General features: G+C 45.8%; 1 protein-coding gene across 3 annotated transcripts; it reads right to left on the bottom strand.

The window, feature by feature from the left end:
• Positions 1 to 47,233: 47,233 nt before the first annotated feature.
• LOC144728654 (brother of CDO-like) lies at positions 47,234 to 132,009 on the bottom strand. 3 transcript variants are annotated; one of them, XM_078608230.1, is made up of 17 exons: positions 131,832 to 132,009; positions 72,434 to 72,556; positions 67,976 to 68,266; positions 67,084 to 67,230; positions 66,615 to 66,758; positions 65,128 to 65,480; positions 64,333 to 64,501; positions 63,991 to 64,125; positions 61,493 to 61,702; positions 60,392 to 60,579; positions 59,501 to 59,606; positions 57,789 to 57,911; positions 57,323 to 57,556; positions 56,077 to 56,474; positions 55,093 to 55,172; positions 53,306 to 53,670; positions 47,234 to 52,346 (listed from the first exon to the last, which is right to left on the bottom strand). In XM_078608230.1, exons 2-17 carry the CDS (start codon positions 72,498 to 72,500, stop codon positions 52,171 to 52,173), a joined length of 3,186 nt encoding a protein of 1,061 aa, XP_078464356.1. In that variant the 5' UTR covers positions 72,501 to 72,556; positions 131,832 to 132,009; the 3' UTR covers positions 47,234 to 52,170. The 3 variants fall into 3 exon arrangements, with proteins under 3 accessions (XP_078464356.1, XP_078464354.1, XP_078464357.1); XM_078608228.1 differs by lacking the exon at positions 131,832 to 132,009 and adding an exon at positions 117,432 to 117,514; XM_078608231.1 differs by lacking the exon at positions 131,832 to 132,009 and adding an exon at positions 117,432 to 117,514 and having other exon boundaries at positions 52,211 to 52,341.
• Between the last annotated feature and the right edge of the window lie 12,170 nt (positions 132,010 to 144,179).

Below are 144,179 nucleotides of genomic sequence, written 5' to 3'. Positions count from 1 at the left end.
ATCATTTGTGGCCAAGTCGCTTCTGAAAAATAAGTTAATACCTCAGTGGCTTTTGCCTGGTAGGCTGGGGATGGTTTCGTGTGGTATTTGTTTGTGTTTGGGTGATTTGATTACCTTTCCTGTACTTTGCACTACTATCATGCTATTGTACTGTTTGTTGTTGTAACTTTCTTACCTGCCCCTACTGGACATCTGTGAAAACGAGCTTCATAGCTCATCGGATTCCTCCAGTATAAATAAACATTCTGATTCAGATTAATAAAATAAGTACTACTTTGTAATAAGTCGAAAGTTGAAGTGCTTAAGGCCAGAATGGCTGCTGTCATAGGAATATGGAATTTCCAGTACTGGCTCAAGGCGGCCAATGGAAATGAGCACTGCTCAATATTTGTGTGAATAATACGACATTTTATATTTAAAAAAACATATTATACTTTTGAGAAATATAACTTGTTAGGGTCTCATCATAAGATGAGTCCTCACTTGAGAGAGTGAGATACACTGAATTTATATAATTCAGATTTATTGAACCCTCTATATATTTCAATATTGAAATAAGTTGTTCTCCATAGTAGTGCTCCATTCAGTAATGGTCAAAGTATATTATTTATATGTATGTATGTATACATTGTGGTTACTTTATTATGATTAAACCGTACTAATATAAATTTACATTGCAGGCCACATTAAACTAGTCAGAATGCTGTTTGTGTCTCAAACAACTTCAAAAATAAGTACGGCTGACATTTAACTGTTACGAAAACATGGTCACGTGCCGAGATGCAACTTTCCACTGACAATGTTCAGCGGGTGACATACATCAGAGCGGCTATTATGCACATTCCGATATATATTTTTTTGCTTTAAAGGACAAATGTTGCAGTCAAGAAAAAAAAACACGTAGAATTACCCTCCCGGATAAGGTTTGCTTTTGCTTTGACATTGAATCTATCCCTGTTTCAGGAACTAACGGGCCATAGCTCATAGCCCCAAAAAAGGCAGCACACACACCCATCTGTAACGACAACAACAAAAAAAAGCTGCAAAGGGGCTGCCTTGCAATTGCTTGTTCACGTCACTACTGCTGGAAGGGCCTCCCTCCACGAGGGGAGTTGAAGAGAGCTCCTCTACAGGGCCTACTCTTCCATGCTGACCAGACGAGTTTGGAAGACGCGGGCGTGCCCACACTTTTCCCCACCACACACGCGAAACTGTCAACGGATAAACCGCCGTGCACCCATTTACACTGCTGAGTGAGACAGAGGTGAGGGGACTGAATAAACTTGCTACCGTTGCTTCAACTGTCGCCGCCGATAGATGGAATCTAATCGGTGATCTCTGGATTGCAAGCCCAGTGTGCAAATCATTGCACCGCTGCGTGGTAGCTTCTACAGCCTTGGGACAGAGTTTTGTGTGTGGTGATTGCGAATGAGCATGCAGATTGTTTGCTTTCAAACTAATTTGAGTGCATGACTATTATAACCAGATGAGCCCATTGAGACTTCACGTCTCTTTTTTAAAAGCAGACTTCAGTTGTAGAGTTACATTTTCCCCCAATATTGTTTGTTCATGGCTGACAGGGTATAAACACACGCTTAGGAGTATTTGGCTGCTATAAATGTCCACTTCATTAGCCACTTCGTTGAGCCATCATTTGTGGCCAGGTCGCTTCTTAAAAAAGCTGAGTGGACATTAGCTGGTCAAATAAAGAATATCTTCTTGGTTCTTTCGGTAAAGTCACGTAGAAGGGAAATAATAAAATAATAAAAATAGAACATAATAAAATACAATTCTCACGCCGTTTTGGCCACAATGTAAGCAGCCGTCATCAGGTGAAGAACAGGTCTGGCGGAAAGACAGTGTCCGAAACGTTGCGAGAATTGTATTTTATTATGTTTTATTTTTATTATTTTATTATTTCCCTTCTACGTGACTTTACCCAAAGAACCAGGAAGATGAATCCCTGCAGTCACGAAAGCTTTAAATCGAAAAATAAAGAATAGTTTAGTTTAGGGGTGATCGCAATTGGAATGTTTGGAGACACATGCCCTCATCATACTATTGTGGAATTTCCACAACTGTCTAAGCATGGCTAAGAGAGATTAGGACCACACGTAGACAAACACAGATTGAAGACGTACGCAGACACGGACAGACAAACTGAATTAACAAACACAAAAACACGCGACAAATTATGAACGTTAATCATTGACTTTACAATTTTAATGCAAAGTTCCACAAGTAAAAATAATAATTGTAACGTAGCATTATAAAGTGATATTAGGAAGTGATGTTACGAAGTGATGCCACTTTCCATTGAAGCGATGTCACTTCCCATGATGTAACATTTTTGAATTAATCCAAAATAAAAAAAATTGGATGATGCAAAAATGTTGTTAGGGCCTGATTATTTTTGGGGGAGGGGGGGGGGATGAATTCGTATATAGCTAAAACACATTCCTAATATGTACACAAAAATATGCACGTGTGCATCCACACGTGTACACGTGTGCATTCAAACTCACTCAGACGTTATTCAACTGGCAAAGGCCATTTAGCTTAGCAGCCCTTTTGAAGGACAACCGCAGCCCGAGACTGTCGGCAGTGGTGTCAGTTACACTACATCGCAGGGTGGAGGGAAGTGCATACTACGAGTGCAAAAAACAACTAATTATTCACTTGCCCCATCCATGTATATACACAAACACATGTGTACCACTGTACACACGATAACGTATATATTATCTAGCTGCTGCGTCAGTGAACTTGTACATGAAATAAATGGGTTTATACCAAAAAATAGATAGTTTTTAATTTATATTATATACTGTCACAGTAATAGATATATCCCTCATTATTTATGTTAATATAAGCAACCTTTCTGTGTTATGCATAATTTCCACAACTGGCTAAGCATAACTCACGGAGATTAGCACCACACGTATTATGCTTAGCATCATTAAAAAAGTACGTATAAATATTGTCACAATTATTAATAATATGGTCAAGCATATACGTCCCGATGCAGAGGTTTACCTTTAACAGATGTAACATTTTTAGCTCGTGCGCGGTATCTTGTGCAGTACGTGAAACCAGTTTTAAAATATTGCCCGGTGGAGTAATACGTTAAAACACTGTCATTTACAAGCATTCTTGAACGGTGATTTACATCGTGGCATAGGATAGCCAACCCTGGGCCAGTAAAACAAGGCTTCTGCCACAATCTTAGCCAAGCAGCACCGCATCCAATGGCTGGGTGGGCTCGCACAAGATAATTCTCACACTTTAAGGTTCAAGGTTCACAATTGTAAGCCCAAATCTCAGCCCCATGCTGTGTACTGTAATAGCCTCCGTGGCATTGAGTCCCGCCACCCCGAGCACAGAGCTTTAAGCTGATTGCGCCATTCACTTTTGTGAATGTTGAGAGAAAATGCCCTACGGTTGGGCCACTGTGTGGTCTGTGTCTTGTCATGCTCAGATTATGTGTCCTATATCAATATCACCAGTCGCATTCCCAAGCAGAGACCCTCTTAGAGTGCAAGCTGAGAGATGCTGCACGATGTCGACTAGATTCCTTCTACTTTACACAGATTTTTCTTGAGCAGAAAATGCAGTCGGTAATTTATTCAGAAAAGCCTAATTTTCTTTTCAGTCGAATCCTCCAATTTAAATTTAGGGAAAGACAGAGTACTTGGAGAAAACCAATGCAAACGTGGGGATAACACTCAAACGTCTGCGCAGAAGGACCACAACAAATGCATTTGCCGCACTGCCTATCTTTTGGCTACCTCCAAAAAACCTGCGTGGATCCACCAACTCTTGTATGCAAATTTATGGATTAACTAAACTTTTTATTTCACCAGGTAAGACCCACTGAGCTATATAGCACTTTTTCAGAAGCGATTTGGACTCAAATGATAGCGCAACGAAGTGGTTTATCAAGTGGAAATTTATCGCAACCAAATACTCTAAATCCTTGTTTCTATTTGCAGAGGGAAAAACCAGAGGACCCGGAGAAAAATCCGCGTGACCACGGGGATAACATGCTAACTACAAATATACTGTACAGGCGTCGGGGTTGGGATCGAACCCACGACCTCCTACATACCAGGCGAGGGAGTTAGCATCTCTCCACCGTGTGTATCACGAGGAAATCGTGCCATTATTAGTAAGCTGTATGGAGCTAATTACAATTAGATGACGTGCAGATACGGGGACGCTGCGGTGGTGTAAAGCGTCGCACAGTGAACGTTCAATCCAGAGGTCGCCGGTTCAATTTGATCTCCCGGGGGTGGTGGTTGACGCCCGCTGCCTCTGTCCACCCAGCAGTATGAATGGGAGGGCACGTGTGGTAGGGTAACGCATGGGTACTCCCACCTCTGCCGAGACACCGGACCAGGGTGGAAAAGTAAGACGAAGACTTCTCTAGAGGGGCTCTCGAGGACTCACCTGAGTGGAGGCCCTTCCACCAGCATCGGCGCGAGGGAGTAATTGCAGAGCTTAACTGTTAGCGTCATCTAAATCATAGACATTCAACACTGCAGTCCCTGGCTTCAAATGGCACGGTAATAATACGAATACATGTCCTGTAAAGCAAACTACTGTACTCAGGTTGACTCATGGCTAGAGCTTGCAATTTTGAATGGACGGCGATGAAATTCTGGTTGGTCGGTTGACTCTAAACTAAACTATAAATTAAACTGATTATTATTTTACTAGGTATGGCCCCCTGAGCTATATAGCTTTTTTTCCGAAGTGACCTGGCCACAAATGATTGCTCAAGGAAGTGACTTATCACGTGGAAATTTATAGCAGCCAAAATACTAAAAAACTATTTTTTTTAAATGCAGAGAGAAAAACAGGAGGACCCGAACCACGCGACCATGGGGAGAAAAACGCAAACTCCAATATACAGGCGTCAGAGTCAGGATCGAGCCCACGACCTCCTGTATACCAGGCGAGGTAGTCAACCGGACCATCACTCTGTGATGACCATGACAAGTGACGACAACAAGGGCTATGCCACTTTGTGAGGGCGTCACCAGTCGCTCTTCTATGGAGAGACCGGCCCTTACCGTAAGAATGTAGAAAATGGAGATAAGCTTCATCACACGCTTCGGTCGGGTGGTAGAACCAATTTATATTTGTCCAGGAAAAGTCTGGCTGGGTCCCAAGCTAAACTGGATGCGACAAAGCCCGAGTGACGACGATGCACATTCGCGAACAACGAAACCTCCCATTAGCCCAATTGGCTTCGCGCGGTGCGAAAGAAGTTCAACGCACGTACACACATACAACCAACGAAACTCACATTTCCGGCGACGAAGCGAGTCACCGGAAGCTAAACGACTCGTGCTGCGCAGTGGAACACCGACCCACCTGCCCAAGCCCTCCCATCTGCTGCCTGCGTTCACAACGCAGGACAAGCCTCGCGTTCCTCGACGGCGGTGGCCCTACATGTCAGCAAAAAAACCTGCGAACACAGGGAGCCCATCAGAGATGCCCGATGCTCCTTGAATGCCGTCTGGACATGGCCAGAGGGTTCATCGGTGATCCCCACTGGGAGCGCACAAACCCCTCAAGCAGAAGCAGCTCCTGGTTGTTTACTGACGGCAATATGCGGATTGTATAACAGCCACCGGCGGAGGGCAGCGCCGCCTTGCTCCGCCGCTGCTGGTGCGAGCGCTGCAAGCTCTGCGACAGCTTAACTCTTCAAGTGTCAATTTACTGAGCGGCAAAAAAAAAACATCGCGATCACGTCGAGTGCGCGGTGACAGACGCAAAAGCATCTGCTGCTGGGGGAATTAAGTCCCTCGCACAACCAAGGCTGAAACCTGCCCTCTGAATTGCCTCATTATTAGGCGACCTTTTCACGCAGCTTCAGTCATCGTGTACAAATGATGTCTATTTTATGAATCGGCATGAGTCCGTGAGTTTCAGGACTGCTCAAGCCCTCTTGAGTTTAGGTTTGCATGGATACATAGCAGCGGGGCAGAGGTGAGGCATCAGATCTTGCATTGCGCGATAGATTGGTGACCTAAGTTCGATTTGGTGACCTAAGTTCGAGCGCTGCGGTGACAATTTGTCAACTACCTCAAATGGCATACAGGAGTTTGTGGGTTCTATTCCGACCCTGACGCTTGTATATTTGGAGTTTGCATGTGTCTCTACCCAGGGTCGCGTGGCTTTTTCTGCGGGTCCTCCCGTTTTTTCCTCCACATTTGGACACATGTGTTTAGAGTATTTGGCTGCTGTACATTTCCACACGATAAGCCACTTCGTCGAGCTATCCTATGTGGCCAGGTCGCTTCTGAAAAAGTCTGAAAATATTTTAGGATAGTTTGGATTCCCATCCTGGGGTAACTAGATTGATACCTAAACCGGTCCTGGCTCTCCCATACCACTCCCCATCCTTTACCAACTTACATTGACTGGTGTGGTGAAGTATGGTCAAATAACCCCATGACTCACATTGTGGTGGGGAAACCTTCATCCACTAGTCAATGGTGGAGTACAACTGAATTGGACCAGTTCTTTTCTGTATTCAAGTTCTATACATACAAACCTTACGTTTGCTGCTACTATATGTTCATCCTATCTGTTTCTAAAGTTAAAGCAACCGTTGTAAATACCGTAGGTACATAACTCAGAAGTAAGCTGTTGATAAATGGGTCTCATTTAAAAATTTTTTTTTTTTAAGTCAAACATTAAATGAAATTGCCTTTAATTTATTATTTTAATCATATCGGGACCCCCCACGGATGTATTGTTTGTAAAGCACCGGGTACAGAATGACGACGACGACGACGATGATGATTCCACAGAGTGAACAAAAAAATGCCCCAGCCAGAAAAGTTCTCGTTTTTTTTGTTGCACAGCCATGCACGAGTACTAATTAGTGGAGTAATAGGCTTGTAACCCGAGCCTCCGGTAATGCTTTGCTCCAGGGCTCGCTGATAGATGACCACGGTCTCCACATTTCTTTTCTTTGCCGCGCTAACATGCAACAGACTCCCTCTGAACTCCGCACACAATAACGAGGTGAAGTTTTTTTCTTTTGCGGGGGGGGGGGGGTAAAAAAATGTCCGTGAAGAAATTCCAAATTCCTCCTTTCTTTTGGGAATAACAAAATACGATCGGCGCTATATATAGATGGATATTGCAGCACAGGGGAGGATGCTGCCACTGTGTTGTGTAATGGGTAGCAGCGCATCGATTCAATCTCCTGGCGTGGCAGTTGAAACGATGGGCACATTTGAAATAGGAAAATCGAAATCCCACCCTGGCACCCATGTATACTTCTCGACGTCTAGAAGTATCAATGGGTGCGGCACAGTTAGCGAATGAGGAATGCGAGTGTGGTGGGGCAAAGCGTGGCTACCCCCACCTCTTTCAATACGTACGGCCAACATGGAAGAGTAGGCCAACAAATATCCTTGCTAGGGGCTTCCTTTAGGGATGGCCCATCTGGTAGCAGGAGCTTGAGCAAGCGATTGCGAGGGATGCACCTTCACCTAATGTACACGACACAGCCGAGTGCTGCTCTGGCAAAGTTCATGGGCTCACAGCCGGGAAGGTTCTAAGTAAAAATCGCAGTCGACGGGTAGATTTGGCACCGTTATCGCTCAACGGTGGATATCAAACAAAACAAAAAACTGCTTTGTGGAACGACAACAGCGGATTAATTGCTTGGTTTTTTTGGTGTCAAGTTTAAGACGACTTTTTAGTGAGGAGTATAACCTTAGGATTGCACAGTTGTACATAATCCATGCACTCTCCCGTTAATGTGTGTTGAATAAAGAGACATTGTAAAGGCTCGAGCATGCTGTAATGCACAAATACTATAATCATCACCAAAATATATCGCATGGAATAATTTGTTGATACGTATACTGCATATTGAAGATGAATATCTACATGTATGTTGAACTTCTTTTGCACCGTACGTAGATGGAGGTGCGGGGGAAGGAGCGCGTGTTCTAACAGGTGAGCCACTCGCTCGGTGCGTCAACGCGAGTGTGTGAGAGTGCGTGTTCTAACAGGTGAGCCACTCACTTGGTGCGTCATCGCGAGTGTGTGAGAGTGCGTGTTCTAACAGGTGAGCCACTGGCTTGGTTCGTCATCGCGAGTGTGTGAGAGTGCGTGTTCTAACAGGTGAGCCACTCACTTGGTGCGTCATCGCGAGTGTGTGAGAGTGCGTGTTCTAACAGGTGAGCCACTCACTTGGTGCGTCATCGCGAGTGTGTGAGAGTGCGTGTTCTAACAGGTGAGCCACTGGCTTGGTGCGTCATCGCGAGTGTGTGAGAGTGCGTGTTCTAACAGGTAAGCCACTGGCTCGGTGCGTCATCGCGAGTGTGTGAGAGTGCGTGTTCTAACAGGTGAGCCAATCACTTGGTGCGTCATCGCGAGTGTGTGAGAGTGCGTGTTCTAACAGGTGAGCCACTCACTTGGTGCGTCATCGCGAGTGTGTGAGAGTGCGTGTTATAACAGGTAAGCCACTCGCTTGGTGCGTCATCGCGAGTGTGTGAGAGTGCGTGTTCTAACAGGTGAGCCAATCACTTGGTGCGTCATCGCGAGTGTGTGAGAGTGCGTGTTCTAACAGGTGAGCCACTCACTTGGTGCGTCATCGCGAGTGTGTGAGAGTGCGTGTTATAACAGGTAAGCCACTCGCTTGGTGCGTCATCGCGAGTGTGTGAGAGTGCGTGTTCTAACAGGTGAGCCACTCACTTGGTGCGTCATCGCGAGTGTGTGAGAGTGCGTGTTATAACAGGTAAGCCACTGGCTTGGTGCGTCATCGCGAGTGTGTGAGAGCGAGTGTTCTAACAGGTGAGTCACTCGCTTGGTGCGTCGTCGCGAGTGTGTGAGAGCGCGTGTTCTAACAGGTGAGTCACTCGCTTGGTGCGTCGTCGCGAGTGTGTGAGAGCGCGTGTTCTAACAGGTGAGCCACTCGCTTGGTGCGTCATCGCGAGTGTGTGAGAGTGCGTGTTCTAACAGGTGAGTCACTCGCTTGGTGCGTCGTCGCGAGTGTGTGAGAGCGCGTGTTCTAACAGGTGAGTCACTCGCTTGGTGCGTCGTCGCGAGTGTGTGAGAGCGCGTGTTCTAACAGGTGAGCCACTCGCTTGGTGCGTCATCGCGAGTGTGTGAGAGTGCGTGTTCTAACAGGCAAGCCACTCGCTTGGTGCGTCATCGCAAGTGTGTGAGAGTGCGTGTTCTAACAGGTAAGCCACTCGCTTGGTGCGTCATCGCGAGTGTGTGAGAGTGCGTGTTCTAACAGGTAAGCCACTCGCTTGGTGCGTCATCGCGAGTGTGTGAGAGTGCGTGTTCTAACAGGTGAGCCACTCGCTTGGTGCGTCATCGCGAGTGTGTGAGAGCGCGTGTTCTAACAGGCAAGCCACAAGCTTTGCCCCCAGGGGTCTGAACAAAATCCACTGCTGGACGAGGGCTTCCTCCCCTCCCCAACGTCACGTCCAGTCGTGGGGGTTGTTTGACCATACTGCACAGCGCTGGGTCACTGCAGGAATGGTGAAAGTGGGGAGAGGGAGAGGCCAGCCCCGTCAAGGACCATTTCGGATGCCACTTGTCGCCAATGTCACCCGCGGCTGGGAATCCAACTCAGGTTGCTGGGATCGTGAAGCAGTGCGCGGATCGCCGCTCTGCCGCTGATCGCCCCCCCCCCCCCCCCGTGTAATTTGTGTTCACACGCACTCAACGTCAACACAGACAGCGCTTCGCTTGCTTCATTCCGGACCACATAAATTGGTGGACCACCTCTAGATTGGCTCAGCCTAAACGAGTAGATGATCTGCTGTATCAACACTTGCGCCTGCACCACAATTAAATTGAATCGGTGCTTGCTAACAGCGCTGGGACCCAACAGTCTGTTCAGGGTCATCGGGGAACTTTAGTCATTCCACATAAGAGTCACCATCAATTGATGACTTTATTTAAGTTTTACAACATCAGTTTAGATTTGCACTAACGTTTAATTGTTGTATTAAAATTGCCAGAATAGTAGACTTTGAACATATCATTGTGGTGATAAGTGTATTACAGTACTCTATAGGCACTGACAGTTCATCAGTCTGCCATGAAGTGATACATTGGATTAATTTTCCTGTAATTTATTTCTGCGCCTAAACACTTCTGAATGGGGCAGAGGAAAGGTAACATTGGCTGGCACAATGCCAACACTAATACCCTGCTAGTATTACTGTGTGGGCCATATGCTTACATCCTTATTTGCTTAATTTCTTAAATTCCAGGAGGAAATCAACCCACCTTTAACAGGTACTGCATAACAGGACTACAATCACATCTTATATATTAGTTTTTTTTGCAATTTAGGATGCACAATAAAAAAAAGTAGACGTTTAAATATTATTTTTCTTGGGTCAAGAATTGCATTCCGGCATTGGCAATATAAATTATTTGTTTAATATCTCAAACATTTAATCGTGAACTCTTTTGATTTAGTTGTAGCAGAAAAACGCTTGACATCTTTACACATAATGAGCAGCTGAAGCAACATTACTTTGACCGCTGCAATGTAGGAGAGGACCCATTTAACATGTTCACACTTGCAAGTTGTAAATCTTTGGAAGTGAAAATGCCACTTTCCATTATTCGGTGGAGCTAAGAGCAATAACGGTCCGTGGTTAAAGTCAAGAAGTCATCAATGCCTTTGACACCGTCAACAGCTCTGCCATCTCTCCCTTCTGTTTGATATCTCAGCTGCCGCACAATCGCCAACCAAGGCCTCCAAGGTTTGCTCGTGCAGTCAGAGTGTCCTACCACCTGGCGGCCTTGGTCACCAGCCTCTGGAGCTGAATGGAGTTGAAAATAACTCGCAAAGACAACACCATGTGAAAGACCCAACGCATAAGATACCTGGGTTTGATTTTTCACGAAGCTCACGGTCCACCCTAAATCGCATCCGCACAAACCATGGCAGATGCGCATACCTGATGCACAAATGGAAAATAAAAAGAAACTCTCCAGTGTGCGACTGTGGTCATCCCGAACAGACCAGACAACGTTTCACGTCGCAGTGCCAAATCCACAAACACGGAGGAGACATCACAGCGACGATGCACTCCGCTGATCCTGACGCGGTTATCCGGCTTGACCACCTGAGTGTGCAATTGTAGTCGTTCTTCTGCGTCTACATCAGCAGCCGTACGAAAGAAGAAGACTGACCTCTGGGTGCCACTCCAATGCCTCTCAGCCTGGCCTCCTCTACCATCCTGCACTCATGCTCCACACTTCCCGTTAACGTCTCTAGCCTTTTCCCGATATCTTATATCACAAACATACATGTTGCTTCTCCTATTCCGTCAAAATTGGAGCTGGGCACACTATTGTTTATGATTATTATTAATGGAAATATTTAACCTGGATAATCCCTTCAGATGGCACATCTCAAATGCAATGGATGTCCAGGATGTCAACTGGCACATACATAGCCACCATGAACGGGCAGCAGAGAGAGTGGGGGTATAACGATCCGTTCACATATCATTCAGCACTTGTGTTAGTCGAGGCCAGGAATCAAACTAAGCAGAATTACTCACACGCGAGTGCTTAACTCTTTTGTTCGCTAAGATTTGCATCCGTATTTCCCTCTAGGTAATACGCATTGTACACATTCATCCGGTGTCTTTTGATGAACTTTTGGAAATTTGGGTAAGGGTGAGGTCTCGAGGCGTGAGTTTTAAGATGCTTTTGTAGAGTGGTTTCTTGGCTGTTGTGGGAATGCAGTCCTGTTATGATCAGCATGTCGAGGCCGTTCAAATTTCCCCCGCACAACTTTGAAAGAGGGCATGTGAGTGAAAGAACTCGCGAGACAGAGAGGGGGCGGGACATTTCAGTGGGACATATTTGTCGTTTTCACACCATTCATTCCTCAATCCCTCGCCACCCATGACATTTCCAAAGAGGATTTAATTCCCTGCTTTTTGCCATTCAATTAAAAAGCGATTTCAGCTTTCAAAACATTGGCATTTCCTACCCACAGCTAATCTGGCCGCTTTGTTTGTTATTAACTTATTGTGACCCGCACGGAGCGCATGCATACCTGTAGATTCCCCTGGTGTTAAACCCAGCAGTGTAATGGGAAACTGTGAAATGCGATGTGCACTACGCACGCAAGTACGGGGAGGCAGTGCAGTGGTAAGTGCATTGCAATATGATCCCTGGCAAGGTTCACTTACAGGCCATACACAACAATGGCAAATGCTTTTTGAACTTGGCCCGGGCATCTTCTCGGCCAACTCGGGCTAAAATTAGCACCGCCTGTGGCTGTGGTCCTGTGCATAAAGTAGTGTGAGGGAGGCAACACGCACAGTCATCATGCTGGCTGGAATGTCAGCTTGCTTGTGTGTCATGCTGAGAACTCGTAGATGCATGCGGATGACATTATTAACAACAGCCGCCATCTCATGAAAATACTGTCTCATGCTTTGTGGCATTCTTATCAATGTTGTTGACCATAAGTTGATTGTGGAAATTCCACGTGCCTGCGGCATGAGCCATTGTGGCCATATAATAGGGTAGCCATAGGTTGACTTTGCACAAATGTGGTACTGATTTTCTTAACCATGGAGGAGTGAGAGGCTGAGTTGACCCTCTAAAGTGAGTTGAACCAGCAATCTTCCAACATGCTACATCACCACCAGGCCAGAAAATATATCGAGCACCTATAGCTTTCGTAAATAATTGTGGCCTTAAAAAAAAACTCACGTATGCATGTTGAACTTTTTTCGCACCGTACGTAGCCAACCATGCTAATCGGAGGTGCGGGGGAAGGACAAACTCAACACGAAAAGCAGTTTGAAAGAATTAAATTTTCAATTTAGACTTAAAAATGCATAGCTGCAGTGGCTTTCTAATATCGGAAGGAAGAGCATTCCAGACAGCCACAGAAGTGCATCTGAAAGTGGGCGATGCAACGACCATCTTTGTTTGATGGTTAACCAAAAGCTGCTGTGAGGATGAACGAAATTTGCGTGATGGTTTGTGCTCCTTCACATTTAAAAAACAGCTATCGTCAGGCTTTTAGATGTTATGTGCTGTTTGAGTAAATATTCAAATTAATAAATAAAAACATTCCATATACAGTAGTCCCTGGGTTAACAGTGACATCAGTTAACGGTTTTTCGGTTAACGTTTCGCCTCCCATAGGACCCATTGGTTTCGACGAACGTAAATTTTTTTGTTAATTAATTGTATATTTAGTTTTGCACGCCGGCGCCAATTTCGGCCAATCCAAGTGCTCGTAAGTGGGAGCTGAGCCATGCCTCAGCCAATCAGCGACGCCCATTTAAGAGCGACTAGGTCTCGTCGGGTTTCGTTTCCATGATGCTTTCTGTTTTGGCAGTGGCAACAACCCCTTTGCAGACTCACGCAATTTCTATATTCGATTAACAGTTATTTCGGTTAACTGCGTGGTCCAGTTGTTAGAGTACAGAGGTTGTGATGGAACGGTTGTGACTTAAAATTCCAATCGGGGTCTCCTCAACCGTCCATCCCTCCAGCAACGATTAAAAGATTAACACCGTGTGGTATTCTAATGGATGGATTTAACAAACCCTCCATAGGAATGTGGAACTTTCTCTACTTGCTCAGGGCTATTCAGAGAAAAGCAACAACAGCTCGTGCTGTTTGGCTGAGAAACTACTGAGTTTTTCTTTTATACTTGCCAAGGGCATACAACAAAAATACAATGCATTTAATCATAAAGTCATTATATCACACACAGCTAGCATCGACTGAAGGAAAAGTGCGTCTCCATTATTGAATGAATTCACGAACAAGAAAATACAATTTGGCCCAGACGAAAAGGGGGAAAGATGCACTCGATTTTTTTTTGTGTGGAAGTGATAAAAGTTGAAAGGGCTGGCCTCATCTCCTTGTCTAAGGGGAATCAGATGGGGGGGGGGGGCAAGCGGGGAAAACTCTGGACCTCCAAACAAAGGGAGTGGTGAAGCATCATCGCCACACGCCCCTCGCATTCCCACGGCGGTGGCTTCAAACGTGCACGACATTCGGGCACTGCTGGGTCTCGATATTTGTAATGCCATGTTTTTTTCAAACCCTTTAGACTTCGTCACGTATTTAAATGGAACGGAAGCGCATTCGCTGCTCAGCACCTGTGGTTTTTGCAGTCAAACCACGAGCAATGGCATTAGTGGCCTTTTATTATGATCTCGAAAATTATTGGTGGTGCAGGGGTTAATATCAACCTAGCGCACTGGGTTTGATTCCTGGCCACGACTAATATCAATGGTAAGTGATATCTGAACTGGTCCTGGGCACCCACCCTCCTGCCCCACTTTCACTAACCCGCACTTGACCAGCATGGTGAAGTATGGTCAAACAGATCCCATGACGGACACCGTGTGAGGAAGTCGTTATATCCACCAGTGGCTTGACAGGAGGCTGTGAATCATAAATAACGACATCTTAATTCGGCACAGGCCCTGAGTAGGGGTGTGTTCCCAATTTTCAGATTTATGTTTTTTTGTATCGGATTGATCTGAAAACAAAATATTGAACCTCCGTCCTTTCCAGCTAAAAGTCGTATCAAGTCCCATGGGGTGATCTTACGATTGTTAGCACGTAAGAAAAGTTTAAATTGAGTACTAAGTGAAACATATGTTAAAATCACAAACATATCCGCGATTGTCCTAAAAAAAATTGGAAATACGGATATTCGGAATGTTTAAATAAAAAACTATCCCTGGTACAAAATCTAAGCCAGTTGAACGCTGCTATCTCTTTCTTAAGTAAACATTTTAAGTCAAAATGTATCTCTTTCTTATTATTTGTTGCTATGTAGGAATTATAACAAGATTTTTCAATGGTAAACTAATAAAATCCGTTCTCTTTGCCATAGATGGCTTTTAAAATTTATGCGACACAGTGTGCAAGAGTACAGCTTTGTGTGCGCATATAATTATCAAAATCCTAGATTTCACAATTGCATACAACTAAAGAAAAATTACACTATTGATATAAACAATCAAATCTAAATAATCTGAGTCTAAATAAACGTAGTTATCCATACATGATTAATTTCACTCAAACTTATGAAGCTTTACAGTATTGTGATGGATTAATCAAATATATATATTTTTAAAATTTGATTCAACAACCTACAGGACTTCTGGAAACTTGTTTTTTGGTAGCAATTCATTTAAACAGGCAACTCTGGGCCATCATAAGATGATTATGACCGTGATTATCATAATCCAGATGATCGCGATTATCACGAAAACATTCTACAATTGAACTCAATATAATTTCATCCATTCACTCAATTGTAATACACAATTTGCATATCAAGCAACGTTCTTCTTCAATCTCGATCTGCCACCTCTAAACAATCAGTCGGGACACCACCAGGATCTTCACACCCATTCACACTTTTATTGAGCAACTATCGGGAGCGGAAATCTTAAAAGTCAGCGTGCAATAAATTAACAGACAAGCTGGCGTAGAATCCAAATCATGTAGTTTGTTTTTTTCTGCCTTTTATGAGCAATTGCGGTTGCCTGTTAACAACAGTGGAGTCGTTTAATGGGGTGCGCCTCTTTATTCAGTTATATAATTATTTCTTTATGGAGCCTCCTGCAGGCCTGCAGGAAATTCACCAGCCCCAAGGGGGTTTGGGAGGTTCGTCAACAGCGTCACTCTAAATTCACCCCTGCTGCTGATATACGTTGTTGTCTCTGTGCCTGTCTGTTTACCTTGTCAGTTTAACACGTAGGCTTTCGCGACCAATATTATCGATAATACAGGTGATTTGGGGTTAGATCGCGTAAATATAAATGTGTCGTTAAACCCGCCACCGCCCGACTCAACCGCCAGGTTTGCCTGTCGCCTGATGATGATAATTATAATTACTGGCAAAACGTTGCCCTCGAATTGGAAATGTTGTGGGTTTACTCTCCAACACACCGGTGTGCTGAACTAGTCACGAATTGCCACGTTTTGTTTACGTGACAAACCTTACTAATTGGCTGTGGCGGGTTTAACGACACATTTATGTTTACGCGATTTAACCCAAATAAAGTCCCTCTATTAGGTTTACTTTGTGTTTTCATGCCTTCTCCTTGGTGTGCACGTGTGTGGAGGCACACGTAATGTCCTGGTCTGTGAACCCATAACACCTGGGCCTCTCCCGTGAACTTCTGCAGGCAAGTTTGGACGACTCCATGTGGCCTCAAAGTGCACCTCACCTGGCACAAGTGTCCCAGTGATGTCAGGCCTACTTAGTGGTGAATGAATGGTGGCATTTGTGGTTTTAACACAGCATCAATTTCCATTTAATCAACCAGGTATAAAGCTCATAAACCTGAGTTGATTCCTTAGCATGTGCAATATCAGTATCTAAAATCACCATGAGTCCTCCACTAAATCAACTCGGCATGAGATGAGTATTCAATGTTGTATCAACATCATCAGTGGGGAGATTAAGGTGTGTTGCTTGGCTGCCCCTTTGTGTGCCATATTAACCTCAATAAGTGCTGCCAAAAGTTAACACCATTTGTCAAACAGTCTAAAACGGGGAATGTGATTATTCTTTGCCTTGTGTGTGTGTGTGCAGGTGTGTGTGGGGAGCGGTAGTGTAGCGGATCACACGCTGCCCTACAGTCTGCTAAGGCTATATGGGGGATCTTTATCTTTGTCTATGTGGTTAGCCCGCTGCGTTACGAAACTGGCGACCCGGGTTCGATTTCCGCTCACAGCCAACATCAGTAACGGGTACCTGATGAAGTGTGTAAACATCACCATAGGGGAGACAAAGGTGGACAGATGTGGTGGTGGCCACTAACCTATGCAAGTGCCCTGCCAGAATTAATATGCGCTTACTAACAGCACTTGTGCCAACATTAATTTGAAGAATATATTGGGGATATTTGTTTTATAGGCAGTGGTGACACAACGAATACAGCGACCTGACTGGTTAACATTAAAAGCCATGGCTAACATGAGTGGCAAGTGCCATCTGAACTGACCCTGGGCCTCCCCTAGGTTGACTCAGCCTGTAAAGGGTACCAGACGTGGTGTGTAAACATGAGCAGGGCGGACAGGCGTGGTGCCATCCACACCAACCCCCTCTAGTGTCGTGCCAGCCTTAATAGTACGTGCTAACAGCACTTGTCCGGAACAATTTGGTTGTCTATATGAGAATATATGTTTGTGTGTCTGCGCGTTTGTGTTTTTTCAAAGGAACAGGGTATAATAACACTGAGTGTTGTTATTGAGGGTCTGTTTTTCTCACTGCCGCTTTATTGTTTGTTTGGGAAGTTACTGAACTCCCTGATGTGAGCCCCCCCTTTCCAACATCCCCAATTCCTCCTCTCACAAGTGCCCTCTTCCTCTGCGCAGAAGCTTCATCTTTGCGCCTTCCACTCTGACTTTTATGGTCCTGCAGGGAATGTTACACGCAGTAAACAAATAGATATTTGAAAAAATAAAAGGGACCGTGCATTGCACAGCATGAGCTCACGAAATGTATAATGTAAGCATTTACTACACTCACCACATCATGGCACGTCTCTCTTTTTTTTTGTTCGGGAACACTTTTTTAGTTGCCGGGTTCTCATGAAGCTGATTGGCGAATATCACCGGCGAGCGTTTGGCTTCATGCGGGAGGAAGACCGGAGTGCGCGGGCAGAGTTAGTTCGCCTTCTTGGAAAACAAGTTAATCTGAGATGTTTCTAAAGGTCTGTGGATCCATCCGCCGCGTGATCCACGTCGATATTTTCATAACCAACGGCGGCTGTCCATAAAAGGACCGCCGATCTCCAATTTCAGATTTGAGATGCACCAAAGTAATATATCAGACTACCGCATTCAGTGGCTGCTGCATATGTACTGAATTACTGTGCAATATTGGAATATTAAGCACAATGTTATTATTCCTGGAACCCTTTACCGACTGCGGAGACATACGTTTCCAAGACACATCACAGCAATCAGACACAACATGACTTCGTCCCTCAGTGTTCCATCAAAGCACCGCAGATTTTGAAATCTCTATATGCAGGGTGGTGTCTGAGAAATCTCAAGGCTGTCTCTGTGTGTGGATGGAAACTGAGCACATTAGAGGTTCCCTTAACTGCTCTCCTCTCACCCGCTCTCACTAAATTCCACACCCATGCATGTACGTTGAACTTCTTTCGCACCATACGTAGTCAACCGTGCTAATCGGAGGTGCGGGGGAAGGACAATAAACTGAACACAAAAAGCAGTTCTAAAGAAATTAGTTCGTCAATCTAGATGATGTAAAAGTGCATAGCTCCAGTGGCTTCCTAATATCGGAAGGAAGAGCGTTCGTGGTGGCCACAGACGCGCATCTGAAAGCGCGCGATGCAGCGACCGTCTTTGTTCTCCATGTTTATTTGTTTCCTTTGTTAATGTCGATTATTCAAATCCATCAGGCATAGCAGGAAGAATACAATGAGTCATAACGTTATTGTTCAGGACCATTGGAATGTTGCTATGAACGATTGCGTTTATATTTCCCAAAACATTTCAACCTGACCTCATCTTGCCTCGTTATTTCATCTTTTTTTTTTATCACAGCCTGCCTTCAATAACTGCTCTAAATATAAGTATTTTTTTACAGTTTTGTCTGTCTAACATATATCTTCAATTGTTTAGTAAACGTATTATACGTACATGGCCTATGGTTTCATCATATATATCTTGAGCCCCACTTTTCAGCTTTCCTTATTTATTAAGTCATCAATCATAGCCTGCACTTGATTTCCATTGGTTATTATAAAGACCACGTCCTCAGCAAATCGAGGACGGATAGTATTATGTTCATGAATACACGTATGCATTAATTTCTCCAATCTTATGTTTCCAAAAACATCTCCCAATGTCAAATCGAAGACTTATGAAAGGACATTTAATCAATGCCCAGCATAAGTTGCACACAATCATCTTTCTTTTTCATCTTACTCAAAGAAACATATCGGAGCTTGAACCCAAAATCTTAGAGAAACTGACCTGCAGCTGTACATTGGTAAGATTCTTCATTCACCCAAGCAAGTACTAACAATTTCCATGTTGATGACTTTTATATATTACGCAAAATCTTCCACTTAAGGCACGACAATACGAACTCCCAATTTTAATGCTGAAAAAAATGACCTATAAAACAATTTGAGAGATTTTTACTGACTCGCTTTAAAGTTGAAGCCATCATTAATCACAAAAATAAATAAAAATAACAATTTCGCCAACTCTTTACCAGGTTACATTAATATGCATTGAAGGTATAGAGCCATTACTAAGGTATTTTAAAATTGAGCAGTAACTTAATATGCTTGCAATTTCCTAGTTACTCCATGTCTTGCCAGCACCTTGCTCCAGACTTTGAAAATATAGTTTCCCTTGTGGTCAAGTCCTTGAACAAATAATGTTCTGGGATTTTGATTCATTTGTGTCTATGGGTTTGCCGTCAAGCATTTCAAAAGCCCTTGTAAAGAAATTACATAAAACATGATACTATTGTGGGAATTTGTAGTAATTGTCTTGTTTTATATTGTTTTCTATCTGCTGTTACCTTAACCCATCACCAAAGAGCAAATGTTGTCCGTAAACTATGTGTCTGGCCAGGTAGGGCTCTAACAGAGGACTCAACTCACCATCAGAAGGTTGCAAGTTCAGATCCTGGTGTGGGAATAAATTAAACAAATTAAACCACCAGGGAAATATGTAATTAGTACCACTTTGTGGAAAGTCAACATTAGCTCCACGAAGAGACTGACCCTTACTATAAGAAGGGGGAATTTACACCACTGGCTCAAGATTGTCATCAGAGATGAGCACCACTAAATGATATTGGAGAATAAACTGACTTGCTTATGTCAAACCTTTCTGTTATGATTAGGGAGTAATTCGTTTCGCCCTATCGAATTATCGCTAATTTATTTACTAATCTAGTTTTTATAGGCTTAACTGCATGTCTCCAACCACTGTTGATTGTGCATCAGCATATGTGCTATCTATGATACATTACATTTCAATTAACCTCACAGTCCTATTTACCTAGCATTGTAAATAGCCCTGATTCATATGGAGGGAACAAGTGCAGTTTTAGAGATATGGTTCCAGTAAACGTGGAACGTTGGACCAACGCTGGGCAAACGTTGGTCCGAGGGTTCCGACGACATTGAATCGAAATGTCTTTGACTGAAAAGCTTAGGAAGCCAGATATAATGCGCCAAACATCGCGACTCTCTCATGCGAACGTATAAAAAAAAAACTTGAATCCCCTTAATAATTATTCACGTGTGAACATCAGAAAGGCACAATTTCAAAGTAGGCTTGATAATTTTTCTACACGCAGGACCTAATTTAAACCTTTTACTTCTAACATTAGAATTACCACATGAATGGCAGCAACTGAAAGACCTGAAGTCGCTGCCGTTAAATGTGGCATAACTTTGTTAGTGCGCTCGGCAGATATTAAAATAAAAAATAACACAAACTACTGGGAATTTTTTTCTTCTTCTCGTGATTGAACATGTGGTCCTTTGCGTGAGTCTGCAAATAATCATGTAATCAAGCGGTAAGTAATGATACACCACGCTGCCCTTTATGAGTGATGGAGGTGCAGGTGTGGTTGAGGCAGCGGTAACGCGTATGACCCAGTTCGCTATTTTCCCCGACTCTCTTTCCCACAAGCCGTGTTTCAAGCCCGTGGAACATCTGAGTGGTTCCTCATTTTACAATTTTAACTCTAATGGCCTCGTGCTCAAATGTATATGATTTGATTCACCGTCGGTAGGTCACGGCTATTGGTATGCGCAACAAGTTTGATTCCATGTTCTTAATTTCACCATATGAAAGCTATTTGGGAAAATAAATTTGTTACGTGATTATAATTATAACTAATATACTGCAGGGGACTGTACGGTAAATGCACTGCACTTAAATGGTCTCATGTCCGTGCTCCCACATTCACCATCCCCTACTGACCTGCGTGGTGAAGTATGGTCATTTAAAGCCCCAAGACTCGCACGACGTGGGGAGGCCCTCACCCAGCAAAAGGGTCGCACATGGACATATCACAATAGCCTTATTTGCTTAGGAAAGCTTCTATCTGTCTCAGTATGGTTGATCAGAATCATCCTGCTTTGAGATGTTTAGTCAATGGGTGTTTTTGCATATGGGAGGAAATCATAATGTCAAGAACAAGTCCATGAAAAACTAAGATAAGACTGAAACATGCAGATACAGCTCAGAAGAAGCCGGCTTGTTGTACTGCCTTTTACAGACGCATCATGGCACCGTGAGTGGATGTCATCCACAGACTGGCTCCACCTGGTCATGATCCACTTCACTTTCAAATGGCATTTTGAAAAAATTCAATCTGAATTCTGAGACAAGGAGAACACTGTATTTGTGCTGCAAATTCTCAAATAGATATGGTGAGAATTCACAACACACGATAGATGTGAATTGGAAATGTTTTACCATATTTTCTGGAAAATCAGACACTCTGGGAAATAAGACGAAACCTGAACCGGTGACTGGTGCCAATTAAGTTATACAAATCTGGTCACACACACACAACCAACGTTGGTTTGAAAATACAGGGTAAAAAGTGACCTATATTCTAGACGATTCAGAAACAGAGGGCCTTACTTTCATAAACAAAATATATTGAACTGAAATGACAGTCCACTTTTACAAAATACACAAAGCTTTGCTGGGTAAGTGATGTGTCTCCTGAAGACCAATATCATCTGAATGCGCTATTGTTTAAAATGCTGGAATAATAATGTACAGAGAGGTAGAAAATGTATCATCCTGCAAAGACAAGTCACGTTTGGCGAGGCGGTTGCGTACTTAGAATGAAGAGGAACAGCATTTTGATAGCATCTCGACAAACCAGGTGTTCCAAAATTATTTTACGCACTTGTGTATCCTACAGCCGTTGTCAAACCAACAGCTGTTGCCCATTAGCATCTGTGCCCCTTCATCCTTGAGAAAATGCTCACGCCATACTGCGCATGAAGACATATTGCTACGTCTGCCTGCATTTAATATGTTCCTTCACAATCCATAACACAAAGGAAGCCCACGTCATTTGAAAGCATTGCAACCGAGACGTTCACAAATTTCACACGACCTAAAATGTTTAGTGTTTTTTTTTGTTTCTTTTTTTTATTGTGCTTATATTGCCCGTTTATGTTTTATTCCCAGCAAGACGCGATCGCCTTAAGGGGCCCAGGAAGAGAGAAAAACACACTGGTCATTTTCTCACTCGGGAGCAGAGCACAGGAAATTGCCTCGAAAATGTTTTCAGAGGAGAAGGGTCTGGGGATGGGATGGGTGTGGGGGAGGTGTGGGGGATGTGGCGGAGGCGAGGGGAGGGTGAGCTCTGCCCTTTAGTAAAATGAAAACCATGCGATTTCGGATAGATGTAATATTTGGGAGGCAGCTGGCTGTTGCTACGTCTATGTGTGTCGATACATGGGGAGCGGTAGCTTCGCGCGGTTTGTGCCCCGCGCTGCAAACCCGGCGACCCGAGTTCGATTCCCGTTCACGGCCAACACCTAGTGGCTATTATCTGAACCGGTCCTGAGCCTCCCGTAGGTCGACCCAGCCTCAAATGAGTACCTGGTGCAGTGTGTAAACGTCACCACTGGGGAGACAAAGGCGGCCGGGCGTGGTGTTGGCCACCCACCTCCGCGTGTGCAGTTCCGGCCTTCATAGGTGCTCACTAACAGCACCTGCCCCAACAGTCTGTGAAGGCTACACGGGGGATCATTGTCTTATATTGTGGGAATAGTAACCACCCATGTTAGATTCCTGGCCATGCACAACAACAGAGGCAAATGATGTCTGAACTTGGCTGAATCTCCCCAAGGTTGACTCAACCTAAAATAAAAAAAAATCTATCTGCGATGTTGCACTTTATACTATCAGCACACAGGAGAGATAACGGACACAAACGCGGTCAGACATGATCCTGGCCACCCCATCCCATGATCTTAAAGAGCCGCGGCAGCTCTAATAAACACTCACGAACGACACTGGCACAAATGGTTTACGCTGGGAAGAATGATAATAGATGTTGTACTTTTGTGTTTGTGTGTTTTTTTAAAATTTCTGTGCTGCTGTCTGGGCTACTCTGCTCCTTAAGAACACTGGGGGCGAGATGGGTGGAGGGGAAGGGAGGGCGGCAGCGCACATGGGGTAAGAAAATCGACAACACGTGTGCGCGCGCCGCGTTCCACGTTTACTGGAACCCGTAGAGAAATGACACGGGGGGGGGGGGTTAATGCCGGGGCTTGGCTGTTTCCACGACGACCCGGAGGGGAGATGGAGCCAGGCTAAAGGGGGTGGCAGAACGACGGATCGTGGAATGCCACGTGCAAGGAAAGGAGTTCGTAAAGGATGGGCCACAGAGGAGATGGGAGTGCATCGGCGAAGACGTTTTTGGTTTGTTCTGTTGGGAAGCTCGGTTGTTGTTGTTGTTGTTTAAATCTATCAGAGATTTACGGAAAACTGTGCCGATGGTTATTTTGTTGTGGAACTAGCACCCGTGTCTAGCAGAGAAGGTCACCGCCCTTAAAAACATCCGGGTGTTCACCAGCATTGGTTCAAGCAGAGCCTGACTGCTGATGAGGAAACTGTTTGTTGGGAGCCGCACCAAGAGTTTGTGCTTTTGTTGATGCAACGCAGTTGAAGATTTGCACTCCGAGAAGGTCATGTGCGGCCGATTCAACTTGTAACAAAAAAAAACTTTTATTTATTTTTTACGTTGAGGGATATTTGTAAGAGGCGTGTTGTCTTGCTTATGTTCTGCACAACGACACTCATTGACGGTCATTGTCACGTCGTGTATTCATTTAGTGCAGTTCGTTGGGTTGTTTTTGCTACTGACGCACTGTAGCAAAAAATGTCAAAACAAGGGGTGGGTCGAAGCGATCGTGGCTTATGAATCTTGCAGGCACGGAGTGTCTTTCTAACGGGGATCAGGGGTGAGTAAGGTTAACCGTGAGCATCGTGCGGAGAAACGTTGAGCAGACGGCGTGGCAAATCTGAACGCTGTCTGTTCAGTGTCAATGCCCTCGCATGATATCCATTATGAAGAGAAAATGTAGAATCATGCATGCGGCTTTGAACAAATATGTCAGGGAGCTTCAAAATATTTGGGGTAAAATGCTAAAATAATGAAATTAGGTCCACAAGCGACAGAAATGTTCAACAAATGCATCGCAAACTATGTTAAAGAGTTCATTCTCTCAGAAGAGTTTCATTTACTGAGTTTATTGAAATAAAAGTTGGTTTGAAAATACTGGTGAATGGACCGATGCCATTGCATACAATCCTCTTTAAAAAAAATCCCAATTCTGAACAATTTAGCACTTTATGCGGCCTTAATATTTCGTCAAATTAATGCTTTTATTCAATCTAGTTTAAGTTGAGGTACGATACATTTGATAGATGCCATCCAGTTAATTGTCATCAGGACGCTACAGCACAGCACCGTAAACAAAACCAAAACATTAATCACGGCTCCAGTTGTGGCTGCTGAATCAGAACTTCTCTGTTTTGGAAACTGGTACGTCACGCAACTTACGCGTTTTGCGCGAGTTATTTCTCGTGCTTTTTCATGGAACCCCCCCAAAAAAATCGCTTCGTCTCCAGAACACTTTCTCGGGGAGGGCTACGTTTCCAGACGTTTGGCCAATTTTTCTTTGAGCATTCTCTTCACGTGGGAGGAAATCAAGAGTTGTGTTGAGAAAAACACGTGCGTGGAATAAGCGTTCGCCTCATCACGCCGTGCACAGAACAGGCCTGGAAACGACTTGCTGTACTGCCGGGCAGGTGTTTCACACGGACTTCATCCCTGCGCCATCCGCCAACCCAGCCTCAACGTGACTGCGTTACGGGAGTGTACCATCACGTCCGGCATTAAACAGACCAGCAGGTTTCATTCAGGTGAATTCCCCAACTACCTCCACAGTATGGGAACCTCATTTGCCAGTAAAAATATGATAATTGGTTTTTTAACCCTTCTATCTGGCAACAAAACTGACACCTTTTTACAAGGAGTCATGTTTGCATAGACCGCAATACCTGCAGTCATAATACAAACAAAAGACATAACTCTGATAATGTGCACTGTCCTTGACGTTGATTGGTCCACACCCGAGACAGCTTTCCTTAGAGCCTAGTCTCACATAGCGTCATCTGGTCCAACCCATGTGAGACTAGGCTCTAAGGAAAGCTGTCTCGGGTGTGGACCAATCAACTTCAAGGACAGTGCACATTATCAGCGTTATGTCTTTTGTTTGTATTATGACTGCAGGTATTGCGGTCTATGCAAACATGACTCCTTGTAAAAAGGTGTCAGTTTTGTTGCCAGATAGAAGGGTAAAAAAACATCATACCTCCACAGTATTCTTGTTTCTTTCGGTAAAGTCACGTAGAAGGGAAATAATAAAATAAACGCAATTTTATATATGTCTATTATTTTATTATTTCCCTTCTACGAAATCTCGTAGAGGGGAATTTATTTATTATTTCTCTTCTACGTGACTTTACCGAAAGAACCAAGAATACTAAAAATATAATATATATTTATTATTTTATTATTTCCCTTCTACGTGACTTTACCGAAAGAACCAAGAATACTACAAATATAATATATTTTATTATTCTATTATTTCCCTTCTACGTGACTTTACCGAAAGAACCAAAAATATTAATCTCTGCAGTCACGAAAGCTTTAAATCAAAATTTACCTCCACAGTCTTCATTTCATCACCAGACCTCCAATTTACTCAACCCCTCGATTTATTTGGTGTTGATGTACAAATGAGACGTTGCACTCCCCTTCGTGTTCAACACTTCTCCAAAAGTATGGTTCGTGGAGAGCGGTGGTGCAGTGGTTAGTGCCCCGTGCTAATCATTTCCAATCCAGTGATAATACAAATAAAGTTTAATTCCCGGTCACACTTGACGCCAGTGGCAAGTGATATCTGAACTGAACCTGGGCCGCCCACCTTCTCCGAACCATACTGGCCAATATGGTGAAATATGGCCAAACAAATTCCCATGACCAAAACAGGATGGGTGGTTTGGGGAAGGGCGGGGCTTCATCCAGCAGTGGATTGACAAAGGCCTGAAAATTACCAATGTAAAATAAAATTGGAAAGACCTGGAATTGCATGGGTAGGATGCCCATGAGGAAAAATTATGTTACATGGAACATCTACTGAGGTATTAGAAATCACGACACGTTTCCTTTCCAAAAAGCACTCTCTCCCACGGCGGTGGCATTTTCGCGACACATTAAGCAGTTAACGTTACAGCGTTTAAAAGATGTATAATTTTAACAGTTGACTTAGTGAAACCCTACGCCACTAAGTATATCTGTCTGTTATTGTAGAGAAGCTAATGCTTGAATGAATAAATGTTTACACATGTGCATATACATTACATTCAGAGAGGCTGGGCTGCTCAGTGCATATTAATGACTTTGGCTGTGTGCCTCAAGCTTGGCACTATGACTGTGGGTAGATATATAACAGGTTGACCACCCACTTAGCTAAGTAACAGTTTATTTGTTTTAAAGGATTTCTCACTCAATTGGCAACATAATATGTTGTTCGATGAAAAAGCAATAATTCAGGTTAACATTTATTGGGTTATTAATTTAGCCAAACGGATACAATTGGCTATTGGGTGGCTTAGACAATTGAAATGATCCTCCAAGCGATCGTATGAGCACAAACGGATGGTACTTGGTGTGCTGGATACTGAGCTAGTTTCTACACGTTCGTCAGTATCATTCATTAGGCAGGCCATTAAATAAACCCATTGAGATGTATGAAACGTTGCCTCTTTGGCAAGAGCGACCAGGACTTTTATTTCGTTATGTGTACTTGTATTCTTCACAACGCGACATTTTTTGCATTGTGCATAATGCAGCTTTACATAAAAACACATTCCTGTGGAGGGAGCTGGTAGGAACGTTGGGTTGCTCGGTCAATGGCCAGGGTCAACGGCGGCGTGGTGTATTCCGCAAATATGCCCGACCGTGAGGGCGGGCACAAGCCGGCGTGAGTAGGTTAAACGTTGAGTTTTATAAGGGCATCACGGGGTGACCAGCCCCTCCCCACCCGCCCCACCCAGCCCCACCCTCCCCACCCAGCCCCACCCTCCCCACCCAGCCCCACCCTCCCCACTCAGTCCCTCCCCATCTTCCCCTCCCCACCCAGCCCCTCCCTGCACGACGGACGGACGGACACAATAATCCCCTGTGGGCTGGTGTAACCAGGAGGTTGCTACCAGTACTAGGACCCATTTCGGCCTGAGAGGGTCCTTGCCTATAAACATGTGGCAGCTCACAAGCATGGGATGAAGGCAGCCTGACTCTACTGATGAGACGCGACATTTTGAAACCTGTCCAGGTTGCTTGTGTTGAACAAATGCTGTTGAAATTATGCGAGATGTGGCAAGGAGGCATATTGTCTGCTCATTTTTTGGGTTCAATGGCTCACTTCGCAAAAGGGTTGGTCAGAATTTTGCTGATGTCACTGCACTGAGCCTTGTGATCTGAGTTTGAGTCCCGGTCACGGTGAACACAACCCAACTTTACTGAGCAATATATCACAACAAACTAAACAATAAAACTATATTTTTGTATTTTAGTCGGGTAAGGCTCACTGAGCTCTCTGCCTCTTTTTTCAGAAGCGAACTGAAAGCTCAACGAAGTGGCTCATCGTGTGGAAATGTGGAGCAGCCAATATTCTAAACGGTTGTTTTTAAATGTGGGGGACAACACCTAAAGATCCGGAAAAAAATCTTACGCGACCACGGGGAGAATACGCAAACTCCAAATATGCAGGCTTCAGGCTCGGGATCGAACACACGACCTCGTGCATACCAGGCGAGGGAGTTAACATCTCACCACCGCAGTAACTCTGTGGTGCAACAGGCCCTGCATCACTGCCATCACACAGGTCTCTCTCTTTAAAAGTAAATGGAAAAATCCAATAGGCGCTCAGCTGATATAAATGTAGCTGCTGCAACCCGGTTCAATTTTTTAAACAAGATAATTCCCGGCTCAACAGCTCAGAACCTGTGGTGTGAAATCGACATTCCTACGTCATGAGGCAGCTTCTCTTAAAGAAACCACTACACGCCTCCCACTGTTTAATAACACTTCAAATATTACTACATGTTCTGCACAGTTGAATCCGAGTCACATACCATCTCCATGAAGCAGAGGAGGAAGGCTAGCCTCAAGAAACATACCTTGATTTTCATGAGTGTGAAGAGTGTGTTTTTTTTTAAAGAACATTCATCTAAAAAGAGAACGAGAAAGCGAGAGACGCCTGAGCACAGCACAGATGAGCCACAGACGTTGAAGAGCACTGGTGTGTACTGAATTCCATACAACAGATGAGTATGTACATACATCGCTTTAGATTTACTAATGCGCATATGCGTGTCAAACATTCTTCATTTTAGAACTTTCGTGACTGCAGGAATTATTATTTGGTTCTTAACCGAGAGAACTAAATAATAACGTGTCAAACATATTTACAATGTAGTATTCCAGGACCGGACCATGATCAGAAATAGAACGCACACTTCCCAGTCTACACAAGATTAGCCTAGGCCAGAATAATTAGTGGACAAACAATGTTACATTCATTTCGGTGGCCTTTCTGGCTTACCCCAAATTACAGCTCACTCGAGTCTGGCTTCGTGAAGTTACTGTGATTACTTTATGAGTTCCAGAGGATATATTGGCTGAGTCGAGCCCTGCCTGGGATATGAACCCTAGCAGAGCATTCTCTGCAGAGCCACTTGCTAGAATACTACAAAACAGTAGTTCTTGATGCGGGCAGTGCTTAATATATTATACATTATTTTGGCACGCCACGTTCTTATCGACTTATATTGTCCTCACGATACTTATTTAGTCTGATGTGATTATGGGAATTATGGGTCAGATATCATTGGATAATTATGGAAAGGCAAACGATGTACTCAAGTTGCAGTGCCTTACACCAATAATCCTTACTCCAAGCCAACTTTGTAGCGTTCTGGAAAATATTGAACGAGATAAATGTATCCCTAGATACATGATCTACACATTGGCACGCATCGATGGATTTGCCCTTGTGACTGAGGCTTTGTATTCTGTGCGTGCATGGCTTGGCAGGTCATCAGGGTCACTGTCACACACTGTGGTACAAAACTGATAAACGCCTCTCCATAGCGGCATGTGTGACTGCATTATAAAGTTCACATACGCATGTTCAAGAGCAATTGGCCAAGTGCCAATCCTTCAAAATGTTCCATAGTTTATTTCTTCGAGACGTAGTCTGTGATGTACCTAATCTGGACTCAAAGAATAGTGGGTTATGATAATGGGCCCCGATGTGAACTCTGACCTGATTATCTTGACTGTGACCCAAAGCCCATTTTAATTCGTGCTATCATCGCGGAACTTTAATCACCAGACCGGCAGTGTGGGGATAATGACAATATCTGCATAAATCCAGGACATTCTTTTTTTTAAGTGAGGTATTTCAACATCAATTTCGGCAGCAGGGCTCAGCGAGCAGTGAGCGAAGCAGGCCATGCCGATTTGGCTATATGGGAGACCCCCTGCTCTCAGCCTTATAAGAGGAGCATTTCAGAGGAGCTGTGAACTCCACATGGATTCACACGGCTGCCACTGAAGGGAAGAAAACGGGGGTGGGTGGTGGGGGGGAAGTTGGATATTGTTTTTTGGAGAGAACTCGCACTGAGGAGCTTATTTGATTAATTGTCGGGGGCTAAGCAGCTTATGGGCACGGCTCTTTTGCTCAGAAATAATCCACTCCCTTCCTGCTTTGTGCGCCCGTTTGTATGACAAGACCCTCTCTGATCCAGAACGAGCACTCCTCATTGTCCCCGTGTGCCTTGCTGGAGGTAGAGGGACGGGAGGCAGTTCCATTGGGTGAGAGGAGGGCAATTTAAAGGGCTTTATTATCCCTGCTAATCAAACATGCCTGTGTCCCAACCTCTATAACCCCCATGGCCGTGCCCTCCAAAGTACTTGGTAAATAAACTGAGGCACAAAAGCAATTGCGTTTTCAAATACTGGCTCGCGAAAAAAGTCACGTGCGGGAGGGCTGATTGTGTGATGGGAAGGCGACCTGCAAGAAGGAGTTTTAGCCATCACAAGGGAAGTGTTCAGATGCAGGGAGGAGCCAATCCGTATTGATTGCATGTGTATATTTACAATAATGCGCAACCATCTCATCCCGATTACACTGTGTCTTCCGTTATATTGCATGCATCTCTCTGTTCTTTTAGTAGAGCAACTTACATATGAATCAAACGTGCTGTTGATATAGAGGTAAATAGTCACAAAACCATATCACTGTGCCATTCATTTTACAAAACAAGCTGGAATTCTAAACTACGTTCTTTTTATATTTTACCATGTAAGGTTCACTGAAATGGACAATACTGCATGAACATAAATCACGACAAAAGAAAACAAGTCCCCTGTAACTTTCAATACATGGTACTAAACTAAAACTAAAATTAATTTTTACCAGGTGATAGCTCAACGAAGTGGCTTATCACATGAAAATGTATCGCAGCCAAATATTCTGAACGCATGTTTTAAAATGTGAAGGGGAAAACCAGAGGACCTGGAGAAAAATCCACGCGACCACAGGAAGAACATGCAAACTCCAATTATACAGGCATCAGGTCGGGATTGAACCCACGACCTCCTGTATACTAGGCGAGGTAGTTAAGATCTCATCACTTCTCTCTTACTTTGGCTGAGTAAAATAAATGAAGGGTTCACTGTCAAAATAAATCATACATGCTCTGTTTGCCCCAAATAAATTCCAAAACCGAATTTCAACAGTACTTTAAAGAAAAAAATTATATTATCTTTTACAAAGAGGTTCTGCTAACTGCGTCTCATCGCTTCGGAATATTTTTAACTTTTGCACCAATTTGGCCATCCTGGCAAACCCGCACGAAGGCTCGGCTTGCGCTCCGAACGCGACAATCGGGCATCACTCCTGGAGGCCGCAAAGTCGCGCGGCAAGTCCAGAACGTCGCACGAGATCCCGTTCCAGCAGCGGCACGCCAACTCCACACATGCCTCTCCGCCTCAACAACCGCATCAAAGCCAGGTTCGGTTCTTTGGCGATATTGGGCCAAACGTAACGTGGCTTTGCCGTCTAAATCCCGTGATCAGGCCCCCTCGGTGAGAGCGGCGCGCATGCCAAGAAACGCGTTTTCTTTATTCCCTCCCCCCGCCCTCCCCCCGTCGACCATTCTCTGCCGCACAGCCGGTCCGAGACGCAATCCCATTTTGCGAATCTTTCCCGATCGCTGCACATTTTAATTGGGGAGATTTTTGCAGCCCAGCCGAGGCATCCAACCGGTCACATGCGGTTGCTAAGCCGAGCCTGTGGCAAAGGGCTTGAAGCCAAGTTTTTTACACACATAGAGAATCTTTTCTGCCCCCCCCTCCCTTGTTTTCATCCACGGCATTTGAGGGGGGCAGTGGAATTGGCAGGCAAAGTGTGTGTCGACTTGGAATGCAAGTTTACCCCAAGACAAAAAAAGTGAGGTGTCTCTAAAAGTATTAATGCTACTAGATGGGCACTGCTCAAAACAGCGCAGGTAGCTGTGTAGTGAAGTTATAAGCGTACTCACCATTGAGTTAGTCTGCATCGATATAAGTTAGATTTTTGTAACACCAAAATGTCGGGAAAATTAAATGCAAGGTTAAACGTGCAATTGGGGAGGTGGATTTAACCGGGTTCTCAGGAATTGACTTCGCCCATCATCTCTCTCGGGCGAATCACTCTTTGAGAAGTCAACAAAAGTTAAAAAACATTCTCAAAAGAGATCGCTGCTTGAATGAGCACAGAGCTGTGCTCACCCCCTGTATACAGATCTGTGAAAGGATGAACATGCCACATTGATATGACAGGGGCAGGTCTGGCCATAGGGCAGTCACTGTGATTTACCACAATGTGGTACGCATTTCATTATTCCATGATAAATAAGGGCTGTGCGAACCCTAAACAGCAATAAAAAAAAAATCAACAGCGGTCACATGTAGTGATAAACTGCCCCCTGTCATAGGAATGTGGAATTTCCATCATTGGCACAGGGCCACCGACACACTGTCACCCATTGCTCATTTGGGCATGAGGTGCAGATTATTATTTTTATTTTGTGACATTGGCGTGGCTGTGCGCGCTTGTTTGCATAGGGCGGTGGCGCAGTGGTTAGCGTGCTGCGCTACGAACCCGGTGACCCGAGTTTGATTCCTGTTCACGGCCTACATCGGTGAGGTATATCTGGACCGGTCCTGGGCCTCCCCTAGATCTACCCAGCCTCAAATTAGTGCCTGGTGCAATATGTACACATCGCCACTTGGGAGACAAAGGCGGCCGGGCGTAGTGTTGCCCACCCACCCCCTCGTGTGCCGTGGCAGCCTTCATAGGCGCTCACCAACAGCACTTGCCCCAAAAGCCTGTGAAGGCTATACTGGGGATATTTTTCTTTGTGCACGCAGGCAACCTAAGCGACATCTGATCCTCATGACGGTACCCCGGTGTTCCAAAGAAATCCAAAATAGCAGAGGTAATTAAATATGTTATTTCTGGGGCATTATTTTTTTCAGGGGTGTACTTAACTCCGCGACTGGGGTACCAATCAATCCGAAATCAGTGCCACTCCGCGATGTCGAAACGCCAAACATCAGCATAAAAACATCCGTTACCGAGAAATTCAACTTCGAATAGTCCATCGTGTACAGCTCGTCGAGATGAAGTCGATTGCCGCATCGCCGACCATCAAGAGACTCAAAATGACTGCATCACGGACATTATGCGAGAGCCGGGGTACTATGGTACTTACGGATACCCCGGGGTACCGCCATAAGGTTCATATCCACGCACTCACGTGTCTCGGGGCGGGTGGCGCGCACGTCTGCGTGCGTGCGTGCGACCTGGCTACGCACTATCAATCAGCACGCCGATGCTGCACGGGGATTGAATTCAGCAGAAGGGCTCTTCTTTTCCCATGACCGCTCGGCCCCCGTCGTGGGCCGCCTCTCGCAAGGCGGCCCAGGACTCGGCGCCGGTCACAAAGAGACACATTGTGCAGCTGGGCCTGCGCTGCACATCGAGCGTTGAAGGAACATCGGTGAAGAAATATCAACACTGTTGCCTGTAAATGTTGTAGTTTGGCTCTCCAACACGCCGGCGTGCTGTTCTAGTAACGAATTGGCACGTTCTGTTTACGTGACAAATCGTACTCATTGGCTGTGTCGGGTGGTGGCGGGTTTAACAGCACATTTATATATTTACGCGATCTAACCCAAGACGCCTATATTATGGATGATATTGATCGCGAAAGCCTACGTGTTAAACTGACTGTTGCCTGCTCTGAGAGGAACATTTACCTTTCGAACAATGAAAGGTAAAGGTGTGGCCCTGCAATTGCGTGCTCACGCCACTGCTGCTGGAAAGGCCTCCCACCAGAGCGACCCTCTAGATGGTATTTGGTCTACTCTTCCATGTTTACAAAGAGGTTGCTGTCGCCACACTTTACCCGACCTACAGGGGGACCTGTCAATCAACTAACTGCGGTGCACCCGTATGTAAGAGTCACGTGGGGACACCTTTGGTGAAATAAAAGACAGGCTGCTAACGGGTGAGCACGGGAAAGCATGGGATTGGCCGAGGACTTCGCCGAGGGAAACAGCCAGAAGGGAGAGGGGAGAGTTGGAGGCAGAAGAAGAGACCAAGGGACAGGATTGGTGGGCAGGAGGAGAGGGAGGAGATTCGAGGATCGTCCTGGAAGGTTTCCGAAGGAATGAGGAGGAGAGGGTTAGATAAAGGGGGTGTGATTCATGCTCGGGGATTTTTGGGGAGGGGCAACTGGAGAGTAAGCTTCCACGAGGGAGTTGGAACAACACATTTCCCTCACCAACGACGACTCCATTGGTAAGGGGACTGTGTGAAGTGTGGACTCCCTTTCACATTTACAACCGCTGGGTGAACAGAGGCAGAGAGATGGGGGATGGGGGATGGGTGATTTGAGAAACTTTCCCCATTGTTACAAATGCCACCACTGCATCGGAAGATGGATTCGAATCGGTGATTCTGGATTGCCCGGTGTGCTAACCATTCCACCACCGCGGCATCTCGGCAGCAATAACAGACGTGCCGAATACGACGAGGTGGGATTTGACCCTTGAACTCAGCGTCATTGCATCTGACCGTTTGTGAAGTGGTTAGAACAATCATTTCTAGAAATCACCATCAAGCCGGGTGGCGCTGTGGCATGCACCCTTGACTCGTGACTAAGAAGTCTGTGAGCTAAAAATCCCATTGTAACGCTAGTTGATTAAGACGGGAACCATTGTATTGGACGTCACAAAAGTGATCGACGCCGCAGAGAAACCGGTCTTTATACACCGCTGGCTCATGGCTATTAATGATGATGCGCAGCAATGAACACTGGGACTCACGGACACTTTGACGTTTTTTTTGTTATCTTGCCATAAATATATTTTTCTTGGTTCTTTCGGTAAAGTCACGTAGAATGTAAATAATAAAATAATTATTCCCATTCTACGTGATTTTACCGAAAGACATACATATATAACTCCATCAAATATATTTATTTTTCGATTTAAAGCTTTCGTGACTGCAGGGATTCATCTTCTTGGTTCTTTCGGTAAAGTCACGTAGAATGTAAATAATAAAATAATTATTCCCATTCTACGTGACTTTACCGAAAGAACCAAGAAGATGAATCCCTCCAGTCACGAAAGCTTTAAATCGAAAAATAAATATATTTGATGGAGTTATATATGTATGTCAGCACGTTCCTGCTTGTGATGTTTGAGCATGTGATAGGATACCAGAGTGCTCACGGATAACCCAGGAATACACTTATGTCTGCCACTCAAAATCCATGCACACTAACGTCCAACTTTCTGTACTGTCTTCTGCAGGCCACCTCACGGGCCTGCAGGTGGGTGTGAGACACGCGTAATGATCTCGTTGTGATCCACCAACCTCCTCCCACCGTGAATGGCTGCTGGAACAAAGCCATCTGCCACCACTTAATGGTTTCGCTCACAAATCTCCGCACTCCACAGCTGTCTAAGTCAGGCAGTAAGGGTGTGTGAAGACTGCGGACGCGAGCCATTTAATCTGGCAGATGCCGAGCAAAACACAATGGAGTGTGGAACGAAGAGAAAGGGGCGAATATGTTTCGTGAATTAGTGCACAGACTAACAACGCTCAAGTGCTTTAAGTTAAACCCGGCGGAGAGAGAGAGAACAAGCTGAGAGTTGTAAGTGCCTCTTGCTTAAGCAAATTAGGGTTACATTGTTGACTGCTGAAAGTGTAACTAACCACCCTCGTTCTCTGGAATTAGGAGTTTAAAAAAGGGGATAAGCGCACGGATTCGGCTGAAGATTGTGGCAGAAAAGGCAGTAAGGCGACTAGGATTATCTTGTAACCCTATCTGTAAACAGAGAGAGAGAGAGAGTCATGGGCTTCCTGAATTAAACGGCAGAGGGACTTGTTCCCTTGTGATGCTGAAGCTGCCTTTGCCGTGAAAATCTTCAATGGAACACGACTTAGTAGCTTGCGATACCTTCGGCTGTGGCGATATGTGGGCTCGACACACACACGTGCGTGCTCACTCACTGGAAATGTTTCAGAAATTGTGTCAAATAAGATTAGACAGAGACAGAAACGTGAGTGATGGTTGTTGTTGAGTGTACCCTAATCCATTATAGAATACGAACACGCAACTAAAATTATATTACTATGAGTAGACAGTTCAAAACACACACTTCTAAATCTTTATTTAAATCTTGATTTTAAGTTTCGAGTCTAATGTATGCAGGGCCAAATTTAGATTTTGTAGGCCCCTGGGCAACAGGTACTAATTTAGATTTTGTAGGCCCCTGGGCAACAGGTACTGTGAGAGGCCCCCCAGTAATATTGTCCAAAGGAAAACAAAGTGAAAGGAAAATAAAATGGTATTTTTACAAGGCGAACAACAAATAAAATTCAGCATTCACAAGTGAAATAACTTTTCACTTAATCTCTGGAGGCTCTGCAGCTGGTGGAGGCCCCTGGGCTGCAGCCCCTAAAGCCCCGTGCCTTAATCCGGCCCTGAGTGTATGGCAATATGTTCACGATCTAAATGCCAATGTCGAGGTATGCCAGCTACGAGAAGGCTTCAGGAGAGAGTTTGCGTAGTTTTGCTATTCCGTTGAAGGATCACAGAATAGTGGTTGATTTACTATGTGGCCAATAGTTTGGGTTACATGGTCACAGTCACCCGACTGTGGCTTGTCTTTCATTTTCCATTTGTGAAGGATATGTGCGCATTGGCCTGTTGATGCTCTGATGTGGTTGATGGTTCTTTTGTTTGTACATTTTGTTCAAATTATATTATGGGAATAATCAAACTAAATATGAAAAAAATGCTTCTAACATATAATATGTATGCAATGTGTAAACAGAGATGTTAACATGGTCGAATTTTTTGTGTGTAATTTTCTTAAATATTTAGGGAATTATATAATGTATATTACATGCGTTGCTAATACATGTTATTGTTTAATGTTCACATTTTGCACTTTTAAGACGTGTTAAACGGAAAGTTTATTACAATATTAATAGGTGATGTTTATCAAAGAGTGACTCATGTATTTTGTGTAAATATGCTTTCATTTAAAATGAACCAAAATATGTGATATTTTATTCCTAATATTTTTGCATTCACTTAGAATAGACTATGCTTAAATAAATATTAATTTCTTAAAATATGGAACATTTTCAATCATGTATTTTCACCAACAATAGCATGGACATCTGCCATTTTTGGCAAAGAAAATATCACATTGCTTAATCAAATATATATGAAAGAACCACCACAATATTAATCCATGTAATTTTTTTTATGTTTTAACATTTTTATGAGAAAAAATACAAACCCATGTGGTTTTGGGCCACAGACATTGCACTTAATTTAGATTAAAATTAAATATAATGAAGGTAACGGAGCCAAACGTCAAAAATATTAATGGACTTATATAATTGTCGCGGCCAATCTGTGGGGCAAAAATGAAAAATCACAACGCACAATATATTCGTCCAAATTTGGACCAAAATAAAAATGCAAAATAAATGTTCGCGTTTTTGTCCACTCATTCATGTTCAGGCGTTACATTTATTAAGATAAATAATGGACATTAACCATAATAATCTGCTGAATGCTGCAGAGTTCTTCCACATTCTACTAGATTCAGGAACATTCGTCTCCTTTACAAATGGAGAATGGGGTTGGTTTTTTTCTGTCTTTAAAGGAAGCCATTACAGCTGAACGTATCTCCTCTGGCTCTCATGGGCTGTATTAGCGAACCAGCTGTGTGCTCTCGTCAGTGCATCTCGCTCTCGGGAGCCGGCCGCAGAGCTGTGACTAATCCTGCACAAAGGGCCTTCGCCCTGCCAATGGCTTAGGAGCTCCAAATGGCTGAGAAATGAGTAAGTTAGAAAGGAAACAGACTGGGAGAGAGTGGCCCAAAAGGAGGTGCAGGGTGGGGTGCACCGGGACTAGCCTTTCACATCCTGCAGGCACTTGCACATTCATTAATTCTTTCAATAATTCATGAATATATCTGTACGTTCTTCCATCTCATCAATGCCAAACATCCGTCGAGGCACACATCCATCACACACGTGCACACCGGGGTGTAAGTCCATCCTGACCACGACCGCGGTCCACTTTGCCGTCGCGTTATTTTCCCACCGAGGCTGAAACGAAGATCGTCCCTTTATTACGCTGCGATTTCACCGTTCTGTCTCTGCTTTTTGTCATCTCCTCCACATTGTTCTCTCTCTCGTCTCTTGACTGCCAGTGAGCACAATAGAGGGCTCACACTTCAGAGGGACTGCAAGAATTTGAAATGACAGCAGCAAAATAAAAACACTTCAAGTATTATGAATATTTTCTTTAAAATCTGCGATGTGTAGGCTGGAGTACTACAATGGCCGTTGGAGCTTCACAAAATTATCCAAAACCATGATCAACTATTCATGTAAAAGAACAATCCATGTCATAGGAGAACTGTAGTAGGGGTTACTAACAAGGCTCGAGAAAATAACCAAGATGGTTGGGAGATTAGATACCCATATTCTTTGGTTCTTTCGGTAAAGTCACGTAGATAGAAATTAATTAAATAAATACAAATTTAATCAAAATTCTAAACTTTAATAAAAAACCCCAAAATGTTGATTTTTTTTACTTGTATTATTTTTATTTTATTATTTTTTATCTAAGTGACTTTACCTCATAGGCTCACACAGAGACCAATAGACTCACACAGAGACCAATGCACTCACACAGAGGCGCGTAGATTACAAGGGCCATGGAGATGCTACCGGTGCTGAGCGGTAGAAGGAGATTCGGAGGTGGATGTGAGTAGCGAAGAGGCACGGAATAGAAGCTCACGGAGAGAAAGAAAATCCAAAGATTCTAGATTTGAAGCTTTCGTGACTGCAAGGATTCATATTCTTAGGTTTTTTTTCGGTAAAGTCACGTAGGTGACCTACGTGACTTTACCGAAAAAACCTAAGCATATAAAAATCCAAAGAGCTCAACCCATGCACTAATGAAACATGATAGGACATAAATACAATATAATGTGTTCATCTGCAGTACTTCATAAACCTATAGAGTATAAGGATCGCAATTTTTGGGTGGATTATCACATTATTCAGAAACAATGATCAATGTACTGTACTTGTTCGACACTTTTAAGCAATGTATACATCTTTATGACCATTTGAGAGCACACTGAGAAGAAACGTCTCTACTATTCATTGTACACGAAGATATGGATCACGAGAGCAAAGAGTTAATTTTACTCATTTTAGCTGAACATTTGAACTGAGCGAGCAGCACACAAAGGCTTGTATTTGTAAATTATTAAAGCACCTTCGCTTGCAAGCAATAAGAGTTTGATTTGCACGTACATTGAGGTAACGTATCGGTATATCTATTTAATGTGGAAAATGCAGTTCTAAAAGCGTTAAGCAAGTGTGCTTTGTTGCTAATTTTGGTCGGTGTTCCAGAGCAAATTGTGGAAATTCCACATTATTATGGTGGAAGCCAGTCTCTCCAGATGAAAAATAAACTGTTGAATTTTACCAAAAGTAACACTCACAAATTGAAACAAACATATTTGATAAAAACACTTCCTACGCTTTGTTTCTCATGAATTTAATTATCATCACTATAAGCCACTGCTAGATGAAAACATTCCGTAATCCACATGCACTAGCTTAATCGCTCCATCTCCTCGGTGGACGCTCTCCCAGATGCATTCCATTCTTCGTTCAAACAGAAACGTCCATCAACACAAAATACAATTCATATATTTGCAAACGATTGCAACGTAGCAAATCTGCCTTCCATTCGCGATACAGAATAACAAACGTGTACCAGTACGCCAACACGATGATAGAAAAGCTACCAGACACCAGCACATTGGGTGAACGAGTGAATGAGTGAAGGGCGGTGAAATAATAATCAAGTCGGGGGGGGGGGGGGGGCGAGAAAAAAAAGACACGCCGATGGTTTTACCCAGACAGCAATGGGGAGAAGCTGGAGCCTCATTGTCTCCGGCTCCTGCCGTTTGCCACAAAGGCATGTGCCTGAGGCCGTCAGTAGCAGGGCCGCAGAGAGAGACTTAGAACTGACAGACAAACAAGCACGATCTGGGCAGCAGCCCTCTGGGGCAGCTTAGGTTTTGTTTAGGTTTTCATATCTTGCTTTGGGGGTACCCCCCCCCCTCCTTTTCCTCCGAGATGTAAACAAAGGAGCCACTGTTTTTTTGCGAGGGTGATGCCTCCGTCCATCGTTGCAGCAGACTCGTATTCGCTTTTGCAAGCGCAGCTGACCGAGCCAAGTGCAATGAGCGAGGTTTTCTGGGGCTGAAAATGGGATCGTGGGAATTCGATGGAATGTGGGAAGTGGGAATTGCTTGGTTGCCACGCTACCTGGTCCCTTCCCGACAAACGTTCTAAATGGAGCCCCTAGGCACCACTTCTCTGGAGCTGTTTGCCTCCCAGCGCCACGTTGCCACGTTCACAAAACGAAGTTGTCGAGACGCGTTCGCAGTTCTGTTTGCACAGCAGTGAGCAGCGCCACCATCGTCGAGGCACATCACCTGAAACGTCGCTCTAATTGTCGGTATGTCATTGGTACATCAGGGTCATCATAACTCTCATCGCCACGAGTGTTTATATTTCACCCGGAGGCACGATGGCTCGCATGCACAGCGCACACGCGAGATATTGCGAGGTTAAAACTCAGCCTGGCGGTCGCCTACGCAATATCCAACCCACGAGGTTTGATCAAACAAGCAACGCTTTTTACAGACATTAAACAATGGTTGTCTTATGAACTCACTCACTCCTGCCATAGGAATGTTGAAATGTCTCTACTGGCGCAGGGCTGTGAACAGGGAATGAGCTCCGCCCCCTGTCGTTTGAAGAGGGGGGGGGGGGCTATTATTTTAAAATGTATAAAAATATATCTACCTCTTTGGTTCTTTCGGTAAAGTCACGTAAACTGCTTTAGCAGTTTTTGCTTACTGTGGTTGTCCCACCTGATGACGATTGCTTGTGTTGCGATCGAAACGTCGTGATCTATTATTTTTCTACCTACGTGACTTTACCGAAAGAACCAAAGAGTATGGATCCCTGCAGTCAACGAAAGCTTCAAATCAAGACATATATATCTATTTGCATGTTTATTGCTTAGATTTTCATTACTTTTGCGACCGGTTGGATAAAACACATGTTAAAATCTGCTCATTTTTAAGAAACAATTTTGAAGCCATTGACAAAACTTTTGTTGTTTTATGCAGTTAACTAGTGACCTCATTTACATTCAAGGAACTTGCTTATGATTGTGTCCTCTTAATCACGTGACATTCACATTCCTTAGCAGACCACATTATTTGTTCTTACAGGAAACGAGTAGTGAGTGCATTCTCACCCTGAACGAGGGTGTTGGTGCTGGCTGTGTGGACTGCCGTCTGTTGCTTCTGTATACCGAACGTCCGATTAGCATGGTTGTCTACGTACGATGCGAAAGAAGTTCAACATACATCTCTGCATGTCATACATCTGGTTGCTTTTGCTGAAACAAGTAAACATGTTTCTGGCTGCAAAAATGAACCTTTCCTGATGTGCCCTTAGTCCATCACAAAATCCATCACAAACCTGCTGTGATCTTTAGTAGTTATTTTCGACTCTCTGGTGTTACATTAACAGGTTAAATGTCTCACTGACACAGCCACCGTTGCTCGTTTTCCTTGATGTGGCGGTGGCTCTACGATCTTACATTGACATGCTAATGTCTCACAATACAATGGCCACCTCCACAGCTTCGTCATCGTGGAGGTAGCTCAGCTCTCCGATCTTACATTGACATGCAAATTTCTTCACTAGCCCCGCCCACTTCGTTAATGACCCTCGGGCTACACCCATCTCAAACCTTTATAACATCCTGCCTCAGCAGCTCTCTCGCAATTTTTCACCTGATGACGATTGCTTGTGTTGCGATCGAAACGCTATCTTTGTGGCTTTACCGAAAGACCCAAAGAATATCCATCACAAAATCCCAATTTAACAACACACAAAAGTGTACTCACAAACAGCAGGAAGGCATGACTCCCATCATGCTTTTCATCAATGTTACGTGACCAACACATTGCACAGAGTCTTGTTTAAGCCACCAGCTCAGAACATGCAATGTGGTGGTGACATTACGTGCATGCAAGCCATGATGGGTGTCGTGCCTTTCTCTTGTTTGTGAGCAGCAGCAGCAGCAGCAGCACACCTTGGCAAGTTGTTGTTTGTATTTGTCTCCAGCCTGAGCACATGCTGCTGCTGTGATGGGGTTTCATCGTCATTTACAGAAATAAAGTTTGTTTTTAAGGACATTCACAGCCTCACACATAGCGCCGTCTGGCTGTTAACCTTTCTATTTAACCTTTGGCCAAGGAACGCACTGTTGCAGGTGTCCAGCAGCATCTTTTTACGGCATACCAAGCCACAGTTCTGAGCCTCTTTAAAATGCCAAGATTTCGCATGAGACGATCTCCATGTATTCTCTCCCACCCGCCACTTCATTCCTGGCCGAGGGCTTGCAATGAAATCAGCCGCCTGGTCTCAAAGTCTAAGCCGATGTCTAGCACATTCAAGTCTCAGTGTAAGAGCTCAAGGAGGTTTCATAATGGAAACTGGATTGTGTCTTACTGCTTGTTCCATCAAATGAGGCGGAGGTGGAGAAAAAAAGCTAATCCCAATGAACTCTATAGAAAATGAACCCATATTGTGTGATGGTGGATACGAATAAAAAATGTAAACCATTTTAAATTGGTATCCATGAGATATGCGTATTTTGTCATTTTCCACACGTACAATGTATGCATTTATTCAATAATCAACAGCCATGAACATTCCACTGCTGGATAAAAGCCCTCCCCATGTTGACATTATTCTTACCGGTCTTGCAATGTTGGCATGTATCAGAATCCTTTTTCTCCTTTTCCCGACTTCTGTGTTTTGAGCGAAATCCACTCGATTCCTGCCCCACAGGCCTGCAGTTCGCTAAATAGACAACGCGTACTTCCCACCCGTTATCTTTCTGGCTCTCTCTCGATTACCCTCTCGCCACGGTTGCGAGATGTTAACTACCTCGCCTGGTATACAGAAGGTCGTGGGTTCGATCCCGAAACCTGAGGCCGGTATATTTGGAGTTTGCGTGTTCTCCCCGTGGTCGTGTGGATTTTTCTTCAATTCCTCCAGTTTTTTCCCTCCACATTTAGAAGCTTGCGCTTATAGCAATTGGCTGATAAAAAAATTTGCACGTGAAAAGCCATTTCATTGGGCTATCATTTGTGAACAGGTCGCTTCTGAAAATGAGCTATACAGCTCAGTGAGTCTTACCTGGTAAATTAAATATTGGTTATAGTGAATAGTAGCATCATCTTGCTCGCATGCATGAGATTAACTGATCCATCCCTGCTCAGAGTGGATATGCTCTTGGGCACATTCCCTCTCTCGAGCTGGCATTCCATCACGAGCCACGACCATCGGCCACAATCCCTTCTAAGCGACGTGTCCTGCCGCCAAATCCCACTTTACATTTCCTTTACAGTCAACGTTATGCCTCTATTTAGGATATATATTGTTTCAATTGGACCACGTTTTCCTCTTTCTCTCTCTCAGTGTAATGCCAGGCATGCTTCTTTGTGTGCTTTTCCAATTTTTTTGTTGCATTTCCAGCGCGTTGCATTTATTTACCTATATTACAGCTGTGCATGACTATTCACACACGCACGCGCACACACACACGCGGGCATTTCACATCATAATTTACGATTTGCATTGGAGGGGGGAGGGGGGTTATGGACAACTTATTTTATTAGCACAATTAAAGGGAGGCAATAGCTTACAACAACAAACAGAATAGCCTATCAAATGGACAATTACCCCGACACACACGGGGAGTGCAAAGATCAAGGGCGGGGCTCTCGCCGTTAACTTCGACTTTGGCTGGAGGATGATGGAGGGAGGCGGTGGTGGTGGTACGGGTGGGGGTGTGGTGGGGGCGACACTCAAGGAAACGAGAAACTTTGCGGCTCACGCAACAGGCACGACGAGGTGACGACGACGATGCCAGAACAGAGCCACCGCGGGCAGGTCACCCTCAGGCGCGCAGCCTCACAGCAGTGAGCGGCACCCCCCCCCCAGCAGCACGGCCATCCACCATTGTGATGCTAATCGGAAGCCTTTTTTTTACCCCTCTTCCCCACTTCAGTGTTTTGAGCGAAATCCACTCTATTACTGCCCGCAGGCATCCTTACCCCCGCCGTTTGCTAAATAGACAATGCATATTTCCCACCCATTCCACCCCCCCTCTCTCTCTCTCTGGCTCTCTCTCCCTCTAGACGACCACTCCAGCTTCCCTTCACCACCACGAGCCCCTCTTCCCTCCCCCCCCCACGAAAAAAAACAATCCCCCCCCCATCATCCTATCCAACACCACCACCCCCACCGCTCATCCCACAGGTCTCCGTGGAAAGAGAGCTTTGGGGTAAATGTGCTGTTGGGTTTTGGAGTGGCGGGGAGAGGGGAGGCATCTGCTTCCATTGTTTGCGCTTCCCCTGCTCGGTCAAACGGAAAAGCCTGAAATCAAAGCACTCCGCGAATGATTCACTCTTTGATGAACTCTCAACAGGACATGAATTAGAATGGACAGAACCACGTTGCGAGCACAAAAGGTGGGGGTGGTGGATGGGTGGGGTGGTGTGTGTGTGTGGGGGGGGTTATGAAAGTTCCCTTTTGTTTACGTGAACCTTATAGATTATTCAAAAGCATCACTGTACGCGCCGCGCGCGGTGTGTAACGCGCGGCGCGCGATCCGGAGCCGATGGCGAAGAGAAAAGTGGAACGGAGCGCACGCGCCCAGGGGGCATTTGCTGGCCCACGTTTGAATTATTCAGGGCCACTTTACATTATAAATTACACACAAAGACAAAAGATCCCTTCCCCCCCCCCTCGCGTAGCCTTGTAACAGAGTTTTGGGGGCAAGTGCTGTTCGCGAGTAGCACCTACGAAGGCCGGCACGGCACACGAGAAGAGTGGCCATCATCACGCCCGGCCGCCTTTGTCTCCCCATTGGCGATGATTTTTACACACCACACCAGGCACTCGTTTGAGGCTGAGTCGACCTAGGGGAGGCCCGTGACCGGTTTAGATAATCTTCACTGGTGTTGGCCGTGAGCGGGAATCGAACTCGGGTCCCCACTACAAATCACGCGCACTTTGTAACAGGTAATAGGTGCAGCCGAGCTACAAGAACATGCTCATGCTACTGTTGAGAGCCCCGGCCTCCTGGGGAGTATTTGGTCTACTCTTCCACGCTAGCCAGACGTGTTGTGAAGAGGAGGGAGAGCCCACACTTTACCCCGCCACACACGGCTTCATCACAGTGGTGGAGATGGAGCCGCGAGCGTATCTTAATTGACTGCTTCGTGGCGTCATTTATTAAGGGCCGCCGTCTCGTATTCACATTACATTGCGGGTTCGAGAAATATTTTACCGAATTAAAAAATAAAATCCTATTTTGGTTTCCCGTCCCCTGAGCTCGGTGGCCAGATACGCCACGTATCGCATCATGGCAGCATCCCTTAAGTATATAAAACATTCACACATCTTATATATAAAGTGGAGCTCAATGTTTTACATAACATTTCGGAGTATACTGGACCGCAAAAAATCGGCAACACTCAACAATGAGGCACTTGACGATAACTGAACGAAAAATAATAATCCACCAGCTTGCAATCTTTTTTTTTTATTAATTTGCCATTTTAAGAGAATAAAAAATACACATCGAGCCAGATTCAAACTTTGATGAACTGGCCAGAGCACATGGTCCTGGCGAACTCTCACATTTCTTTAAAATGTAGAAAGCAAGTTTTGTCCAATAAATAGTATGAAAAGGAACATTTGCCAACACGCTAATCAGGCCCATGCCGCTGGAGGATTAAAACAAGGAAGCTACTTGCGACGGCTTGGAAGAGTTTCTCCCGCTACTCGTCGGCACGTCGATACGTTGCTTTAATTTGATTTGTTAGTGGACCCTTTGAGATTTACACTGGAGCGAAATAAGCCTAACATGGTCTTGTGTGACTTTGGCAACTTGCAATGACCTCGAGTGTGTCGATACACTGGCTGTAGAGGTATTTATTTTCGAAAATAAATATGATTGTTTTCCTGCCTGTCTCGCAACCACTTGGTGGCGTTGTCACGAGCGAGAATCCCTCTTGCTGGAGCTTAAAATATAATTTTTTATCGCCATTTTGTTAAAACGACACGCGCCAGAGATTACATATCCACGTCACACCGATAGGTCCGGAGTCTCTGTTGAGGATAGCCTTATAATTGTATGTGTGGACGAAGAAGATTGTAATACAGAGACATGTACTCCACATACACATCTTAATCTTGATTTGAAGCTTTCGTGACTGCAGGAATCCATACACTTTGGTTCTTTCGGTAAAGTCGTGTAGGTAGAAAATTTAATAAAAAAAAGAATATATCACGACGTTTCGATCGCAACACAAGCAGTCAAAACGTTGTGATTTTTTTTTTACCTACCAAAGAGCATACACATCCTAATCCAACAATATACCTTACAGGGTGTCCTAAAAGCCAGGACACAGGGTTGTAAAGTATTTTACACAGGCATTAAAACGTGTAATTGTTTAGTCTTTAAATTAACATTGATAAATATTATCATTCCAGTATGAACATTTATTTTTCTTCTTCCTAAGGGGGCCACCTCAAATCTGTCATTTACAAAACACGACCAAGAACTATGAAGGGATTGAGACAAAGCAGAATTGATGAATGTTTAATAGATTAGACCTGCAATCTGAAAGGAAGTCCGAAAGTAATAAAAAACATTATTTGTGCACACATTAATGTTAATGGTAGTCAGTTGGAATATTTGTTAAAATACATTAAACAGCCCTGTGTGGTTTGTTCAAATACGTAGAATAACCGTGTTGACTTTTGGGCCACCCTGTATATCTCTCCCTGCAGAATAAAAAAAAAGTCGCGTGGTGAGTTTGCGGAATTCGACAAAATCAGCCACCCAACACGATCGGGATGCGACCAAATTTTTGTTAACTCGTATTTAAATTTCGATTTAAAGCTTTCGTGACTGCAGGGATTCATCTTCTTGGTTCTTTCGGTAAAGTCACGTAGAAGGGAAGTAATAAAATAATAAAATTGTTTTATTATGTTTTATTTTTATTATTTTATTACTTCCCTTCTACGTGACTTTACCGAAAGAACCAAGAACTCGTATTTACTGCCGCATCAACAATAATTCACAAAGTAAAAACTAAACATTGAATGATCCGTCAGCAGAGCAACACATACACAAACGTGAACTCCTTTCAAGTAATCGTCATCATTGTCAGCCACGGCCAAATCCATTGCTGGATGACAACCTGACCCAAAAACCTTTCCAACCACACATGGGCCCACCTTTAGAAGTAAACCACTTAAACATGCCAACATACGCTTCATAGAATAAAACTTTTATTTTTGTTACTTTTTTTTTACATTTGAACTCCCGGTCACATTTCAAATCCCAAGTTTAACTTTACAAAACAATGTTGGGGGTTTCCTTTGTTTCTCAAACAGTTCACTTCACGAAAGCTTATGTAAACCTTAAAAAAAAACACATTTATAGCACGTAACATTACTCAACATGAATGTTTTTTTAAACAATGATCTCAATTATGATACACTTTAGTTGCTTAATTTAAGTCCGTCCTGCAAGACAGGAAAATAAAAAAATATATAAAACATACAAAACATAACCTTTATATATTAAAAAAACACATGCTTACTCTGCCTACTGCCGCTTTGACCATACATGGCTAATTTAAAAGAGGGTTGTGTTAGCAAGTATGTACAACAAGAAGCCACCAAAACAAAACGAGTTTGTTATTTTAGCTACTAAATCGAGAAATGTTCTTCATTTTACTAGTCTTTAAGGCTCTGGATATCAAATACACGCGAGTGTAATGCCTTCTTGCTGTTATACGTCAATAGCCTCGGGTAATATCGCTAGGTGTCAAAGTTCACGTTTTGTATAAATTGCGGCTACGTAATCTCTGAAGAGGTGGCAGTGAAGAACCCGATCATGATTACCACCTTCTAGAACAATATTGCTGCACAAGGTAGAAAGTAATGTTCACGGTTTGAAGTGAACAACGCAATGATACGACAACTCATATTTGCATTTTGTTAAAGAAGAATGTGTTTCTTTTGTTTGAAAACATGAAAACACAAGCTTACGTTATTTTGGCCAAAGCTGTAACAATAAGCAATGTTCTACGGTATGGACAAAAATAATCTTATTTTAGTATATTTTAACTTGCAAATTTTTAGCATCCCCTCCCGCCCCCCCCCCCCCAGTTAAAATAAATTAAAATGAAACAAAAATAATTCGTGTCAGCAACGTGTCATTCTTTTGCATTGCCAACACAACATAAGGAGCACTTCTATGCGTTACATAAGGCAGCACTGCGGTTAATTATATATTACAACGCCCAAGCATAAATGCACACAATGCTTTTACACTGATTTTAAGGCCATTGTTTAAAGTAATTCATATTTATTTCCAAAAAAAGACTTATCAACCGACCATCAAGGTAGAATAGCGCATCTGTTTCACGTCTCGGCAGAAAATGTGCAAGCACTGATCAGCGTGTTAGAAGAAGAACTTGAGAATTAAAGAAAATGGCAGTGACGATGAACACTTGTTTTGGAATACATTGTCTCCGTATCAGAATAGTGAACTAAAATGAAAAAAAGCTTACAAGTGCTACTACAGAGAACAAAAAAGTAGTTTAAATGATAAAAAAAATAACTGCATGCAGCTGGCATTAACACAATCTAAGCTTTGGCTGGGGTACGACAGCAGAGAATGTATGGCGAATGTGTTTTTTTTTTGCCCGAGGAGCATAACTACCCCTTGACATCATGTCTCGGCAGTGAGCAGACTCAATAACAGTTCCCAAGTCACGCGGCGTTCATCCATGAGGGTTACACACGCAACAGGGTTGTCACAACACAGGAGTATCACACTACACCACGATACCAGAGCAAATGACAATATTGTAGCTATTCTAATATGCCTTGATATTGCAGTTTCAAGCAGTCTCAACCAGCAGTGCCAAAGGGAGATTCCTTAAGTGAATATATTGTACTTGTATCGGCAACTCAGTTATGTTTTTTGTACATGCGCGCACACACAGACCACATTCTGGGAAAACGCTTAAATATGACGGTTCATATTGGTTGTGGATGTGATTTAAATAATTGTCCTATTTACATTTTTTAAGTGGCACACGTTAACACCTTGATGTGAAAATAACATAGACATGGATTATACGTAAATTATGTGAGTGCGCGTGTATGCGTGCGTGCGTGTGTGCGTGTTGTTTGTCTGGCAACTAAAACGCAGTCAGGTCGTCAGTGGCAAGTGCAGTTTGTGAGTCTGCTAGGCACCCCAAGTCTGTTGACGCCACCCCACCTCTGCCCGTCTGTCACGTGGCCTCACGTGCACCTGGCCTGGCACGAACGCCACAGTGTCGTCTGGCTGTTGTTGTTGCACATGCATTTGGGTCTGTGTTTTTTTTTTTATCGGGTTTGAAAGGATTCTCGAACATCACGATTTGAGGAAACGTCAGGATTCTGAAGGTTTAATGAAAAATAATTTTTGCGCGTGAAAAAAGATAGACTACGGTGGAAGGCAGCATCTCCAGTGGTCACATGAACTAATCACACACACACGGCATACGCAAATATATGTTAATAATTTATTACACGCGATGGCATGCATGTATCGTGACGAGGGTAATCGACGCACTGTCATAGCCTCGTGTTTATAGAGATATCTGCTGAATGTGTGCGCGTGTGCGTGAAGAACAATGCTTTCTGGAGAACATTTTGAAAGGAACATGGTTCCACCATGGCGAACAACATTTACACAATATGGACAATTTTAAACCATTAAAACAACGACTTGCATGATGACAATTTGTATAACTTGACATGACCGAAAAAATCACCATGAGAGCTTACCCATTTCAATGAATATTGCTTTTTTGTGAACTCATATCGTTACGGTGCAGCAGAATGGAAGACGTATCTCCTGTCGACATATTAAACAGCGACACAATAGCAACACTGTCCTAGTAATGCGAATTCAACCAGAAGCCCACATTTCAGGATTTCGAGTCAACAAGTTCTTAGTAGTGTCCGACAAGTGATTAATTTCACACCCATTAGCTCCACGGCTACACAACTGCTCAAATGAGAGTTGGGGCAACGCTCATTTACATTGGCCACCAGTAGACAGTGGTGGAAAATCGACATTCCTATGGCCGGGGGCCAGGCGGTTACTCTGGTTCATAAGAGGGAGACCGGAGAAGGCCAATAACCGAATGTGTTTTGTTGATTGAGTATCCACAATGCAATGCGCACAAACTCATGCCGATACACTTCCCCATCCTCTCGCGCTTGTGTTGAGCATTGCGCTGTGCATTCATCAACATTGTGTTGAATACTATAAACCTGTTTGTCTGGAAGGCACATCCTTAAAATGTAGAATTACCTTGTTTTAAGTTTTACCAGGCGAGGTTGCAACACAGACGCACAAGTGCGTGTGCACAAAGGCAAGGATCCCCCATATAGCCTTAACAGACTGTTGGGGCAAGTGCTGTTGGCGACTACCTATGAAGGCCAGAAAGGCATACGAGGGGGGGAATGGGTGGCCAGCACCACGCCCAGCCACCTTTGTCTCCCTAGTGGAAATGTTATTACGCACCGCACCAGGTACCGATTTGAGGTTGAGTCGACCTAGGGGAGGCCCAGGACCGGTTCAGATAATCGACACTGATGTTGGCCGTGAGCAGGAATCGAACTCGGGTGGCGGGGTTCGTAGCGCAGTGCGCTAACCGCGACACTAACGCTGTCTGTCTTTGCGTGTGCAGACACACGCCCAAACACAGCGGCATCCATTGACGAGACTGATGTAAAGCTCCTCCTCATCATCCGGCAATTGTAGAGTTAAAAGGATACTGGGCAGCTGCGTCACATTCCTTTAGGGACATTTCCATTGAGGAATGTTATACAACTGGGCATTGCCATTTTAAAGTGAAATTCTCCTTTAGATCACACCGATTCACATTACAAAGTAAGAAAAAAGATACCGTTCATGATATATTTTGCAAGTGAGTACAGACACCCGGCCTTTCTTTGGGGCCGGCGGTCTGGCACGCAGACAGGAGGAGGCAGCGCTAATCTACAACACCTCCACCGGAACGCAGATCGACTTTTCCCATCCTTTGGCTTATTGCATTAAACGTCTTAAGTGAAACCTTCCCTTACTTTTCACGGATGTGCGTGAGAAATCAACGGTGCCTATTCGCTCAGGTTGTGTCATGCAGCTGTCCCCTTTGTCTTTGACAATTTCCCACTTGGTTTGGACGCGGAGAAGAGAGAGAGACGCGATTTGAGATACGGTATTCCCTCGCTGTTCGCAAGGGATACGTTCCGGAGATTCTCAAGAACAGAGCATTTTGCGGAGAGTGATGTCGGCCTACGAATATCGTAGGCACAACGTCTGCAGCTGCTTCTAAAGCTTCGAGAAGTTCTCTCTATCTCTTTAGCTCATCACCATCTTTCTCTCTCTCTCGATGCAGCCGTGTAGAGTTCCAGATGCGATTCGCGGACAGCCAAAATTGCGGACAGCAAGTTCGTGAAGAACGAGGGAATACTGCACAATGAAATAACTGCACTGGGCTATGCTGCGGCTTCCTGCCGCTGTAGGTTGCAGTAATACAGGTTACGTATAGGCATACGGCAAGTATAGTCAGTGTGCACACAGTACATTGGGCAAACAGTTTTTAAAACTATATTTATACACGTTAACATCTTAGAGGATTCTGTTATAGTTACAGAACACTCGTAAGTGCTGAAATACCACTGTACATTTGTACACAGAGTTATAATAAACACAGCAACAATAATAATACATTCCCGTATTTATAGCTGTATATGCACGTATTGGTACCTAACCCCATAGATATACAAAAAATATAGGACACTGGCAGTGTTAGTGTTAACGTCTAGTAACAATTCACCTATTCAACACAATGTACAAGTTTACATGCTTATGTTCATTTAATGACGGAGATGGGGAGGAAGAACGGCACACATTAATCTGTGCAATACATTTCAATTTAAGGCCACTTTGACATAAATAAAACATTTGACTCCAACTACATTCAAAGACGACACAGTTGCATAAACTATAAAAAAATAAATATGCTTGCTTTTCTTTTTCATTATTTTACACTGCATAAACTTTGCCCGCCACCTCTCCTGTACTTTCCCTCCCGCCGTTTCCCTTTGCTCCATGAAATGCGTTCACCGCAAGTCAAGACACTTTCAGCAACTGCATTTCCAGGTAGAGTCCATTGCTCCCCGCAGCGGGGGGTGTGTGTTTGCAACTCCCGTTCTGCATTTTGGTTCTGTCCATTTGATAGTCCATTGCCGACGGTCGGATGTAGTCCGAGACTGGCCGCACCCTCACGTGCCTAATGCCACCCTGTTCTGTGGAAGAAACAGAGATACGGATCACGTAAGTAAATGATTGTGACAACGGTGCTCTGCGTGCTATTCTCAAGCATGTGCGTCACTCAGAGGTGGGATGTTCTTAAACCCCTTTCCCGTTCAGAGACGTCTGCAATTTTGCAGGGTGGTGGGTTCCCGTTCGCCGCCGAATCTCGGAACGCGCAAGCGGTTCGCGTTAATTTTACTTAGAGAGGCATAGCGCCGTTGTTTTTTTTTAAAGACATTGTCCTCACCGCAGAGAAGTGTAGCGACACGACCGCACTCTATAATAGCTGACGCCAAACTGTGCCACATGTATGTATGTTGAACTCCTCTCACACCGTACGTATCCAAACCGTGCTAATCGGAGGAGCGGAAGCCTCGCTATGTCTTCCGACCTGAAGACGTACCAATAAAGTTAGTTATTATAGTTTTTCTACTGATTCCGTTCCGATGACGTACAGGTACATCAGTGGTGATTTTCGGAATGGTACGTCATCGAAATGGGAAAGGTTTAAGGCCGGGATGGTATACAGAGGGGTAGGGTGTCGCCAGTAACATGGCCGGCCGCCTTGGTTTTATTGGTACTGATGTTCAGAAACTGCACTAGGTACTCACTTAAGGCCAAGTCAACATTAGGAAGGCACAGGACCAGTTCGCCGTGGCCACGAATTGAACTTGGGATGGCGCGTTGGTAGTGTGGCGGTCGCCACATTAACCCACTACGCTCCGGCTTCTCACCCCGCCATACATGCACACACTTACACGCAAACACAACGATTCCCCACGTGACCTTAACAGACTGCTGGGGCAAGTGATACGAGCGAGCACCTAACGGAGGCCGGCACGTCTCAATGATTGGGGGCCGATTATCCGATTCGCGAATTGGTTCGGATAATCACTGCCGACATGAGCCGTGGCCGGGAATCGAACTCGAGGCTGCCCCCTCGCACGCTCACCGGCAGCGTTCTCCGCGCCTCTCTTGCAGCGGGCGCCCGGTACCAGGGCGGCGCCGTTCGCGAGCAGCGCGCCCGGACACCGCCGCTGTGCCGCCACCGCCGGCTGCTCCCCATCGCTCTCGCTGGTGGTGTCGACCTCCGACCTGTCGGCGGAGCCCGGCTCTCCGGCGGCCGGCGGCAACTCGGGCGGAGGAGGCGAGGGGTCGCCGCCGCTGCCGGCCGCGTTGCCGCAGCCGTCGGTGCCGGCGTCTCCCCCGCCGCGGTCTCGCTCGTCGTCGAAGCCACCGCTGCCGCCGCGGGGCGAAGGGTCGCTCACATGCGGCTCGTGGGGGGTCGGAGACGAGCGGCCAGGCTTGGGGGAGCACCTGCACGTGCGCCAGCGACGAGGGCAGCGATAACAGTGATCAACACCGCGAAGGTGCCACGTGACGGATAATATCAGCAATGGCAGTAACCACGTGTGCATGTGGTGTGGCAGCCACGCGACCACCAATGCATATGGGTGCTCCCATTTCTGTACCGCTTGTGTGAGTGTGTGTGCTCGCAAACAGCACTTGCCCCAAAAGTCTGTTCAGGCTACACGGGGGATCTTTGTCTTTGTTTGTTTTATATGTAAGTAGAGTTACGGCAGAGCACTAGACATACAAATGGAAGTTCTAATTCTAATTATTTGGTCAAATAAAATCCATCATCGTAATTCTTTGGGGGCTGATAAAATGCACACCACTTTGCAGGAAGAGCAACAACGCTTGACCTATGGATGTAAAAATGTGGAATGTCCAACAATGGAGGCGAGTGTCACCAAAACGTTTGCTTGAGCAGGGAGATCAAATTTGGGATCTGTATTTAATACAAAGAAAATCATCGTGCAGCAGTGGGATTTTCATCCATGGCATTGTGCAAGTTTGACATCAGCTCAATGGCCACGATGGCAATAGGTGACCAAACAAAGCTAACTTGGCTTCACGCACGGTTCGTTTCAACCTTGCCAAGGAAACGGGGGCTGCGAATGAAACCCCAGAAGCTGCTCGAACTTTAAATTTGAAATGAAACAGCAACACCGAGGGAGGAGGCACTTGATGCAGCACTCCCAACAAGGCTCAGCGGCTAATAACACGGCCATTATACGGTAATTGTCACGCAACATTCCAGCAATAATGCTAGACTACAAGTAGCCAATTATTGAGCAATGCCTTACAAGTGCGCTCAATCTGGCTGCACAATTACCTAGTAATTGTACATTGCATTATACTCGTGTCTGGATACATAGCAGGTGATTACACGTGATTAACTCTTACGCTTACCAAATTGTTACCGGAATGCAATTGATTCGCATTGGAAAAAAACAATCCGACCCCAGGTATTTATTTTTAATTGCTTCTCTCAATTTCACTTGCGAGGCTTTTGCTTGCGAATATTTAAAGACTTGGTCACAATGGTCGACGAGTTTTGATTGTTTTGTGTTTTGATTGTTTGCATTTCTGGGAAGGTGCAATACTTTGAAGGGTGCATCTGTAGAGCATTGGGAAAAGCAACTCCGAGTTTCACCGATGGGACCCGCGGTAACAATCCCGACACTTAAGGAACTGCCATGCTGAAGGCGAACGTGGCATTCATCGTCAAACCACCGCTGGATGAAGGCCTCCACACGCCGCCGCCGCCCCCTTTCACCATCCTGCGTTGTAACAATCCCACCTAGCCGAGTTTCATCACTCCATTTACAAGCAAGCCGAAAATGCATCATGTCCCTTGTTCGTAGCTATGAATATCCGGGAGCACGCACTCACCTGTTATTGTTGCTGCAGTTCCGGCAGTCGTTGCACTCGGCAGACTCTGTCTGTGGCACCGCGTGGTACAAGCCTCTCCCCTGGAAAGGTCCAATGACAAAATTATTAAATTTGCTCAAATCGCAGGGGATCACGTGGCGAGTTCATGTAAAACGTGCAAGGCAGGAGGAAATGGAGCAGCCCCGCAAATTCTTGGCTCGCTCAACTTCTGTCGTCGGGAGGGACTCCAGCGAAGGAAGCTCTTTAGAGCCCCTTACAGACGGTAGGCATGTGGCCTACTCTTATACGCTGAACATACGTCTCGGAAGAGGTGGGGAGAGAGGCGGTGGGGGAGAGGAATTTATATAAACTGCCGTGCTGGGAGATTGAACTAAACTGGCGACCTTTGGGTCGCAAGTCTAGTCGCGGCAACTGTCGCAACAACGGCAGCTTGACAATAAGAGATGCATTGCGTAATTACCATAAACTGCGAGTATGTCATGAGTACGAGCATTTGCATCCTCTGTCAAAAGAAATTGGGTCAAACTTCTCAATGTGTGACTCTCCTGATTAAATTACATTATAAATAATAATAAAACTATAGTCTTCTCTGTCTTCTAAATGTATACATATTTGGGTGGTGTGGGTCAACTAATCCTTCCAATATCGATTAAATGAGGGAACAGCTGTTGGTCCTATGGAGAGGTTGTCTTCACAGTGAGAGTGTGGAGTTTGTATCGTTCGGTGCCACCAACGGAGACTCCGGCCTGTTCCCTCTTCTCGAACAAGACAGCTCCAACAATCTAAACTCGATTTTGTTTCCGAACATGATGCTGCTGAAGTGAACACCGTTTCCGAAACAAGTGAAAATGCGCTCAACATCGGGACTCGCTTTAATCAAGGCGACATCCGATTTAAATCGGCTGCCCGGCACGCAATGACGCTACTCTCTGCTGACCCGACATCACCAACCGTTAAGCGGCGCTGGCACCCAAAGCCACTCACGTTGAGCGCGTGGTGGCCACGCTGCTGGTACTCCAGTCCCAGGCAGCCAACGCAGCCCATGTGGTGTCCTGTGGAGGGCGGCCCGACGGCACCGCCGCCGCCACCACCGGCGCCCTCCCACAACCCGGCCACCGCACCGTTGCCACAGCAACAAGAGGACGAGACTGCAGCCGCCGCCGCTGCGGCCGCCCCGGGTCCCGGGCCGCTTGCCCCACGCTGACCGCTGGCGTCCGACCGCTCGTCGAGAGGCCCCACGGACGGCGGGGATGGGGAGCCGCCGTTCATCATGGCCGGCCCGACGATGCCGCCGTTGATGAGGCCGGTGCCGGGCAGGGAGACGGAGGTGTAGTCCAGGCTCGGGTAGAGATATTCGGCCTTGCAGTTGGGCAGCACGGGGCCTGCGTTTGGCAGCAGCGATGCGAACGCGGGAAAACGGACAAAATACCGACAGACGCGCTCAGGTGAGCTTGGTATTCACGGGATGATCGCTTTTAAAAAATTGGGCCCTAAAATACTGTTTGTTTAAATGAGCCAGACCTTGCCGATAACACTCGGTGAAATCACAACCGTTCAAAGGCGTCCCCTTGGTTAAGACAAATACATAGACACGTACAGTCAAGAGACTTGCAAAGCATTGCATGTCCCCCCCGCCAAACACTAGGCACCACCTTATTCAACCTCGTACCCTTTCCACTTTATCATCATTAAACACTCAGAAGTGCCCAACACGAACCAGAGCCGGAGCCAGACATGGAGGTGACACGCCCCACCAAACACACGAGGCACCGGCTGCCAGTGTGCTTCCTTTCGTTGCCAGCAATTTGGCCAAAACATTCAGCCTCAACATGGCACCAACACAAAAGCGTTTATCGTGGATTCGTGTCGTACTATACTTTCATGACTACGGGAATTCATATTATTTGGTTGTTTTGGTAAAGTCACGTATATAGAAAATTATAAAAATAGATTTAGATTTTAATAAAAATATATTTAGATGTTACTATCTATGTGACTTTACCGAAACAACCAAAGAATATACTCCGACTACTAATTTTACTTCACCAGGTAAGGCCCACTGAGCTATGCAGCTCTTTGTCAGAAGCGACTTTGCCACACATGATAGCTCAACGAAGTGGCTCATCGTCACGTGTAAATGCACAGCAGCAACAGCAGCAGCCAATTACTCCCCCAACGTCCCGGCGCTGACTTTCACCAACATGAACCCCGAGCTCGAGCGCGTCGTCACCTGGCGAGCCGTAGCCGCGGCAGTGTTGGCGCGCGCGCCACACCCACAGCCCGACGAAGAGGACCAGGACGAGCAGCAGCAGGCCGAGGCCCATGCCGAGCAGCAGGTAGAGGAGGTCGCGGCTGGGGGCCGCGTGCGGCGACATGCTCTCGCTGTCCACGGCCGGGGGTGGCGCCGGCCGGTCGGCGCCGTCGCGGCCGGTGGGGTCGGTGAAGTCGAGGAGGCTGCCAGCAGCTGCACGAGCAGCACGTTCGGGGGGGGAGGCATGGTTAAGATCGGGGTCAAGCTCGAGATCGGGTTCAAGAGGATTATTGCGGACGACGCCGTCATGCCGGTGACTCAAATCTGAATGTGTAACGGGCCATCCGCTGATGCCATCGAAACTCGTGGTGCCCGGCGATTTGATTTCGAGGCGGTTGTCAGCGCAAGGTACGTTAGGACGGACACAGCACTCGCGCTCGCCCACCTCTCGTCTCGCAGATCATGACGTTGCTGAACTCGCTCTCTCCAGCCGTACTAAACCACTGGATCTTGATGTCGTACGACGTCTCCGGCTGAAGTCCGCTCAGCACGTGCCAGTCTCTGCTCCCTGGGGTGGAACGGCGAACGGCAGCTGTTATGGCCGAGCCGCATCGTGGATTAATTCGACCAACGCGTGACGGCGTGACTCACGCGGCACGCCACGTGTTTATCAGCTGCAGGATGCAATCAGCTACGGCGTGACATATCTTCATGCTCCTGTAACGTGATTGTACTATAAACATCTCGATGGCGAGATGTTAGCTACCTCGCCTGGTATAGAGGAGGTCGTGGGTTCGATCCTGACCCTGACGCCTACATATTTGGAGTTTGCATGTTCTCCCCATGGTTGCGTGGATCATTCTCCAGGTCCTCGGGTTTCTCCCCTCGACATTTAGAAACATGCATTTAGAGTATTTGGCTGTTGTAAATGTCCACATGATAAACCACTTCGTTGAGCCATGATTTGAGGCCAGGTCGCTGGCCACTTCGTTGAGCTATGTAGCTCAATGGGCCCTACCTGATAAAATGTTAAGTTTAGTTTAGTTTTTGTTTCGTCCCCTTGAATGAAAGTTACAGGAGACTTGTTCTCTTGAACAGTGAATTATGTTCGTGCAGTATTCTCTACGTCTTCCGTAGACGTGTTTTGTTTGCTCTGATTTGCATGTGCTTCGTTGCTGTACTTTATATTGCAAATGAGTCTATGCTTGGTCTCTTGAGCTCTAACCTGGTTACACAAATGAATATGAATTCTAGTGCAAGCTAGACAAAGACAAAAAGACAAGGATCCCCAATATGGCCTTAACAGACTGTACGGGCAAGTGCTGTTAGCGAGCACCTACGAAGGACGTAACGGCACACGAGGGGGTGGGTGGCCAACACCACGCCCAACCGCCTTTTTCTCCCCAGTGGCGATGTTTACACACTGCACCAGGTACTCATTTGAGGCCGAGTTGACCTAGGGGAGGCCCAGGATCGGTTCAGATAATCGTCACTGGTGTTGGCCGTGAGCGGGAATTGAACCCGGATCGCCGGGTTCATCGTGCAGCCCGCTAACCGCTACACCACCGCTCCCCACAGTGCAAGCTAGGACAACATACACAGACAGAAATCTGAAAGATATTACATTCATTTCTCAAATGACTGTGGTAAGTACCCACAATGCACACGTCATACAACTCAGACCGTTATACTAATGCATGTGCTCTCTTTACAACGCTTTCTGTAAATTATGAGAAAACCCATGCCAACAAAATGGGACGGCCACATTTCACATTCGAGTTGGCGATCTAAACAACGATACGGCCCCACCACGTTAAGCTCTCTTGAGCTGGCAGCCTTGACAAGGCTGACAGCACTGTCCATGTAACGCGGCGGTCACATCACACGCGTGTACGGCAAGACGGGGAAGCCGCACCTTCCGACTGCCTACGAGCGGCGCGCATTTGTGCGCTGTTTTCAAACTGTGAATTTGCGTCGGACCTGAGGCCACTAAACCGAGGAAGGCTGCGTCTGTAGCTGGAATGGTGTTCACCTGCACACAACTTGCTCAGCGCGAGGGCCGCTCGCACGTGACATCTCTCAAACTCTAAACATCCCGCAGAGCTCTAAGCCGATGTGACGGCGGTGGCTCGTGCCGGGTGCCGCCGAGGCGCTCACCGTGCAGGATCTCCTTGTGGTAGTCCTCGTCGTTGTCGCTGTCGGTGGGGCGGTAGTAGACGGTCACCTTCTGCACGGGCTGCGCCGGAGCTGCGGCAGACGCAAACTGCGCACGACGAGCGCGCGGGGTGGGGGCGGAGGGGGGGGTCACGACCATCAGCGTGATCATCCTCGTCGTCGTCGTCGGCGGCATCGTGACCGTCATCACCATCGCCATAATCACCACCATTACTACCACATTTTCAATCATCCACGCACCACTCTCATCATCATGAATCGCACCTCCGATTATCACGGTTGGCTACGTACGGTGCGAAAGAAGTTCAACATACACACACACAACATTCTACTTGAGAATTATTGCTCCGTCTCCCGGCACGGCAGTTAGAAACAAATCGAGCAAGTTTCTGAAATTCCCCAACCTGCTTCTGTCCTCCCAGCAGTTTAAATCGGGTACTCCACAGTTAGACGACCAGCAAGTAACAAGTGGTGGGGGTAAAGTGTGCGTACTCCAACACTCTTCCGAGACATCTGGTCGGCGTGAAAGAGACCAAATATAGCGGAGGCGAGAGCAAGTGACTGCGCGGCCGCACCTTTAACTTTACTCCACCCTGCTCAAATGAGCATGTGGCATTTCTGGTGAACCAGCACATCTTGGTTGGATTTACACATTCCTATGGTGGGTGCCAGTTATTGCACATGACAACTGGCATCCCACAAATGAGGCACTCATTTCACCGTCTTTCCCAGACAGGGATGTGAACCTGCTGCAAACCACTAACACGAGACGGTTGTTGCGACTAAGTGCTACTGCACTCTCGGGCATCATCGTTATCATCGTAATCATCGTCATCATCGTCATCATTGTCGATCGTTGAAATTGTTACGTACGGTCCAGGTGATGCGAATGGCCGTGTCGCTCACGGCTTCCGTGGCGGAGATGTGGGGGGCGGCGAGCATTCGCTGGGAGGCGGACGCCCCCCCGGGGGAGCCCGAGAGGTAGAACGGCGTGGAGGGGACGCTCCAGGGGCTCTCGCCATGCGCGTTCAGCGCCGCCACGCGGAAGCGGTACGCCCAGCCTGGGAGCGTCAAGGAAGCGAGCAACGGATCGGCGACGGTCAGAAGCTGCGCGACGATTTATGTCGAAGTTTTTTGTTTTGCTCGTTGTCTAAAGATTGCGGACCCTGAAATGTGTCGAATCGCGCCAACGCTGGCGGAAGGGCCTTCGCCGGAGCGAACTACAACGGAGAGTTTTTGGGGCCTACTCAGCCACTTCGACTAGACTCGTATTGAAAGGAGATGGCCGTAAGCCACACTACTTTACCCCGCCACACGCGACCCGCCGATCGACTGTGGTGTAGCCATTTATACTGCAGGGCGGGCAGAGGTGAGGGGTGGGGGGAGGGTGGGGGGCATTAAGAAATGTGCGGATGAACTGGTCACCTCTGGATTGCAGGCCCAGTGTGCCAACCATTACAACGTGGCAGCGCCATCATCCCCACATGCATGAATAGCTCGTAAACAATCAGCTGTCTGACAATTGGTGGCAGATCAGGACGGAAGGACGGTGGGAGGAGGGGGGGAATGGAGGCAATTGCCACCCCCTTGACAGCCAAACAATTGGTATTTTATCAATATTCATAAATCAGAGCGAACTCCGGTCATCGAACAAGGACGGTCACCGCATCGCGCGCTTTTAGGTGCACTTCCGCGGCCATCTGGAACGCTCTTCATTCCGATATTAGGAAGCCACTGGAGCTATGCACTTCTAAATCTAGATTGAAAACGTATTTCTTTAGAACTGCTTTTTGTGTTTAGTTTGCCGTCCTTCCCCCACACCTCCGATTAGCGCGGTTGTCTGCACACGGTGCGAAAGTAGCTCAACATGAACACATACAATATTTGGATAAAATACATATATTTATGTTTTAACATAGCCGCCCCCACCGCGCCCCACGATCTGCGTCCGATGACGACGGTCGACTGCCTTACCGGCGGCGAGGCCGTCGATCTGCACGGCGAGCTTGGCGGGCGGGATGCCGGACGCGGCCTCCTTCCATTCGCCGGCGCCGCGGCCCACGCGCCGGCACTCGACGCGGAACGCGCTGACGGGGGAGCCGCCCGTGCCGCGCGGCATCCATGACACGAAGACCGCACCGCTGGCGCCGGAGCGCACGCTCACCGCCCACGGGGCCTCGGGGACTGCGGGGACAGGGGGGAGGATGAGGAGTAGGTAAAAGCATGAGGATGTGGAGGATGAGGATGATGAGGAGGATCAGAAGGTTAAGGAAGATGAGGATGATGATGAACATGAGAAGGAGAAGGATGAGGATGAGTAGGAGGGTGAAGATGTTGATGATTAAGAGGAGGAATGTATGAGGGGCAGTAGATGGAGGAAGGAGATGGGCAGACAGGGAGGAATATGAAGGGGGGAAAAGTTGGAGTAGGAAAATCAAGAAATGCAAGAGATGGCGTTACGAGTAAAGGTGGCGCAGAGGAGAGGAGGACAAGGAGAAAGAGTAGTTTGGTTGTTTTCAATAAATCCTCTAACGTAGATAAGCAATCACTGCTCATGTTTTCTCTGTCTGGCCGTTTAAAGCTGTGACACGGATCTCAGATTTTTGCGGGGCTCAGAGGAGGCGGGGGGGTGGGGAGGGCGGACTCGTAAAGCCCCGCGTAGCGAGCGAGCGGCGGGACCACGGAACAGCTGCTTGCTTTGTTTTCCATGCGAAACAAATACAATAAACCAGCGGAGACTCCCACTAACCCTCACCTACTCCCTACACCCGAGTTCCCTTTAACGATAAACTCCGTAAATGACAATGCCAGTTGAAGGGCATTGAAGAGGCTCGGCATTTTGTGAGTGAGAAAAGTTCTTTTTTTAGGTTTTAGCAACAACAAAAAACAACCTCGCGGCTATGAAGCAACGCTCGTGAAGCCAGCCACATTCCCTCCACCGCCCGGGTGTTGATTGCCGTTGATTTAAAGCGAGCTGCAGTCACCTACTCAGCATCGATTTAGCTCAAGGCAAGTTTGGGGCGTGCCGCGGGCCGTCCACGCTGGCACGCATCCCGTGGAGAGACCTCGCACGTGGAAGCGAGGCCTCAGCCTTCCCGTGTCCTTGGTCGCTGTGAGCAGGGGCTTAAGCGAGACTCAGGATACAGCTGCATGTTGTTTGTCAAATGGATATGGTTGCTGGATTAATGCCTCTCTCTTGTACATACACACTGCCACCGCCTGACCCCCCCCTCCCCCCCCATGTCTGCTTTTGCACAACATTTGTTCGGTATGGCTACTCGAGCCAAATCCATTGATCCCTCTGGAGTGGATATAAAAATGTGTACCATCGTGTGGTCAAGACAACACGGAGAGCGACTTCCGGAGAGAGACTGCGTCGCGCAGCGCCAATGTGGAATTTTTGCATCAGTTTTGGGGCCGCAAACAGAGAGCCGAGTACCGCGACATGTTTGTACGGGCATTGGGACAAAGATTTTAAGTTAAAAATTTTAATGTTCAGAAAGTCACTGGATTTTTATTATGTATGAGAAACAAAAATATCACTTACGTTAGAGTAAAGCTTAGTCAGTCATTTAGCATTTTTACAGTAGCCGCTACTGGTTTTGTGCTCTGTAATTCCCGTGTTCTTTCGTAGCAGATTGATTAAAACTGTCTGTACATGCATAATTTTCCTTTTGTCTTCTTTGGAAGGAGAAGATGGTTTTTCATTTTACCAATCCCATCACTTTTTCCCAATAACTTTGGCCCTCATGAACAGCATTTATTCAGTAACAATTCAACCAGAAACCCAGAGGCTGAAAACAAATCAAAACAGCGATTCTCAACCAGTATCTCAATGACGGCCCACCTCAGAGTCAAGACCAGCGATCCCATCCCAGCCCAGCCTCCAAAACACAACCAAGCTTACGGAGGGCCACAACAGAGCGAGATCGCACGTCCACGCCTCTGGTTGACGTAGTGTTTAACGTTTACATATTGGTCCCTTTTGTTTTTGCTGCAACATTTCTCCCCCCTGCATCCCCCACGGTAAAAGCTCGATGGCTTGAGAAGCGACGACCTTAAAGGTGAGTAGTGTGTAGAGATTACTTTGTTTGGAAGATTTTGTTACGTGCATTTCCCCCCCACCGTTTTGTTTTTCCCTTTACTTTTGTTCTTCTTCCCTCGCCGTAACTTCCCCATATAAAAAGCGACACGTTCCCGCTCACAGTCCCTACATGAGTGGGGCAGTGAGCCCAATCTTCTCCCCTATCCCAGTACCCAGGAGCACCGAGTTCAAACTCTGGCCTGTGGAATTTCTGTAACCCCCGCCACCCCCACTCCCTCCCTTATTACGGTTCGTGCCTATTATAGGGCTCTTGTCAAATAAAAAAAAATGCTAAAAGTTGAGTGGAAAACTAGATGCGTTTCTTTGACACGAGCGTGACAAGCGAGGGCGTAGGCCGAGAAGGGGGCGAGTGCCGCGACGAGCGTACCGGTGTGCGCGTCCGGCTCCGCGGGGCTGTAGTTGAGACTGTAGCTGTTGACGCCGCTGTCATCGTTCGAAGGGCGGCGCCACGGGTTCACGGGACGCAGGCCGCTGCCGGGCTTGCGGGAACTGTTGTTCTTCTCTGCAAGGTGTGACGTTGCGGTGGTAGTGGGTGGGGGGAGAAGGACAACGACACAAATCAGCGATTGGGGTGAAACAAATCCGATTTCGGGCAACTCGGCACACGATCAGAAGTGACTGCGGACCGGCAACGCCGGCTAAAATCTTGCCTGCCCGCGTGATAAGGGCCCCGCCCTTCCGCACCGGTGCTCTGGTGCTGGCCGAATACCTTTGGCGGTGCGGAAGGTGAGCATGGCGGGCTGCCCATTGCCGGCTCGGCTCCGGGCCACCATCTCGAGCTCATAGAGGCTGTCGGCCTCGAGCTCGGTGAGCGACAGGGAGCGCTGGTCGGCCGGTACGCGCATGCTCTGCCACACCACAGGATCCTCCACCGTCACCTGCGGGGGAGGCGGCAGACACGGCAAGGTCAAGATGTGGCTAACATCAAAAGGCTCCTGGTCACGGATAGACTTGGCCTTTGTGTGATGACAAAGCAAGTACCACTCTGTGAAATGTTGAGAGTGATTGCCCGCTGGCGAAACTTGCTCCCACTTCCACAAATGTGGTATTATTTTCTTTATCCATGAGCCTCAGCAGAGGGTCCTGTTTTAGGTTGTTTGCCCAACTAACACCATCATCCCTTGGGGATCGATACGGGGAGTACAAATTTGTGGGAAGACCAGTTGCCCTCTGGAGAGACTGGTTCCACCATCACAAAATGTGGAATTCCTACCACCGGCTCAGGGCTGCCAGTGGGGATAAGCACTGGCCAACTCTCGTTTGAACAGTGAGACACTTTAACTTACACTGGATTATGACTGGATAAACAACCATGATAATAATAACAACAACAATAATATAGTTACTCACTTCTTTCCACTGTTTTTCAAAGCAAAGTTGAGGGTGCAAATTCAGCAGGTCTGTGTATGTATGTGGGAGACCAGATTTGTATAATTTCATTGATACCGGACACAAGTTTGGGGTAGGCTTGTATCACTCTCTGGAGAATACGGCAGGACCGTACCTTGCGGTACTTGACGAGGTAGGCCATGATGGGGGCTCCTCCGTCTCTGCCGGGCCTCCACCTCAGCTCGTACGAATCCGGGCTGGAGCTGCGGGGCGCGCTAAGCATTATGGGAGCCTCGGGAGGGAGGAGGGCCGAGTTGGTCGCCACGGCGGCGGCGGCGGGGGCGGCGGGCACGGTGGTCGGCACACCGCTGGACCCGGGCGTTCCCGACGGCGGCTCCTCCTCCACCTCCGTCGGCTCGTCTTGCAGGGGGAGCTCCGGGAGGCTCAGGCGCTCCGTCACAGTCTCCTCGGCCGCCTCCTCCTCCTCCTCCTCCTTGGGCTGCGCGTGCTCAGCGCCGCCGCCTCTCTCTGCGGCAGGAGGAGGACGGCACCGCGAGACGTTCAGCCTCTCTGGGACGTGAGACTGGTGGCTTTGCTTTTAAAAAGAATAAATATATGTAACTGCTAGCAGCGCAACAAATACAAGAAGGCAAAGAACTAAGACACCGTGTGTGAAAGACCGCCATAAGACTAAACAAAAATAATTAAATTATTTTTCATTTTTCCAAGAAAGGCCCACTGAGCTATATAGTTATTTTTCAGAAGCGACCTGTCCACAAATCATAGTTCAACGAATTGCCTTATCTCGTACAAATATATAACAGTAGCCAAATACTCTTAACGCATGCTTTTAAATGTGGAGGGAAACACACGAGGACCTGCAGAAAAATCTATGCAACCACGGGGAAAACATGCAAACAGCAAATAAACAGGCATCAAGGTCGGGATTGAACCCACTACCTCCTGTATACCAGGCGAGGTAGTTAACATCTCGCCACCGTGGCACCCATTTCGCCACCATTTGAGACGTTTAAAATAAACATAAAAAATAGAGAATTTAAGAAATAGCAGAGAAATGTGGGAAAGGAAAGAGAGAGGGAAGAATAGGAAGCAGAGATTGACTCCCATTCACTGTGATTCACTTTGATTGCAGAGTATTAACACGCAATGCACCACTGCATGGGTAACCAGTCTGGCTGGTGTTGTTCATGAGTTGAGGTCTTAAACTCTGCTGGGAGATTCAACCACATAGATCACAATTGCAGTGCATTGTTGTGGGAACTCGGTAGTGGTAATCCTGTAGATTAAAACACGTAACAAAATTTATGGCAATGAAACACATCCTGACATTCGTTTGTCCTCAGAAGTAATTCATTAATTAGCGATAACAACGTCGCTTTCTGAGAAGACCAAGATGATGTCAGGCACAATTGCGTCACGGTGAAGCGAGGCGCGCGCATGACACGTGACCTCCTCCAATCCACGGTGGGTTTTTTTTATTGCCAAACTTTGGCCGACCCTTCATAAAACACAAATTACAGGGCAGGTCCCCCAACAGAAACACAACCTTATACCGAAACTTAAGCGCTGCTCGACAAGGGGGGGGGGGGGGAGGGGGGGGGGCACGGACGGTGCCGTGTGACGCAGCGCCGGAGATCTCACCAACGAGCCGGAGCCTCGTGCCTCCGCGCTGCACCCTCTGCTCCTGCGTCACGAGGTTGTACGCGGCGCAGCGGTACACGCCGACGTCCTCGCGGGACACGTTCGAGATGCGCAGCGTTCCAGACGGCAGCAGCTCCACGCGCCCTGCGGCGTTGCCAAGCGTGGGTTGTTAGCGTCGCACGATCGCGACGCCTTTGCCGACAATACGCGCGTGCTGCACAGTTGACCGATAATGTCCACGCGGTGCGACTGGTATGTACAACAGAGAGCTCAAGTCACGAGTCGCTTAAATGTCGTTCCGCTTAAAGTCAAACTTTTCGGGAGCGCGACGACGCCTCCCCGTATTCGTGACGTGTCTTTATTCTCCAACGCTCGCGCACACATCGACTTCGGCACCGCGAGAGCTGCGCGGGGGGGGGGAAAAATTGGCCCGGGCGAACGCGGCGCGAGCGAGGCGGGGGCGCCATACCCGCGGTTGTGCCCAGCCACTTCTGCTTGAACTTGTATCGCGCTTGCGCCGGCGGTCGGCTCTCCGGGAGGGAGCAGTGCACCTCCGCCGACTCCCCGAGCGCCACCTCGAGCACGCGGCGGGCGTACCAGCGGAACTCGCCCAGACCTGAACGACACCGCCGCGCCGTCAGCGAACGCCGCCGACGCAGTCATTTCATTTCCGCGACGCCGCTGACGAATATCCTCCGAGCGTATTTCACTACATCCGATGTTTTTTTAGTCGAAACTACAATACATTACACATTCCGATTGCAGGGGCCAATATATTCATGGGACGCCCACCCTTGGCTGTCCACAAAGTAGTACCCGTTTTGTGCACCGTGGAGGAACGATGATAGATCGATAAGCCAACAGGTGAGTAAAAAATGTGCTTGCACCGCTCTAATTACAGCGCAAGCCAACCCAGACATGCTTCCTCCATCAATACACCCTCATCACCCAGCTGTTCGTAACCTCATGTAGCTCCGCTCCAAAATCTACTCCAACCGACTTGACCGCTCATCAATCTCTCCGCACGGCATCTGGCCACGCTATTGCAACTCAACTATGAACTACTTTTATTTGACCAGGAAAGGCCCACTGAGTTTTAGACCTCTATCAGAAACGACCTGGCCACAAATAATAGCTCAACAAAGTGGCGTATCATTTAAACGCACGATGATTCTAAATGTGGAGGAAAAAACTGGAGGACCCAGAGAAAAATCCACGTGACCACCGAGAGAACACACGAACTCCGAATATAGATGTCACATGGCGAGGTAGTTAACATCTCGCCACCGCGGAAGCCCACCACCGCAGCTGCTGCGTGCTGCGTGCCCTACAACCGCGCCGCTGTGTTTGTTTCCACTCACGGGCGAGCGTGACGTTGGCGGGCGCGCTGGTCACAGAGCCGTTGCCGGTCGTCGCCACGCAGCGGTACGCTCCCTCGTGCTCCGGCCGGAGCGCCGCGATGAGCAGCTCGCTCCCTGCGAGCAGCATGCCCCCCTGGCGGGCCGCGTTCTCCCAGGCGCCGTCTCCGCCGCCACCGCGGTACTGCCAGTCGAGTGCAGCGCCTTGAGGGTCCGTCGTGCAACCGAGCCTCACCTCCCCTCCCGGCCGCTGCGTCACGGATTCCGGCTCGGATGTCAGCCGGAGGGAAGGCTCTGTTGTGGCACATGTGCACAGACACATGCACGCGCGCATAAACATGGACTCGTACGAGTACAATGCACTCACTTCAGGGAGGGATACAATGTGCGCGCGGTCTCTCACCTGGGTAACATAAAGGCATTTATATACTTACTGACGGAAACTTGATGCATTGTACGCCGGGTTTCACAGGGCCCCTCCCACTGAATAGAAACCGCTCGGGAAGCGGCAATTGTCGAGATGCGTTAAGGGTTAAAGCGTTTACGAATCAATCAGGGGGCGGCTGGCGGGCCCAGTAAAAAAACGTGTGCAGTTTTTTTATAGACCCGGGCAGCATTAACAGCTCGACTTGCGAGCTGCGGGTGATGTTCGACGCGACGTCCCAACGCACTCTCCAGTAGAGAGACACAGAGAGAGAGCGCGACACGAGCCAGGCCAGAGGAGAGATACTTCCGCTCTGGGAGAATCGGCACCGTCGGAACATTGCTTCACGATCATCGCATTTCCACGGCAGGGTCACGTTGTTTTTATTTTCATATAAATGCCAAATCGTTCGCTTGTTTGCGGCGCGTAAAATAAAGGCCAAGAGTGTGGAAAAATTAGCAGTCAGCAGAGCCGATAAACTTTTATTTGCAGCTGAGCGAGACTTGCTGTGACCCCAACAGCTTTTATTAGCATCCTCTTTGTAAAGGGGGACTCGGAATGCAGATCATTTATCACGGCGGCCAAGGGGCGGGGGGACTGGGGGAGGGGCGGGGGGGTAAAGAGGTGTGGGGGGGGTGTTTCCCCTGCCCACGGCCTCCACGCATTGGCAAGTGTCAAACCCTGACCCCCCTCTTATCCAATGATAAACTCCCGCAGTTCATACAATAAAGCTTTGTCAAACACGCTGACTGACACAGTGACAATAACACAACGGGGCTACGATCACGCAGGGCGGCCACAATGCGCGGCGGAGCCGTGCCCCTCCGCCCGCCCCCCCGTGAATGGGAGCCGATGGCGACGACCGCTCTTGGACCGGCGTTGCGACGACGAAGCGAAGCGCCCGCAGGGGGTTCTGCGTAGCGAGCGGCCATCGCCGCCACTCGGCAGACTCGCGTCGTGCCGCGGTGGCGAGATGTCGACTACCTCGCCCGGTATGCAGGGGGTCGTGGGTTCGATCCCTACTGACGCCTGCTGCTGTATATTTGGAATTTGCGTGTCTCTCTCTCTCTCTCGCCGTGGTCGCGGGGATTTTTCTCCTGGTCCTCCGGTATTTCCCTCCGCATTTCGAATCAACATGCGTTTTGAGTATTTGGCCGCTATAAATGTCCACGTGACAAGCCAATTTGTTGTGCTATCATTACATGCCGCCAGGTCGCTTTCGACAAAGAGCTATCTAGCTCAGCCAGCTTTACCTGGTAGAATAAAAATAGTTTTGTTCGTAGTTTTAAAATACACATCCTAAAAACACGTCCTGCCCAGGTGCCACTTCGGCTCGAGCACTCATTGCACAGCAGCTGGGTAGGGGAGGAGTTCTCATGCAGGTTGGGGCCTCGTCGCAGCCCATCATTTTTCCAGGGCCGATAAAGCGAGAACAACTTTGTGAGAAATCCACGGTGGTAGTGCGCTCATCGCCATAGAAATTGGGATTTCCATTTCTGGGTAAGAGCTCGGAGGAAGACACCAACATTTTGCACGTGTTCACAAATGACAAGCGCGTAAAGTCACGCAGTTATTTTAGAGGTCAAACAAATCCCACCGCTGCATTAAATGTCGGCCAAAAATCTTCATTCAACGTCAGCTAGAAAGTTAGTGACACGGCAATGACGACAACAACAACAAAAACACGCTGACAAGTTGAAAAGATGGAGAACAAATACGGTCAGCATCCGTACTTTCCTTTAAAAAAATAACAACAACAGTCCACAAAACTACTGACCATTTCCAACAAAAATATTGTTCTGTTTTCACACAGCGGTGACCAGGAGGGCTGCCCAAGCGGTTTGCGAAAGCTGCTGCCAGCCAACGCCGGAGCGAGCCATCCTCCCCCCACCCATTTTCAGCCGCGTCTGTTGGGGAAAGCTAATTACAGATAATTGCTGGAATCGATCAGCAGCACCGGGGAAGGTGGGAGAGAACCACTGAATGGGGCTTTTGAGCTCCGTCTCGCTCCACACACAGGCTCATTGTGAGCGCGGGAGCTTGGGTGGGTGGGGGGGGGAGCCCCCACCTCCCCGGCCAGCCCGGCAGCAAACCCCAGCTCGGCCCTCACTCCTGCTTCAACTACCTCAACCGCGCGAAGATGCCACACAGGGAGAGCGACCTGCGAGCGGCGACTGAGTTGAGCGGAAAAGTCCGCCAAGCCGTGGGGAAATGTGCGCGCGTGCGGTTCCGTCGATTTTTCTTGTTCGTTTCAGTGTCAGTGCCAAAAGACCACTGCTGGTGGCTTCCAAAATTCACATTCAGCCGTAGCGACACAAGTCAAGGCAACTCCCCGACCCAAACAAATATTGCCTGCTCACCATATTTGTCTCTCCACGTAAAAAAAAGTTTTTATTTTTTTACACACAACCCATCGCTACACAGTCTCGCTGGGCGTGCATCTTGCCGGCAGCATTGACTCAAGCAATTGCAAAGTCTCGACCAGTTTCAACATTCAGCGAGTCTCTGGCAGAGTGAGGCTTGCTTGGATCAATGCTGGTGAAGGGCCAGATCAAGAGATTGCGGGATGATGTTTCCCTCTGTTGGTGGCCCTGAGCTATTAGTATAAATTCCACATTCCTACGGCGTGGGATATCCCTTTAATGACAGCAGATAACAGGTCACATCTATTTTTGCGGATTTTTTTTTACCTTGTTCATTTAAGATAACATTCAACATCAATGTTTAAGCCTCGTAACATTGGAAAAGTATTCACTCGTCAAATGTAATTGTAAATACCATGACTGAAACGTCGTGCTTGCGCAAAACTTCAGTCGCATGGAATATGAATGTATATGTGTATATACACAGTACTGATAAACACCTACACACACAATGCGCATGTACAAAGACTGACGTTCCATTGTATTTGCTGGCATTGCACTCATGAGATCCGATCCACAATCGTCAATTACGAATCACTCCAGTTTACTTTCACCATATACGCTCTTGAGGGAAAGCAGTGTTGAACGATCCACTGCTGAGGATGTGCCAACACACATGGGGCTGTGTCGAGGAGCGGCACAAGACGCCAAGCTACCCGAGTCTCCCTGGAGCCAATGTTTGAGTCGCTGCACCGGCTACCGATTCTAGGCAAATGAAGCCTCAGGCCTGGTACAATTCGGGAACTTGACGTTTCGATCTTCAACCTTTGCCCCCTACAAATCACGCTGCTAAGAGCATGGAGACAGCCACGTGTACATTTTACACCAAATACAAGAAATAGTTTTCAGCACTGTGCACCATCAATATAAAAATGCACGCTTCATTGTCCCCTGTGTGCGCACAGATATAAAAACTCACCTGCTGTTTGAACATCATCCAGCACCCCCTAATTGCTAATTCCACCGCGATTCCACCAAGATAAGTCACTGAACAGCTGCTGTTGTGTGCGCGGGCGGGCGGGGGGGTGGATGGATGTGTGGGGGAGCACGGCATCGGTGCAAAGTGAGTTGGCTGAATTCTAAACGGGTGTTTTTTTTAAGCAAAGGAGACCGTCCGCGTCTCGACTCGTGACGTTACGATCGGACCAAACGTGCGAAGAAATGACAAAAGCAGAGCACTACTCAAACTCTAAAAAAGACTGTAGTTTTAAGATTCGCGGAGATGTCTAGAAGTTAATTAATTTATCTATGAATGTCTATTAAACAAGATATATATGTGTGTATTGATAAAAAAAGAAAACCGCTCGGTGGCACAGCGGTAGATCGAGCAGCTCGCAATTGGAAGGTTGCGAGTTCAAATGCTGGTTTGGGGGTTGACTTAGTCCATCACTCCTCAGGGTGGATAAAACGATAACTATTTTGTGGGGATGCTGACAGTGGTTATCCTTTGGCAGTGGGGGCCGCCATAGGAATCAAAAGTTTCCACCACCGGCTCAGGAAAATAGCAGTTGAGCGCTCTCTTTTATATATATATAAAAAGTTAACTTTGGCATGTGCCGTACGAGCTCTCAGGGGACCCACAGTTGCTGCCGCCGGGTGTAGCGATGTCACTACCTGTGGCGCGTGCGATGCAGAGAGTGGCAGCAGCCAGAAGGCACGGCACGATGACATGGCAGGCCATGGGGACCCGGGGCTCACGCGCGGCACGCGGCCACTCAGGGCTCCGGGGGCATAGATCTGCACAGACAACAAGAACGACGACAACAATGTCACAACAGTCAGCATCACAAACATCAGCGTCACAACCATCAGCGTCCGCATGTGACACGCCAGCCATCGCAACCATCACGGCATACACACGCAGACGCCAACAAGCTTATCAATGGGCACAAGCTATAACACAGTGACATGTTGAGCAAAAGCGGCGTATCAGTTCGTGAGGAATAAATGCAACATTTAAAAAAAATTATAAATCGATCGTTTTATTGACGGCGAATTGTAAAAGGGGAGGGCGTTGGGGGTTGAATGAACGAATTACTTATTTACCCAGGAAGGCCACGTGGAGTCCAAAAACTATTTTTCAAGAGGGTCCCTGCATCGGGATGTGTGGCCAACGCCCATGCCATTAGCACGGTTGGTTACGTACGGTGCGAAAGAAGTTCCACATACATACAATTGTATGTTTTCAGCTATGGGAGGAAACCCACGCGAAACGCAGAAAAAGGTGGCCGGTGTCAGGAATTCGAACCCAGGGCCCTCCTTGCTGCGAGACGCAACTGTTACCACTGCGCCACCCAGAAATTGTCGCACCTCGGGGAACACCCACACCCGATGCTGAACGCATTAACGGCGAGGAGATAACCCGAGCTTTTGCGACACGCTCGGCGGCAGCAGCAGCTGTCCAATCAACATTAGTCACCGCGGACCGATGACGTCAATTACGAGTACAACTGTGGCAATGAAATTCCAGCACCATCGGTCTTGATCACCCCCCCACACCCCCCGTTTTCAGAACAGAGCAGTAGTGGCGGTCGTGTCCGCTCTGTTTGTTTAAACTTACACCACTCTACCCAAATTCTTACGTATATATAAAAACACACACATTGGCTCAATTCGCGAAATGTCTTGACTTCGCCTATTTGCAGCCTCTAAGAGTACGCGGTTTGTTGCTGGCCGCTGGCCATTTCGTGGGTCTGTGACCAGCTAACTGCGATTGACCAAAACAAAACACCCGAACCCTCCATCCCTCCCTCCCCTGTGTGCGCGAGAGAGCGATTACGGACCAGCCACCCCGCAGCGCGGGAGCGGATGGGCTGGGTGGTTGGAGTGAGAGACGCGGAACGCGCGCGCGTGTGTGTAGAGTGAGTAGCGCGCAACGCTTCGCAAGCACGGGGCAGCCTTCAACGCGGCCCGGGTTGTCGGGGGCGCAGTGGGACACGGTTAATCTTTAAACCGGTACACAAAGTCTGCTTCGAGTCCAGAGGCAGAGCCAAGAACGCAGCGATCGGAATGACGACAATGTTGGCGTGAAACTCTCTTCTGGGAATTGCCGTAAGAATTAGGAACAACACGAGTATTAAGACTTACGCGAATATGTTTTGTTTGTTTTACTAACGTGTATCATCTGTACATTATTAATCCAGGTGAGAGGCTATTGACGTAATTATTTCCTTTTCAAGGAACGTGTGAAACCCAAGAACCTATCGTTACGTAAGACCTGCTCGTTCGTTTTTCCACCTTCTATTCATAGCCGATTTTATAATAAAATGTTGCGCAAGGCCTCAACCGGGTCTCAAGACTGTTCCTCAGGAGAGCCTTGCTTGCGATGTTCGATCAATTCCTCGCCAATTATTTCGTCTGCAAAATGAATCTGGCCAACCCTGATAAAAAAACAAGTGGATAACACGAAGCAAATGAGTGCACGCCAGATAAACTATTTGTAGAGATTGGTCAGAAAACTTGGGATTTTGGATGATGACACTGGTATATGATAGTCATTAAAACTATAAATAAACACCCGTAGCAGCCTTGGGCAGGTCAATTCACTGGAATGTAGTATTTTCAAGAATAATAAATGAGTTACAGCTAAGGAATGGAATGCATCCAAGGGGATGTCCAACGAGGAGATGGAACGACAAAACCAGTTTGTGTGCATGTGCGAGGTGGACTATCACATCAGAGGGTCATGAGAGTTGGCGGTGGCTTTCGAAGGCCTTCATCCAGCAGAGGGTTGAGCATGGCTGATCATGATGATGATACACAAGTCTACCCTCGTGATTGCAAGAACAGGGTTCACTTCCGTGGCAATGCATTAATGTCCTGGTGAAGCTGCAGTGATATTCGGCTGTGGCAATCGGGGTGTTTGACTCCGAGCGGGCAAACACAGTGCCAGGGTCACTGGCCACTGACAATATAGCAGCCAACTTTGAGAAAAAACAAAACAAAGTAGCAAATTACGAAAGTAAAATAAATCTAAACAAAATGACTCCTGCATGTGTTTTCCACCCACGCATTAAAAGTGCAATAAACGATGTTGACATATGCATTTGTAAACATTACAAAGGTCGAAATGTCTTTATAAATCCGTATCAACAATATCGCAACCTTTAATCAACAACATTGCCTTTTGCGTGGAGGTGTTTATATTTAACCAGCTTGCATGTGCTCGGAGGACATAAACGTCTGGGTTTCAACAAGGGCAACGTGTTTTCTTCTCGCTATGTCTGGTTACAAGATGTCACTGTGCCGTCACTTTAAATGACACCTTCTTGCAGACGTGAACCTGCGCACGTACAATAGTGCTTCCACACGCCTGCATGCAAACGCGCATGCTTGTGTGTTCGAACACGCACCCACAGCAGGCATTAACAAGGAGAGAGATCCCGTGTCTCGCACAATCGGCTTTAGGGGCAAAGTGCCGTTTGTGAGTGCCTGTTACGGTGAGCATGGTACAACACTGATATAGATATGGGAGATGACTACGAACACCTGACCCACCGTTGACGTCCCAGACCCGAAGTGAACGCAGCACCACACAAAGCCACACAACGGAGATGCAGATGCCAATTTTACCACGGACCTATCTGTATCCTTCCGAACTAGCTGGGCAACTGACTATAGACGGGATTTTCCGTGTAACGAATAACAATTGAATCGAGTTGGAACCGAGATGGGCAGGAATCGTGGCTTATTTCACCCTCCAGTATGCCACCGCTTCCCATACGATCTCGGCACATGTACAAGTGCACATACTTCACACACACAAACTAAATCAGACAATTGCAAACACCTCCTGTAAATAGCCTTATCAGGCTGTTCGGGAAAATTCCATTAGTGAGCACCTACGATGGGGCGGTGGGCATCACCACGCCTGGCCGCCTTTGTCTCTCCAGCATCGATGTTTACACAACGCACCAGGTTCACATTCAAGGCTCATTCATCCGAGGGGACACCCAGGGCCGGTTCAGATATCCATCACCGGTTGCTCACCATGAGCCCTGATCGAATTCAGGTCACCGGTGTTCGTGGTGCAGCACGCTAACCACTATTCCACCGCTCCCCACACACACAAAAGACAAAGATCCCCCATATAGCCTCACCAGACTGTAGGGGCAAGTGCTGTTAGCGAGCACCTATGAAGGCCGCAACGGTACACGAGGGGGTGGGTGGCCAGCACCGCGCCAGACCGCCTTTGTCTCCCCAGTGGTGATGTTTACTACACACCGCATCAGGTACTCATTTGAGGCTGAGTCGACCTAGGGGAGGCCCAGGACCGGTTCAGATAATCATCACCGGTGTTGGCCGCGAGCGGGAATCGAACCCGGGTCGCCAGGTTCATAGCGCAGCGCGCTAACCACTACACGACCACTCCCCACTGACCCACACACACTCAAACACACACACTTAGTTACGTACATGTGCATAGAGGCACACACGCGGACACGCGCGCGCGGACGCACGTGGGTATCCCCACTGACCTGCAGCGAACGCCGTTTGCTTAAGCACTTCCCGGCCAGCCACGCACGGACGCGGGGCTTCCCCTCTGGGGCCCGGCTCACACAAAACAAGCGGCAGCCCGCCAGCTCGCCCCCGCCCGGCAGCCCGTCCGTTCGTCCGTCCGCTCGCCGCACATGCAGCGCCGGCATCCAGAGCTTGCGAGCGGCAGCCGTGACACCGACGCGGGGCTCGAAGTCGGCCCCACGCGATTCTGTCGGCGCGGATTGTGGAGCTGCTCGGCCGTTTCCCGCGCACGGAAAAGTAAATCCCGGTGGAGCGGTAATGCGCGACGCGTTCAACCTTGCGCGCTTTACGCTACGAGGGCACAAACTTGACGAGCTGAAACCCCTCAATCGAAAAGTCCACCACAAACGCACGGCTAAGGCGGCGGTCCCCACGTGTCCAGCACATGCACACCCGGCCATCGCTTGTCTCCTCGGTGGTGACACTGACAGTCTGACACATCCCACAGCAGGTATGCACTCGCTTTATGCTGGGTGGACCTAGAGGAAGCCCAAGACATGGCTGATAACGGCTGGCACCTGTGTTGTGTGTGACCATGGATGTAACCTAAATCGCTAGGTTAAAGCGCAGTGCACTAACCACTAAACGGTCAGGTTTGTGTTTAAACATGCAGACGCAGCAGTGCCACTTTAATTGTTGCACAATTCTACAACAGCCCTTTAGCAAATACACTCAACACACAATTTATAACACGAACCACTTCAAATGGCTCTAATCACACCCAAAACAAACAGAGGGCCGAAGTGAGGATAAGCATTCTTATCGCCCATTAGTAGCTTACAGCCTTCTATCACAGCCTGGGCATGGTGCTCCTGTGTGCTCAGCAAGTAATGCTGCTCGTCACAGAGGCATCGCTAACCCTAACCGTAAAGCATTGCGGCTAACCTTCTGAACGCGACGTACGTGCGTATGTATGCTGAACCTATTTCACGCCGTACGTAGCCAACCCTGCTAAATCGAAGGATGCGGGGGAAGGACATCAAACTAATTCCACCAATGCAATAACATTGGTGGAATTGCCTTCGCCCAACTGACGGTATTCGGCAATGTCAATCTATATAGACACAAGGACAAAGTTCTCCCTGTATAGCGACGTGAATCGCTGGGCCAAGAGGCGTTGGTAAAGCAACTTGATTTTGTTACAACCCGGGCCAGAGAGGGGGCGGGGTGGTGTGGCCAGCAGTACACGTAGCTGCCTTTGTCTTACCGCGCCGCCAGTTAAGATTAGTTCTCTGGAGATGACATGCTGATGATGAGTAGACCGAATGGCAGGGACGGACGTCTGGCACAACGTGGAAGAGTAGATCTCATCTCGTACGGCTGCCGATATAGATTGCAGATCAACAACTACAATGTCACATTCTTTGGGTCTTTCGGTAAAGGTTACATTTTTTTTTACAAAAAACTACAATGTTTCGATCACAACACAAGCGGTGTTTGTGTTGCGAATTGAAATTTTCTTTCAACCTATCTACGTGACTTTACCGAAAGACCCAAAAGAATCTGAATTCCTGCAGTCACGAACGCTTTAAGTCAAGATGCATTTTCACATTGAGGTGGGCAAGCCAGATAACCGCTTCAGGAGTGGCGCATCGCCGTGACGCGTCCTTCGTATTTGTCGACCCGGCATTGCGTCGGTACACGTTGTACGGTCTTCTTGGTTCTTTCGGTAAAGTGACGTAGAAGGGAAGTAATAAAATAATAAAAATAAAACATAATACAATTATTCTCACGACGTTTCGGCCTCAGGTGAAAACCAGGTCCGTCGAGGCGACAGACTCTGTCGCCTCGACGGACCTGGTTTTCACCTGAGGACGGCTGCTTGCGTTGTGGCCGAAACGTCGTGAGAATAATTTTATCATGTTTAATTTTTATTATTTTATTACTTCCCTTCTACGTGACTTTACCGAAATAACCAAGAAGATGAATCCCTGCAGTCACGAAAGCTTTAAATCAAAGTTGTACGGACTGTTTTGGATGACCACGGTCGCACACTGGAGAGTTTTTACTTTTCCATTTGTGCATCAGAAGAGAAGATTAAAAACACGCGATAGCGGGACTTGAGCTCGCTTGAGCCGTAGGCTCTTCTGCCAGCAGTGGTGTTAGTGAGCAATTGCAGGGCTGCACCCAAGAGCCTCGGCCTAAATTTAAACGCCAATTTCCACCGGTGAAGTGAGAATCTATAGCGCTGAAAAAAAAGCCTCCCCAGACCACATTGGTTCACCGTGCTGGCCAGTGTGGGTTCATTAAACGGGAGGTCAGGGACGATTCAGATATCACCACCGATGTTAGCCATGGCTAGGAATTATAATCCAGGTTACCCAAGGACATATTGCAGTGGTAACCACCATGCCACCACTCGGCTCTGGTGTTATGTTAAAGTCCCACCTTTTAAGACTGCAATGTACCTATTGTGACAGTGCATTGGTGTTAAAGTATAATAAAAAATTGTGCCACTGTCTTATACAAAGCTGCCATTCATCAAAACTCCCTTAAACCACAACACTCCAATTATTGGCATTCGACTGTGTTACGTACCATGTGTTATGTAACACAGCTCGCCAGTAACACATAATCTTGGCTTTGTATCTCAGCAGTGCTTCCTGGAAGGTTGTTTTTTAAATAACTCAATAATTGCACTCTTAAGGGTGCCTGCTGGCCAACTCTTGTAAGTTTAATACCAATATAAACAAAGCCTATAAACGGGCAGTTTCCCCACTCGTTGAGTCACAGAATAATGCGTAGTGACATTTTAGGCAGATGTTTTCTGGAGCAAAACAAGCAAATAGGATTTTTGTTTAAATTATTGTGTTTGCTGAGAAATCACCAATTTAGCTTATGTAACATCAAGAACACGCGTCGTGTTGCTCAAACGAACACCGGAAACAACACTTGTCTCTGTCGATGGTCCTGAGCGAGGTGGTAATTCTACGTTCACATGACAGGGACCGGTCTTTCCCATATCACAGTCACCGATGACTTTGCGGAAAGTGGGGACCACCGTGCAATAGAAGCCAAGTTTCGCCGGAACCGCAGCCCTAGCAGATACAGGATCACCTATTTGCTGACCCATACGCTCGTCCCAACCTAATATGAACCAAGAGCAACACCGCAACCCTTCCCAATTGGTAATTAATCGATGCCCACTTGAATGAACTTGCCTCGGTGACAACCCTGTGAAAGTGAGATCAACGATGCATCACTGACCCGCGTCGCGCTCTCTGCATTATTTTCTCCCAACGGCGGGCAAGGCAGAGCCATGCGGGCGGCTCTCAGGGGCACGAGAGCCCTCTTCCCGCATGACGTGACCCGTGCAGCCCCCCCCCCCTGCCGGCAGCCATAGGTGAGGGCCCTCGCCCCTCGCCGGTGCACCCATGCGGCGCCCTCCCTCCCTCCCTCGCCTCCCAACCTCAGCAGCGCCCCCTCCCTCCTCCCACTCGGCACCACCACCGCGGCGGAGGCGGCGTGTCACCCGGCCTCATTCCAGCGGCCCAGGTCGGTGATCCGAGATGAGACACATGCCCTGCATTCCGGCCGTCATGACCAAACCCACAACCCCCCCTCTCCCCGGCCTGGTCTGCCGTCCCATTCCCCACCCCACTACCCCCCAGGACCAAACCCTCGTGCTCAGCACCCTTAGCCACATCTGACCCACGATACCTCGCTGATCTCAAGGAGCATCAGCCATCACGTGGACTCTGGTCATCCTCGCAGTGGCGGCTTTTTGCTAACCATCGAACAAAGACGGTCACCGTATCACGCGCTTTTAGATGTGCCGTCTGGAATGCTCTTCTTTTTGATATTAGGACGTCACTGGAGCTGTACACTTTTCAATCTAGATTGAAGATTCATTTCTTTAGAACTGCTTTTTGTGTTTAGTTTGTTATCCTTCCCCCACAACCTCCGATTAGTACGGTTGGCTACGTGCGGTGCAAGAGAAGTGCAACATGCATACATACGTACACGGTTAATAGATTGTTCTCACAGTCAATTCCTTCACAGCACTCTCATCGCACTATGTGTACAGCCAAAAAATCACCCATGAGTTTCGTAAAACAGAGCTCATTACATAAACCGTGTATAGCCGAGACACGTGTTCGATAACACCGCGTTGGGCATGGTTTTCCTGTACATTACACCTTGAAAAATTAGGTTGCGTGTTACCAAATGCCACTCGTGTTCAACACACACATACATGCACCCCCTCTCAAACTGCCAGGGCTTGGAGCCATCGGTGCACGTCGAGTCGATCTGCTGCACACGCCCGCGTGCTCCGAGCCCCCCTAAATCCCGGCGCGGCACCTCTCTTGACACACCTCTCCAATAAGCCCGTGCGATTAGGAGGCTTCAATGTGCTACACGCAACAGGACAAAGTATTCTCACTTTTTGGAGCAGCTATGTTGCAGGGGTGGGTGGAACATGTAGCAAGTGTCTGTCGAGGATGCGTTCACCGTGGGCTACTGCGCCCGACCGAGCGTGCAAATCACAACGCAACACGACGGTTGCGAGTTGAAGCCCCGGTCAAAGGGTTGACACAGCCTCTTGTAATGATCGATGTGGTGCAGTGGATAAAATCAGTATTTGAACATATTAACACATCCTGTTTTATTGCCAGAAAGGGTAAACCCTATTCTGAGTTTTCATACTTTGATACTGGCACAAAAGGTACCATGATAGAATCAGTACCGCTCTGCCTTGCATTTCAATGCCTCTTGGGAATGAGAATTTGGGATTTCCACCACTTGCTCAGGGTGGCCAATATAAATGAGCAGCACCCCATACTCCATGATACCTGTAGCACCCAACGTGGGTTTTACAGGATTCATCTACATACGTTAGGATTTCAACAGGGACACTGAAAAGTTGTGACTAACAAGACGTGTATGCTACATTGTCAATATACGGTAATACTGGAAGAAGCTAAACTAATGATTACAGACATTACGTGGAATTTTGTTACATTTTCTGGCCTAACTGACTCTACTGTAATAAATATGAGAACACATAAATATAACTCAATTACATTTTCCGATTCACTCACATGTAAACACTATTAGTGAATCACAATGGTTTCTTTCACACTTTGTTAGATATCACTTAAATTAAATATGAAAGTATCTGTGATCGCAAGATGACTCAAAATAAAAAAAATAGTATAGAGTAATGTGATTGATCATTACAGTACAAACCCTATTTACATCACATACAGGAATCCTCTTATCTGTAACCACATTGCCCACAACGCAAATTATCCCTTGGACCAAAATAGTCCATGGAAGATCATTTAATCCGTCACCCCATTCTGTTATCCGTGATTATGTCCCCTTTTTTTACGTGTCATACGTTCAAAAAATTTGATCGCTATCATCCGCAAATGTTCACGGATAAAAAGAGTTCATCCTATAATCTGAGCTTTTCCGGAACTTTTGGTTGTGGACAGGTAGAATAATAAAAAAACACGTATAATAGTATCCGCTAAATCTGTTTCCATATTGGCACGGATGACATGTGTTCTCTTGCATGTGCATGCGAGTCTGCGTGTAACAAAATATGGACTTACCAACTCTCCCATACCGTGTAATGCCGGTAATACGAATGTTAAATTCGTAATCTCATAATGCTACACAAATCTAATTCCTTAACATTCCCAGATATGACGAAACAATATTAACTGGAAATAAATCTAACACAAATACTGTACCTGCCAAGTTTAATTTCTGAGAATGCTTTAAAGGGACTAGTGCATTACCAAAAGGCTCAAGTTTGTTCTGGCTCTCACAGTGCTGTTGCAATCCAACAGGAGCAGTCTCTGAAGACATCTGAGCACAGCAGTAGTCCTACTGTTTACACGGAGTTAGCCACAAGTCAAATTCAAGAACCTTTCCTCCGACAACGCATCCCATCGTAGGAACGCTCAGCAACAAAAAAAAAGTTTTTTTGCTCGGGCTAATGCCAAAGGGGTTAAACCCAATAATTTTTACGTGACCCGTATAAATTAAAGTAACGTGAATAATTGTAATCATCGCAGTACATACAAGCCGTGCATTCCACGACCGCATACGGAATAACGGTGACGGCGTAATTATGATAGTTCACTGTTGTTCCCAGAAATTGGCGCAGCGTTCATCTCCATGAGCAAGCCAGAGCTTCTGGTAGCCCTCCCAGATGACTCTGATGGGGACCAGTCGTTCCAATAAAACAATCACCGTTTGGCCTTCGACAGAGTAGTACTCATTTTAATATCCCCGGAAGAATGACTAACCGAGTAAACTCCCCAATCAGAATCACTCCACAACGTTACATCCTTGAACCGATGCAGCACCAGGTGCTCTCTTCGAACAAGGCAATGCATCATTCATAATAAAATTGGTAAATCGCTCGAACAAACTGCTACATTCATAAGCACGCCACTGCACGGAACAGAACATGTTTTTCATTGTATAAAAGGGCCATTGCCTGCACAGCTGCCTATTACTATGTACATACATTTCCTTTTAGGGAAGTGTGATTGTAGAATGCGTTGAGTCTTTGCAGATAATTGAGAGAGGCGATAGAAGGTGCTGTCACCAACTCGTGTTGATGGCTCACGGTTTCAGCAGTGTTCACTGTGAACACATTCAAATATTCACATGCTTCTCAAAGACAAAGATTCCCCGCAGAGCGTTAACAGACTGTTGGGGCGAGTGCCGTCAGCGAGCACCTATGAAGTGCCCACATGGTGCAAAAGAGGGTAGGTGACCAGCATTACGCCCGACCGCTTTTGTCTCCCCCAGTGGCGATGTTTACACACCGTGCACCAGGCACTCATTTAAGACTGAGTCGACCTAGGGGAGGCCCCAGAACCGATTCAGATAATCGTCACTGGTGTTCGCCGTGAGCGGGAATTGAACTCGGCTCGCCAGGTTCGTATCACCACGCCACCGCTCCCCGCAGATTCAGCACACAAATTCAACACACACACACACAATTCATTTCTGGTCTCCCTTGAGCCCCACGTTGTCTATTTTTACACTGCGAGTAGCACTCCCGCTCGCTCGCCTCTCTCCCTCGCGCGGAACAGCGCTCTCAACACAACATGTGCGCTGAATAAACTCGCATTTAATTTATTGGCATGGGGCGGGTTTGGTCCGCGCGGTATTCACCGGCCCTCAGGCGAGCCCTGAACCGGTCTCAATGCTGGCATTTGAGGGGGGGGGGGTGCGTAGGGGAGAGGCGCTCGCATACGAACCGAGACAGCAAACAGGTGCTGCTGCTGCTGGGGCCGCCTTTCACTGACCGTGCTGCTTGCAGCCCGGCATGGTGGTGCAGCATTGAATCCGCTGCCGAACATTAGGAAGCAAGCTGGGCTGTGCTGTTTTTGCATCTGGAGGCGTGTGGCTACTCTGTCATTTTATTTTTTACACAATTGCCAAGGACAGGCCCAAAACGTCAAACGGTCAGCAACAAACAGCACCATCAGAACTGTAATATTTTAGGCAAGAGTTCACATGTTTCTCAAACTGCTCAAGAGCTTCGTAAAACAGACGAGAGGAGGGATTATTTAAAGCAAACATAATTTTCTAGTTTAAGTTTAAGTCCATCTGCCTATTGACTTTCCAGACGAACATGATCAAGCAGCATTCACTTGAGCAAGCACCTCTGGAGTGGTTTCGACATTTTGGGAATCATCAGCAGTCAGGGTTGTAAAGAAATGCTGCTGGATTATTGGACGTTATTGGCAATAGTACTCCATAAAAAAGGATGGGGGCTCCATGCAACTCAAAAAGCAATCCCATACACAAACTTATTTTGCATTGCAAAGGAAAATAAAGGGTAAAAGCAAATATCAGCAGAACTTTAAATTGCGTCTGTACATACAGTATCGTAATTTTGTAAAGTGTGTTTGGATTATTTAGGTTTCCGAGTTAAATTGATAGTTTAATCTGCAAAAACTAACTATTTTTATTTTACCAGGTAAAGCCCATTGATCAGATACGACCTGGCCACAAATGATAGCTCAACGGAAGTGACATTTCTAGCAGCCAAATACACGCATGTTGATTTTAACTGTGGAGGGAAAAACTGGAGAACCCGGAGAAAAATCCACGCGACCACAGGGAGAGAGAGAAAGACATGCCAACTCGGGATCGAAGCCACGGCCTCCTGTATACAAGGCGAGGTAGTTAACATCTGGCCACCGTGACGGGATTTGTTCAACTCCAGTCCTTGTGGCTCTCAACACTCCGCCTTTTCACGTTCACCAAGCTTCAATATTCAAATAGAAATCAGGCCATTCCATGCCCCACGGGCCCAATGATTGTCAACAAGCCTCGCGTAGAGAGCGACGGTTCAAATAAAGATTGAGGTGTCGTGCATGCACGCGGCCATCAGGCCTGTGAGGGGTGTAAACACCTACTTGATACTTGAACACAGAAGACTTGTGAATGTGAAGAGGCATTGTGAGGGCAGAAGTTTGGGAAACTCTGACCAAAGAAACTAATAATGGCAGCGAGAACGCAGGAACATCTTCTATCACTCTCCTCTGTAACTTTTTTAAACTGTGTTTTTCTGTTAAAAGTGGTTCAGAATTCATTGAGCTGTCCTTGGTACAGTTTTTTTTTCCACGTCAGAAAGCCATGTCTTTGTAAACCAAGCCGTAACGTACATTATCGTTGCATGCCTGTTATCATTGGGTCAAATTCCTCGCATTCGTGAACGCACAATGATATTCTGGTGATTGTATGAATTACTCGCGATCGAATTTATGGGCAACTCCCCGCTGTGTACGAATCCCGCTGAGGTCATGTGTTACGCATTTCACCCCATACTCTCCACAGCTGCGCCACAAGTGAAGAAACGCACTTCTGGGCGCTGGGCGCAAGACGCAGTAAAAACTCATGCGCGGATTAATGTTACCGAGGCCTTTTTTTTTCGCCACGCGTAATCGCTGCACAGATGGGTCATTTGACTCTCGCGCAACACGATGGGCTGGTGGGTGCTCGCGCAGGCGGAAGGAGCATCAACACCGCGTCCTTGGGCCGTGCGCGAGAGCACGCACGGCACGGCCAAATTAGCGGCGGCGGGACGCACGTGGCACCTGCAGCTACTTCCGGACGTTCGCACGCTCGCACGGCGATAATTTACACTCGCGTCGAAAGATTCCACGTTCCAGAGACAGACGCACGGCGGCTCGACCCGGCGTGGCAAAGGCGACGTGGTGAATCGCGCTAAGACATGCGCTCGTTCCTGGGCTCCGAGATGGCGCTGCATGAGGGTAGTACGGCAAGTAGGTTATTGACAATGATGTTGTCTACACAGGTTATTTTTTTTGTCTGGACACTCTGCATGCAGCCACGTACGTGATAGCACTGGCAAGCGGTCACCGATTTCTATCCACAAAATACATCTCTTGGTGTCTCCCTCCTAGTAACTGCAAAGATCGTCATCCGTCTACTTCTACAAGTCCACTGCGCTGGGACCTGCTCCGCCCACCCCACCTCCCCCAAAGTTTAAAAACTCCTCGACCAAGCTGCCTGTGGGTAACAATTAGGGCCGAGATGACGAAACGGTGACGAGAGAACGGGGTCACGAGATGATTTAGAGGAAGCGCCACCCCTTTGCCGGTGCACGCACAGCTGCACTTGCAAAAGCGTTCGCACGCGCGAGCGAGCGAGGGGGCATTGTGGCGTCACGTCAATCCCATCAGCGTGGGGTCACAACCCCGTGAGCCCGGTGCGAGAACGTACCGCCAGGCACACGTGCAAGTGGGGCCCCGTCACGCGGTGTTTGTAAAGTGTGCACACTCGCGCTGATTCCTCTCCAAACAAACTATGCCGCTCGTTCTCAACCGCTGTGTTACACTCTGTGCTCCCAAGTTGACTCTGCACGAAGTGTGTGTTTTTTTTAAATAGACATAAAACGCCCGAGCGAGCTTCTGTCGGAAGCTCAGAGCCAGTGCTGCAAATTCCACATCCATGTGACAGTAACCGGTCTCTTGCAATGGATTTCCACTGTAGACTGCTCTGAAAGTGATAATAAGTAGATGCTGGTAGCTCCACTGGGATGATCGGTTTCAAGTTGACCACCCAAAAGGGAATTGAACTTGCAACATATTACAAAAAAAAGTTTAACTATAGCGCCGCATGGCCGCGGGCAATATGTAATTATTTATTGAACAGGAAAGGCTTGGGTATTTGTTTTTCCTCTTACAAAGTCTTGTCAGAGTCCTTACTAAGTTTGTGTTTTCACGCGTGCAAAAATAAATGTGCCCACAGAATAGACCAAACACGAGTGGATAACACTCAAACATCCACCTGGGATAGGCCAGCAAACTTCTTTCTGAACTGCAGTAAACCTAGATTATGGATGGACTTTACTAACCCATTGGTCTCCCTGTAATCCTGCAGCAAGTGTCTCTGACACACTGCGAACCACCAACCCCACCTCAAAAGTCTTGGATCCCAGGCACGCATCACCATGAATGACACCGCATTCAGTTCAGTTGCTCACATCCTATCCCACCCAGCTGTTTCATGCTCTTCTTTTTAACGTACCCAACTGCCCAATAAACAGCATTATGCAATACTCTGCGTGGATGCTTGAAGAGCTGTTGGAGAGCCTGTAACATGCTCCATGTGCAGAACATAAAAAAACACGAGCAAAACTTTGAGCAATGTTCATGTTCAGGAGGAGGAGAACGTTTTATACTGTATATATATCACACCTACCCTTATGCACGACTGTAACACTTTCTGGATGGGGTGACCTACAAATGAACTCCAATAACCTTGCTGATCTCGTCAGGGAACATCAACCATCAGATGCACTTCTGCGGCCGTCTGTAACGCTCCGCCTTCCGATATTAGGAAGCCACTGGAGCTATGCACTTTTAAATCATCTAGATTGAAAGCTAATTTCTTGAGAATTGCTTTTAACGTTTAGTTTGTTGCGCTTCCCCCGCACTTCCGATCAGCACGGTTGTCTACGTACGGTGCGAAAGAAGTTCAACATACACACACACATACGAATCGGTGGCACAGTGGTTGCCACAGTGCGATACGGAGCTGGCATCCTGAGATGGATTCCCAGCCGCGGCTAAAACATCAGTGATATCTGAACCAGCCCTTGAACTCACCCCTAGTCTCAGCAACCCAAACTGACCAAACATGGTCAAGTATGGTTAAACCACCTACAACCAACAGTATGGGTGGGGAGGAATTCGTCCCAGCAATGGAATGACAAAAGGCTTTAAGTTATTTTATAACGTGACTGTATTGTGCTTACTGTGCATGCAGTTGTGCAACAGCAACGTAATCGCAATGTACAGTGCGATGTTGTGGCACGTCTGTGTTGAATTATATCAAGTCAAGGCCCCAACATATCTCCCGGTTCATATGAACAATGGCGTGGCACTCATCTCGAATGGCAGCCCCTGAGCCAGCAATGGAAATTCCACATTTCAATGCCAGGCGCCATCCTCTTCGCAAGACAACCACTGACGACTCCCCACGGTCGTGGTGGCACACCAACCACACAGTGCCACATGGCAAGGATGTTGAATAAAGGGGCCGTTTATGTAACATCGATGCCTGTTAATGTTGACCTAACTGGAGTTCTATCTCAAGTTTCCCTTCATATTTCCCGAGGCTTTATAAAGTAACAACTGTATATATATAAATGTACAAACATAACAATGAGCCACTGCTATCTTGTGCTTAGATTATATGGGCCAGGTGGGTCAGCGGTAGAGCAAGCGGCTCGCAATCGGAAGTTTGTGAGTTTAAGGTTGGGTCGGGGTTGACTCAGCCCACCATCCCTCTGGGGTTGATAAAAAAATTACCACTTTGTGGGGATGTCAACCGTGGTTTTCTTATGAAGAGGCTCGACCTCCATCCCCTGCCATAGCAATGAGGAATTTCCACCACTGGCTCTGAGCACCAATGCCTCAATCAATTCTCCTTTGAGCAACAGCAGCAGCAGCGGATGGCTTTGAGAGTGCTACTCACCCCAAATACCGCATGTATGGTGACATTCAACTTGCATCATCATATTTTACTCATCGAGTCCTTTGACACGAAAGGATATGGGTTTGATTCGCGAATATGAGAGGAAACCTTAGTATCCGGAGAAAGCTCACACACACACAAGAGGGTGGAATTAAAAAAACATATTTCGTATACAATGTTCAATGATTAACACTGTGCATGCTACAAGATCACGATCCCCCGTGTAGCCTTAATGGACTTTTAGGGCAAGTGTTGTTAGTGAGGATTTATGAAGGCCGGCACGGCACACGACGGGGTGGTTGGCTAGCACCATACCCGGCCGCCTTTGTCTCCCTCGTGGTGATGTTTACACACCGCACCAGTTGCAAATTTTTGAAGCTGAGTCGACCTAGGGGAGGCCCAGGACCAAGGCCAGATAATTGTCACTGATGTTGGTGGTGGTGAGTGGGACTCGAACTCGGCTCGCCAGGTTCATAGAGCGCAGCACGCCAACCACTGCGCCACCGGCATGATACACACAGTCTCTAATAGAGTTCCAAGCAATGGATTGTTGGTGCATTTTTTGCAGCGCGCAAGGGGCTAATGGACTGTTCACGTGATCTTAATCCATCAGCCGATAACCCAGCCCACCACGCCCTTATCTAAACATAGGCAGGCGCCAAGAGCCACACAACTCCCTTGAAAGGAAGGCACACACCCAGGATCAATGTGTTATCACACTCCTAATGCAATTGGCCTATGCTGGGTGCACAGTTAGACACATTATACTCCACAACGCATTAAGTGCCATTAGAAGTGGGATAATATAACAATGTGTATATATTTCGATTTAAAGCTTTCGTGACTGCAGGGATTCATCTTCTTGGTTCTTTTTAAAATTATGTTTTATTTTTATTATTTCCCTTCTACGTGACTTTACCGAAAGAACCAAGAAGAAAAATGTATATATACACACAAAAGTCATTCATATTTTTGTAATGCATTATTGTTTTCTTATGTTTTATATTGTGTTTGATTTAATTATTTTCATTGTTGTTGTTGTTTCCAAATGAGCAATGTAAGGCAAATCAATTGCTGTGTTGGGTTTTGTAAAAGTGTACAGTAAAATGCGTTTGGAATTTTACATGAAGAGATGTATAAAATATCACAGCAAAGCTAACAACAAAAGCCAACCGTGAATAAAAGAAAATGACCCAGTGGAGAGTGTAAGTTCTCTTGCCAAAGTAGAAAACGTACATAAACCATGTGCTTATGAGGATGATTTTACAAATAAGCTCGCGTTGTCTGGCTTCGTTCATAATTAGCTGGTCTTACACTTCCAAGGACTGCCTTGGTTCATTTCAAGGTTTGCTCGCCACAGCTGTGGGCTCACGACCACAATTACTGAAGGTCGTGTTGATGATTTTTTTTGCTCCGTAGCTGCTAACAATGAACGAGTCATTAATCACCGCAGTAAAGGTTAACGTCCACCCCTCCGATACCCATCTTGATTGAATGCGCCACTTTGAACCCAAAAGTGCCCAAGCGCTTCCGAAAGATTACGATTGAGCTCCGGCATGCTTGGCGACGTACTATAAAAATGCTTTAGGTTCGGGTTGGTGGACCACAAAGAGATGATCGTGTGTCCGAAACCCCGCGACTGGGGGAAACGAGCTGCCTGAAAGAGGCAGTACAGCAAATAGGCTGCTTGTCGAATAATTTGGAATTTTCGTTTTTATTTTATCCCCTGGTATATGTGGGGGGGGGGGGGGAATTCTCTCAATCTGCATCTATCCGAGATGAATCCGATGAGCTATGCAGCTCTTTTTCACAGATGTCTAGTAGGGGCAGGTCGGAAATTTACAACAGCAAACCGCAGAGATTTTCTTCCTCCAGTGTAAATAAAATGCACGGGTCAATCATGCCTGGCACTGCGCTCCTCAAAATGAGACTTTGGAATCACTGATGCTTTCCCAGTTAAAGCTATATTAGTAATACTGTATTCGAAAACATGTATCACACTGTAAAAAACACTTTTCAATGACCTCTTAAATCAGTTCATAGTTTCTAAATGTCTCTAACTGATACTGGCAGTGGTTTATCATTCGTAACATTGTCTAACCTGTATTTCTCCTCTACAACTTTATTTAAATGCTTGGCTTTTTTTTTCCAACAATGAGGAATGCAAACAAATCAACTGCATATAAACATGAGATACTAAAACAACAGACCCATTAAAAGACCTGTGTCTACAAAAATAACCAAATCCCATGTGAACATAAAACAAGCACGCATTTCGATCAGCCACAATGCTTATAAAATGTTTCCTAAAACGCTGACTTAGGACAAACAACCCCGTTTCTGACGGAACAAAAGCATGGCTTTTTTTTGTTCTTCCCACGGATGAACGCACTTAAAATTCTTTGTTCACAACTTCAAATCTTCTGACATCCAGCGGCACATTCAAGTCGGTCGACAGATCAGATGCAGGTCACTTTTAAACTGCCCCTGCGTGCCCTCTCGCACGCCGTGTGACTTTCACCTCGACGCGTCTTTCCTTCACATTGCCGAAGCACGGAATTCACGCGAGCGCGCTCGCTCCAAAAAAAACTTTAATCGCACACACAGTGGATCGTTTTTTGCTATGAAAACCGCAAATCTGGCTTTGAACATTGTCCAAGTGACAGCAACATTAATAACGCTCTCTCTTCTGAGCTTCTGGTAGCTCGCTGGAGGTTCAGGGGGTCGAAGGTCGGATGGAAGAGGTCAGGGCAAATCCCAGCCCAATGTGTTTGCGATTAGAGAACGGCTGGAGTCTGTAGCATGACTGCATTTTCTGCCCCCCTCCCGCCCCTCCAAAGTTTTTCATCTCATAGTGATAGTTCCCAAACTCTGGCCACACTTTAATACGGCCGAATGATACGGTTTTTTTTTACAAAAAAGTGTCATGACTAAAAATACACGCCAACGTCCGTGGTTGACGTGAAGTGGCACCCATGTTGGCGAGCTTGCCCGTCCCTTTTGAAATCGGATCCTGTACTTAGCGCGAGAGCCAAAACACGGCTTTTATTTGTACATTTTACTGGAGGAAAAGTGATACCGCGAGTGTTTCAAAAACAGTCGTGTACGCTCTTTTATCGTGCAAGCGCAAGGGTTCACTTGCAGCGAGTTGCGGGAATTTTTGTTTTAAACGCCGCCTGTGGGTCTGCTCACAAACACCCTTACAGGATCTCACTTGAACGCCCAGTGTGCTCATACACCTTTGAGCAACGATCGTTTATTGAGTTGAGACTACAATTATGTGTGTGTGCGCTTACATAAATGCGAATGCGTATGATATTTACATTTTCCCAATACGCAAAGGATATTCCGTCCATTTTCTATACATAATACAGGTACTGCACACAACCAATGCTTTTTGTTTAATGATTTATAAATAACCAAGGTTAGCGTTGATACAATGCAACATTCACCACACTTTTTAAGTTTTGTAAGCGTTCAATGCAAGCATGACATTGTATTGCTCAGTCATTTGTCAATCCACTGTTGGATGACGCCCTCCCCACAACATTTCTGTTGTGTGGGCTGTTTGGTTATACTTCACGCGGACAACACGCATGGCGCACGGCAGCGCAGGCACACGAACGGCACGGTAAAACTTCAAATGAAATCAGGATCTTTCCGTGCAGCTATTTCCCTTTGAAGTTTCACTGTATCTCGAACCTGCTAAGCTATGCATGGCTGCAACATCTTTTCGCATTGCCACACATCAAGTGGAGAGCGAGCGAGAGAGAGAGAGAGAGCGCGGGGGGGGGGTGATTAAAAAATGTCTTTAATCTCCACATAAACCTTCATGTCCCCCCCCAACTCGTGGTCCCCACCTGGGTGGAGCAGTGAGCCAAGTTGTCCACCCTTCACTGGGCCCTGTCACGTCCAACTAAGGGCTGCTGTCCGCGGATTTTCTGTTCCCCCCCCCCCTACTCGGCGTTTGACTTCTTTGTGTCGGGATCGTGTTGAGTTGGAAGAAAAATAATTTAGAGAAATGTTTTTTTTTAAACACGGCGGTGGTGAGCGGTACGCCGCGACTCGTGACGGCTCCACGGTCCACACACATCGATGGTTTCCGCACCGTGGCCCAAAACGGTGGCAAATCTTTGCCACCTGAAGCCGCGGCGCGTCCCCAGCGTCGTCGCGTGCAACGGGGGAGAGCCGCGTTTGAGTTCACGTCCACGGAGTTCCAAGCGACCGGGCGCCCCCGAGGCACCGGCAGAGAAGACGGCGGCGCTGCGTTGGCGCAGAGTGGGATGCGTCAGGCAGGGCGTGCGCACGCACGGCAGACGAGGGGAGTGACTGGCGCACAGCTTCCCCGAACTTTTGAATTCAATTATGTTTTTTGAGAAATTGCTAATTGCTTCCGTGGCAGATTTTTTTGTTAATATGCGCAAATGTGCGCGGCTGTTTGTAGTTTCGTTTCCCCCGCTTGCCTCAAAACATGGGGCATGCTTTTTCTAAATTGCGCTAATAGGCATGCATTGTTATTCCTGTTCGAGGTAGGAGGTTTGTAGTAACGAGTGGAGTTTAAAGCCTGCTGTTAACGAGCAACGACGCCACAGGGGTCTACAAGACGACTCTTTGAATAACAGCTCTTAAAAGGTGACTAACGCAACGACTAATGAATCGCCGCTACTTTATTTTGGTAAGTTCGCAAAAAAAGCGGCGACAATGCCACCACATCTCGTCTGCTCTGATGAAAGACTGGCCTCTGCCATAGGAATGTGGAACTTACACTGGCACAGGGCCACCAACAAAGGTGAGCACTGCTCCATGCTCATTTGAGCAGGGAGACTCTTAAATTGCAGAAAGACATTAACACCAACAACAATAATCGTGCCACCTTCAAAATCAAACTTGAAAGTTGAGTTTTCAAATTATTATTTTTTTAAGATACATTTTTGCCGAAGGTTGTGTCTGCCTTTCATGGTGGTTTCACCCATTTGGCCCATGTGCTCGAAAACAAGAGAGGAGAGGAAAGTGACCAAAGGCTGGTCTGGAACGTTTTCTCTGTCCCTGATGAAAATTGCATCTGTCGATACTGAATCAATTTACACGCTCTGTCCTCCACGACGTGCGTGGCAGATTTATGTCTTTCAGAGAGGAAAGTAAAACTGAAATAACTCACGCAGGAGACCGACGCGTCTCTCCCCTTCTTTTTTTTAGGTCAACTTGAGACACTGAGACTAGTGATACCGCTGTGAAAGGCCCTATTCACGCCGTGCGATACGAGCCGGATGCAATCGGTCCGAACTAAATGCTCATAACTGGTGTTTGTACAAACGACTTCAGTCTTGGTAACACCAACAGCTACAAAAGCTGAACGAAGGCCGTCAAGATCTCATGTAGTCGACCGAACGCTGCCACGGGGAAATCATCACGTTGACTCAACATTCGTCCATCAATATTGACGGACGAATGTTGTGCACTCTATCTACTGCTTTGTGACTTGCAGATGGAAGCGAAGCGGTGGCTGCCAAGCTGTCAGCTCTTTCCAGTCAATGTATCGTACAACATCATGCAAAACAAGGAGTTCCTGAAGAATTGCATTGTGGTCATCTTGTCTTAAGTCATCATATAAGTGAATTGAGAAAATGTGACCAACCCCGAGGCAGCAGTGACAAGATCAATGCAATGCAGTTCTTTAGGAACTGGTGGTTTTGCATAATGTATGAGGGCGAGAGCTATTTGTACATCCACAGCACATTTTTTTTTATCATTGTAGAAACATCTTGTATCCGACTTGCACTAATTTGTTCTGTTGTGATAGATTTTACCATAATTTACAGATACAAATTTCCTTGACGTCAATTGTTTTTGTGCTTTTGCGCATTCTGAGTGAAGTTTAACAAACACGTAGTCTGCACTTTGTAACTTTCAAGATTTTTTTCCTTAGTTCGGGCCGAATTCTTGTTAGTAAAGTACTTGTATTGGTAAAAAAAGAAGATATATACACGAGATGAAAACAGGAAATGCCTTTTAAATCAGGAGATGGCTTAAAACTATTTCATGGCCAGTAACAAGCATTCAATAAATATGGTTCTGGCATGTTCATTGCCATATAATTATTTGTTTGTTTGCTTTGAATCATGCGGGGATTTGTTTCACCCAATGAAGCTGATATTTAACATCTTGAATTTCTTCTTGCTTTCCTCCATTAGGAGCGTTGTAAAATGGAATAAATTGACGGTTAAAAAAAATTACCGCTGGAAATACCTTGCTTTCTCAGCGGAGGGTTTAGCAAATTACAGTAGAGAAAAAAAAAGTCAAACTTGAGTCACTTTGACAAATCAACTTGAATGGTCTGGCCAGAACTTTCCCAGGCTCCCATGCTCGCAATGCTCACAGAGGCTCTGAGCTGAAACGAGCATTGAGCTGAGGACATCCCCCATTGGTGGTCCTGAGCCAGTGGTGGACATTGCACATTCCTGTGGTAGGGATCGAGACTACCCATACTTCAACCACTCTTCAGGGGCAGAGGGGTGTACAAGGAGATTGAGGGTGAGGTAAAACTATTCAACGGTTTATTTTATTTTAGTAAAACAAGGCCCACTCAGCTATATAGCACTTTTTCACAAGCGACCTGGCTACCACAAACGAAGGGTCAACTTAGTGGCTTATCGTGTGGAAATGTCAAGTAGCCAGATACTCTGAAAGCGTGATGTTGATTATAAATGTGAAGGGAAAAACCGGAGGACTCGGGTAAAAATCCACGCGACCAATCGGAGAACGTGCAAACTCCAAATATACAGCAGGCGTCAGGGTCGGGATGGAATACATGACCTCCTGTATAACCAGGCGAGGTAGTGAACATCTCGCCACCACAGAAGTATGTGATGGAATGGGACATGAGGGCGGCGGATGTGACGAGAGAAGAGACACAGAAGGGGAGTTTATTGAAAAATATAATTTGAGTGACTGTCCCCCCTTGCGAATAAATGAGATTTTTTTTTGGCTTAGAAGAACAAGACGAATTGGAGTTAATCAGTGAGAGTTTCAACAGAGACAGAAAACAACTGCGTTGAACGGACAAGTTAAATGCACGTTGCAACTTTAGAATTAACCTGCCTAGCAAGATTGCAGTCCCACCTGCATTGAAACTTAAGCTGTTTACACACTGATGTCACGAATGCATTTCAGACTGGAATTTGTTGGGGGGGGGGGGAGAGAAAAAAAACACATCTTGTGTAGGAGTTTAGTTTAAAGAAGGAAACAAAACGCCTTTAAGAACTTACTTTAAAGCGTACATTGTAAATGTTTGAATTGATCAGTTCAATCTGGTATGTGCTGACCCCTTGTCGGTATTCACAGTGTCCGCAATGAGGCGAGTTAAAATGTTATGCCACGTCGATATGCCCTACGAAGCTATTACTTTCACCGACTCTCAAACACTGCAGAAGATACCTTCCCATACACTTTGATGTCATCTCCAACCATCAATCACTACGTTCCTATTTTCTTTTCAGTCGAATCACTGGCCAACATGTCACCCAAACAGTACTGTACATATGCGTGTATGCCGAACTTCTTTCGCACAATACGTAGCCAACCGTGATAATCGGAGGTGCGGGGAAGAATACAATTTGTTGTGGCGATGTGGGGGGGGGGGTGGGGGGAATAACGGAAGATCATATTCTTTGGTTCTTTCTGTAAAGTCACGTCGATAGAAAATAAAAGCCAAAAACCCACGATGTTTCGATCGCAAAACAAGCGGTCTTCATCAGAAGCTCGTGTTGCGATCGAAACTAATGTCGTGGGTTTTTTGCTTTTATTTAAAATTTTATTTGAATTTCCTTTGTATTCTCTATCTACGTGACTTTACCGATAGAACCAAAGAATATGAATTCCTGCAGTCACGAAAATTTTAAGTCAACATTGAATGGGAGATCCTAATATTTGTATTCACAGGTGGTGGAATTTACTTCCGTTAACCTGCACGGTTATCCACAGGCAAATGCAAATAATGCAATTCATTTGCTGCCACTTCTGGGTCACTCGTCTTAGACAATAAGATGAAGTTAGCACTTCTGCTAGGCGACTGCTTCCCGGTCACGCCTAAATCCCACGGAATATTGCGGGTAACAGGAAGGATCCATCTGCAGACAATGGAACTTCACCAAATGGGAGATAATAGGGATATCAGATATTAGGGCGTCGGATAAAGAGGAATTTCACTGCGTATCATCTCAAGGGAGTGTTTGGTAGCGACAGCGGCGATAAAAAAAATACGGCGCTCTCACCCTTCGCTACATATGTAGCCTCTTTAAAAAGTGTTTCGGCAGTTAATGTTTATTTATTTATTTGCACGGTCTATTTCGCTTGGTTACCACATGTGGTTTGTTATAATAGGACGGTGTTTTTGCCAGCGAAACACATGTGGCGTATTACAGTGCAAACGCAGGCTGTCCTTAGCCTGTGGCGGAGAGAGAATCCTGGGCAACGCACGTCCACCTCCATTATCGTTTGGCCCCCGTGTGCCAGCAAAAACCTTGCATGCCATGGGGCAGCGCAGATAACGCACACGCAAGGCGCGTGGCACCAGCATGAAAATAAACACGTTCCTTAAGGAACGCTGTTGTGAATTTATAATTGCGAATACGCATTTTGAGTAGAGTACGTATGCTGACGTATGCATGTAGAACTTCTTTCGCACCGTGCGTAGCCAACCACGCTAATCGGAGGTGCCTCAAGTTTCCGCGAAAAGCTAAACCGCGTGCGCGCATCCATGAGCGCAACACACGTTCACACACCAAGGCAAAGGTGTACGTACACAATCTAGACTGGCGGGGGGTCAGTGCTCTGAGCGAGCACCCATTAAGGTCAAGCAAAGCACATAACGGGGCTAGCGTGGTCAGCATGAGGCCTGGCCACTTTTGTCACCCCAGTGCTAATGTTGACCACGGCACACCAGCCATTAGTTTAGGGGGTTAAGTCTACCGCTGTAACCTGTGCCCAACCGTGCCTTGTTCCTCTGGCATTGATCTTCAGCTTGGAGCACCCTGTGATGTCTTATTGGTCCAGCTCTGTGTCACTCTCTCTCGAGGCCGCAGCATTGATGGACAGAAGAATACGACACAGTACAAGAATCCAGCCCAAGTCACTGGGATTGTGGCACAGTGCATCAACTAATTGTGCCGCCATTGGCCCACAACACAAACACAACCATATACAGTGAGTGTTAGAGATACATGCATGCCAGTTTAACAGTCGACATACAGACGAATGAACAATACAATGTAACAAACACCCCCGTTAACAGGAACCCTACTCACACAAAGCACGTTGGGCTGCATAATTTTAAAACCGTCTTTAATGTGATCAGATAACAAGAGGGCCTTCATCACTCACAGCCTGCTACTGATGGAAATGAATACCCGTGTGGGTCCACACATGTGCCTGTGTTGGGGACACACAACTCACAACACATTCAAAAACAAGCGGGCCGCTGTTGCGCTCGTCAGATGAGGAGGAGGGCCCCCGATGCAATATGGCGCCAAGGGCAGAAGGAAAATTTGGAAATGTGCATAGCCTCTTCGTAGCCAGGGAGACTCCTGAGCACAGAAACCTGACCTCTTAGCCAGCCAAACCCAGGAGACAAAGGCAGCCTAGCTACATCCTTCCTACTCCATAACCTGCCCTCCCCTCTCTCGCACAGTGCCCCCTCTCCATCCCTTCCCGACTAGGCCAGAACAGCCCTCAGGGCCAGCCGTGTCCACTCTTCAGACCGTGTGAAAAGGGAGCGAGCCAGATGCAGGACGTAATAACAACACGCGCACGTAGATACTCGCTCACGTACGTTCACGCACGAGCACGTGTACACACACGAAAAGACAAAGATCAGCCGTGTAGCCTTAACAGACTGTTGGGGCAAGTGCTGTTAGTGAGCAGCTATGAAGGCCGGCACGGCACACACGGAGGTGGGTGGCCAACACTACGCCCGGCCGCCTTTGTCTCCCCAGTGGTGATGTTTACACACCGCACCAGGTACTCATTTGAGGCTGAGTCGACCTCGGGGAGGCCCAGGACCGGTTAAGATAATCGTCACCCGTGTTGGCCATGAGCAGGAATAGAACTCGGGATGCCGGGTTTGTAGTGCAGCGTGCAAACCACTGCACTACACACGCACACAAATCTGCACGTAAGAAACGCGTTAACAGACACTCATGCCCGCACACACAAGCGCATGTATAAAAAAGCAAACAAACAAGCGTACACACACACACAGATGCCCGGCAACCCCTTTGGGGAAAATGATAACAAAGAAATAGTGCGGAGCGGTCGCCGCACGTGCAACTCTATTGATATAATGTGGACGTTTTAATGCTGCAACATCTGTCAATGACGAGGCCCCCGTGAAAGGGCAAATGGTTCAACGTCACTGCTCGTAGAAGTGCCTCTGCACTAGAGCTCTTTCTGGAGGGTAAATTTGGCCTACTCTTCCAGCCTGCCCTAGCACACGAAACACATCGAATTACTAAACTGTGGTGCACCCATTTGTAATGCTGGCCTGGCAGAGTTGGGGTGGATTCAGGAAACCTGCACTGCTTTTTCGACTGCCGCGCCGGGAGATGGAATCCGAGAACCTCTGCATCGCAACTCCGGTCCTCTAAACCATCTCTGCCGCAGCAGCATCCCTTCCGGACGCGCGGTGGGATAAAATAATAATAATGATTATTATTTTTGTTAAGTCATTAGGACGCCTCCCAATGTCCGACTCGTGCGGTCGCCAGCGGTCATTGTCTCGGCGAGCGCCCGACGAGCTCGTCTCTGTTCATTGCGAGGCGACGCGGACGATCCCGGAGAGCTGCGTGCACACTTCCCTCCTCGGTTTCCTGCGATCGCTTGCCAGGAAAATAATGGGGGGGGTGGGGTGGGGTAACGTTTTACCCCGCATTTTCCCTAAAAGCCAGACATCCTGTGTTGCTTAAAAGATCTGCGCTCGTACGTACCCAGCGCGGACGACCTCCATCCGATCAATCATGGCCCCCTGCGTTCCGCGGGTTCGCCGGGAGAGAGAGAGTCTGGGGGACCGAGCAATGAGCCTCGCGGTACTTACTCAGGAAGAGAGCACGCGCGCGCACGCGCGCCAACTAAAACTGTGGTGGCGGGGGAAAAAAAAGGTCAATTTATTTTGGGTTTTCCGCAGTGATGCGTTAGTAGCAGCCGTGGGGCCATTTGGTACGGTGCCTGATATGCCATCGTGCAGGATGGATTGCATTAACCTGCTAACATTTTGCTAAGCTGTCTCTGTAGACGAGCCCAAGTGAAATTTTCTCCGGCGCAAATGCTGCCAATATCAACTCCAACACTCAAATGTTTCAAACACCAGTTGCTAACGGAAGGCTCGTGGCATTTTATGGGAATATCTCAAGGGCATGTGCAGATGCATTGGACTCTTTTCAATAATCATACACACACATGCTGCAAGCATTGTACATGGTGCAGTTGTTCAAATGATAACGCAACGCTAGTGTTTGTACAAGACTTATAAGAGAAATCGGTTTTATTCAAGTACTGGAATAACACAGCATATGCATTCTACATAGTGGTGACAAAATTGACGCACAGCCTGAATTGACGTGCAGTACAGGGGATCTCCCCATTTCCACGCTGATGTGTGGGAGGAACTTCACAGATCATATTATCCAAAGGTTGCCTGCCTTTTTTACTCCACATATCTGTGAAAAATGTGCCAGCAAAAAAGGAAACATTCAAGCACTGCGGAAAGATGCAGATAATAGGAAAAATGCTTATTCAACTCATCTTATCCAGGAAGAATATACAACATATTTCAGTGATGTATAATCATGTCATGACAATGCTACCGACTACTATACTCTAAGCGTACCATTCCCACCCTAAAAGGCACTCACACACACATACACCACACATACAGATCATTCAGACACTTCCCAAGAATTCCGTGATTGTGTGAAGCAGAAGGCAGGCATTCGAGTGGATCCCTATCTTTTGAAGTGAATGAGCGTGAATCCTGATCCAGAGAGGCAGCCTATTGCCTTCCTAGAGAGACTACCATAGGTGGCACCAATGGAGGGTGAAGTGGGGATTGCAGAAGGGTGGAGAGCCACTCGACTTTAATCAGCTATTGGCAGCATCACACAAGCCAGAGGATGTTTGAAAAGGGACGCGGCGTTACCATGGGCACGCTACGCCCCAGGCCTCCCCCCTCCTCCTCCGCACCCTAACCCCAGGGCCAACGCCTGGCGGTCTCATCCCAACATGCACCGCAGAAACTGCTCGGTTTCTGAGCATGGTAAATTGTACTTGTTATCATTGCACAAACGAGCCTAAAATTCACCACTGTCTTGAGGCTGCGACAAAAGTGCTCCGTTGTAATAATGAATATTTGTAATAATGAATTTGGGAGAGGTCATTAGAACAATGTTTTACATTCCATGGCTTAACGGTGGCACTGTGGTTAGAACACTCAACTCAACATTGAGCGGTTGCAAGTTCAAATCTCGGTTAAAGCTGAACATTACCCATCTTCCCTCTGAGGTTGATAAAAAAAAATGAGTGCCGCGTTGTACAACTTTTCAAGTGTTACATAACAGCATAGTGACCTTTACACTATTACATGTACCGTACCGTACTATAACGCTACGGTGACGATTAGTCCTCCAAAGAAATATTATGAAATGCAATACGTTTGCAGAATACCGACTATAAATGTGGTGCTAAAAACGAGACCTTACATCATTTGCCAGAGGCTTACTGATGTCATCTGATTTCTATAATTGACTTCTAGTCTTCCAGCGAGCTAATATTGACTCAACTAAAGGATTAGGACACTTACTGGACACCATCCAATTCTCAATACCCTTGAAGCTTTACTGTATGCTTTTCTGGCAGCCAAGTCTATACTTGTGAGACCCGTGGGCTCTTTATAGCAAATCACCACCAAACACACTTAAGGAGCTGCGATACATAGATTTGGAGACAAGCAATATGCCGCAATGAATCAGCTGAAGGAAGTGTTCGCTTGGACAGGAGTGGATGCAGCTCACCGCAGGTGGGTGAAAGATACGATGGTAGTCCACGCGTGGGAAGCGATTTGCTGCTTTTGCAAGCATTTTAAATATGAATTCCTTGAAGGAGAAGACAAAAAAGCACGCCAAATCTGGCCAGAAATACTGCAACGGGATTGGTGGAGCGCACAAAGATGGAGCTGTAATGTGTGCGAGACAGCCACCTGCATGAAAACGAGGTGCATGTAGCAGGCAGTGGAGCAAGTAGCTTCCATACCGACGTGTACGGAGTTTATAGGTTATATATCCTTGTAGTTGTGTGAGTTTTCTCCGGTAATTGAAAACAGCTATTTGTCAAACATCCCAAGCAGGGCTCTCCTTGACGTTTAATTGAGCTTTCATTGACAATATTCGGAAGGTAAAAAGAAAAGTTGTCTATGCTCAAATCAGTATAGATATTTCGCAAACCTGGACCAGTGGTGAAAATGTCACATTCTGGTGGTGGGAACTAAGTTATCCATAGGGCAACCACTGCTTAATTGAACCACCAGGAAGGCTGATGGGCTGAAATGACCATCCAACAGTGATTGAATTCATCACGATGTCTCTGTGTGTTGCGTACCTGACCGAGGAATGGTGTAGAGGAAATAAACGCGCTGTCAACTTCCCAGCAATAATCTCCTCTCCCCAAAGACCAAAGCCGTACCCTCCTCCTCTCCCAACGTTTACTCCTTGGCACTCTCGGATTCATAATCTCTGGACACGCCACTGCATGATAAAAGTGGCTCAGTGCTTAATTAAATTGTTTCCATGTTCGTTTGTCGACCGAAAACGGGCCAAGCACAAATATGTGCACACACAAAGCACACACACACAGGCACAAAGCTCAGTGCACGAAGTAAAAAGAAATTTAACCTCTTCATAAGCGAACTATTTTATGGAAAGAAAGAATTCCCAGCACAAATATGGCATGTGCTTTTGGCAAGAATATAGGCAAAACCATTAGACTTGGTGCCACTTATGAGAAGTGTTTATGTGCAGAGGAATTCGCAGGAAGCTTGAAATACACGGGATTCCACAATTTTATCTCCAAGATTCGCTTCGGGTCAATAGCCTAGCGGAAAATGCGACATACTTTCGGTTATCAAATATAAGATCGCTTAATTTGCTTGGTAAACTTGACGGCAAGGCTTCTGCTGCGAGTGGCTATGAAAATAATTAGATTTCGATTCTAAGTTACTGCGCCACTCGGAGTTAACTTAGGCAATTGGTCAAGGATTTTCTTGGAGCCCGATGGCTTTTTTTTGTATTGGACTGCACATTCTTTTCAACAAATAACAACTCTGCTACAATTGGTCCGTGAGCCGCAGGCCGTTATAAGGACTCGTAAATTCACATCTAGATTTTGGTCTACAAGAAAAAAAACATCGTATAATCTTGTTTGTGATTTTTTTTTCTTAAGATTTAATCTTAATACTTCCCCCCCCCCACATTAAATGTTAAGGAAATAGAACGCAGAAAATAGAAATGAGTGACGTGACTCACGTGTGCATCACTTCCGTTTTTATAGCGGGACCCACATCACAGACCCTATAGTGGGACCCATATCACGGACCCCATAGTGGGACCCATATCACGGACCCTATAGCAGGACCCTTATCACATACCCTATAGCCGGACCCATATTACAGACCCTATAGTGGGACGCATATCACAGACCCAATTATCCTCGGGGTTATCTGTCAATTGATACAAATTGTTCGCGAACAAAAATGGCGAGGAAAATAGGAGGCGTGGATAACAGGAGTTCCGTGTAGTGCTATATTATTTACGTTTTCGATTTCACATTGAGAGGTTTATTTTTGCTAAATATGATAGATTTTCAAATACTCCAAATATAAAGTATATATAATGCTAAGGATAACTATTTATGCTTTGGTCAATCGAATGCTCGGTGAAAGCATATACACACCGTGTCGGTTATCGGGGCATGGTTGACCATACTTCACCATACTGGTCAATGGGGGTTTGCGAAAGGGAAGAAACACAGTAACGATCGTGTGATAAGATTTCTGACTGACATGAAGCATGTAAAGAGGTGAAAGATTGACCAATTTATGTAAAATTGCAATTCAACAAATGCGAGACAAAAAACATGAATTTAAAGTTCATCCTCGTCGCCTATCAAACTGTCCTAGAGGACAGAAATACCTGGCCTGGTGGGACTGGCTCACACATTCAACTCACAATAAATCCATCACCTCTTTAGGGTAAATAAATTAAGCACTACTACATGGGGAGTTGAAAGCGAGTGGGCTACCTTGTAAAGAGACTGGCACTCACTACAGGAATGTGGAATTTCCATTGAGCAAAGGAACACTTTAACATGTAGTCTAGCTATAGTACAAAGCACGGTGTTAAAGCGGATACTGTGGCTATTGCTACGGCTGGCTTTGGCGGTGTATAAACAGCTACCAGCAGAGAGCTGATTTTTATCTGGATCTACAGAGGGTGCTCTCTGGTTCATCGGATGGGGCCCTTTGAAAGGGCATTGGAAAAGATCCCAGCAGCGCCTTGCCCCGTAGCTGAACCCAGCTGAGTATTGCGTCCAGAGCTGCGATAACTGGAAGCTATAAGCGTGCAGTGAAGGCACATTGCTACGTAATCACGTGCATTATTAAATAAATGACCAAGCTCTGCAACTGTAATAAAACATCACATGAAATAATCATTGAGCAGACAATATACATATTGATATGTGATAATAGCCCATTGTGCACTGTTGCAGAGCATTGTGGGTATATTGGTCTGGAAAGTTCACGGGCACAGAGACTACACAATATTAAATTTGTATGTGGAGAGGTGAACATAGTTCTGTTTATTTTGTTCACGTAAGGGTTAACTTTGATTTTATATTGAGGGCGAATTTTAGCCTCAAGTCAAGTTGTCTTCTGTCTCAACGTCCGTAACGTAGTCATGTTCGGTGGCCCTGAGCACACATTGGAAATTCCACATTTCCACGCACAGTACCAGTCTATCCACAGGAGCGTTGCTTTGACTTCCGACAAAGTGCCATTGCAGACACGATGATGGGCTGCGTCAACCTTCGACAGGGATTTGAACTCACAACCTTCAAACTCAGAGTTGAGTAGGCTGCTCGGGAGGGGGCCACCTGGCCAGATCATTTGAGTGGCGGCGAAATCCTTTTCCGAAATGAGCGACAGACCCAAACAAAAATGAATTAACTCGGAAAAGAGCAGACGTATAAATCAAAACGGTGGGGAGGGTTTTTTTCCACCAACTTTTGTTTTGCTTGGTTTTATCATTAAGCTGCTTTACCCCTCACCCACCACACCTCCCGAAGCACCCGCTCAAGAAATTCCATTTCGATGATGAATCAATTCTACCATCCATTATTGTCTGTGGAAACAAAACTCTGGCATTCGTCCAAGGAATACAACATTTACAGCACCTTTAACTGGACCTTTCTTTACTTGTAAAACATTTCTAAAATAATTCTGCTTTTAATAACAACAACTTTAAAAAAAGTAAAGAGGGAGGAAAAAAAATTCCCATAAAACATACAGGTGAACCAGGATACGGAACTTTCAGGACCAAATAAGTAATGTTTAACATTGTTTAACAAAATACACACAGGACTGTGTATGACCAACACTGAACAAAACTCTATTCGGTGATAGGCAGCGGTGCACGAGCACAAATAACAAAACAACTCAACGCATGTATCAACAATACGGTTGCCTTACAGGAAAAGTTAATAAACTAGGTGACGTTTCAGGCAATAGAACATAAATTGAGGGACCAGAGAAATAGAGTGGATAATAAGGGTTGTAAACTGTGCTTTACTCGATGTGGCCTGATGAGCATAATATTATAAACATGTTTCCAGAGGGAACAGTTTAAAATAGGCTTAGAAATACTTTAGTAAACTATTAGTCGATGAACAGTTGCCCATTCAGTGTGGTGTGTGCCGATACACATCAGCAGATATCTTGATGGATGTGACAAGATACACATTTCAACACTCGGTGTGCAAAAATAAACGAAACACGGCCATGCACAACGTGTGTTTATGGCATTGTAGTCCACCGTAACACAACACGACATGTGATTAGGGCCTATGTCCGAGGGGGTGTTTGTTATATTAGTATATTATTATAATAAAAAAAACGTCTTTTCCAATTTCGGCACTCACATTCGGAGGAATAATCGAAGATGGTAGCTTTCTTGAGCATAATATGCAATCTACTGCGTGACAGTCTTAATTGGCTTCATTCACGATATCTTGCCATTATTTCCATCAGCCATCTCACTGTGTCGAGGAAGATGTTGTTGTCTATAAGCCGAGCCGCTTTGTGCACCTCCGATTTGCACGGTTGGCAATGTACGGTGCGAAAGAAGTTCAACATACAGTACATGCATTCAGCCAATAGACTGACGGACTTAAATTTATATTTGTATTCGTAGTATACGGGGAGACACAAATTTAAGTTCTGCTTCAATTTTTGTTTGCAAAGTTGTGCAGCTGCCTTTAATTTAAGTGCAAAAAGTTTGCAGATGTGATGGCCCGCTTGTTTGATATTGCCCACACAATTAAAGGGGCAGGAACCGGGGTCTCAAACTGGTTAGCCTGGAACTCGAAAAGGTGCATTTGGGCCTGATGCATGTGCACACGTGTGCACGTGTACTTCTGGAAACACGCCTGATGATGCCGGTTGTAAATCACCAGCAAAACCTCGCAGCTCAACTCGAAATGTTGTGGTTTTGCTCTGCAACACACCGGCGTGCTGAAGTAGCAACTAATTGGCACGTTCTGTTCACCCAACAAACCTTTCTGATTGACTGTGACGGGTGGCGGTGGGTGTGTACGACACATTCACGCGACCTAACCAGAAACACGTTATCATGCATGCATGCGCGCGTGTGTGTAATGTGCAGGCAATCTATAAACAGACACACAGACAAGGAGCTCGTTACTAATCTAAGATAAGCCAAGAATGCTAAGAGCCACAGGGTTCAGTGCCGCAGGTGGAGAACAATGCTTCCATCCACAGACTAGACACCGACGCCACGCTCGCTGCAGGACAGAAAATATGGGGGCACGTTTTTGAACGAGATGGAATGAAATTCCATGGAATTGTGACAGAGACCATTTTTCTCCTTGGTGCATGCCGTCTTTCCACAGGCCATGTTAAGATTGCGTATGGTTTACCGCACCGAGGCTGCTATGCCGCGGCCCTGGATAGAGTTGAAATTTATTGTTTACACAACTTTGTGATACTCTGCGAGTTAGGCTTAGCATTGTGGCTACAGCTAGGAATAGCATTTGAGTTAGACAGAAGACAAAATTGGGATTATGGCTCAGGTTACGGATAGGGTTTAACTGAGGGTTATTCTAGGACTCGAGGTTTGAACTACCCTATGGATACCACATGTGGCTTGGGCTATGGTTTTAGCTGGGGCTAGATGGAGCCAAGTGAAATGTGACAACAGGTATGGGCACGCTTTGCCACTGCACATGCGTGCTCACAAATTCCCCATTGTGCCTTATTTTCATTTTCCCTCATGTTCATCGGTGTTTTACACGAAAATACGTACTTTCGCTTTTAACGCTTTATCGCATAACTTTTTCTGATGGTTCTGGGTCAGTGGCCGGTGTATTTTTAGTTTTTCCCAGCTCGGTGGCAAGCATTGAAGTCAAACTATTATTTGACTTTAAAACATTTTTTTAATGTTACCAAGTAAGGCCCACCGAGCTATATAGCTACTTTCAGAAGCGACCTGGCCACAAATAATAGCTTAAAGAAGTTGCTTATCACGTGGAGAATTACGGCAGCTAAATACTGTTTCTAAATGTGGAGGGAAGAAACGGAGGACTCGGAGAAAATTCGACAAGACCACAAGGAGAACATGCAAACTCCAAATATACAGGCATTGTCAGGGTCGGGATCGAACCCATGGCCTCTTGTATACCAGGCGAGGTGGTTAACATCTTACCATCTTGCTCAACTCCAGTCCTCGTGGCTCTCAACACTCCACCTTTTCACGTTCACCAAGCTTCAATATTCAAATACAAATCAGGCCATTCCATGCCCCACTCGCCCAATGATTGTCAACAAGCCTCGCGTAGAGAGCGACGGTTAAAATAAAGATTGAGGTGTCGTACATGCACGCGACAATCAGGCCTGCGAGGGGTGTAAACACCTACTTGATACTGGAATACAGAAGACTTGTTAATGTGAAGAAGCATTGTGAGGGCAGCAGTTTGGGAAACTCTTACCAAAAAAACGAATAATGGCAGCGAGAACACAGGCCCATCCTCTTCCATCGCTCTCCTCTGTAACATTCTATAACTGGTTTTGTCCGTTAAAAGTGGTTCAGAATCCACGAAGCTGTCCTTGGTACAATTTTTTTTCCCCCGTCAAAAAAAGCTCCACGTCTTTGTAAACAGAGCCAGCCATCCGCTCTTCAACGCGGACATGGCCGCAGCGTGCGTCGCTCGCCGGTTCGCGTCGCAGCGCTACTCCGGCCGCCGCATGCTCGCATGCCAGCGCGGCGCAAACGAGGGTAGGGTTTCATGCTCGGTGCTGGCACCTGCACGCCTTAACGCTCGGGTGCAAGTACACTTAGGCGCGGTCGTGAACATGCACGCATCTTGGCCGCAGCTCGCATAGTAATAATAATCGCTTGCATTTACCCAGCAAAGCCGCGCAGAGTTCGAAGACTCTTTTTTCAGGAGGGTCTTGCATTGGGATATTTGGCCAATACCAATTACATGGTAATGCCTTTAACTATGGGTGGAAACTGGAAAGCCAGGAAGATACTCATGCAGGACAGGGCGAAAAGGTAGAAACTCCACACAAGGAAGGCACCCGAGTCGCAAATCGAACCCAGGTTCTTCTCGCTGTGAAGTGCAAGTTTAACCACTGTGCCACCTTGCCGCCAAATAGAATAGGGAGCCGCAGGGAACGGCGCTCAGGCCTTAGCTGCTCACAGGGGTTGGGGTGGGTCACTTGGACACGGCGCATGTGTGGTAGCGCGTGTGCGCATGTTATTGGTCTGTGCCAGCAGACCGGCTGGCTGAGAATATCACTACCCTACGCATGTCAATGCATATTTTTTTAAATTTCAGTTTAACACGTAGTCTTTTGCGACCAATATTATATATAATAAAGGTGTTTTTTTGGGTTTGTGGCGTAAACAAAACGTATCAATTAGTTACTACTTCAGCACACTGGCGTTGGAGAGTAAACCCACAACATTTTAATTTGAGTACAACGTTTTGCTGGTGATTACAATCAGCTTCATTGGGGAATTTGCACAATTCAATTCTGACAAAATCGCCCAATGAAACTTGTTCTTCATTTCAGTAAATAAATTATTCTTGAAACAAATTCATGCCATCTGTCCAGTTGCTTCTCAGTGGGTTGCCTTTAGATATTTTTAAAAACTCAGTTCACTGCAAATGGAATCAAAGAATAAACAAACTTGACCATTTGCAACTTAATAATATGTTCGAAAGTTATCTCTCATCATCGCTGGTTATAAAGTTACACATTATAGTACTGTAATGTGAACCGACCTGCGTCGTATGGATGGTGTGTGAAATCACCAGTAAGGCATGGCCACTGCAAATTACACGTGGATTTATCAGCTGGTAAAGCCAACATGGCACACTAGGGAACGGTGTAGCCAGTACTATTCCCGACCAACATTTCTTTTCTCGGTGCTGTTATTTGACCACGGAAAACCAGTTGTGGGACTCCTTTTAAACCGATTCAACCTGCGGTGCCAGGAAGGAGCTGGCCATGTGCAGATACCAATAGCCACAAACGCTTAGGGCAGTGCTTCTCAACCCATTTACTATGGCGCACCCTTCCCCACCCCCCCACCCCCAATTAAGACTACTGCTCCTTGGGCACCCTCTTCGTCGAGCCACAAAAAAACAACGGAGAAATCACATCGAGTCGACGTGGTGTCAGTCAGGCGTTGGTTTCATGTTGTGTATCAGTCTGTTTCACGTTCAACGCTGCGTATTCGCGTGTTTTGACGCCGCAATGTGGCGCTGATGTTCCCCACGCACGCTAAAATTTTTTCCTGCACGGTCTCCATGCCACAGCCTGGGATCCGCTGACCTAGGTGGTAATGCGATGCACTAACCTCTTTGCCCTCACTCCCCATATACTGTGTACAGTACCTAACACACAAAGAGATGCACACACGTGTGTTTTTTTTAATGAATGGAATGAGAAATACAAAACCTACTCCCACTTGGGTAAAAATTATTCAAGGTGATTTTTTTTCTTCCTCCCCTTTTCACCAGTACAACTGCAGGATATTAGCGCCTTGGTGGGCTACCACCAACCTGAACCAAACTCCCGTCAAGCCACGCTGCCCAGACATTCACATGCACAGTCGAAACCCCCCCTGCGAGTCTCCTAGCCCACCCCCACAAAGCCGCCAATGCTACCCCACAAACCCTCATACACCCCAGGTAGCGCATATTAGAGGCCGGACAAGCGTGGAGAGAAAAATGCCACGCAGGTCAAGAGTCACAGCTGGAACCGGTAAAGTTTGTCCAACACTTGTTCAAGGCTGTTTGAACTTAAAAAAAAGTAACCATAGGACTAAAAAAAAAATTACCGCGCACACACAAACGTCTTTCTATGAGTCCCCGTCACAATCTAAGGTGAATCTACTGTAAAGCTGTCGCAAGCCAGTGGCCCATAGCCTGAACATCGAGCGCTTTTTTCACGACGAAAAATAAATTCCTTCGCGTTTTCGACGGGGGTAATCATGAGCTACTTTCCGCCACAGGAAACGTAGCGTCGACGGGAGACCGAGAGACCGTTCAAATGTTGAAAACGCTCCCTCGGAGAGCTTTTTTTCTTCCCCCCCAAGCTTAATTTTTGTGCCGCCAATTTTTTTTTTGCTTGCACCGGTCCACACTTTTTTGACTCCCCGCTGCAAAATTTTTATAGGCTGTAAAAACTACAATCCTAGAAAGTATCTCGGACCATTGCTAAGAGCATACGCTTAGGGATGAAAACATTAAGCGGAGGAAAAATATTGCACGAGTAAATGTTACCGTTGGGAGGAATTAAAATCTCTGGCACCTCTAACTGCACAGAGGATGAAGCTGTTCCTGAAATTGAGAAATAAAACACTTCCTTAGAAACGTGTTGTATGATTGGCTAGCAATTGTGATTGGTATAACACAAGTTTCTAATGGCGTTCAATTTACCTGTGACAATACAACTGCTGATTAAAACAAGGACACGTGTTTTTTCTTTTTGAAGTAAGAAGGCCAGTATTAAATATTTGCCAAGGTTATTCATTTAATTGAACACGAATGATTCAAGTTAGTCAACATTATTTACGTTTCTAAAGGCGAGGATGATGGTACATTGCTGCAGGAAAGTGATTGGGAAGTGAAGTCGGTGGTTCACACACATCGAGTGCTCATATGCGACATTTACTGACGCATCAGTCTTTCATCTGAGAGTGAATGAACGATTACTTGCGGTAACATGAAAGTTGAGTTATTGAAAATTCAAGGACATTGCTTACCTGTCATTAAATTAACTACTGCAGTATGTTTATCCCTTATTTAGCAATGCCTAAAAATAGGCCTCAGCATATTTATCATTAATTTAACTTGCCTTGGCATAGCCTGTCGCCGAGGCCTAACATTTATAAACACAGGTATACTGCATGAGTGACTTGCGACAAACCGCTATTTACAAAGTGTACAGGAGCGGCGTCTACTTTTGAGCAAGGCAGGCCCGCCCATTAAAGCAAATCCACAAACAGTTGTGTGGTGTCATTGTGGGACGGTTGACAGATACGCTGTGATCCTCTCGAAACTTGAAGGCGATCTGGAAGGATATTTTGTCACCGCTTGGCAAGGACTGCTATTGCAGACACGTCTACAATTCCTAAAAATCAATTAGACCATATTTTACTCTAAATTAAACCAAGAAAAGTGACTTAACGCTCCGATAATAGTAACGAATGTCACGTAACAAAAAAAGAACATTGCTTAGTATCTTAAAATAAAGTAATTCTAATTATTACACACCACAACAACAAAAAAGCTTTACTGCCCTCACAAGCAGCTGACATTTTAAACGCAGCTACCTCATTTAACCAATGACCAAATATATCCTAGAAACAGTTCCACGTTTTAAATAGCAGGCCCCATTACTGATTAAGGAAAGATTCTGTATTCAACTCAAGGCTAATGGATAACATTCAGTACCATGAGCACACCAATGACCTAAGCATTAAGAGCCTGGAACACCATGTGCTATAAAGGAGCCCATTAAATTCCGTATAAGCGAAGGCTGCAGGCATTAGTATAATGTGGGCGCCCTCCCAGCCTGGTCTTGACGATAGTGATCGCAGCACCCATTAGAGTTCAGAAAGGCATCACGGCGCACGATCATTGGCCACCGCATGCGATGTCTGGAGAGTGCAGGCTGGTACGAGAGCGAGCGGGAGATACATCATGCAAGGGTGACGCACTGTGGTCGAGCAACATGTTCGGGGAAAGCCACTACTGCATGGCCGCAGTTAACGAGGAGACCGTCCATCAAGCACACGGTTCGGAGTTAAAATCTCCGCTTGGGATTCGGCTCGGCTTCTCATCGGCTCCAGGGTGAATCAAATGGGAAGTCAACAGTGCTCCTAACTAGAGAAACGAACTGGTTCCGCCATGAGACTATGTAATTTCCACCACTGGCTCACAGCTACCATCAGCAGGGCTTCATTCCTCGTTCGTTATTTTTCCAGAACACTTATAGCCTGGCTTAGAGGCGCTATTGCTGGGAGTCAAATACATTAATATCCATGAGTGCTATGTTATTGTACCCTATATTTATATAATCCTATGTAAAGGTTTATAGGAATACAGGGTACAAAGAGGATAAAGCGAGGAAATTTGGATGTGGCATGCCAACACATTTCACAAAAAAATATTCTTGACTCTTCCAGCTGAAATTAAGTACTGAATAGATCTGTAATAATGAGTCAACCTAGGGGAGGCTCTTGCCAGGTTCCGGTGACATTTTATGCTGATGTGCATGGCCAAGATTCTGAGGATTGTAGTGCACTGCAATAGCCATGGCATCAGTGACTCCCCACACTATATGCACACACACATGAGCAGCATATTAAAAGCATATGCGGTAGAAGAAAAAACACGTATCCCAAATGAAGCACATTCATCACAGTTTCAAAGGCTAACTCTACGCATTGTACTTTTAATAAATTACCCAACAGAGTGCACAAGGTAATCCACATTAATAATTAATACGTAATGTACGAACCTTGACCTCGCAACGGGCTGCATGATTTATCAGATGTTAGGCTCACATCTCAAACAAGAGAGAATGCCTAAACATGGTAAACATTTGCTGAACGCAAAAAATACATGTGTAGGTAGAAGCTGCAGTAAAACGGTCAGCTAGGCGGCACTTTGTCCAGCGCCTATCAACTCAGTTCCAGTCAGGAGTTTGACTCAACCCATCACATATTCAGGGCCAATAAAACGAGTGCCTCCTCATGGAGAGGCAATAGCTGTGTTCAAAAGGAAAGACTGACTCCGTCATGAGAACGTGGAGTTTACGCATTGGCCCCCCGCCGAATGTCAGACGAATTCCACCACCATTGCTCGTTGGACACTCCTCCGACTCTACTCGCGGTGGAATGAAGCATTTCCTCTTCTCTGGGATATAAAACAAAAAGTGCCATTGCTCGCCTAAACGAGAATGAGAAAGCTTATTGTTTTGATGTCGCTTCCCCCCCCCCCCCCCCAAGGACTTCCTTTGAAGAGAACAAAGATAGTGCATAAACTTCCGTTATGTGCGGTCTAAAGTAGGTCCACGACAGTGCATCAAATCGCCATCGACAGAAGAAAAAGCTCCTTGAAAGATGCCCGCTGTCAAACCCGTCCGGAATTTACGCTAACCCTGACGCAAACCGTCTTTGAACAGGTCTCACGAGGCAGGGAGCTTAACAGGGTTCATCTGCATATAGGTGAAAGAAAGGCTCGTCAACTTTAACACCCGTCAAAATTGTTTGTACGCGTTGAGCGAATGTGCACGATGCTCCACTGTAGACGGTTCGTAACTTACAGAAACTTGCGTTAACATTTGTCTAGAACGGCGTGGGCACAATGCAGGGATTTGATGCCCCGTTCAAAATTGTGCATTATTTAAGTGACATGGAACTATACGGTGGAAATTGTGGCCGATTTAAGTGACGCGAAACTACATGTGGTGGGTGTACAGCGATGAAACGTTTGCAAGAAATGTGCAAAAGCAATGCAGTTTTATTCCCTATTGGCAAATGTGCCAAACAGCAGATTATGTCACCCGTTTTATGTTAGCGGCAGTTTATTCATCAGCAACTTTATGCACAGATGAAGCCCAATTGCCAATGCAAACGTGAATGCTCATTCACGTTTTAGGGAAGACCTAAGGTGACTAAAAGTCTAAATGAATATAGACACATTTATTTAGCGTGTATCGTATACGGCTTGATACAGGCTCTAGTGAAAATTGTTGTAATGCCGTGTAATACATTAATTGACGGTGATGTGTGTGTTTTTCTTAAGCAATGAACTGTCCATTCATTAAGGGGACGAAGTACAGAAGACAGCAATGCCAGACACTGCGAGGTAAAACAAAAAGCAAGATTACAGATTCGGTGAGTCTGTACACCGATGGTAAACGCATGTCACACTCCAGCACAGTATCATGGGCATACGGTTGTGTTATATACAAACTAAATAGTGACTTGTGTAAATGCACATTTGAGCTGGGTTATCATTTGTATTGTTCAAATCGTTTCCTCTGCTATCAACGCCTTGCCGGGTGGAGCGGTAGCACGGTGGTTAGCACACTCCTTGAGAAGTGCGAACCCAGTCGGAGGTGAGCGAGTTTCTCGGCAACCGCCCCGCATTGACGAGCATATGGAGGGCCTTCATCCAGCAGTGGATTGACAATGGAAAGTGAATTCAATTATTTTAAAGAAGTCTGATTCTTTCATACATCTCACAATGCCTTTACTTTAAATGTTGGTTTATCAAGTGACTTATGTAGTTTAGTTACCATATACTATGCTATTTATCTATGGCTATACGCAATATATTTGTTTGTAAATACTGTAGTCAATAACAACTGCACAGCATATGCAGAGCATCCCACGTCTCTATCGCAGGAGACCGTGTCATCAGCCATGGTCAATCCACTGCTGGACAAATTCCTCCCCAAAGCCGCCAACACCGCCAACTCCCACTATCCCTGCGATGCATTAATCCGCCTAGGCACAAGGAGCCGATTCCATCGCTCCATCTCCTCGGTGGACATCCTGTCGGACGCGTTCCAATTCCCTGGCTTCACGCTCCGTTATTACTCTTGACCATCGGACTAAAGTTCTTACCCAAAGCACCGTTCTCTTTCCGCGCCTTTGCAATGTCCATTTGAATGTTTCGTCCCCCTGCTCTGCTTTGCAAAGTGTGCTCTAATTCATCTGCTCTAAATTATCATTCCTTTGATTCACGTGAATATGCTGCCAGACACGTATTGCATCGCGAGCAATTGCCAGCGCTGGTAATCTCTGCGGCAGACTGCAAGCCCTGGCAATGCACGAGTCTCGCAAAAAAACACACGCCGGGTGTTCTAACAGTTGCTTTGCATTATAGCCATCGGCTTAGGGCACTTTTCTAAATTTTAGTTCAGCGTAAAGGTGCAGCCCTGCCACTGCTTGCTCACGCCATTGCTTGCAGAGGGGTCTCCAACTTGAGAAGATATCCGACCTCCTCTTCCGCGCTAGCCACAGTGGCCAGTTGCATATCCTTCTTTAAGTGTTCAAAGTGACATTGGAAACTATGTGAAATATCACTTTAAAGGCTATTTATGCAACCCACCACAGGCGTTTTGGAAGAGTTGTGAGTACCCACACTTTACCCCACCACACGCAACCTAAACGTGGTTGCATCCATTGATTCCGCATGCCAGAGTTGCATAGAGGCCACATGATCTAAGAAACGTGGCCATCATTACAAGTGCCGCACCGGGAAATCGAATCGAACAGAACCGACGACCTCTGGATTGCAAGTTCGGTGTTCTAACCATGTGGAACAACCATGGGAGAATCATCCCTCCTCTTTAGTGAATGTACACTGCTAACCACTGCTGCTCCTGCCACGTTCCAATGTAAGAATATTCGGGTCTGTCTGGCAAACGTTTCGTCGACTTAAGCATCATCTCGCACACGTCTGGGCAAGCGGCGTGTGTGTGTGTTTAGGCTCGCGTAAATATTCTTCCGTGGACTACTACTGGAAACGCACCCTTGGGTTCCCTGCCGAGCAGGGCACTAAATAAAGTCCAAATAAACACAAATGAGCGTTGTAAATAAACACTCCCCCACCGCTCCACTCTCACTCGGCTCCTCCAGAGTGCGCGCGGCCCCTTTAAGAGCCGCGCATCGCACAGACGTCGTGACAATGGGGGGGGTGCAAGTGGCATTGTGCACACAAAAGACAAAGGTCCACCGTGTAGCCTGCGCGCACTTTTTGGGGGGGCAAGTGCTGTCAAGTGAGGCACCTCGAGAAGGGCCCAAATAGCGGGGTTTGTGTGGCCAGCGCGCAAAGCCGGCCACCTTTGTCTTTCCCCGCGAGGGAGTTTTTACACATCGTGCTAGGCACTGTTTTACGGCTGAGTCGACCTAGGGGGAGACCCAGAAACCGGCACCGATTCAGGCGGTCACCCACTGGCGCTAGAGCCGTGGCCGGGAGTGGAACTAGGGGCGGACAAGTACGTCGCGCAAGCCGCGCTAATCACTGCGCCACCGCTCCCCACACAACATTTGTACACACACACAACAACAAAAAAACAACACCGGACGTCTAATGGAGTTAAGTTAAATTATCTTGATACAAAGTTAGCTTTGGAAACAAACAAACAAACGCGCGCTTTGACTAGTATCGGCCAAGTCCGCATACTTACGCAGCTTATCTGTGTTCCGATGTTTAGCAGATAAAGATATTTACGTAATTCACGCGGCAGAGAGTATATTAAAGGTGCTCTCTCTTGTTTTCTTAGCAATGCCTCTGGTCAGTAGTTAGGAACGCGCTGCTGTTTAAATCTCATTCGTAGTGACCACTGTGCTTATAGCCATGCATTGATTACGTGTGCAGAGGCTATTGCACTGTGGAGTGTAAAAACCAAGTCCACTTTACAAAAAAATGAATAATGAGGATGATGATGAAAGCTCAACAACATCAACACCAAACACAATTAGCATAAAGCAAGGGAAACGGGGAAGCAACGCGTGTGCAAAGAACTCCCCAAGTATGACACCAAATAACATATTATTGGGTCTTTCAGTAAAGTAAGTAAAATAACAAAATAACAACAAAAAACTACGACGTTTCGATCGCAGCACAAGGAAAAGGGAGGTTAACCACCCCTTTTAGTTATTTGCTTTCAACCCATCTCCGTGACTTTACCGAAAGACCCAAAGGATATGAATTCCTACGGTCACGAAAGCTTTCAGTCAAGATTTAGCCACACTAACAGTCACCAAGAACGCAGGTAGTCAGTAGTGATGGCGATGCCACCGATACGAACGTTGCGACGTGAACTTTCGCAGATAAGAGACGAGCCCCCGAGTGAGTGAGTGGTGGGGGTGCGTGCCGCGACTTGAAACCAAATTACGCAAAAGGCACCCAACTCGCGTTCCAACAACGCAACAGATTGTATGCAGAGAATACACATCAACGAGCCAGCCGTGCAAATTCCACATTTCGGTGGCGGGACGGGGCAACAGGCGAGTCCTCTCGATAGAACGACCACTGTTTAGGAACCCTCCGACAAAGCTGTATTGTACACATGCACACGCGTCAATGCAGCACGACCGGCTACGATGCAACAACAACGATCACGAACCGCACGGCAGCCAAGCAAGCAAGCGAGCAGCAGCAGCTGAGCCTCCATCGATGAGAGTTGGGATGCTGCCGAGCAACCCGAACGGTGGTCGCTCCAGAGTTGCTCATTCACCTTTGCGAGGAGCAGGCTCCACGTGCGTCTGCGTGAGACTCCATTCCTCCTCCTCTCGCTCCTTGCCCGGCACAGCCGAGCCGAGCCGTTTCCCCTCTCCCCTCCCCTTCTCTTCTGCCTCCCTCCCCGTCTCTCCCTCTCCCTGTTGTGTCTGTCGTCCACTCCCACCTCTCGTCTGAACCGTCTTGCCCTCGCTGTCGTCTTGGACAGCTGTGCCTGTGTCCTCCGTCCGCCTCGGCTAGAACAGTCCGGCGAGACGACGTCGCGTGTAAACACACAACAACACTCTCACGCACGTAACGCGCCCGCTCCACTCCGTGGCTCTGCAGTTGTTTCTTTTCTATAGTCAGTCCGGCCGCCCCTTTATCCTCTCGCCCTCCCTCCCCTCCCCTCTCCCTTCTGTTCTCCAACCCTCTTCCTTCCTCCCCCCCGCCCCCCTTCCTGCCTGACTGCCCTCCGTGCGCCTCGCTCGCTCTCTCTCTCTTCTCGTTTCTTACAGCACACGGCCGGCGAGCGTCACAACAGCAAAGCCCCCCACGCTTTTACATCGCTCCACTGCAGCAGCCAGCAGCCAGCAGCACTAAGGCCTCGACACCAACAGCGGCAAAAGCCGGAGCTGTTCACGCTCGAGTGAGCGAATGATGTGACTCATGTGAGGGCTTCCCTGAGATCGTGCCATTGGCCCGGCTGCGAAATGTAGGGGTGCCTGTGCGTTGTGGGTGTGTGTGAGTGTGTGCTTTCCTCCCTGTGCTGTACACGCCATACCCCACATGCAGTATAACGCAACACGTACAACTTGAATCTTCACTTAAAGCTTTCGTAACTGCAGGAATTCATATTCTGTGGGTCTTTCGGTAAAGTCACGTAAATAGGTTCAAAGAAAATAATAATAAAAAAAACTACGATGTTTCGATCACAACACAAGCGGTCGTGGTCTGGAGGAAAGAGATCGAAATTTCTTAGTTTTTTTGTTATTTTCTTTGAACCATCTACGTGACTTTACCGAAAGACCCAAAGAATACGTACAACTTGGGTGCATATACGGCGTTGTATGCACGTGTCTATACTACCTACACACCGATCTCAAACCTATATTGTTTTGTGAAGTGCCACACACGCGTGTGTGTTTTGTTAATCTGTTTACATTTTTTCGTAATATTTTATGAATGCAGCCCTTTAGATATATGGCTTCTCATATACACTTCGTGTTCAGTGGTGGATACACTACACAGTACACACAACGTCGCATACTCGGACATGACGGTCTACATAGCTGAGATTCGTCTTCGTTGTGTTTTGTATAATCTGTGCCCCGTCAAAGGAATATGGAATGTTAACCAATACTTCAGGATTTCCCCAATGCACATTCGATCGGAGATACACCTTGGTTTAACCATCGGATTGCTAATTCCGTATGTTAAATACATTAGTTGGTTTATGCTTGTGGTTGTTGGCACATCGATGTTAACTCCCATGCACTGCTGTGATATAGTTTCCCTATGGAAAGATCAACCCGTGTCATAGGAATGTGTAGCTCCCATCACTGGCCAAGGCAACAGAGATAATGAATCACAATATGCAAGTTGGAACTGGGACATTCGCTTACGTTACTGTTTGTATAAAGCAATGGATATGTATAAACATGTTAATTGCAGATCATACACGTATTGTATGCATGCAGGGAAATTTGTATACAGTCTATATGTCCCCAATGTGTATCTACCCTGTGGCCCTGAGTGAGTGGTGGAAATTCCACAGTTCTATGGTGGGGGACCAGTTTATTCAGAGGATTGGCCCGTGAGTTTTTGTGTTGTTCCTGGCATAACGTTTCAAATTGTACGAACTGTATCTCATTATTATGCCATATACCATATTACTCTACGAGTATGCGAAAATGCAGTCAACGTGAATCCACTGAATTCCGTTTATGAACACATCCTCTGTATGGTACGGTATCAAACATTACACGAACAAATAAATGTCAAGTTAAACACACAAACGCTCGGCCCAAATAAAGATCTGATACCAAACACTGCCAAGTCAAACATGACACAATTGCACATTGTACTGCATATGAACACCCCATAGTCACTGCGTATATAAAAAAAAACAAGTCTTGTGGCGTCAGCGATTCCCCCCCCACCCCTACTCGAAGCCGTCGAGTGGTGGCGTCCTGGCAGCTATGCGGAGTGGGTCATCCCGCTGTGATTCCTTTCATTTCTCTCTTGACAGGGAGCAGCCAGTGCCCTAATGGCTCTTGACAACGGCGGCGCTAAGACTCTCTACCAGCGGAGCTGCGGCGACTAATGAACAGTAGACTGTGTAGAGAGGGGGTCGCCAAAATAAACCAGTGTCCCCTGGCCCCTCGGGATCAAACACAGAGCGCACTGAGCACACAGCTTGCAAAAGAATATTCACGTGGCAACATTTTCCACACCAGCCCCCCCAGCCCCCCAGCGCCTCTCCCCGCCGACTCCCTGGATGCTCATCACAGCAGCAGCACTTTCTGCGTCTGTTGCTGGGTTTCCAATTAGCTTTTCTCTCTCTCTCTTTTGGCTGGTATATGCAATGCCCATTCAGGACAAAACGGTTTGAGAAAAATGTTTGGTAAATGTGAAAAGTGTGACGGTGAAGACAACTACTGCTCGTGTAAAATACCTCCGCTAGAGGGAGGTCGAGGGAGCCCCTATCGAATGAATGGCTGCACTTTGAGCCGTTGGCTCTGTTGAGGGCGCATTGCAAATGTTATTTGTACGTGTTATAACATTTTTGTTTGGCAAAGGCACAGCCCTGAAATGACTTGCTCACACTGCTGCTGGCAGAACAGTCTCCACGAGAAGGCAGTTCGGGAGCCCCTCTCTGGAGGACATTTGACCGACTCGTCCATCCTGGCCAGACATTTTGGAAGTGGAGTGGAGTGCCCACATTTTACCCCACTACACTCGACCTGACGATCGACTGTCTGTGGTGTGCAAATATATACATAGTTATCTGGCTGGGTGGAAAATCGAATGAGGTTGATACAAATGTACAATTCAATTAACAAACAGAACATGTTCTTTAAAAAACGTTTATTTTGGATGCAATGGATAATGAAAAAATAGTTTGTGATGAGATTCCCACACAGTGGTACTTTTTTTTATCTGCCAGAGAGGGATAATGGATTGAGTCGTCACCCTAACCGGGAATTGGAACTCTCGCAAAGTTCCGATTGTGAGCTGCTCAATCGGGCTATATATAGCCACCTGGCCAAATCTATTACTTTTAAGCATTAAATATGTTTGATTTTCAATGCAGAATAAATGTTAAGTTTCACCTTTCCAACTCGCAAGAGCCTTTACCCATGACAAAAGTAATTGAGGTAAAATGAAGAGTACATGTGTTTTAGATTTTTGGAATGTAATATCAAACTCAAATGTATTTTCAGGTCTGATTATATCCTAATGTTGCTAATCCTATTACAGAATGCAATGATATCAGACCACAAAGTAGCTTTTAAGGGTTATTCCCAGAAAGTACGTAATGATGTAATATGCCGCAGTAGTGCCATATTGCTGTGCGTGTGTGTGGTTTGCAATGTCTGCATGCTACAGTATGTGGTTGTATGTGTGTTTTATTTGTATGTGTCCGTATGTATCTATGTATGTTGCAGGCCTGCATGTTGTATGTGTGTGTTAGGTGTGTAGATGATTGTGTTTGTCTGGAATGTATACACGTTTTTAAATCAAAAAATCACCAAGCTGCCAGCAACAAACAGCACTATTAAAATTGCAATAGACACGCGTTGATGCGTGACTTGAAATGAGCCAGGATATAAAAACAAAAGTAATACACAACTTGGTGGAAGGGACGATTATTTTATTTTTCTGGAGACCGGGAGATCCATGATCGATGTTCGGTTGCCGTGTTGATGATATTCGTCGTGATGTCTCCCTTTAACAACGGAGTGGGCCGCATGGAGGCTGCTCGACGGGTGGAGGGATATACAAAGCGTGGGGAGCTGTGGGCCTGCAGAGTGTAGACGAGACGAAACGGTGAGTCTGAGAGGCCTCAACGTGTTGTGTGAATAGTTTGTGTGCGAGTTACCTGCGCGTGTAGCAAAGGGCGGGGTGTTTGTGATGCTTACCGCGAATAACTGTGGTGTGTGTGTGTTTTATCTCGTGTAAATGCACTGTGTGTGTTGTTGTGTGCGCATCTGCGGCTGTATTTGTGCACGTTGTGTTGTTTTAAACGTTTGTCATTGGGAAGTAATGAACACATTTGTTGCACGTTGCAATAACACACACAGCCTCCACAACGCTGTTTATTTGGAATAAGGTAATAATTAAGCCTTAGCTTCGAAGGAAAGTTAATGTGTTGATGCATCCATGTTCACGAGTTTATACTCGTGATATACAACTACTTGACATTTTGAATAAATGTTATTGAATAGTTGGTTATTCAGTATTTATATTGAAAGTTATGAGACCATCAGTGTAACTTTTATAAGAATAATGATTGTTAAAATGGCTTTCATCAGAAGCCTGTGTAAATCATAATCTTTTTTTATATAAGACAATCATTATACGTAGCCATTTAGTGACACTTCAAATAATAATTGTGAATTAGTTGCTCAAGAAAAGCTAACACAGATCACAGACTCTTTTTCAACATTGTTCTGTATCGGGATGTGTGACCAACGCCAATGGCATTGCATGTTTTTAGCTAAGGAAAAAAACGAGAAAACCCGGAGGGGTAACCCATGCACAACACGCAGAGAACACACAAGCCCTCGCACAGAGAGGCTCAACCGAGCTGGGAGTCGAACCCAGGACCTTCGTGCTGTAAGGCACACGTGTCACCACTGCACCCCGATATTTCTATTGGTGTCATCATGGCTACAACACACGTGGACGGAGCAACGCAATCCACGACACAACAGCTTCAGCGTGAGCTTTGATTATGTATCTGTCACTTCCCTTGCACAGCTGCTTAATGATGATGCTCGCCACACACACACACACATGGGGAACACATGAGAGAAACGCACACACAAGTAAACACGTTGCAATGAGGTCCCAAGTGAGCGTCATTAACGTTGTGTCTGGATATAGCATCAGTTGTTGTTGCCTTCGTCAGAAGTATATCTTACTGGCTGCATGGGTATTATGCTATGAGGTTACCGAGTTAAGATGTTTCTATTTGACATACAGTACTCACTTAATAATACATATTATTTTAGAATCATGTTTAACTTAGACTGAAAATTTGCTCATTGTTTAAAAGTGTATCTAACCGTTAAGTACTTTACTGTTACATGTTAAAGAATGATTGTTTTTTATTTCTATTTCCCGCACTGAGCACATTTCTGTACTTTAATATTACAAACGATGTCCTTTGATTAATTATCACTATGGAACACAATTTTTGTTCCTGGATACTAAGTGTTATGTTTTAATTGCTTATGCCTAAAAAGTATAGAAAATGGCTATTATTCCCCACAAACTTTGCTTTTGTGACCAGGACTATGTGAATAAAAGACACAAATTCACACGTTTTCTCATTGAAAATAGGTACATTTCCAAATATCGCTGTCCTGGTCACAAAAGCAAAGTTTGTGGGGAATAATAGCCATTGTTTGTACTTTTGAGGCGTAAGCAATGAGGAAATAATCCAGGAACAATTTTTATTGTTACACAGTGATTCAGGAAAGCCTTGCCGAGTCGAAAGACTTACTCAATTGGATCCTCCATGAGGATGTTTGGCCAGTTCCTCGAATGATTATTTGGCTTCTCAGAGAAAAAGCAGAGTACCCAGAGAAAACCCATACATACGAGGGGATCACACTCAAACCATGTTCATATATTAATTAAATCCATCTGTTGTACTGCCATCTGCTGGTCACCTCGCAGCCTAGCAGGTGGAACGTTTCGTACGTTGGTGCAGGAAGAGCAATCACAATATCACCCCGATGTACGTCCGCCCCCCACTATCATTACATTGTTTCGCAAAAATACGTCGCCGCTTTATTAAGACCGCTCTCCTACCCGACTTGCGTCGCCTCAACCCCCCACACTCACGTCGCCAGCAGCATCGTCCCGTCCCTTCTCCGTTATCCATCGCCTCTCGGCCTTCGTCCCCAACCACCGTGTCCCTGGAAGTCGCTTCGATTCACGTCGTTTCGATGTTCGTCGTCGTACCTTTCCTTACTGCACAGGCAATACTTTGCGATCAACTCAAACGTGAACACTTCGTTTTGTTGGCCAGCATTAAAATCCAGCAAGATTATTTAGTAAAGAAATAATGCAATTTTCTATCGAAGAATTGTATATTGAATTGGATATATGTTAAAGAGTTTGTTTTATAACGTAATTGTGCTGAATTAATGGAGTAACTTGAAAGGAGAACATCAGCGTCAAGGGCTGTGTTGGCACCACCAACGTGACCAAGAGTCAAAATGTCCCAAGGTACCGCAAACAAGCATCAGACTTCTGCTCATCTCTTAACAAACACTGAACACATCAATAACTAACAGGAAACACATAATAGGTGACGTTTCAGACAATGGCGATTTTTCATGGATCTTATGTGCTATTAATTACGGACATGTGCCAAAATCGTATCTATTTTTTTAAATAGATATTCTCCTTTTCGGGGCAGTGTTATTGACAAATGTATTTCAGCATCTGTTATTTGTGCTCCATGCACCAAATGCCAACACAGTATCACAAAAGAAAAATCTCTTATGGTGACCGTAAGTAAGTTGAAATTCCATTTCTTCCTACGGCGACCGTCGAACGGAGGAGTAACAGAAGGCTTATTTATAGAAAAAAAGATGCTGATCACTAAAACTCTGTTTCCACTTCCAATGCTATGGCCATTAATTCGAATTTTTACGAGCATTCTTGTAAATCAGGCCAGAATGATTGCGCTGCACAGCGATTTATGCCCAAATATTTCCCTGAGTTCCAACGCGATCTGTTTAGCTGTGGAAGACTTGCGCTTGCCATGTGATTTACTTTAGAACGCGGCAATTTTCATAGATCAAGGACGGCTGATTACGTTGCATGGAGATTACTGCCCAAATATTTGAATATGTTCCAGCTTGCGCTATTTAGGGCAAAAGACAGTGATGTGAGTTTTTCTAATGCATATTGGGAAATTGCTTCCTGGCCCTCTCATTATATTGGGTGGTGGGCAGCCTGGGCTCCAGGCCATTCCATTAATCCTAGTGAGCCTAAACAGAGGTGCATTCTTTCATGCGTTCTCAACACCCATCCCTTCCATCGCAACAACAAGAAAAAAAGGTCACCCAAAGCCCTAAGGCGACACCAACCAAAAATATTGTCTGCATCTTCTTTAATGTTTTCACTCTATTTTTGGTGAGGGTGTCTGAGCCAAAGTGTTCGTCTTAAACCACGTGATTTAATGTTTTATTTACAGCATCTTCGTTTCAGCATCCTTCCCCGCAACTCCGATAAGCACGGTTTGCCTATGTACGGTGCGAAACTGGTTCAACATACGCACACCTGCGGTAATGGATCTGTGTTCAACTTCAACGGCAGTGTTGAAGAGCATCCTGTACATTAATTGACGTCGATTGTCATGAAAACACACTGCCTGGTCACTAATAATATACAGTATGCTGGTGTTGGCACGGCAGGCCTTCCATCAGAGTGGTCCTTTAGAAGATCGGCCACTTGCCTGAAACGTTACTTTATTAATCATCATAACGAAGGCAGTGTTATGTTAATGACGATTTTCGCAAATTGTATTCATCCAAATGGTCTATGCTTGCGCCACACAAGTAAGTGTATGCAGGCTGTATTAATGCTCTTGATAGCTATTCGAGCTGACGTACGCATTTATTTTTTTGTAATTTATTAGACTGCTCTATGGCAATGCTATAACAATAACATTCTTTATACTGTTTTCTTTGCAAGTGCTGCCCCATGCATTCATTCACCCCCTTCCTTCCCTCCCTCACGCACTCGGCCGCCTTATGCCTCGCATTTCAGAATGTCCCCTACAGACAAACAGAAAAGAGCCACACAGCTGGAGGCTTGGATGGAGCCAAAGGCCTTTCTCTATGCGTGTCTTTCCGTGTCTGTACTTCTGTCCATCTCAGTGCCCTGCCAGTGTGACCATAGGCACACGCACGCACGCACGCGCACACACACACAAATGCACACGCAAATACACTCGTGCGAAACCACGCATGTACTCACACACAGACACGCAAACACACACATGCACTCTCACACACACACATACAAAGACACTCACACAAACACACGCAAGTGCAAACACACACACACACCCACCTAAGGGCATTTAAACCCATTTACAAAAGCAAGTCCAGAGAGGTATTTGACTAAGCTTATTAGAGGGTGAAACGGCTCACGTGATACGACTGAGTTATCAACACCCAAGAATCAGATTAGTAATTATTTAGTGATGTCATTATATGTGTGTTTGCTAATTCGGTTATTTCCACAATGTAATGCACTGTGCGACGATGCATATATTAAATGTTTGTAAACGACACATTTGCCATTTAGCATTCACCATCAAGGTAAGTTTAAAAAATATATGTTCACTACAGAAAGTCAGTGCTATCAAGTGAACATAGAACAGTCACGAAAGCTTTAAGTCAAGATTGAACATAGGACATTTATGAATCGTGATTTAGTGGGCAGTAAGGATAACTATACACGAAACACAGATAAAAATTCTAGATTTGAAGCTTTCGTGACTGCAAGGATTCATACTCTTAGGTTTTTTCGGTAAAGTCACGTAGGTAAAAATAAATAATAAAAAATAATAATAAAATGATAGAAATAATAATAGAAATCAAATAATAAATCACGACGTTTCGGGCGCAACACAAGCGTCCGTCATCAGGTGGGACAACCACAGCAAGAAACAAATGCTGAAGTGGGCAGATAGAAACCCAACAGTCATTACAGTTAGTATTTAAACTATTATGAGTCATTGTAATTAGATGTATTTATGGAAGGGAACTCCAGTATAGATGTCGACTCGTACAGCAAAAACATAGATAACAAAAAGGCATTCGCGTTTTTAAAATGGTAATTAGTATTTAGATACTTAATAAAATATATATATATCAAACAAGTAAAAAAAGACATTTAGATTAAAAGAGAATGCTTTTGTAAACAAAACGAGTGTCGTTTTAATGAACTCGTGTTTGTTTAGGCTGTCTGAATTTGTGTGAGCAATCACTTTTGCAAAACAAAGCAAATATTGACAGTGGTCTCATTAAGAACCAGGATGAGTGTCGTAATGTGGGAGGACAATGAAATTGGTTCGTTAACCTTAGAAGAATAAATCAGAGTTATCAACTTCAAAGATTACAACAAATCCCATTTTCACCCCTTTTGCTGCACGATATGAAATCATTCATCGGATTAGCATTTCTTCTTCACAAACTACTTTGCTTTGCATCATCGCCGCCGATGTTTTTCCCTATCCTCAAGTGGGCTTTCTCCTCCAAGTCCATAACGTGCACTCACTAATGACAAATGACTCATTAAACCGCAAGGTGAATAACAGCAGTGAGCAAATTTGTAACGGCATTTCAATGAGAAAATTTGATTAACTCACAATGCTGGCTTTTAAATCCAAAACTCTCTTTCACGCGTAAGCTCTCTCCCATCAAGTCACCCATTCCCATGCCTCCTCGCCTCCCTAAAACTCCCCTCCCCCCAACTCCCAAAGTGTCTCCCTGTCCTCCCACACTGCCCCTTTAATTGGTCAGGAATCCAGGCAAAAACCAACATTGTTTTTTTCCCCTTTGTTGTTTCAAACCGTGGCCGCTTCCCCCCCACCACCACCACCACTGCTTCTAGACGCTGGTGCAGAGCCAACGGAAAAGACACCGCAGAAGCCTAATAAACCACCCTTGCGCATTGCATTAAACAAACATGCTTAAACAAGCTATTTACTTTACGCAAAGCTAATGTCCAAATAGAAAAATATACACAGCCGGCACGCTTGGGAATAGGGGCCAGATTTTTTTTTGTAAGTGCTGCGATTTTATGACCGTCATAACGTCGAAAATGAGAAAGGTCTCCACACCGTCGTGTGTTCTTCTCACACGTGCCCCTTCGCTTGTGAGTATTCTTGGAGTTCTAAGTTAGACACTCTGGACACTAAGACTTGCATTCAGCGATTGTGAATCATACAGATATAACTGAGAGAAGAAGCTCAACACCATCATAGCTGACAATAAAAAGTGCGTATAGTTGTAATAGTAAACTATACAAGTTATTTAAATAAAGTATATAACAGAGTTATTTGTTTAATATAGAATTGAAGCTTTCGTGACTGCAGCAACTACTATACTCATTGGTTTTTTCGGTAAAGTCACGTATGTAAAAAAAACATTTGTAATTTATTTTAATAAAAATATATATTTTTCTACATACTTGACTTTACCGAAAAAAACTATGAGTATAGTTATTTGTTTGTTTTAATAAAATAAAGTATTACTGTATTATTGTTATTTTTGCATATGTAAACACTGAAACAATATCGGAAACATGCAATTGTTGCTTTCATAGTTCTCACATTGAATCAAATACGCCGCTCCTTCAGAACATGAGCCAAGGAACGGAGCGCGTCCGGGAGCACATCCAGAGGGGAGATGGAGCAACGAATTCAGTTCGGATGCTGTGTGAATGATTGCATCGCAGGAACGTATGAGGTGGCGACAGTGTGTGGAGGCGTTCATCCAGCAGTGGATTAACCATGGCTGATTATGACGACGACGACGATAAGAATGCAACGCATTTGATGTACTCATGAATGGGACTGAGAAAAATAAGCTCCAATTGAACCGAAATGTATTAACACAAATGAAAGACCGCTGCAGAAATGCCACACACACACACATCTCACCGGTATAGACTGTACATTCTAGTGTTTAGAAAGTGGGCTTTTTTTGTGGCCCTTGAATGTAGCTACTGATATAAAGTGTGTGGGTCAGTGTTTGTTAATGAAAGCAGCACGGGTCAAATACACTGAAAGAGCCCCCTCTCGGCTGAGCGATGGGTAAGTCCCAACAGTGGCACACGCATTGGAGAGAGAGAGAGAGAGTGGGGGGGGACTCACACACCCTCTCACACCGATTGCCTGCGTGCCAGTCCATTCATTCATTCCCCGAGGTGGCGGCGCTTGTGAGTGACGGTCAATCCGACCCGTTCATTAATGATATCCATGGCGTGCGAAGTCTATGGTCTTTAAAAAAAGAAAAAGCCATCTTCCGTTCCTTTTAAACGAGAAAAATAAAATGTAAAGCTACTAGGTGGGCAATGTTGGACAATACATCGAGAAGACTTCTATCACCACTTTAAGTCATTGGAACAGACTTATAACGGAGGCATTTACAACTGGAACATGTTTCATTGAAAGTGGCCTATTCTGAAGAGAGGCCATTGTCACTTCCCCAAAATATGACCCTGTTATTGGAACCGATTAAGCTTTTATGCGTTGTGTTATGGGGCAGCACTGATAAGGGAGATGATGCGTCAACTCGGTCGTGCCCGTGGTTATGTACACGACTGACAATTATGCGTGTGTTGTGTAGTCAGAGCCCTTGACACAGGCGAGCGGAGTTTGCACCCCATGCCCACGGTGCAAATGAGAAATCCACCACGACAGCTCGCGTGGTTGATTTCTCTGATAACTTTAGAGCTGGCTGTTCCTTCCCCATGCCTCACTCGAACAAGACAGCACCCATATGTGCCAGTGTTAATCCATATATTACCCCTGAAACTCACTTATATTTACCAAATTAAGAATGTGTATTGTACTTCTGCCAGATCTCCTTAAACAAAGTGGTTGGATATTTGATTTGGTTCTCACTCAGTTATTTTGAAGCGCATTTTGCATTTAAATCTCAGTATAATATTTTATTTTATGTACTGGACTCTTCAATGTTATTGCTTCATTTAAATGTATTTTATGTTTCAAAGTGAATACAGGATTACATATTCGGCCATAATCAATGTCAAGTGTCTGGATTGCATCAGATGCTAGTTAATATTTGTAGCTGATGTATACATTCCTGAGTGTAGGCATATGTATCATTTAAGGAATTTACATTGCAAACCCTCAGAATAATTCGTCCATGCTGAACACATGGCAGTGCGAGTCGCGAGTACCACACCTGACTGCCATCGGTACATACACAACCAGGTTCAGTCAACTTTTCGCAATGTCTACATGGTGCTGTGTAAACTTTTGTCAACCCTTGATTACATTAATGGGACGCCTACCCCTTTGCAGCACGTCATCCCTTCAGAGTTTATGAATTGCATTTTCTGAGAACTAAAACGTTAATATTACGTGCATAAACTGTCACTACCAACAGAGGTGTCACAACTGAATGCTTGTTTGAGAATGGAGACACTTCGTCTGTTTGATTTTACCACTACGGAAGCTTATGTTTGGCGTCTATTCAATTTTCTATTACAGGTTGCATGTTACATATTAGGCGAGTGAACAATAATGCACAAATGTGTCTGATATATGAAACACCCTAAAAAGAATAAGTCCGTAAATTTTGCTTTAACGCAATATTCTGTTGATATTTATTGGATGAAAATACCTTACACTACATTCTATTAATCATCCTTTAAAAGATTACCACCTACCCATTTACCAAATATGTGTTGTCGCAAGAGTATATATGTGTACAATACAGTATATTGAACTATTGTAACACACAAAAGTTATGAAAATTACACTAAATGCGTTCGCATGACCAGAATACACCATGCACTCAATTAGATCGAGATTGGAAACTAATTTCTTTAGAAATTATCTTGTGCAAAGTTTGCTGTCCTTCACTGCACCTCCGATGAGCAGGGTTGGCTACGCACGGTGCGAAATATGTTCATGCCAGGACAGTTTTCATGATTGAAAAATATGTCATGATCTGTCAAATTCAAACGACATTGAAGCAAAATGTGTGTACTTTATACCAACTCAATATAGCACTTATTTTTTTTTAAGTATCAAAATGCTACAAGGAGTAAAGTTTAAGTAACGAGACTCAAAGTGAGTTTTAGATTCTATGCTTGAGGCAAGTTGTGTACTTATGTTTTTTGAGAAAATATGAACTGAAATCACATGTATCAATATCTGAGCGAATGCTTAGAGTTTTTTTTTTATGGAATCACTCAATTTTCACCAATCCCTCTTGTTCGTTTTAACATTAATCTCCCAAACTCCTATTTAGGCAGAATTTGTTGTTTCATTTTACATATACATTAAAATATACATGCATTCTTTATTTAGTCATAATGTAAAAAAAAATGTGTATTTGTATATTATTCTAATAAATAACAAATAATGGTGAGCATTACAGTTTTGTGATAATTCGAAAAAAAAAGTATTCATAGCATACTATTACACAAACATTTATTTTTGCTATAATTTATAACTGTAATCTGAATACATTTTCTAATTTAAAGGGGGTATTTAAATGTATGTAAAAACTTTTTTATATCAAAATATTAATAATATAAGTACATGCATTGAAGCAGTTTACTTTGTATATGTGTTATACATACCATTTTTAAAAGGAAGACTTCCACTGCAATACATAATTAATAACTGGCATCTTGTAAATGACAACCTTCATAAATAAAATGAATTATGCAGCACAGTCAAAAGAAAATGCGTTGATTGCAATGGTGAATAACTAAACTAAAGGGTTTTTTTTTTACCAGGTAAGGTCCACTGAGCTATGTAGCTCTTCTTCAGAAGTGACCTGGCCACAAACGATAGCTCAACGAAGTGGCTTATCACGTGGACATTTATAGCAGCCAATTAATCTAAATGCATGCATCTAAATGTAGGTGGAAAAACCGGACGACCCGGAGAAAAAACCCACGCGACAATGGAGAGGCAATGCAGACTTCATAATGTACATGCGTCAGGGTCGGGATCGAACACACGATCTCCTGTATACCAGGCAAGGTAGTTAACATCTCGCCGAACAACATTAAATAACTGTGCTTACTTGAGCATGTTATTCCTTTCACCAGAGAAGACTATAACACCAATGTGAATTCAATTGTTTAATTATTCGTTAAAATTATTCACAGACTATGTTCCTGAACAATTACCGAATTTTACGAGTTTGCCTGGATAAATCTTTAATTGAAACAATTTTGAGAAACCCTTGAAATTACACTTTCTCATCGAAACGACTGGTTTACCATAAACAACTTTGCGCGAATAAAAATAAATCCACAGCAGATTTTTAAATCTGCTAAAGTTGGACTGAAAACCTTCAAACGTGCACATGCGCGCGCGCGCGTGCGCGTGTGTGTGTATATGTGCCGGGCACGCGGCTTAAATCTGTGATCATCGACGGAACTGTCTTACCAGTTTGATCCGAAGGGTTTGCGAGTCACACCTGCACGAGCCCCAAGCGTGGCAGTCCGCCTGTCTTACTGCGTCTCGGCGCGGCGCAGCGGCTCCGTGCGGAAACGCATCGGGGCTTTGAGACGGAGCGACGCTCGGCACCTGGCGTGGTGATCTGCGGGCCGGCTCGAGGCGCATTGCTTCTCTCCGAGAGGGCGATGCCGATTTTTTGACGTCCCCCCTCCTTGCGGCATGGAACTGCCCCTTCCACTCCCACCCCGTCCGCCCCCTCGTAAGAACGGGGGGGGGGGGTTCTTCCCCCCCCCCCCCCACACAACCCCCCCTCCTCCTGCGCTGTCTGTGACCAATCAGCTCTCCGTGGAATTCAAGCATCACAGGCACACTAAAAACATCTCTCTGACCCTGTCGCCCCCCTACCCCGGCAGAGGCTGCTCTCCACACCCACTGCCCCCCCCCCGTGAATCTCCACCGCCTGGAGGTAAGGGAGAGGTGGACTTGCCGGGGAAGAGGAAGCCAGTCCAATCGAAGTATTGTTCCACGCACAATATGCAGGGGATTCAGCTAACACAAACAAAATGTTACGGTGCGAGGTCTGTTTTGTTCGTCACAGAAGAGGCAACCCAATCGAAATGAGGCCGGCGTGCCCTGTGCTGTCTAAGGCACGTTCACAAGTGTGTTAGTGATAAAAAAAACTCTACACATTGATGATGATGATCATCATCAGCAGCCATGGTCAATCCACTGCTGATTGAAGGCTTCCTTAAGCCACTGTCACCTCTCACGATGTAATAATGAACCTAGCCACCTGCACATCTCTCCATCTTGCCGATGGACGTCTTCTCAGATGCATTCCATGCCGTGATGATGAGATGCGAAGAACAACATTGATTAACAAAATGAGAGAGACCTTCAGGCATGCTGTAATAATGACATCACTGCAGTTGAACCCTTGTAATGTTTAGAATGACATCATCGCTGTGATGTCATTGGGATATTTTTTTCCCTCATTACCAGAGCGGCATGTTCATATCAGACAGCCTGGGACACATACGAGGTACGCTATCAGCAAGATAAAAGCTATTAGTTTTGGAGGTCATGTATTGCTTTCATATCAGAATTATTAGTTAATTATATGTACACACAGGCACAATTTATTTAGTCTTGCAAACAGATTTGCTCACAAACTGTTATCGTAATAAAAAAAGAGACAAAATGGAGATAACAATTACTCAACACTTGTTTATAGGGGGTGATCATTTTACGTGCAGTTTTTCAACAAAAACTCTATACATTGGTCAAGAATGTGTACCTCCGATTAGTACGGTTGGCTAAGTTCGGTGCGAAAGAAGTTCAACACACATGCGATAACACTGTCCTCAATCAAATATAATAATTAAAATTAAGATTAAAATATAATAAGTAATATTAGGTGCAATGTCCCTTATTTATAGGCAAAAAAAATCAATGAAGAAGGCCTATTACCATCAATGTTATCGATTAAATATACGTCTATTTTAGGGCAGTGTTATTGACAAATGTGTTGATTAGTTGTTTAGAATTATACTAGTCGATGTATCACCATTTTAAAACGAGCGCTGGGCAATGCTGCTCTCTATCAGCCCCTGACTGTCATTATAACTCACAATCTTAGAGTCCAGGTGCTTTGCCACAGGCACACCTTATTCCATCACGCAATTGCTCACCTGAATAAAGGCACTTTAACGTTTTAGTTTTTTCCTTCCATATTTATCAGTTTATTGAAATATAATCATCATTTTCAGCCATTTGTCAATCCATTGCTCGATTAAGGCCGCCCCATGCCGTATTTGTCATGGGAGATGTTTGACCATACTTCACCATGCTGGTTTGTGCAGCTTCATTAAGTGGAAAGAGCCCAAGACCATTTGATATATTGCTCGCCACTGATATTAGCCATGGCTGGGAATTTAACTCAGGTGGCCAGATGGATAGCGAGGTGCGCTAACTACGGCACGATCACTCCATAAACAGTACATAGATGATGTGAGATTAAGCAGATTTTACCGTTTAGGTTAATCACGTATTACGAAGGTACATTGACACTCCGCAAGGCATGTTGACATGCGGTTATTAATTCATGCCAGGTGTGCTCAAAATGAACTGAACATCGACATAACTGCGACGGATGGAGAGGAACTGATGGCGATAAGGCGGATTAAAGTAAGGCACAATGCACATGCTATCTCTAAATCAGCCGCTGACATACAGCATCTTGCACTGAGCCCGACTGTCTCCTCATAATGGCTGGGTGTGCTTCTGTCCTGTCACTCAGAGCGGACGTTATCTGCGGCAAGGGGCCACAGAAGCAGCAAACTGACCCCATGGGTTCCAACGTCGCTCTTTGAAGCTCCTTTATGATGATGATCATTACGATCCAGCCAGGTGGCACTGTGGTCAATTGCAAGACTCGCAAACACAAGATTGCGAGTTCAAGCCCCGGCATATTGGTTGACTTGCTGCATCAGAATCTCTTTTTTCATTGTTTTTAGACCATTGTTAATCCATTGCTGGATGAAGGCCTCCCCAACCTGCCGTCTCTTCTCATGATCGTGCTCACCACCCCGTTGCTCCTTCACAATCCCAACCGGCTGGACATGGCGGTGGAACCAAAGTAGCTGGGGACTGGCAGCCATGACAGTTATGGTGGGTGGGGGAGGGGCTGACCATACTTCACCACGCTCATATGTGCCGGTTGGTGATAAGAACACTTTTTGTCTCACTGAGCACCAGGATGATATGGGTGCTCCTACTCAGCAGAGCTACTAAGGTCTACAATCAACTCAAGCCTCTTTGCCGCAGCAAGGCAGTGAGTGCACTGTTGAAGAAGCATCAGCATCAGCATTATCATTCCTCCAGGGTTGATAAAAACGAGTTCCACTGTGGGAAGTGAACGGTGGCTATTCTCACATGAGATGATCCCCTGCCAGGAGAATGTGTACTATCTACTAATGGCTGAGGGCCATGCTTATTTCAACCAGAGATACATTTTAACGTGACTTTGACTTTTAAAACGTGGTCAATGCATTCCAAATATTTCCACAGTTTTGGAAATAATGTTGAAAATCTTGTTAAAATTACAATCTCAGTTTTATGAGCAATAAAAAGTGCTCAATATAAATCTGACAACCGACTACCACCGTAAAGTATGATTGTTTGTGACTATGGTGCGACTAACCTATACTGTATAATCTACACCTCATCGATAATATCCCATTTTCTGACATGTATGTATCTTGAATTTCTTTAGCTCCTACGTAAGAAACTGTGCATTTTGGAACGACTCTGTACTGTGCCATGCCCATTTAACATTCAAGGTCTGCAGTTGAAATGTTCCTCTTCCTGTTAGATTATGCCATTTCTAACCTTTGCCCATACAACAAATGAAAACACACCAAAGTAAATACAGCTAATGGCTCATTTCTATTACAGTTAACAAATGAATTGACGGGGCTAAGGATCGCTTGCGACATAGCTAAGGACGAATTATAATTGACATAAAATAATTGTGCATTTGATTTTATCGAGGAAAGCTTAGGGAAACTTCCAAGATCCATTTATTGCTTTTTGTAGTTTTAGTGATGAGTGAGCTTTAATGTGAATACTTTTAGACTGAAATTAGCAATGTGAACGTTCTCCTAAACAACTAACCAACCATGCGGTCTGTAGTTCATCCAGCGCAATTGAAAAAAAACAAAGGCCCCGGTATTGTAACTAAAGAAGCGGATATATTACTTTTCCGTGTAGGATTATGGATATTAAATTAATTTCACAAATTGCTAAATAGCGTTTTGGAACCCATTGGGGGAAAGGGATAGAAATTGTTAGAAGTTAACGTCAGAATGTACCTTTCATGAATCTGACAGCCAACTTCCTACAAATTACCTTCGTGTTTTCACGTGTGGACTTGTTTGTCTTGTTTCGGTAAAAAAAAGAATATAACACCGACCGTTCCCAATAAACATGAGGCACACGTGGCCTTCATATGTTGGGATGCACTACTTTGAGCAAGGTTATAATTAGCATTACTCAAAGCAAGTATTTAGCTACATTCAACATAAAATATAAAATGTGTTGCCTTCATGTTTCGTCATCATACTACTGCTGGGAATAAAATTATCCACAGAGTTCGAGAGGGTATTTTGGTCTACTCTTCCACACTGGCAAGACAACTTGAAAGAGGTTGATGTAACCACACTTTACCTGCCACACGTGACCTCTTGATTGATTAACTCAGCTGTACCCGTTTATCCTGCTCTGTGGACTAAGGCAGGGTTATTTCCAACAACAACAACAACACCAACAAGAACTCGCCCATTTTCATACTACGTTTTTCAGAAAAGTGTATTCATCCGAGGACAGGATGATGGCCAATTGTCAGTCGTAAAAAACAACAACAACAACGGAGTGGCAGCCAAGGCACGGAAAATACAGCTGAAAAGACGGGAGCAATGAAATCAGTTCACGTGCAGGCGCTGGGTGGATTATTACATCGTGAGATTGTGAGAGTTGCCTGCGGCTTGGGAACACACTTATATCCAGCAGCGGACTGAGCCTGGCTGATGATGACGATGATGATGCACGGCCACCAAAGGAGACGAGTTTGAGAGAGGGGGGTGGAAGAGACAATGACTTTCGACTTGACATGCGCACAACACGGAGAGCGCAAAGCGACACGCTGATAAGAGAACAAAGCGCGGCTCTGTGCACACGACGCACTGCCACTTCCACGCACCAGCAGGGCGAGTGTTTGAGCATTTCAGCGCGGGCTTCACAGTGGCAAAGGAATGCATCCCCTGCCAGGAAGTCCTCCAGCATATTGCATCTGATGGATGTAATTATTTCCAGAGGTGGTGCAGCAGCACGTCTGAACGTGGTGGCTCAAACGCCCCACTCTGGCATTCTCATAAGGTCTGAATTCCAAGGGTCTTAAGTGTCCCAGTGCATGAAATTGTTTACAGACCAACAGGATACTAAACAAGGGAGGGCAGGGCACTCGCTTGGGTCGGGTGGGTGAGTGCGCGTGTGAGTGAGAGCCAGTGGGATTGCGTAAAACCCCAACGGCAGCATTCGCCAGCCTGCGTATACCCAACCAACAGGATCAGCGGCAGCAGTACATACGGATTTGGGCACTTGTTCTATTGAGAAGGAGAGTGCCTTTTGCTTTATATTGCGCGAGCTCTATGTAAATGGGTTCACTTTACCGTCTGTTTCATCTTCGATGCCGTTTATTTGTCTATATGTTTGTCTGTCTGTCTGTCTATAGAGCTGCCTGTTCTCAGAATGATCAACGATTTTGTATACTCAGGAGAACAATAATATATTCGCTTCCAAGTATATTTCCCCTTAGAAATGATGAAGTATTGATATATATATTTTAAATGCGTAAATATATTTAACTGCAAAACAAGAAACACATGCACTGCATTTAAGCAATACATGTGCATACATCTTTTTAAGCAGATGTATATTTTTCTACAAATGGATATGTGTACATGGAAAAACATATTTGGTTTGTATTATCCACGCATATGTTAATTTTCATACCTATTCAATACTTGGATAAAGAGATTCATACGCTGCACATAATTTCTGACGAATGACCGCCATCAACAGTTATACATGTGACTCACAAAGTAGTATATATATTTGTATTTATTCATAATATGTTGAAATAAAAATGAAGTAATAAAACAGCTTAGGAGTCCACAATATATGTGCACCGTTACAAACGCACCTACTTCGTAAAGGTCGTCGCTGATGTTGTGCCGACAACCCCTTGAGATGAATGAGTCAAGTTAACATTGAACAGGAAACGATCATTAACAATTAAGTCACCCATTATTGTTTGCTGCAGAAGAATCAAATTGATATGCATGGGTCAGTGTAATTTGTTTTCATGTTTTTTTTACAATTTGTTGTTTACCTCTGCAGACTTTAAAAAATAACCTAACATGCAATAAATGGAAATGTTGCAGCACTGTTGTCAAAATGTTAACTCCCTCGCCTGGTATGCAGGAGGTCGTGGGTTCGATGTCGACCCTGACGCCTGTATATTCGGAGTTTGCATGTTCCCCCCTGTGGTCGCTTGGATTTTTATCCGGGCTCTCCGGGTTTTCCCTCCACATTCAGAAACATGAGTTTCGAGTGGTTAGCTGCTATACATTTCCAAATTTTAAGCTACTTTGTTGAGCTATCATTTGTGGCCAAGTCGCTTCTGAAAAAAGAGCTATATAGCTCAGTGGGTTTTACCTGGTAAAAAAAAACCAAGTTAAATAGTTGAAAACAGTCAGGGTAGAAATGCCATGTCCCAGGACAGGGACAGCCTCTTCCAAACCACAACCCACGGGTGACCTCCAACAAAGGGGTTTTCATTATATCAGTCCCCCAGGAACAATTGGGCCGAGTGCATTTCCAATCAGGATTTGAACTCGCAACCTAAACTAGCGGGGCTTAACTGACAGATGCGGTTACATGTCGACATTACATACTGTAAATACAAGCTGTAATGTACGCTAATAAAAAAAAGGTAAAGGTGCAGCCCTGCGATTGCTTTCTTAGACCACTGTTGGTGGACGAAGTTCTCCTAAAGCAGGTCTGGCCCTGCCAAGGCAACCGCAGGCGGGACTCGAAATTAAATAAATCTAGGAGCAAACCTGGAAAAGCAGTTGCGAGTAGCAACATCATCAATACCAGCTAACATCACACGCCTCACCAAAGAGAAGCAGTTCCAGCCATCACATTAGGGGTGAGTTAATAAAATGTTTGACCAAATATAACGGGCTAATGTTCAATATGATAATTTTGTATGGCCCGCGAATGATGTTATAAATATCCAAATGGCCCTTGGCAGAAAAAAGGTTCCCCACCCCTGTACTGGAGGGAGCTCTGTAGAGCTGCTCTGGAGGGTATTTCGACCTCCTCTTTCACGCTAGCCAAGACATCTTGGGAGAGGTGGGAGTAACCACACTTTAGCCCATCACATGCGATCTGCCACTGGACTGTGGTGCACCCATTCGTACTGTTGCGGTCGAACCCGTGACCTCTGGATTGCAAGTCCAACTTGGTAAGCCAGGACTTCCCAAATTCTCTTTCCAATATGACCCCATTTTTAGACGAAAAACATTCTACGGGACCCGAAAATACGACCAGAATAATATAAACATGTCCCTGAAGTAACGGTATTGCACAACAGCAGCTATGAAAAATACACTTAGATTAAGTCACGATGAAATAATGATTTGACGTACTCACCAGGTTGAGTGAGACACATGGGCTTGAAGCATGAGACGCAGTTTCTCAAAATCATGCGGTGTGGTTAATATTGCACTGTCGACCTCAGCTGTGACATCCACGGTCGATCTGTACTTAGACTCGATGCAAAATGTGCGCTGAATTCGGCTTCACGCACGTGAATAGCACGTGCTTGCAAAGGGCACCATCAGTTTCAAGGGACGCGTTGATATTTCAGGTGTGATGTTTCTGCACGGTTAGACGCACGAATGTGTTTCCGTGCTCAAGCCGATCACGTGACATTCGATTGATTTGATCGATTTCGGCCGCGGGCAGATCCATTTCTTCAGGATGTCGGAGATGCCACTCTTTCTATGCATTTAAATTCGTGAGCATGAAATTAAGAGGGGGGGGGAGGGGGTTGCTGTGTTTATGGCGACCCCATCCGCGGATGAGATGACACCATTTTGGGTCGCAACCCAAACTTTTGGAACCGCGGTGTTATTCATTCCGCCATGGCAGCTATATTCTGGAGTGCTGAATCATAAGCTTGCAGAACATAACAGCCATTTTCCCATATTATAACAATTTGCTATATTTTTCATCACAATTTTAAAGGTAAAAAAAATTGTGAACGTATTGCTTTAGGCTTGGTATAATATCATTTAATTGCTAAAAGTTAAAACAATGTTTTTCAAAGTTAAATCACGCTTGCTTATAATAGCACACAAGCCTTCCCTGTCAGGTATTTGTTTTGTTGTTGTAATTTACATGCCAACACCAATATCATCACTTGGCAGAAATCACAGCAATTTTTCCCGAGCTAAGCTCGAAGCGTGAAAAAAAACCCAGTTTTTTTTCGCATCTTGTGCGTCTAATTGCATGCCTTGTCTCATTTAGCCAGACGCCACATAACATGCCCTGTCCTCATTGGCACGTCCCCCCCGCCCCTTCTCTTAAAATTAAATGTGATATGTGAGTGCCAAGAAACATTATTTAAATGCCACGTGATTCAGCGCAACTCTTATTTTTTTAGGCAAACAGCAATTTAGCAGAATTGTTTCTGTACACATCACTGCGCCAATTAACCAACAGTTAGAAGTGAAGTTGACATATCTTCCTGCACGAAACATCAATGCGCATGTCCATTGGTGGTCCGGACCCAGTGGTGTAAATTCCATGATCCTATGGTGAGGGGGGGGGGGCAGTGTGTCCACGTGGCAACTGATGTAAACATATGTACTATGATTTAATACTTCATACTATTCACAAACCATTAGCAATCCACGGCTGGATCACGGCGTTGCCACACTTTGTGTTAACGGGTGTTGTTTTTACCACGCTTCACATTGCTATACAAACTTTCTCTGGCACGCATCGTGACTGGGGCACTGCAACATCCGACCATGTCGGGTCCAGTGCTCACCGATCTGCACTGACTTCTGGTTGCCGAAAGAATACGTTCTGTGGTCGCACACATCACGCATAAAGTGTTTGCCACAAATGAACCACAGTACCTCGCTGATCTCGTTAAGGAGCATGGATCATCACGCAAACTCCGGTCGTCCTCGAAGCGGCTTTTGTCTAGCCATCGCACAAAGATGGTCATTGCATCGCGCGCTTTCAGATGCGCTTCTGCAGCCGTCTGGATTGCTCTTCCTTCCTATATTAGGAGGCCACCGGAGCTATGCGCTTTAAAATGTAGATTGAAAGCTCACTTCTTTACAACTGCTTTTTTGTTTTTAGTTTGTTTTCCTTCCACTGCACCTCCGATTAGCACAGTCGGCTGCGAAATAAGTTCAACAGACGTACGCACGTGCACATGCTGGTCAGTGAAGGTTGGTGATGGTAGGATCCTAGGACCAGTTGAGATGTCACTCGCTGCTGATGTTAGCCGTGACTGGGAATTCAACCGTGGCTGGGAATTCAACCACTGCACCGCTACACACCAACACTTTTACTGCACCACTCGTCTTCCACGTGAATTTGACACTACATAAATCGAAATCTTATTCTACCACAATACAATAGACTCCCACTTAACAAAGTTTTACACTCACACAAAACTGGCCAGGTGGGTCAGCAGTAGAGGAGGTGACTCATATTCGGAAGATTGCAAGTTTTAATCATGGTTGAGGGTTGATTCAGCCCAGAAGGTTTCTAAGGTCACGGTGGCACTACCTCGCCTGGTATACAGAAGGTCGAAGGTTCGATCCAGACCCTTATGCCTGTATATTTGGAATTTGCATGGTCTCCCCATGAACTTTTCTCCAGGTCCTCCGGTTTTTTCCCTCCACATTTAGAAACATGCGTGTTCGAGTATTTGGCTGCTATAAATCTCCACGTGATAAGCCACTTCGTTGAGCCATGATTTGTGGCAACGTCGCTTCTGGAAAGAGCTATTATAGCTCAGTGGGCCTTACCTGGTAAAAACAATAAAATGTTTAGTTTAAAGATGAGTGCACTTTGAAGGAAAGTCAACAGTCATTGTCCAATTGAGGGACTCACCCCTGTCATAGCAATGTGGAATACCCATAACTGCTCCAGGGCTGTAAACAACAGGAGATGAACACCGCTCAATGCTCATTTGAACGAAAAAAAACTATTTTTTTCCTTATTTTCGGACTCATGCAGGTGGTACACGCAGCATCCTTTCTCAGCGGTGGATGGGGGTAGGCTGGCATGGGGGCAGCAACTTGGTGTTTGCCGTGCGTAGAAGTGCGCCGTCGTTTAGCGGAGAAAGAAAAACATGATTCTTAGTGGGCCTTCCTGTGGGATAGTGGTGTAGTCCCTTTTGTGTTTAAAAGAAGCCGATTTTAGCCGGAGCACAACGGCGTCCTTTCTTGAGGCCAAAAAAATATATATATTGAGAACACGCTGATCTCGGTAAGAACCAAGTCTCCCCGTTTTTTGTTTTTTTGTTTTTAAAAATGTAACAAGGTCCAGCCACAGTGTGTTAACTTCTCAGGGCCCCATGCTGGCGAGCCTTAATGAGGCTTTAAAAAAAGTGGCATGGTGATTTTCCTGTGTGTGTTCTCTGGAGTGGCAGTGGTGGGGGGAACTTTGATTAAGTTGAGTGCAGAGGTTGTAAATGATTGTTTATGGCCCTCTGTGGGTCGTGATTCCATCTGACATATTGCACTGCATCATTATTGCACGCAGATAGTCATCTACGTGATAGTCTCGAAGGCAATACGGCTGGGTGGGCACTTTAGTCAGTGTGCAATTCACAATTGTAGTCTTAATTTAGGAGCTTTCGTGACTGCAGGAATTATTCTTTGGTTCTTTTCGGTTAAGTCACGTCTAAAAATAAAATAATAAATTAAAATAACATATTACGACGTTGCAATCGAAACGTCGTAATATGTTATTTTAATTTATTATTTTATTTTTAGACGTGACTTAACCGAAAAGAACCAAAGAATAATTGTAGTCTTGCCAGTGCAAATCCTGATCAGTCGTCAGACTCAGCCCATTGTCCTCTACCGCATTATTTTAGAATTTCTACCGCCAGCTTGTGGTGTAAAATAGAGGTGGGCGTTGCTCAACTCTTGATAAGAGAGAAACACATCGAGTCTCAAAGGGGATGCTTTGACACTCATTGTACGGCTTTTGTGACAGATGTATGATGTAAGCCACGTAAAATCTACATTCCGTTTGTGTCCACTTGGTGACTAAAAAAAACTGAACGCGTTCAACAAAACCTCAACACATTCTCGTTGTCATGAGGAAGGGTCACCGTCTGAAACGTCACCTTTTATACATTTGATTTATATTAGAACCGCGTTATTGACGAATGTTTTTTCGTTTTTTTTGGTTTGCTGACATTATAGAACGTGTATGGTATTTTTTTCCAGTTACTTGGAAGGACGGATGTTTAGTTTGCCGTAATGCTGCGATGCCACACGTCTCAAAAAAAATCAAGAGCAACAATGTCTCCCTGCGGACCGAAATGGCCATCCGGCAGTGGCTGAAAGTCTCCTATGGCCACAAAAAAACTATCAGAGTGCTTTCCCCCCAAGCGGCACTCATTTTCTCATGTACATTTATTATTATATTACATACGTTTATCTCCTTGGTATGGCAGTTTAAACATTTGACTTATGTTGTTTAAATACCCGCGCCTCTGTACACCCAGCCAATATAAACGCACACACCGCAGTGTATATGGTGGGGTAAAGTGTGCTTGCCTTATAAAGGGACTGCCTATAGCTCCCTATAGTGGAGGCCCTTCCACAAGCAGTGATGCAGGCACTTGCAGGATTGCACCTTTGCCTTTTGAAAAAAAAATCGCGTGAAACAATGTGAATATGTACGTGTTTGAATGACATCGCTTTAAAAAAATAAGCAATAAAAGCAGTTCTAGATTTGAAGCTTTCGTGACTGCAAGGATTCATACTCTTAGGTTTTTTCGGTAAAGTCACGTAGGTAAAAAATAAAATAAAAAGTAATTAAAATAAAATAAAAATCACGACGTTTCGGAGGCAACACAAGCTTCTGTACCAGCAATCGTGCTGTGACGGTTCCACCTGAAGACGGAAGACGGAAGCTTGTGTTGCCTCCGAAACGTCGTGATCTTTTTTTAATTTTGATTTCATTTTTTACCTACGTGACTTTACCGAAAAAAAATCTAAGACAATAAAAGCAGCTTTCGTCGCGGAAGAAGAAAAACGGATCATTTTCAAATATCTATTGGTTATGTGCCTACAAGTTTCATGAGTGCTTATCCTGGTTACTTAGGAATATTTTGAAGGTGACAATAAGGAGGACTTCACCAGCCCGCACTAACCAGTTGCGACGAAGTATGGTCAAACATCCCTCATGGCTGGCACAGCGTGGTGAGATCTTAATTCAGCGGCGGACTGACAAACGTGTTAATGTTATTTATGTATTTTTATGAAGCGTTCGTAAACGAGGTGCCCAAAAACTACTCAACAGGTGGAAGCACTCTACACTCGTGTGCTGTGATGCTACGCTGTGAGCAGATGCGTCTTAAGTCCCCCTTCCTCCTGTTTCGTATCACCTGTTGAAAAAGAATACGACTCAACAGCCCGTTGCTCTCCGTGATAAAAAGGCAAC

The sequence above is a fragment of the Lampetra planeri genome, chromosome 29 (assembly GCF_965212315.1).
Source record: "Lampetra planeri chromosome 29, kcLamPlan1.2.h2, whole genome shotgun sequence".
NCBI lineage: Eukaryota > Metazoa > Chordata > Hyperoartia > Petromyzontiformes > Petromyzontidae > Lampetra > Lampetra planeri.
The sequence above is the reverse complement of the archived record's forward strand: the minus strand, read 5'-3'. Positions and strand labels throughout refer to the sequence as shown.

What these genes read in the sequence shown, in the direction of transcription:
- LOC144728654 (XM_078608230.1), bottom strand. Translation starts at nt 72,500, where the DNA reads ATGGCCTGCCATGTCATCGTGCCGTGCCTTCTGGCTGCTGCCACTCTC. An exon ending in GTGGCTGGGCACAACCGCGG is followed by an intron (nt 66,759 to 67,083) that starts GTATGGCGCCCC and finishes GCAACGCCGCAG; the next exon opens with GGCGCGTGGAGCTGCTGCCG. An exon ending in AGGCGCGGAGAACGCTGCCG is followed by an intron (nt 52,347 to 53,305) that starts GTGAGCGTGCGA and finishes TTTCTTCCACAG; the next exon opens with AACAGGGTGGCATTAGGCAC.